Genomic DNA, 144,179 nt, shown 5'->3' with positions numbered 1-144,179 from the left:
TTAACCATCGACCGCCTGAAACTGGGAGTTTCCTACTGCGAAGGTGATGTTCACCAAACAGCTTATTGCTAGTGCGTATGGCTAAATCTAAACCTTGTGCCTGCCGCTGCTTCCTGCAGAGCGTTTGAACGTCACAACGCTGCAATCACATGTCCTCTCGCCCACTGGAATGGCACTTTGCATGGTTGCTTTTCTGGACTAGTGTTCATTAACCAAAACTGCTTGTTTTGGCATTCCCTGCCATCCATCAAATTTATCCCTCGTTCCGTGAACATCCTGTATATTTCATAGTGGTTTTTTTTAGTGAATGCTATCTTATATAGAAATTCATCAACATACACTTTCCTGTGTTCAGTTTAATATTTTGTTATCCACCAGTTTAGATTATATTATTGCTACCTGCTTAGAGTTTTAGACTGAAAACAAAACTTGTACATCTTATTCACTAAAATATTTTAACTCCTTAGAAAGCTGGTAAACATTTGGTGCTAATGTAATGTGCTGTTTGTTTACTTTTATTTTGTAACAGAAAAGGCCCAATATGCCCTTTGATTAACAGTTTGCACTAACTGAACATGCGTAGCCAGATCACATCAATACCATTATGAAACAAAGTTTCCAATACTTTTATCAATTTAAAATTTAACTTATAAATGGGAGTTTCTATGCAAAATATCTGAGTAAAATGGGGAGGATAGTAGAAATAATAATTTTTAAAATGTCTTTGTTAGTGCACTGCTACAGACCAGTCCATAACAGTTTGACACTATTCATGTACTTAGAGAAATGCAATAACATATTCAAATATGACAAAAAGCAGGTGAGACGAGTGCAAAACTGGGTTGGCAGGAAAGCTGGTGTGGGAAAGTTGTTGGATATGCTGTTATGTGGTTTGTAATTATTTTATGTTGTTTCAGCAATAATAGCATCTGCAATGTTGGGAACATGTCTGCTGCTGCTGTTGGTGGGCAGCTTGGTGTACTGGTGCTTGCATCAATCGGAGAAGACGCGGTACCACCGATTACACCAAGATGCTTAAGGCCACCAAGAGCCATTTTACACCTGAGGTTTTCATGTCACATTTTATCAACGCGTTTTGTTTCTATCCAATCTTTCCATTTTTTACTTAAATCTGTAAAAGTTAAGAAAAAAATATGAAAACATATCTAGTGTGTTTGTCCTGCTTCATCTAAATCAATTTAATATTATTTTAAAATTTTTTTTTTTGCATGATATACTATATCTGATGTATGGAACAAATAACAAATTTAGGTGTTTTAAAAACTCAGGGGCCGATTCCCAAGACGTTGCAATGCCATTGACTGAGAGAATTATGAAATAAACTAACAAATATAGATGTTTTAAAAACTCGGTGGCCATTTAATTAGTTTAATTTTGAAATAAACTTTTGTAACAACTCAAGAACCAGCCTGTAGTTCTCAGATCTCATTAGGGTTCCACTTGTCAGTGCCATATCTGTGTCACAAGAAAGGCAGACCAGTGATGGTAGTTAGCACACTGTCTTGTTTTAACTCACAGTTTACAAAAAATAAGTTGATGCCACTATAACTTTGGAGGTCCTGATATATTTTGCCTTTCTCTGCATGGCCATGCAACTTCAAAATAACCACATGCATTCTCTTTGGCAGCCATTGTAGTGGCTGCTTCAGTTATAAAGCGCATCCACTATTTTTGTGTATAGCCATCTTAAACTGTATCAAATGTTCATGCTTCTTGTACACCATCAATGTTTACTTCTTATATACATCATGTCTGCATGTGGTAATCATTATTTTTAGAGTATATATAAAGGACTATGTACTAGAGAAGAAATATTTTTGTTTTTCCTGTGGTTAAAGTTCAGAAGTTCAGTTAATGGTTGGCCTTGTTCTCCCTTTGTATTTAATACTTTACTCTTTAATGTGTACTTTATTTCTTTACTGTTATATGAATGCTTGTTGGGCTTGGGATTTCATGTTTTCTTGACATTCCACGTTTTAATTTTCATTGGTACCATTAATTTGATTTTTTGTGTAAATTTTTGCTTGAGTTTTTACAATACGTAAATTGTGCAGATTAGTGTTTGATTTAAAAAGAAACAAACCTGTTGAAAAAGTATGTTACCATTAGTTCATTGTGTTTTGACAAAGGTATAGGCACAGAGAAGTGATTACATACACGCAAATGTACACTTATGGGAGTGTTGTCATTTGGCATACCACTGAAAGGACCCACCTGTAAAATAAGTTATTGTGTGATATTAGCTTATAAAGACACTTTCAGTTAATTTTTAATCACTTCTCTGTACCATTGCAAAGAATTTATTAACATAAATCAAGTTTACAAAGCAACAAACTGACCCTTAACCATAGTTTCCCCTTCATGCCTGTGCTGCTTCAGCCACTAAGGACTTTACAAAGCACTGGCTTAGGGCAGTTTTTTTTAATTTTCTGTATTGGTGAGAGTTATTTTTTTCCAAACAATTTTGAGCAGTTATTTTGCTCCATTGAGAAAAATTGTGACCCAAGTATTTGCATGGAATATATTTACTAAGATAATAATGGAATTGTGAGTTTATAGTTTTATCGGATATATTTTTTTAAATATTTAACAGTAATGAAGTTTCTTAGCTTCTGGGTTGTAGCTGTGGTGAAAGTGAAGGCGAAATCTTGGCCAAGAAACTTCAGACTGGCCACAAAGGCTGCGATCATTACTTTATTTTACAATAATATTGAGTTTTAATTAGTTCTTGATTTATGGACATTTGGTAAATGAATGTCGTACACTTCTTTGTTTCATAATAATAATTGTAATTATAATTATTCATTACTGAGTAATTGATCTTCTTTGCATGCGTTCTTTTAAACATGGCAACGTACCAGCATCTGTGCTTCACTAGGATCGTGTGACTCAATCCTTGCAGTCCTTTGCCACTTTATGATTAGCTCATGATGACATAACTCTCAGCTTGGTGTATAATCAATGTAGTTTGTGTTTCCTGTAGGCTTGTTCGAATATTCAGATTTTAGGATATGAGTGTGAATAATAAACTATTCATATTCATTTTTATCTTGAATACTAACACTTCGAAATAACAAATATTCGTTTTCTTATGGATACTTGACATAGTATGAGTCTGTCATATACAAATGTTTACTGGTGAGATGAAGTCATTTGTGCAATATAAATACCCTTATTTTAATGTTTTATGGGACTTCATAATCAATGAACATGAACAATAACAATTTTTTAACCATGCAAAAAGTATTAATAGTTTTTTTTGTTTTTTTTTTTGCTACTGTCTTGCTAAACAGTAACCGAATAAATCATGTAAACAATTCAAAACACGGCATATTTGTCATTTCAAACTTGAAAACAAATTATTATTTGTATGTTTTTCGTCACGCACCAGAAGTGGGAAAAAATAAAATAAAAAGTCAATAACCATGGACTACAACATCACAAAACAAGGACACTCTATTGAGATGGGCATTAAAATAATTAATTTTCATAGTTTCAACTGCGTATAAATCAATAGTCACAATCAATCTAACACCAGGGATACACAAGCAGCTTACTTGCTTTATATATCTATGATGAAACAGATGTTGCGACTGAAAAGAATTTAAAAAAAACATAGATAATGGTTTAAGATGCAACGTAAAATTAGCAAAAATTGTGTTTATAGTATTGTTGAACTAAACAATTTACCTGGCTGCCGTTAACTACGAAAACTTGTTAATAACTAGAGTTTAAATGTATGAGCTCATTCAATCATAAATTTGTGAAAACAAAATTTAAAAAAAAAATTGGTTGTCTGTAAAGTCAGTTTACGAACCATAGTTTAACGTGATGTCATAAAACATTGATGAAATTATTGCATACTTTTATGAATAAAATTGAATCATTTTTATTGAATTATCACAATTTTGTATGGATACAAAGAATGAGTGAAATTAAATCTACAATTTAATTGATAAATTTACTTTTATTTGCACTCATTAATTCAAATATGTTTATTACTTTAACGAAGAGATTATTTTAACTATAACTTTTATACATGTTTGCTATTTAACTTCTTCCAATCTGTGTTATTCTGTTAAGGATAGGACGATGATAGGAAAAGTAGGAAACGAATGGGAGTGTTTCAAGTTTAATGTGCCTCGAAAAAGTCAAATCGATGGTTGTTCCAATCGAGTGGAAGAGAGATAGATGCGGTGCAAGCGTACAATGAGTTTAATGGGACAATGTGCGTAACGGGACACTTTTTCGTGCGTGCAGCCGTTGTTCATCGATTTATTAGACGTCACATCAAAAATTTCTTGTTTTTTGTAAAATAGATTGCAATGGAATTCACAGTATTTTGCGGTACGTGAAAATTTTCTGGATCAAAATGTAGGTATGGTAACAGATTGTGAAAAATAAGGTGAATAGGAACTGAAATGAAAGGTTGATTGTTTAGGTTAAGTTAGGTTAGGTGCACAATTAAGAAACAATTATTTTATAATTTAAATAATTTAACAAACATTTTCCATATAATTATTGTAGCTGACAACTTAGCCAACCTTTTACTTGAGTAATATTTGTCTAATTTACCAAAGTTTTCACATGATGTGAAAAAATGGTTTTTAGTGGGATTCTAATTCTTACTATTCAAATATGTTATTTGTATTTATGAATAATTTTATTTTTGTATTGATGTTCAATTCAAACAAAAAAACTCATATTCGCACAGGCCTAGATTCCTGTGGATTATTTATGTAAATAACATTAATTGCTATTTAAGCTTTTTTACAGTGTCATGTTTTAGCGATATAAATATTTAAATAGGACAGTCCTCATTGGATAATGACTATAAAAATATTATAATAACAACCAATTCAACATAGATTTACTTAAACATATATTTTAGTAAAGTAGGAGTCAATTTAACATGGTTTTTGGAGGACATACCTAACATCCTCCATTGTAAATTAATTGTGGTTCATGAGATCTATAGTCACATGAAATTAAGCTATCAAAAAGTGATGAGGTGGGTTTAATTTCTGTGAAGGATGACACATAGTATACAAATTGTTTTTATATTTGCTGAAGTCTGGTGAGTGTAATGTTTTGTGGAATGGAATGGAGTCAACATTAAGGCCATTTGAGATGATAGAAGGTGATGACATGCTAATGGAGCATTGATGGAATTAATGGTACCTACCTGCTCATGGCAACGTCCACCACGTTTCCCACGTTGGAAAAACCCGGGTTCAATCCTACTGGGGATCACGTTGGCAGAAGATAAATGATCTGACCACTCAGATTTGAGATACATGCTTTGCAGCATGGCAAGGTATTTGCACATTCTGCTTACTAATGTTTACTTTATTGTAAGTGGTCAGTGTGCAAGTACTGTCAGCATCTTGGAGTTAACTTGCAGTGAATCTCCTGCCTCCCAGGTGAATAAGCAGGTATGCCAGCCGGGTGTGTTATCTCTTCATCTCCATACTGCAAAAAGCAATGGCGAACCATGGCCTACTTCACCACAGTCGCACTATGTTCACCTCCTTGTGGCGAAGGCTGGGTGATCACTCTTTCATCATGTACCTCTTTTGTCTTAGATATTAAATCTAATTTTGAAACAAAATGGCAGTTCAAGATAATGCTTTCATGAAAGTGTAGGTTTTTGCACATCATCACTATTGCTATGCACACACAACCAATCTTCTAGGTATATTTCTTTCCTGGAGTGGAAACCAAGATTATTTTTCAGCCACATAGGTACAGGCAGGTCCATAGTCAGCATTTTGTAAAGGATGGAGTCCATTATAACCATTATAATATTTTTTATGAGTAAGTTTTCTTTATAATTGAATTTTAAAAGAAAATTGTGTGTCACAATTATATCTCAGGGACTAGTAGATTTTAAGGATTCCAACGTTTACACATAGAAAATTTAGTAATAATTTTGCTTGGAAAAAAAACTGAACATTGTATATTTTGGTTTTTATATAATTATTTTTAATACTTTGTTCTTAAATAAATTGTTTGAGATTTTGTTAAAAACACATCTTAAATACATGTATAGCAATGTTATTAATTACATGAAAAAGATGCTTGCAGTAACACATGTGCAACATTAAATATAGACTACTTGGAAATATAATTTCTGCTACTTTTGTGTATGAGACATGTCAGGCTATTATGGGGAGGAAATACATTATTGTAGGCCACTGAGGATTACAATAATCCTTCCAAAGTAATCTCTCTGTTACCTTATGTAGCTAAGTTGCTGTAATTTTCTTTAACTTTCAGTTTGTGTTTGATGTTGGTAGTTAATTTGGCACAAGTAAAATATATCCAACTTTTATCACCAACTATGCCAAATGAAGCTAAACCAACCAATCAGTTTTGCTTGTGTAAACAAACAAGAGTGTAGGAGTATTCCTGCCATTTCATAAGTATCTCATGTTTTCAGAATAATATTTCATATTTCAAACAAACAGAATATAAATCTAGTATTTGGAAAATCAGTGTTTATCATCATATTGCTCTCTATTTATTTAATTTGTGTTAACTAAATACATAATGTTTAAAAAAATTGTCAAAGCATTTGGTTACTGCTTTCCAACACCAACCATCAGTTGTGTGATAGGCTTTAATTTCAAAAGCCAAGCGTTAAAAACCCACATTAAAAGAATTTATTTATATTATGAAGTACTTATGTTTGGTTAAAGTGAAACCCAGAGTCACAATAATTTATTTTTTATGCTGTATTACTTAGAAATTGAGAATGTTTATAAAGACAAGGCAGCAATTTGTTTGGAACACTAAATTTAAATTTTAGTTCCCTTTGTTGAAGTGCACTTCTTTTAAAGACTGCAATGACTATTTAAAGAGTAACACTTATGAAATTTTTTTTCATTTCATTGGACATGATGTATCACTAAGTCCAATGTTAATTTATATCACAAATAACTGAGCTAAATTCTCGTGAATCAAGTTACTGTGCAACTGGGCATAATTAGAGCCCAGATTTTATTGTGTTATAAAAAAGCACTCTCATTAAGAATTTTAAATTTTATTTTTATTGTTGTAAAAAGTTAAAACACATGTAATAACATGTAAACACTAAGCACAGTTGTGTTGATTGAGAGCTTCAACAATTTGTGGTTAGACACTTAAAATATACACGTAAAATAATACTACAGTGTAAACTCTATATAACGACACTTAACGGACTGAGCATTTTTCGGCGTTATAGAGTGGTCGTTAAATGAAGAGAAATAAAATATATAATTTTACTATTCTATAATAAAATTTATTTACTAATATAGAGTAAGTACACATTTTACACACTAACATTAATATTCATACAAATAACAACACTTATTGCGTATAGTCTGTTATTTTTTCTTTGTTTTTCCATATTGTAGACACGGTAGAGCGGCTAAATCCAAAGCGTCTTCCAACATCACTGATCTTTTCTCTCGCCTCTATTGAGCGTAGTAATAACACTTTTTCGTCAATACACAAAGATTTTCATTTACTTGCCATGTTTACAGTTCGAAAGTCTGTAAGCAATTGCGATAATGATAGTGTAACAACATGAAAAAAGTCTAGTGACTTAGGTAAACATGTGCTAGTTCATCATACAAAAACAAAAGACAAAATTTCTTAGAATCTCCGGTACGTCAGTCGAAGTAAACACGTGCTAGATAATACAACAACAAAACAGCAAACAAAAGAACGTATACAGCTGCAGTTCTTATCAACTTCGGCAACTTAGGAAGTACTGCTTAATGATTTATAATGCCGTATTGTTGTCGTTAAATAGAGTGAGCGTGACGCTATATAGAGTGTATTATTGTATAGGAAACAAGGTAAACCAACCAAAGTCAAGCAATTTCGACGTTTTAAGAAGTTTGTCGTTAAATCGTGTGACATTATAAAGAGTTTACACTGTACATTGATGAGAGTAAACAAAAACTGACAACCAAAACATTATTCTATAATTTTCCTTCTGTTCAGGAGAAAGTCATAAATAAATGAAAATAGAAAGTATAGCTTACTTTTGTTCTTTTTGTGCAGTATCATTTAGTTCAGGAGAAAGCCACCATTGTCAACAGTTCAGCATTCTCTAGTGTCAGAGATCTTCTGTCACAACTACAGAATACTGTACTTCGAAAAAGATCTTTTCAAGTCCACATTAGTTGCAGGTATCCATATTAACTTTAAAGTAGCAGCTGCGAATTCAGGATAATCCATTTTTATTCTACATAGTACGTCCACAATGTCTATGTGGTTTTTTCTGCTCTTCGGAAACCAAGTTCTGGAGTGTTATGTAGCCTGTCGCTACAGAAGTCTTCTGCATCATGCAAAGGAAAGGTTGGTTTCCAACATGTTTCTGGAATTATTTATTCTCCACATGAATGTTTCCCTCTTTAGAGGATTCGTTATAGCACTGATTCCCAGAAATAGTTGATGAGATGGATCACTGTTTACCAGATCAATCAGTTTTACAAGGGTGCCAGCAGATTTCATCACGTAGTTGTCACTGTCTGTTACATATACAATTATGTTTTTCTCTTTAACTTAATATTTAGAGCACACATCAATCATTGTCTGAGAACAACGAACCACATTTGCTGCATCAAGGGGACAAGCAGCCCCTGGGATAACATCTTCTTCAGCATCCAGTCCCAAAATTTTAAACAGGATGTTGAAAACACAATTATTACACTTGTCAGTAGTTTCGTCTGTGAGTATGACTACATCTTTCCCCATGAGCTACTGCTATATTTCGGCTTCTTTTTTTCTCTCTAAGTAGGGGAATGTACATTTCCCTCATCCAATCTGCTGTTGTAAGATCACCAGCACCACTTACATGCTTCTGCATCCATGCAGTCAGCTTGGTGTTGTCAAGTTTTTCATGAGGACTCAAGAGTTTCGACAACAAAATCTTTTTATTTTTTTTGTACATACTTGCACCACTCCTGCTTCTGGGATAGAAAGCTGTCGTTTCAGAGTGAATGGGGATTGTTTATCTTTTACATGCTGGTCACTGATGATGTACTTTTTTAATGTGTCTTTGTGCTCACGCTCCAAATGGCAGTTACAATATTTACAAAAAAGTATTTTTTCCTTCACTGATGTACAAACCTTCATTCTTTAACTCGTGCGTAATTCTGCAATAGCTTTGTTTTTTGGCATGAGTAAAAATTGTTTATTTTTTTTCTGCACATCATTTGTAAACAAAGCCGATAGATACCAAAAACTAGTAAATACTGGAGTTGTAGTAAAAAAAAAAAATCGCTTTTTTAGCACGTGTGCCAAAACCACAAAAATTATTCAAGAAAAGCCAATGCTTAAAATTGCGTTACAGGGAAAGTTAATCTAATATCAAGTTGTTTGTTAATTTAAGCATTTGTTTTATCATCAAACATATTTTTTTTAACCTTTCAATTTTCGTTCGTGTGTATTTTGCGAATGATGCAGCAAATATAGCGCTGATGAGAATTTTCAAGACATTTTATTTGTCAACCTGTTAATTTTAGTTTTCGGCCATCAATTGTTAGCAGTACATGGCCTTTGGAAGAGATGCGTGTAAACAAAATAAATTGAACCGACCCTAACCTAACTCCAACCACAGGCCTCTTCGTTGCGATAAATCATCATTTTTGTGATATTTTGTATTTTTTGATGATAGGTAAATGATTAACGCATTAACCACACTGCAGTGGGATCAGAGATGAGCTGTATTTATGATAACCGGTATATACAATGGTTATTAAATGATAACAGTTTGGTTATTAAACTATAACCATTTCATTACGTTGCTGGATATCTGATAACTGGTTCTCAAGAATAACGAACAAGATATTCTGATTCTGAACTGTGTGGTGATTCACATTGCCCAATATAGTGAGCAAATAAAATAATGTAACTTCAACTCTTCTGCTTGCCACTAGGTATCATGCATGTGCATTTCATTGGTGAAAGACCTGCTGAAACATAGTTTTTTTCATATTTAGAGTTGTAATTGTACATATTGACTACTAAACAGAGGTTTTATTTTTTCAGCTTACATCCCTCGTCTAGTAATCCATACTTATTTGCTATAACAAATAGTTGAAAATCTTTCATGAAAATGTGTTAACACAGTTCTTCCTATCGTTACTATTGATTCTCAAACAGTAAAGATACAGAACTGTCGTAACCGGTCTTTACCTTTAAACAGTCCTCAGTATTCAATTACAGTTTAGGAGTTGACTTTATTAGTTGTTTTTTTTTTTTGGAAACTTTTTTTTAACTCTAATGCAGGTTTGGCAAGGAAATAAATGTTCTAACTTTTGAATAACTAAAACTGTGTATTGGATATGGTATGGTAGAATATTTTTGGTAAAATAATTTTTGACGTGACGTCTAATAAATCGATGAACGCCGGCTGCACGCACAAAAAAGTGTCCCGTTATGCACATTGTCCCATTACGATGTGTCCCGTTAAGCTCATTGTACGCTTGCGCCACATCTATCTCTCTTCCACTCGATTGGAACAACCATCGATTTGACTTTTTCGAGGCACATTAAACTTGAAACACTCCCATTCGTTTCCTACTTTTCCTATCATCGTCCTATCCTTAACAGAATAACACAGATTGGAAGAAGTTAAATAGCAAACGTGTATAAAAGTTATAGTTAAAATAATCTCTTCGTTAAAGTAATAAACATATTTGAATTAATGAGTGCAAATAAAAGTAAATTTATCAATTAAATTGTAGATTTCATTTTACTCCTTCTTTGCATCCATACAAAATAGTGATAATTCAATAAAAATGATTCAATTTTATTCATAAAAGTATGCAATAATTTCATCAATGTTTTGTTATGACGTCACGTTAAACTATCGTCCGTAAACCGACTTTACAGACAACCAATTTTTTTTGTTTGACATCTGTAAGCTTAAGTGTTAGTATTTTTTTAATTTAATATCATTTGTGCAGAGCATATTTTATTGTTCTTTACAGTTCATAGTTTTGTTGTCAATATATTGCGGCAAAATTGAGAATATCATTTTTGTGTTAATGGTTACAGCTTTGCTATTCTTTTTTACCTTTCTTTCAGTTCTTCAATTGCATATCTTCAAAGTAACGTTTTATACCAAAGTTTTCTGCTCGTGATCGTCATAAAGAGTTATGTTTTTACAATTGACAGAAAAATTTTTGTTATCGCAATTGACGATAAACAGTTAAGTGCTCGCAATCGACGGAAACATTTCTCTACTCGTGATAGGCAGAAACAGTTCTTTGCTCGTGATCAACATTTTAACTAATTCTCAGTTATTTGACAACTATCAGGAAGTGCTAGTAATTCATTATTTTGTAGGTGTTTGGTTTTAACAGATAAACATTTTAAGGTAGTTTAATGTGTGTGGCAATAGGCGATAGCGTCTGCACTTCTAAGTTAAGCGGAATATGAGCTGTATTATATGAAATGTGATTCAATCATTTAGTCAGTAGAAATTTCTTCTTTATAATGCAAAATATTAGTTGATTGGACCAAATTATATACAGTTACATCTGCAACCAAAATAAATTATTCTTTTCTTTTGAATGAAAACAATTACAATGACAGTATTAAAATTATACCATTATTTTGATGGTTGTAATTTTTTTAAATTGCTCTTTACAACTGGAATAGTGTATGATGGAAAAGAGACTCATTCCCAATAACTGATAAAAATAACCACTTAAATAACCGGTTATTCAATTGGATCCATAACTGCCATAGCCGGTATTGGAAAGTAACCATTTCGCTCATCAACCAATGGTTGGTAGTTTAAGATTTAATTCGATATTGAAGTGTTATTTTATGATTAGCAAATATTTTGCAGTTTGTGGTGAATTTTGTGTAAAAATATGTGATTTCTCATAAAACCAGATATTCTTGGCTCTAGGCATAATTAATTATATTATAACATAATGGGAGATATGTATTGAATGTCTTCTGTGCCACTTTGTACAATGACCTATACTTGGGCGAGTTGTTACTATTTAAGTTGTTATTGGTATATATATATATATATATATATATATATATATATATATATATATTTAGGGTAAAATTGGTGTAAGTAATCTGTTAGGATATGTATGGTTTTGATTTATTTATTTTTTTCACTTTGAATTGCATTAAATGTTATGTGAAAAAGTTTTGTTTGCTTTTGGTTGGTTCTTTTTCTCTAAACTGTAAGAATTAAACTATTCTATTGAAACACTCCTATTTTCATAAAATTTTTTGGGTTTGGGGGAGGGGTTTTTGTATTTAGGACCTATAATTAAATCCTGGAATCTGAATTCAGAGTACTTTGTACCAAAGATGCTCCAACCAACCCTACCACGGAGATTAGCACACAAAGAATATATGTATTGTACACATAGTTATAGCACCAGCCACTTATTGATGGGTTTACATTTTTTAAAACAACTTTATTTGAAAAACTAACTATATATTCTTAAAGTAGGGCCTGTTAATAAATACAGATTATCTTTTTTTTTTTGTGACTATGTATAGGGTAACGTGTTTGACTATTACTTCCTATAAGATTACTTCTGGACATGACATGCTTTATAAAGTCCATTCATATTTGCCAAATATATGTGACATTACTTTCATAATTACAGATTTATAGATATAGAATCAGCCAAAATGTCAATCATATTGGCATGTGTGATGTGTACTTAATGCCAAACAAGTTCTTAAAAAATATTTCTTTCTCAAGATGTACATCATTTAATGCAGTTTTAAGTCACACAGAAGTATCTTTAAATATATGGTGTTATTATTTTGTATCTCTCATTTCTTCCTCATTAATGTGATATTATTGTTCTTTGCCATTAAATGCAAGTTTAAAAAAAAGTAGCTTATAAGAGAAAGCAATTGTATGATAAATTTACATTGATTAATTAAAATTAAAATAAATTTCCTATTTGGTCAGTATTATTTGTAAAAATATATTTTAATTTTTGTGTTTTTTTTTTCCATTTGCATATAATGCAGTTTTGATTTGTTAAGTGAAAGTAATTTTTTAAAAAATTTTTGGGGATTGATACTACAGCAAATGGGTTGTAATTAATGTATGTTTGCAAGTACATTAATATACACGTGTTTTGCTAAGACAATGGGTAATTAATGTAAAATAATTACTATGTGTGTGGAATTTCCATCTCTCACAAACACAGATTGATTTAATTAACAGTTGATCTGCTGTGCTTTTTTCAGTTTTAAAAAATAATGTAGAACTGCAGAATTAAGTATATTACTAAAAGAGGCTGATTCAATATAGCTATCTGAGAAACATTTGCACTGGAGTAAAATGTAGAATAAAAAGTTACAGCTGGCCATGTAGACAAGGGTAAAAAAATGCATAGAATACTGCACCACATAGTTAGTAGTAAAGGTACGATCAGGCAGTGCATATGCGGGGTCGTTACCACAACGCCGAATGCCAAATTGACCGCAATGCCAACAGCTAGAAAACTGCTGTGTACCACAACGCTGAAATACAGTAACGCCAAAAAATGTACCACAACCTAACCTAACCTAGGCTAGCCTAACCTAACCTAACCTAACCTAACCTTTGTGGAAATCCTACGACATTTTTCGGCGTTAATGTATTTCGGCGTTGTGGTACACAGCAGTTTTCTAGCTGTCGGCGTTGTAGTCAATTTGGCATTCTGCATTATTGTATGTTCGGCGTTGTGGTATTTCAGCGTTGTGGTGCGTCCCCGCATATACACAGTTCATTACACAGCGTGAAAAATAAAAACACCCACAACTTTGATGGATGTGCAGTATAGTTTTCCTTGATTTGCTGTGCAGATGTAGATATCAAGTAGTCATGTTTATCATGTCCTAAGCTTCTCTGCAGTATTTTGTTAAGTGTGATTTTCATTTACTTTCAATCCATTTGAAGCTCACATTAATATATTATAATTTTATATCTGAAAGCTGTTTGTGTAGATTTTGGAGAATTTATATTTTGGTTATGCTATTTTCACATATCAAACAAGATTTTTACATTTAACAAATAATTTTTTCAATATTAACCAGATGTTTCCTATGGTGTGATAAGTCAAACTATATTACAATAAAACTGGTGATGAAAATGCATTCCAAGACATTGTTTTATTTCCTGTCAGATTATTCTTTTAATTTTGTGGAGCTCTCGTACGGGGTTGTTTTTATTTAAAGTGAGACGTATCGTTATGCCTAGGGTGCCACCAGACCAGGGCTGTGACATCACTTGTGTGCAGCAAGACTCGTACCCCCAATTAAGGAGAACCACACTGAAATACGTCCACTCCAAGCGATCGGACACGCTATGTTAATTAACATGATCAGCCAAGTAGGCTCTTGGAGGTGACCCCCACAGCTCAGTCCGTGAGTGGTCTCCCCACGTGTTCATCCGTACAAAAGAAACAGCTATGGCTTATTGCTTTTACTTATTTTACTTCTCCTTACATTCTCCACATCGTTTAACACCATTAGTTAAAGCTGGTGGCACGAATCGGTTTAAAGGCTGGTCCAGGACATCTTGTATAGCATGACAAAGATTTGACTGGCGAATTAAATAATGATCGAGCGATACTACTGCTCCGAAGTTAAAAGAAAGTGATTTATGTAAGTTTAAGCAGCAGAAGGTAGCAGCGGTGACCGACTGGACTCCTCCCAACATGCTCTTAGAGGCAGGTCATTAACTCACATACGGCCGATGACTGTTACATACATTTGGAAAAGTGGCCCACTATTCAAAACACATGCAAGTTGCTGGTGGGAGGTTTAAAATGTCATAAGTAGAGACCTGTAAAATTCGCGGATTCATTTCGCAATAGGATAGAGTCCAAATACTTTTGACATTATTTTGCTTCAGTGATTGGGCCACAGTTTATCTGAAGGACTCTGGGCTAATGAAAAATCTTTAACAGAAGAATTAGCGAATCACGATCATTCCAGTCAAAAGGTGTTACGAGTCTGTAACCAATCAGCAGATGTAATTTGCACGAGTGCATAGAAGATCATGGAGTCTATCCTTTAGGGATTTGAAATCGTGAATTCTACAGGTCTCTAGTCATAAGGATAGGAGGGGTGATGACATATCGGGCTTTGTGGTGGCGAAGTCCTGAAAGATGTTGGATCTTTGCAACACTTTGAAATATTTATGTTGAAAACTATAACTTAAAAATCCTGAAAATATTTGACATTTGATGGTTGTAAACCAAATGAAAACAGATGTATATATTTTTCTTTCGTAAAGTTGTTTAAATTTTAATAACAAAATTGCATACTAAATCTAAATTTACACAGAAAATAAATAAATACAATTACATCTACTTTGATCATATTGCTGCTCCCCGAGAGGAATAAGGGATTTAAATCGAATGAACACAAAAACTGTGCTCATTGAGTCGTATTTATTAACAATTAAATAAAACACTAAATTCACATTTTGTGTTTGAAACACATGTTCTCTTGTTCTTATGTACAATCTTCCTTATATGACTAGGACTTGCTCTCGAATAAATACTGTTGATGAACAGAAAAGAAAAACAATAATTATCATAAGCAATTAAAACTTTATAAAAATTTGAGAGCCTTCATCAAAAATATCTAGTAAATATTAACGTAAGCCACAGGCAAGTATTAGATCAAGGCTGTCTAAAAGAATATTGGCTCTTTTTCTTGATGAATATTAATGTTCAAAACACTAGTATCACTTGGTCATGGGAGCCACAGCAATGAAAACCACTTCCCACATCAAACTTTAAGACAATTACTCAGTTTATAATTTTTTCCAAAATAAATAAACCAGATAAAAATGTTAGGTACACTGGAAACTTATAACCAGGCAGCAACTGAAAATAATATTACAATGTTGTCCAAGTGCCTCTTTAAACAAATAGAAAAAATATATGTACATAAATGACTTTTACAAATTTCTACTATCATTAATACCCCTCTGAAGCTAGGGATTTTTGAAGGTGGTCACTCGCCTAAAAGTCCTGAAGGAGACAGCCAATCCCAGGTCTGTGGTTAGTCGTTTTTCTGCGTCCACTCGTTTGCCTTCCCCCACAATGCTCGACTGGGACTTTGTTAGCACAAACAGTTAGCAGGAGCTCCTCAAGAAGTCTCTCTGGATGACTCGACCACTTGGACGAAGGACTGGCCACGATTCTCCTCTCGTGTCTCCCTCGAAGCACGTCCAGTCTCCACCTCAGCACACTTGTTTACAACCATCGTAATCACCAACACCATGTCAACATGGTCCAAGGGACAAAACGCATTCACAGCACGATTCAACACACAACTCATTGATCGTTCATTATTGTCAAGTTCTGTACTGTCTGTACCCTCCCTGCCCTTAACCAGCCTACCTTGTCGCCAGCTCGTCGCTGCTACTGATGTATTTAGCTGCTTTATGCACCAACACTCATGGCTTACTCGCTTTCTCACTACTCACTCGAAGAGTAAGAAGTTTCACATCGTCCACGAGTCTTTTAAAGTATCAGGTGTTATTCTGACCACTTAACTGTACCCAAATCCTATGAGTGATATTTGGCAAGAGTACCAACTTGCCAGGGTGACTTGAGTAAATTAGTCCTCGAGTGAAATACCTTCATACACTGCAGCACTAACTCTCTGATGGCTGCCACTTCCTTCCTCGCAACTGCTGGCGCTAAGTCCGAACTCGATAACAGGTAAAGTCTCTCTACCACAAGCTGCAGCTAAGTCCAACATCTGGCATAGTTGTGGATTCCGGCAGCATGGCGGCGGTTAAAGGCGTTGGCATGACGTTCTTCTGTGCTTCACTGCTTCGCTTCTGCATCTCCTTGCTGTGGGTCCGCAGAGGGATGTATACCCAGCAGCTCGGCACCCAGAGCTAGGTGGAGGGGTCGCAAACAGTCTCGCGTCCACTGGAATTACTTGCTGGTCACATGACTGGTGCAGAACCGCTTCCTCCGGTAGTTAGGCAACTGGAAATGCTTCGATGTATGGCGGGTGGTAAGCATGCAGTCAGGAAGTACAGAAGAGCATTGCAGGGTGGAAAAATTACACCCGCAACAATATTTTGTTTTTGTGTAGAAACAAATATTGTTCCCCTCTCACATTTTGTTGTCTTGGCACATGCACTTAACTTAATAGCATTAAGTTATAACTACTTACAGAAAGGCTTGTGCACTATGTCTATGCTGCAGTGTGAAATTTGAAACCAAAAACATGGCTACCAGATGATGTACATAACTAGATGTTATTTTGTAGCCAAGCAACCAAGTGGCTGAAATGCATAGTGGTGGGACAAGGTACTAACAAAATCAAGTTTTTTTATTAAATTGTTCCGTTGTTTTGGGCATGGTTATCTCTTGGTGTGAATCACTAACAATGATTTGTATTTGAGGACAGCTTATGAAATTTATTTTATGGTACCATAATATTTTTACTAAAGCAATTTTGTTATATGTTTGCAAGATTAATGGTTATATTGCTGAAAAGTATCAAACTAGTATGTATTTAACAATATGAACATTTAATTCTTCCTGGTTAACCTGATTTACAAATAAAAGTTTAAGTGCTTGAAACATGCAAGTATGGTTGTCAAGGGGGGGGGGGGGGGGGCTAACTTAAATAAATCACCCTACAGGAATGTGCTTCTTTGGAGAGTAACGTACACGTTTACACATGCGCTCAACAAGAGACTGTGCTACTAGACATTTTACATTGCCTTGTAATGATGAAATGGTGAAATGAAAAGTAATAAACGTGAAGTGAATATTAAATTTTTTCTTGTCTCGAGGGTTGAATAAACAATAGTTTCAAGACTTTTATGCTACTACCTATGCATATAGATATCCATCACATTGTGTATTAAAAGAGTGTACCCATTGTTAAACTACAAAGTTTTACTGGAAACTACAAGTGCATTTTTTTTAAAAGGAATGACTCTGAAACCAAATGGTATAAAAACATTGAGCATGCAATATTTGGTATTATCATGATAAGTGATAAGACAGTAGGTATCTGTGAAATATAATACACAGGGCAAATGTTAAGTTTCATACAGCTTTTATGCTTGCTCAGACTAATGAGTAATTTGCATTTCTTTATTAATTTTTTTTTAAAAAGCCTGAGAAGGCGCAGTTAATGCAAGGCAAGCACATGTTATGCGGACTTTGTGACCAGCCAGTGAAGAAACCATTTAGTACATCTAAGGACAACACCTGCCTGCCTCTCTCTTCCAGTAGCGCAGAGATGGAGAATGTAGCTACAATAACCACCTTTTGGTGCTATTTTTTTACTGTTACACAACATGGATGATCATTTCACAAAAAAATAGGAATATAGAAAAAAACACCAACTTTTTCATGTAAGAACCTCAATTTAGAATAATTTACTTCTCATGCTATGTTTTGCTAACAAATTTTGTAGCACTACATTATTAACTGCACCAAACAATTGTTAACAGCCATCTTATTTTTTCTTCATGGATCCAAAACTTGCCCATTAAAAGGTTTTAGTGTCTCCTTACTTTGTAAGATCAATTTTCAATTTTTATTTTCGAGGCAAAATACAAAAGGAACAAACCAGAATTATTCACAGTATAGTACAGCTGCTATTTCCATAACCAGTAAACAGGCAACTACCATTGGTGTATTCTTCATGATCACAATAAGCAGTGATTACACTCAGCAGACACTAAAATGTGCACAGACATAGCACCTAAGGTACAGTTCTGTATCTCTGTAGAAATCTTATGACCGCTGAAAAGTCGGTTTAACAACCGGGAGTGGTGGGGAAGATTATCAGTCTGCCACTTACCAAGTTCATGAAGCCCGTGCATAAGCATACTGAGGTTCTACTACGGCCACTCAAGGAAGGTTTCCTCACCTGAAGAGAAGCAGAGTCGACCTGCTCAATGCAAATGATTGGCATGTTCATAAGCAAAATATGCAATACCTATACTTCAGAGCTTTTGAGAAACAAGTTTATATGGTAGCAGAAACTTAAAGGCATTGAGAGATGCAGAGCACAGAAAACTTACTACATTAAAGCCAACCGCATCCATCATGTATTCATGTGGGTAAGATTCTGAAAGAAGTATATTATTCACGTAAAAGTAATATAAACTTCGGTAGAACCTCATTATTCATTCAAATATGACCATTTGTTGATTTTGTAACATTGTTTACATGGATCACACATGTAGATTTCTGATCAAAAGAACATCTTATTTTGGCATAATTTGGCAAAGCACTACTCTATCCATTATGTACCATGCTTTAATATTTGTATTTTTAGTAATTCTGTAATCTTTAATTCTATGCCTTATTAAAGTATTATGTAAAAGTTAAATTAATAAGAGTTACAAGAGCTTTGCCCAGAAATTAATGGCTATAAATGACAGGAGTATTAATTTTGACTAAATTTCATAACTTTTTTTTTAGAATATAACTCTCTTAGGGCATGGTTTTCATTGCTTATTACAACAACAATTTCGGCAATAAAGGTTAATTATTCTTGCATTTTAAAAATCTGTTTACTAGTATAATTGCAAGTATTTATTCTTTTATTATTAAAAAAAAGTAGCATCTGTCAGCAAGTGCAATAATAATAGGTTATGTTACAATTGACTAAAAAATTATGGTGATTCATATAATTGATGATAGATATTTGATTACAGTTTATTTATATGAAAAAATGGCCAACATCTTGACTAGGTGGCAAAATACATATGTTATGCAAAAACTTAAGACCTAGAAAACATTCTGAGTTAGACGTTTAATTTGCAGCATTTGAAATACAATAATTATTATAAGTGCCAGTTGGAGGTAAAAAATTAACCTCATTGTTAAACGATACTTCAGGACAAACTATAAATGTTACCACTCACCACCTCCAGCTAGCTCAAAATTAGGTGATGAGTGTACATACAGGTTGGTAGCAGGTCACAAAGTATATCATACGCAATGTTCGATGTATTACCTGTTTTTTTAAATCATGTAAAAATCATAATATATTCAGCACAACAGAACACAAAAAAAAAATTAAACTGTACATCCAAAAAAGATAAAACCCGGAGCCATCGCCCGACCACGGCCTGCTCAAACAAAGACCACCCGGCCCCCGGTGCTCAAACAATGACCACCCGGCCCCCGGTGCTCAAACAATGACCACCCGGCCCCCGGTGCTCAAACAATGACCACCCGGCCCCCGGTGCTCAAACAATGACCACCCGGCCCCCGGTGCTCAAACAATGACCACCCGGCCCCCGGTGCTCAAACAATGACCACCCGGCCCCCCGGTGCTCAAACAATGACCACCCGGCCCCCCGGTGCTCAAACAAAGACCACCCGGCCCCCCGGTGCTCAAACAATGACCACCCGGCCCCCCGGTGCTCAAACAAAGACCACCCGGCCCCCGGTGCTCAAACAATGACCACCCGGCCCCCGGTGCTCAAACAAAGACCACCCGGCCCCCGTGCTCAAACAATGACCACCCGGCCCCCCGGTGCTCAAACAATGACCACCCGGCCCCCCGGTGCTCAAACAATGACCACCCGGCCCCCGGTGCTCAAACAATGACCACCCGGCCCCCGGTGCTCAAACAATGACCACCCGGCCCCCCGGTGCTCAAACAATGACCACCCGGCCCCCCGGTGCTCAAACAATGACCACCCGGCCCCCGGTGCTCAAACAATGACCACCCGGCCCCCGGTGCTCAAACAATGACCACCCGGCCCCCGGTGCTCAAACAAAGACCACCCGGCCCCCCGGTGCTCAAACAATGACCACCCGGCCCCCGGTGCTCAAACAAAGACCACCCGGCCCCCCGGTGCTCAAACAATGACCACCCGGCCCCCCGGTGCTCAAACAAAGACCACCCGGCCCCCGGTGCTCAAACAATGACCACCCGGCCCCCCGGTGCTCAAACAATGACCACCCGGCCCCCCGGTGCTCAAACAATGACCTCCCGGCCCCCGGTGCTCATGACTAACTTTACAGCCTTCCTTCCCTTTGTGCGGGCAGTAACCTGGGCTCGCTGATGTAATTCTCAGCCAATCACGGCGCATGGCAACAGAAACCTCCACGAAATTCTTACTTCTGTTCCCACGACGCAGCAATTTTGTCTCTTTCTCACACTCCTGTAACCGTGACTCACACGCCTAGCGTGTGAAACAAAGCCTCGGTCGTGGAAAAAACGAAGGAGAATTAATCAGCATGCCTTCCCGCACAAAGAAGACCGAAAAAAAAAAACTTCAAAAATAAACTTATGCATTTTAAAATTAAAAACAATAAAACTTGAGAATTATGTTCACAATAACTTCTAAAAGGAAAAACTTTACATCTAACCTGAAATATGACAAAAAATTTATAACAAATTATTATTACTGGATTGCATGGGGAAGGCTGTAATCTGGGTTGTTACAATGTACTCACAAAAGGTGTTTTCTTTCCTGCAATTTAATGCAAAACAAATTTTACGACAAACAAAATTATAACGATTAACTATTCAGTCAGTAAAAAAAAACTAATAAAAATATTTTTCACTCACATTTATTTATAAAAGCTCTAGATCAGAATCGCGGTGGTCAAGTAGTGAGATCACTCATCATCTACCAAGGCGATCCATGTTTTATTTCCGGCGGGGTCCCACCTAGTTCATCACAAGTGGAAAATTTGGCAGAAGTTGTCAAGAGCCAGAGGGTTTTCTCGGAGTACTCCCATTTCCCCCAGTCCCATTTATTCCATCGATACTTCATTACTATCTAATACCCCTCTTCCGTCTCAAATGACGTTATTGCAGTTTAAAAACAAAATATGGAAACAGAACTACTCATCTGCCCTCAGCATAGTCTTAAGTGGTTTTCATGAACCGACACTGCTCATATCTTGAGCAGTTTTCGAATCACGTGGGTTTTTTTCTGAAGCTCTGCACACCGTATGTGTGTCCAGGTAGGCGGGGCCTTAAAGACAACTACCAGCCTTTAGTGTCTAACCTAACATTAATGCGTATGGCCTTTTAACCACTCACTCTTGCTGGATCTGCTATTGCAGAATACCCCTATCTTTCTGCCCAACTAGATACCGTATTTACTCTCGTATGGATCGCAGATTATGTGGTAATTTTTTGTTGAGTAAAATGTACTGCGACCCATATACAAAAATTTCCATTTTGGGTAAAAAATTAACATTGCACTGTTGTGGTTGATTATAGCCTGTGTTGGTTTTTAATAAATATGTCACAAGTAATTAAAATATCTCATCAGTGAGTGTAAAGCATCATTAAGCTACTTGTGCCGCCTGACTTGCGACTACCCAGCTGGCTGTCTGCCATCGGGCTGTGGTGCTCTGCAAGAGGGAGAATCTAAAAATAAACTAGCCAGAGAGAGAGAGAGAGAAAGTGGGGAAGGGAATACATGCATGTGGCCATGCACCAAGCCCCCCACATCATTCTGTGGGCCCCGTTGCTAGAAGTCATGATGCCCCCCCCCCCCTTTTTTTCTAACAGAGATAAAAAAATGTTTTTTCCTTTACGTACATTGTTTTAGTTATTTATTTTTTTAACTTTTTCACAATTATTTTTAAAACACATTTAGACTAGTTTTAAGTCAGTGTTTCGATTGTCAACGTAAATTTATTTTGAATAATGGCAAATAAATGAGTGTAAGTGTTCTGCACTGTCAACATGGTGTCACGTCAATTGGTGGTGGTTTTGTTACTCACAGTTGTAGATTCAGACACGTTCTGTACTCACGGCATATTCCGAATAATATTACTCTGGTGTAATATTTCATCGGTAGCTAAATTTAGGCCTTACAGTTTAATTGTTTACTATGATTTATTTAAAATTGTCTACTTTTTTGTTTTAAGTTTTTTTTTTCTTTCCTTCGCAGGCCCCCTAGACACATGGGCCCCGTTACCTAGCAACGGTAGCACCGGCCATGTGGGGGCCCTGCCATGCACAAGTGTATATGGTTCTCCCTCCCTCTCGCGACAGGTTTTTGTGACGCAACTGTGTCCAAACATTGTTTTTGCAATTAGATTTCCTATGCTTTCAACTGCAACATTTCATTCATGAATAACTGCTATAAAGGGCGTGCTTGTTTTTATTGAGGAAACTGACAAAAAATTGACAAGGAAATAGCCTGCTGTCTTTTCTCTCTTGGGGAAGATGAGAAGAAAAACATGAATATAAAAAATAGCATTCTTTTCCTTGGTATTTTTTGTTAGATAGTGCTAGGTTGAAGGGGGAGGGGGAGGAAGCACCTTAAAGGCTGAAGAGGGGAAAGACGAAGGACAGATTCGAGGGCAACCCTTACGGTGAAAATTTTAGATATTTTTTGCCTAAAATTAAGGGCGCAAGCCATACGAAGGGCAACCCTTCTGCGGGTAAATACGGTAACAGTGCTGGAAGAACAGACTCAGGATTGCTAATGCATGTACCGAAAAGCTTAGTCTTTGACACTTGAATTTGTTTTTTTTTTCAGCCTGAAGGACACAACTGTTCTATGTTATATAGGAATCCACAGTTTTCTTTACCACATCATTTCAGACTTTATGATAAAATGTATTCACATTAGTAATTTACTGTGTGATTATCATTCTGCAAACAAATGTGAACTGATGTATGATCAAAAATCTGAATTTTCTTTTTCTGGCTGGATGAAAAATTAAAAACTTAACTGAAACAAATCTACCAATTGAATCATGATTCTGTCAATGTTTATATTCTTTATAGTATTCAATTATCAGAAATATATATACCAACAACAAACAAAACTACAGTAACTTATTTATGTCTTATATATCGGAAGTTCACATAAATTAAATAGGTGGTAGGAATTGCCAAAATAAGAATTTATTTTGTGAAGGAAAATAAAAGCCTGCAAAGTTACTGGCGATAATATTAGGATCCAAATTTGAGGTTGAGAGAACACGCGATCACTACGCAGTGGCCTTCAAATGTTCTACGCAAAGCAAGCGATGAGCCAAGCGCAGACGTTTAGAGATAGCTATTATGCAGTTTGGTGTAAATCACCCCTTGGCTGATTAAGCAGCATCAAGGACTCTCTATTCGGTACACATCTGGTGTGAAAGCACCCTTGATAAATATACTCTGCTCCTGCTGCAACTTTTTTTTGCTAGCCCATACACCATTAACATATCTGCCATCTCTGCGAAAGTAAAGTCTACCGAGTTGTTGCTGTCAGTCAAATATGTAATCACAGCATCGTACTCACTACCAGACAACACTGCACTAATTGCCCAAAGCAAAAAGTGTAAACATACCACAAGCAACATCCACTGTGCTGTATACAAGACTACTGGTTGCTACTGCATTTGACTAGATCTATTGACGTCTGAATTCGGCTCGTCGCCTGCTTGCCGCGAAGAGTTTGAATGTCACTGTGCTGCGATCGCGTGTCCTCTCCGGTGGAGTAATCCCCTGAAGCCTGCCAAATTTAAATCTATGTGCTACAATTCACGCCTGTAACTCAGCAGAGCATTGTTTCCAGACATATGTTCCTTAACAAATTGCTTGTTTTTGGATTCCCTGCCACCCATTAACTTTAGCCCTGCAAATTTTAACATCCTATAATTTGTTCTGCATGTCAGCTGACGATTAAGTCAGTTTTGGTTAGCGATACCCGTGTGTGAACATTGGCGATGACTGCGATCCCGAGGTGAAGAGACGAACGACTGTTCAGCTTGCAAGAGAGGCTTGGAGGTAGAAGATACAAACACCCGAGGTGGTGTTTGCAACGCGGTGTGCAAAAAGAAAAGAGTGAAAGGGTAGACAGTGGTGGACAAACAAGGACAATTAATCTAGTGATGTCAATTTAGACTCCAGTGATATATGTAAATGTTTTGTCAGACTTTAGACTTAGATTTAATGAGTAATCAAGCAAGATAATGAAACAGACTTGTATAAATATTGGTAATAAATTAAGACCCACTGTGTAGCGCGTGCCACTCTGGATTTCTAAATTGGTTTTTTTAAACGACTATTTAATATCAATTTTAGCAATATGTTCGATTTGGTTAAGTTTTCATTTTGGTGAATAAGCAGCACATTTGTAAAATAATTTACTGTTGGTAAAGTTGGTACTAATTTAAATCTAGTGAATTTTAGAATTTTTAGTAATTTAACTTTTTTATGGCTGTTTTAATTTTAATGCTTTCATTCGCATAAAAGCTTACGTTAAAATATAATAAGAAAAGGACTTGCATGTTTAAAAGACTTGAACCCACTCGCACAGTGACATTGCGAGAGCTGGTGAGGACAGGCGGAGTGTCTGGCCGTGGGCGAGCGGAGCAGTGTGTGTTCCTCCTTGTAGGCCTGCCTCATTCAGAGAAAAATGAATTTGCGGTAGCAAAATGTGTGCATCGTGCGGAAGATGTTTTGGCGAGCTACTGAGGCACGGTGATGGAAGATCGCTGCCCTCTTTGAAATGAGTTTTTGTGGGAACTCATTTTGATTCCACGTGTTAGCAAGGGCAAGTTTTCGCAGGGCGAAAACAAGGTTTGGCAATTTAGTCTGGTTCGCCTTGGATCTACGAACATTGAAAAACCAAGTAAGTGTCATCGTCCAACTTTGTACAACCCTGCCGCACCTACATCAAGGCGCTACTACTGTGCGCTTCACATTAGACCACCAGTGACAGTACTGTGCCATCATCAAGCAGCAAGTTTCATTAACACAGACTTAACACATACAAAAAAATTTCATCATGCCCGAAAAACTTAAATACTTATTTGAAGAGTTTAATAAACTTTGCGAATAGCCCCCTCCCTGCCAGACGTCACAAAAATTGCTTGGACTATATTGCTGGCTAAAACACAAAGAATGGAAACCCGGGTCAAATGGTTTTTTGATAAATTTTTTAATTGAGCTTAAGTAAGAATTTTTGTAATGTATTATGTATGCTATGGCAAGTACTTGCAGCAGTGTATTACCCTGTTTTATCGCATAATTGTCGCACCCATATTTTATGGAGTCAAAATTTGGATTTAAAAAAAACTCTCGCGTAAATGTCGCATGGTGTTTTTGGTCCCACTATTAGATTCCAAGCGCTTTGTGTAGGTATCTTTTCCATATGAAATGATGTATTTTAAAGTAGAAATCTAATATTCATTCATACATTACGACTTACTTATTTAATTAACGGAAATACGAAGTTGTCTGATGTGTAAATTTTATGTTAAAGACGTTTTTAAACGTTATAACCTTTATCTGTTCGTCTGCGTCGCTGCGGTGTACCGCTTATAAAAATGTAGCCAGGTCTAGTTAGCATCATTAATGTTTGGTTATGTTATTTTCCGTATAGAGCGCGCACACATAGTCGAATATTGATATCTCGCCGAATCATGCAACGCGCGCTCTCTGTCGAGTGCCGAGTTAACTACATTTGATAGCCCGCACTCTTTCGTGGTGTGTACTACGATGATAGTTACGCGTTAATTCACGTCACAGATTCAAGTGGCTTGTGTTCAGGTCACAGATTTTGTTTTTCTATTTAAAGTTGAAGAAAGAGTTTTGTTGCATTAGGTACTTATTAATATAAATTGTTTGGCATGCTCTTGTATACTCCACTTTTTTTTAAATAAATGTACTTTTTGTTTTATGGATAACTTTACCTAACAAAAAAAATTTTTTTTTCCACATAAATGTCGCACCCCTACTTTTCAAACTTGATTTTAGTATAAAATGTGTGATGATTATGCGATAAAACATTGTAAGGTTCTCAGTACATCAAAATGATTTTGAAGCCATTTAATAGTTTTTGTAAGTTGGCTAAATAATGTAAGTCATCATGGTATTATTTTATAACTATGGTATTACAGCCATATGCTATTATTTACTTATTGTACCTAATCACTTCACTGGAATGTTTAAACTTTTCTGTATTCCCTGATGATAGTTTTTTTTAAAAACATTAAAATTCGCCATCTAAATATAAGGAAGCTTACTTTCATTTGTCTCATTTGTCTCCTTTGTCAACCTTTTCTGCTATTTACTATTTTTTTGATTTTAAGGACATTACTCGATAGGATCATCAACTGTAGAATTACGTGTGAGTTACGTAATTGGCACATTTTAATTTTGAATTTATTGGAAATATTTAAGGCTGCTCCCAGTCGAGTGTCCAAATGGTCATGCTTCACTCCCGTGGTGCAGAGTGATTGCGACAAAACTGACGTCGAGCAAACAAATCCTTCGACCTGTTATTTCCCACCTGTAATACTATTTTGTTTAGTTTCACCAAGACACTAACTGGGACACCACATAGTAAAATGCTAAAATGATTGATAAAAAAACCATTTCACCAAACAATGTTGTTTTATTACACATATGCAATAGATTAAATATATTCAAAAATATAATTTCACATTCTTAGTGACTTTTTAAAGAAGTTCATAGAACATTAACAACACATCAATTCAACAACAAAAAAAAAACACTTAAAATTGATATGTACAATGTAGCAATAATTATTGGACGGCTAGGAAAAATTCAATAAGAAAGTACATAAATCTTATATCACAAGAACATCACTTTTTAGAAATAAACAATTTAAAATATTCTCGTATCCTGTAATCTATTGCAATGATTTAATTCCAAATGGAATGCTATATTTTTAACAAACTAAATTCTCATTTACATGCACATACTCTAATTTTTTTTAGTTACCCAGAAAATAATTACTATACACAATTTAACATAGTAAAAATTATATCAACAACTTCAACAATCAAACAATCTCAAAAAAATTAAGTACAAAAATAGCAGATAAACATAGCACCAATTTTGTACCAATCATAACATAACATTAAAAACCCTTAATGACTTTTGATTTGTTGCACTATACATACAGATAAAATAATTTTGCATTTATATTTTATTAAGTAATTTTTTATAAATAAATTTTACATTAATAATAAGGCCAATGCAATTTTTCATGATGAAAAGTGGCTACACAAAAATAATATCATAAGTCCTTGAAATTGACTTTTGTCTTAAGCAATAAAGATTAGTTTTATTTACAAATGCTAACATGTACTTTTCTGTGGATGAATTGTACTGACTGTGTCAAGTACAGAGATTTTTATGCTCCAACACACTTGATCAAAAACTAGTATTTTAAAACTTGCAAAAATTTAGGTAATGTATGTTACATATATAAATTCACTTCTGTGAACTTTGGACCTTTTATGCAAACCCAAAAATCCTATTAAGCAAATGACACGTCATTATTTTCTAGTTACTTACTATTATCATCAATTCATTTTGAATTCATTTTGATTAAAAAATAACAGGTCTTCAAATCTAGTTTAAAAGTTGAAATAAAATCTCACTCGTGGAAATTATTTGCAAGTGAACTCACATTGTGAACTTAAGAGTATTTAAGAGACCTTGCATGTAGAAATTGACCAAAGCCATTGAGAACAGTACTAATCTGCATAGCATTTCTGATAACAGCATGTTTAATATTGCAGCTACTATAATGAAAATCCAATAAATACTTCCAATAATACACGTCATTAGTGACAAAACCTCTAGTCAGGCCAGGAACTAATAAAATGTTCCTAGGTGTTAAAATATAGAAACTTTGTATTCATATTTGTGTAACCGTATGATGATAATAATTTACACTGCATTTCTGACACTAAGAAACACACCAGCTTTGGTAAATTAAAAATAGACTATGTAGAAAATTTAAGATATAACTATTTGTCTTGACAAAAGTTTTATTGGATAGATAACAATATTTATTCAGACTCCTTAAATCAGTTACCCACAAGATTAATTATGTCACGTGTACTGTTTGCATAGCCAGGACTTTTTTCTTGTGTTTAGGCTGGATGAGGGGAAATAAACATAGTACCTAAGTGCTGTAATAGGGCTGGACATTATTACAAAGCTTTCAGTAATACACATGAAAGAACACCTTTACAAGTCAAACACAAATACTTAATTTGACTTTAAAAGGTGCTGCCAACATTTTAAACCCATGTGCCATACATAGTTATAATCTTACACGAATAAATAAACGAGTATTAATGTGATAAATATTTTAAAAATAATGCAGTCTTCACATAAAATGCTATGCTGATCCCATTTGTTGCAGACCACTGGAAAAGCGAGTATCAGTCCAAAGTAGAAACCTGTAAAAGTTTTCATGATAAACAATCACAAACTTACATTTTGTTCACACGTTCAAAGTTCTTAAATACAAATCTCATATTTATTTGCATTGTAAACTGACGTACTTACTGAGGGTTAATTATGTGTTGGTCAATGTATTATAAATATAATATGTATCTGGATTTCCTAAAATCTATGAACACCCCCAATCCCCACAACGGGAGAAGCAGCCAACAACTTGACTCATAAATTTAAAATCTAAATAAATAGTTATTGTTATTACTGAAATTAAGGGCTCTTAAGCCAAAAAAAAAAAGGTAAAGCCACTATAATTAATTCAGGCAAGTGTGCCATTTAATACTAGGTAAATATAGAGTAAATTTAGTTTAAAAATTTTTTAGGACAGTTTTGGAGCAGAGGTGATGTTACCCCCACCACCATGCCATAGCTACTAACCTAGGACGGACGTGCATTCTGTCGGGGCCTACATTTTTTAACTTCACTTATTGCCATTCTGGTAACTATTAGCCATTCTCAAAAAATCTTTCTTTAACTACCCCACGTGACCCAGGGTCATTTACGGTGCAGGGCTTATCCCGGCCACTTAAACTTCACTCTGCCACGCGACAGCACCACCGAGTTTTAACTTATGGCACTGGCGGCCTCCAGGACTATTGAGGGTGCATACATCTGCCAGGAGCACTCAACGCAATTAAAGTCATTAACGTACAGTCACTCCGGACATCCGAGCCCAGCCCTCTAGTTGAATTCCTGAACTTGTGGTACTGGCAGACTCCAGCAACAAACCACCATAAAGAGACTGCAGCTAGCACCTGCATGCTTTAAGTGTAATTTGCTTCCTTCATATGAAGGGCCTTGCATGTCCAGATGTGCCACTTCTGTGAGAGCGTATGTGAATAAAAGTAACGTGTCTTGCAATGTAGCCTTTGTTTTATATGAGTTTTCCCCTGGCAGGGCCACGGAACCAGCATACTAAGCTGACTAGGAACAGTGCATCAGTGTAGCTGCCAGCTTTAAACCAGTAATATATGCTTCAGCCTACGAGTCTAGTGAACCACACTGGGGCCGACGATCCATGACATCTTTCGGTCAGACTTTACGAGCTAGCCTGGCTTGTCCTTGGACATTTCCTCCTAAGAGCCAATCCAGTAAAACACTAGACCCACCCTGAGTGTCAAGCACACAGTCTCAGGTGATGGCATAATCGATCAAATTGCAAATTCTCTCTTTTTTTGCTTAACAGGTGGAAAAATTGTCAGCTATGTGTTTTTATTTGATCAAGATGAAATTGCCATCTACTTCACACTATATTGAGGTTTTAAAGCTGTAATAATGTCGAAACTTGCATACATTTTTAATAATAATGTTAATCTATATGCAAGGTGTCACAGTATTCTAGAGTTAATAATTCAATGTAGTGTGAAGTAGATGGCTATTTCATCATCATCAAATAAGAACACACATTTGAAAATTTTGCCACCTGTTAATTTTACTTTTCAAATGCTAACTCTGTAAGAGCAAATGCAATCATGCTTTATTCAGCATTTAAAAACACAAATAACAAACAATTTTTTACCATATTTTAAAACCATAATTTAGAATGAGTTTCATGACCTATGGCTGCCTTCTAACTAGGCCACTATAACAGGGAACAGTGCATAAAATAATTTCCTTTAAATACTGCTCAAGCTTTCTAAATAAAGTCTGCTTTTGATAAAACTTTAAGAACTTTATCATGTTTGTAAACTAGATTATTTTCCTTTTAGAGTAAAATAGAAAAACTGGTGTTTTAATGACTATTTTAGGTACTGTTCTTGCACACAGTCATTACACCAGTTTAAGGAACATGCTATTCGATAAAACAATAGGACCACCACTTAGGGCCTTATACATGCATGTTTCTGATAAATATAATGCATGTCAGTCCCAAGCCTTATACATAGATGATCTTAATGAAAACTCCCTTACCTAAAACAGTAGCCAAAGCTTCATGAACAAGCTGATTAAAATTTCTCAACATGTGTCCGGGCTTCATGTGGTAAGTCTTCTTGTATTGTAAAGGTCGAGACAGCACTGAAATGTTAAGTAAGAAATATGTCAATGTTTGTGTAAAATGCTATAACAAAATATTTTTTAATACTTTCAATAACTTTGTGCAAATTAAATTAAAATGGAATGCTAAGTTTGATTCCTTAAGTTAGCAGTTGACACTTTATATACAGAGTGAAATAAAATTTTCTAGACAAACCTTAGTGTGAATATTTTCATTTGCACACCCCGATTGTAAATGTAAAGACACAACACAGCAGATGTCAATATGTCATTCAGGGTTACCTTCCAGAACAGTTTCACTCATTTAATAGTCAAGCATGTTGTCTTAAAGTTCACCAGGCAACACAAGTGATTCCATGGTTGTAGCATTTATACCAAATAAATCCTTCAGCAAACACTGCATTCAACTTCTGGAAAGAGTGCTTGCAATAGGGCAGCTACACAGCGTGCTTTTGCCAAAAAGGTTTCTGGAGTCCAGGTGTTCCACAACATTCAACATTTTAATCACTTGACATGCGACTGTCGGGTATTCATACCAGTTCACATTGCGGAACTGCTATGCCTACCTGGGCACACATGTGGTGTGAGGAGCTTCCAAAGGAATCATGCAATTTGAAAACGGTTCAAGATATCCAAGTGATGTTTTTTACGAAAAGCACTTACGAATAAGCTGAGGGCGGATAAGAAGTTCTTTTTCCATATTGCGGTTTTAAACTGTGTTTTTAGAAGTGTGAAAATGGCTCAAACGAGTGCTTTCAGAACAATTTTTAGGCATGAAACATCCGGTACAGATTTTTGAAAGCACTCGGCGGCTTTGCATTACAGCTTTATCTTCATTTCTTCGCCATACAATGTTATGGTCACCACTCAAACCTCATAGTTGGCCTATGCATAACGAGAAAACTGCGCACTAGTTCACAGCCTAGTGCTTAGAGGTGATACTGAACTAGAAGGACCAGGGAGCACTGCACTCACTAACACAAACACAACCCTGACATGGCAGGTCCCTGAGAGCTCAGTCTCACTCACTGAGTTGGTTAGTTAATTTCCTTCTCATTTCTAATTTTCAGGGTTTTTCGAGTGAGTTAATTCCCTTACCTCTCAAATTTTATATTTTGTCTCGAATTTTGGCAAAATATGTTTGCTAAATATTTTTGAGTAGTGGTTAAGAAGTCATGCAAGTGTTCATAATTACGAACACTTGCATGACCTTTAAAGGCTCAAAAATAACTTAGTAAATATCTGGTGAGAAAATTTGTCATCCATCAACAAATGCAAGGAAGGTATAGGAATAAATTTATAGGATAAGCCCTCAAATAATAGCAATGACAAGAAAATGAAATAACCAACTTGGCGTGTGATGCAGAGCCTTAAGGCTAGCTGGAGCAGCAGAGACCATCCGAGACCAGGTGCCATTTCAAAACATCTTAAGATATATGAGAGTCACCAGTTTTGAACAGATTTAAACAAATGTCAGAACGCTAGTACTGTTCTCATTTTTTGCCAATAAAAACACTAGCCATCACTAGAGCAAGAGATGCTGCCCTAAACACTCCTGAGCTTATAGCTATCTAACTAGCACAAATGCTCCAGCCAGCAGTACCCTTATGACTCCCGGTGGATTGTGGATTGTACGGCAACCAACATGACTTAACTTTTAAACAGCATGTGTGTGTCATTAAACAGTTAACTGCTGTTCTGGTGGCATCGGAGCAACAAGGGTTGCCTAACTTCCAAGTATAGCACGAAAAAGAGGTCTCGGTCACATTGATACATTACTCTTCCAATCTGGGGTTTGCCAATAAAAATTAACATTTACATTCTGTATTTTCTTTGAATTAAACACTTTGAAAATTGTTAGGGTAATATATCCTTTTGAAGAACCTTTTAACTATATCCCTGCCTATTTAATAATACGAGCTACTAAGAAATAATCTAATTAAGACTAATCCCCAATAGCAAACAGCTTGAGAATTATTATTTTAACAAGCACTATTTTACTGTGTTCCATCAATGATTAAGTTTACAAATGACTGGTACATTGCTAATACATACTGACCTTTTTTCATGTTCCTGGTGTACAGCTTTAAGATAAATTATGCTTGAAGCTTACAACTAAAGGCCATAATTGGGCAAGGAAACATGGTGCTTAATGCACTTGAATGGTAAACAATCAAATAATGTTTAGCACCACTTTGTCTTTATATCTTGTAGTCAGGATATTCAACAAAGGTATGGTCCATAAATTACATAGAGCCTGATATTTTTTTTTTCATTTTGTTCTACTTTTATGTGAAATGATCATCCCTGTCACACATGAAGCATTAAGTTCCACAAAAAAAGTTGTTTACGTAACTTTCTGGCTGCTTAAAGGAAAGTCAACATGACATGCATACATTCATCACCAGTACTACTACACATTCCTTCAAATAGGTTAAATAAATAACAATACTAAATAACATTGTAGCTCAACAAAAATCACTGCCAATCTAAGTAAAGACTATAAATCTTACACAGACACAAACCATACACTTCATCAATTTAGTGACAGCTGGTTTAATTTTTGGTGACAATAGGTTCACTCGCCTAAAAACCATGTATAATAAATAATGCAGACTTTTTTCCACGGAATACTCAGAAGAAATGTTTAAATTGAAGAAGGCTGTAAAAATATATATAAAATCATGTAAATGAAATGCTTAATGAAAAATTTGCATGAATACATTAGTATGATATTAATACTGAAATGTTCCAGGTAACAAGTTCAGTTTAAAAAAATTTAGTCGTACTCAAAAGAGTGCTAAGACTTGGGACGTTTGGAGTCGGCGATTGAGTAAAGCTACCAAGAAATTGCACGTGTTATTAAACGTTGGGTCACAGAAGTTTTGTGGAATGTGAAATACACAGACTAATATTTTCCTACAGCTCAAAATAGAGCAAATATACTGCCAGACACTGATCTTGAGCACTGTAATAATGATGTGAGAGTAGTGAGTGTTGAGCTTGAAGAACTACCCTACTGAAAGCCCCAAAGAAGGTTGGATACCTTCTTTTGTCACCTTTGCTGGATCAGTGTCATGGTGATGAGTCCATAATGCCAAACGTTGTGTGTGGTGACCAAGAAACACATTAGTAGTAGAAATGGTGAGGTGATTATGCAGTTGTTTGCCAATCTCTTCCATGTCATGGAGGTGAAGGTATAACACTATGAACAGTCCTGAATTCGGGAAGGAAATTTTCCACAAGCCAAAACTTCCCAGCTTGGCCAGGAATCAAACCTAGAAGTCCTGACCACTAGAACACTGCGGTTGATCAATATTATCCAGTATCCTAAGTCTGCTCGAATCTTACAAGGAACCCTCCATCTTTTCTTTACTACTAAGTCAGATGAGCTGCTACCACACCTTATGTGTGATGTAACTTTTTTTTTTTTACAATTTGAATCAATATTCCATTTTTGGGTAAAATCTCCAAATTTTTATTCCTGAAGCCAACCGTCATAGCAAAGATGCCATATTGACAGTGATGCAGCTATTTCACATCACATGAAGAACTAGTGAATACATTCAATATACATTAGGTTAAGCCAGTCACAGCCCTGCTGTATTTTCATGCCTTAAGAACCATATTTTTTGTAGTTGATGTGTACAGCAGGGGTGTAGCAAGGACCTCGTTTTGTGGGGGGAAATTTTGGCATTGTTTGCTAATGAGTTATAATAGCACCTAATGTTGTTTTAGACCATTATCCTAAGCATTACTGTTTTTACAACTAATTTATGACAACATGAATTATAAAAAATAAATATTAGAAGTGTGACTGCAAAATTAAAACTACCTCTTCAGCAGAATCTCCTCACACCTGGCTATTCCCCTTGTATTCATGGCTTTCAAAATGTCTAATATAAGTAATCTGACAAACTAAAGAAAAACAATAAGCAGGTTTGAAAATCCTATTGACTGATATTATTAACAGTTGTCCAATAAACCTATACTTGAAGCTTTCATAACTTGAGTGCTCGGAGAGACACAACCATAGCCACAGATACTTTCATACAACATTTACAATTTCATCTTCTTTTAATTTTCTTGTGGTTATAAAATTAAAATAACAATAATAATAATAATACACATGTCCAATACAATTTATATTTTAAAATGTTTTTCCACCGTCTTTGTAAAGTAACAATCACTTTACAAATGAGCAATTAAAAAAGAGACAAACATGCAGGAAAAAAATTAACAAAAAAAGTGGCACTAGTTAATTACTCAATGTAATATTTTCTGCTTACAGATATGACAATCTGCATCATAAATTATTTCTGAGCTAAAGGTACTGAAATAGTAACAGGTACAAAGAAACAGAAGCTAATTTCTATTTGAATTTTGTGAATTTTACCAACTGCTTGCAGCTAATTTTGAGGGGAATTGAAGACACCAATACCATACAGTAAACCGAAAGATTACTACAAGAGAAACACATAATAAAGGTGCAAAAATAAAGTTAGATAAGTCCCCAACAGACGGACAGAAAAAACTTGTTCCATATTCCTGAGAAAGTTAAGCAATGCAGATCTTAGTAGTAAGAAAAATTCTGTGCACAGATTACAGTTTTGCTTTAATACAGTAAACCCTACCCAAAAATTAATGTTTTGGCAAATCCATGTTTTACAAAACACTGTTTGAATGGTGAACAGACACAAACATTGAATATTGATTGGTAAACTTCAAGGTTTGTGGTCAAGTAAATCAATTTGATGCCACCAATATTTTTGAAAAAATTACATAATGTAATTTGGAACTTCGGGAAAGTGATAATGTTGCTAATGTGCTAATGTGTTTCATCAAAATATATTATATTATGAACATATCTAAAAATTATTAAATACTAATTTTATTTATAAACTTATTAACTAGAAGGCATTTAATAAATATATTCTATTTTATTCCAAATAGGCAAATGGTTTAAATTCTTAATGAATATTTTAGAATATTTTTTTATGAATGATAAAAAATACAAACTTTTTGTCATACACTGCTTTTTGAAACAAAGAATAATTTGCTTTTAGGAGCTTGAATAAAGTGCTATAATGCATTTGCCAATCACAAAAATCAGACCTAGAAGTTGAAAAAATTTAAATAAGAATATTCATCAAGATTGGTTCACTGGAAGAAAAGTTAATTTGGACACACACATTCATGTGCAAGGTCACATGCAAGCATGCTCACACATACACACAAACACACACACTCATAAATATACACATACACTTCAAACCAAAATAGTACAAACACACACATACTGAGATACAGACATGAAAATGGACTAAAATACAAGTTATTGTAACCTAAACAAAAAATAATATCATTATTTTATTATAATTTTTCTGTTCATTAAACAAAATTAAAACTAAACAAATAAAATAATAAACTACCTACTGAAATATTGTTTAATAATATCTGCTTTTCTATTTGTATCTACTTATGATTTCACCTTATTTCCATTTATATTTAAGCCCTCAGTCAGAATGTTAATGGCCTCCCCTTAAGTCAGAGAGCTTAGAAGGAGACAGCTTATAAATTCACGTATCCTAAAAACACCCATGTCCAAGGTCAGACTCAAACCCATGACCCAGAGTATTAGTGTTACGTATGCTGATCTCCAAGGCTGGCAGGAAATTATTGAGCACCATAAAATATATGTTTTCATTTTTTAAACTATGATCAGGTACAACAACTTGCTGTTTACAAGGAAAGTACTGAACACTATCATAACCTTGAAATTGTTTACACTATCATGGATCTGCATTCCACACAGTGGGAGCATTTACTGTACTAGCAGAGAAAAATAGATCAATTATAAACAATACCAAACATTATATGTTCACTAAAGGAGAATAAAAAGCATTACTATACCACATGTACAAACACAAAGCTTATTATACACATGCTTCTCAGAAGAAGAACGATCACAAAGCAACAGGTTTTTACAATCATTACAAATGCACAAGAACAAATACACAATAATATGTTGCTACAATGATAGAGACATAAGCACACTTGCCCCTCAAAGTAACTATTTATTAATTATGTTTTTAATACGTTAACTCCAATTGTACAGTAGCAAATTAAGAATTATTCACTCCGCCTCTGTTTTCGTCAAAACCTGCCCAAAAGCCACCACAAGCTAAGTACTGTGCATCAGTTGATAGACTTAATGTTACGTTTAAAAAGCAGTTACCCAACTTTCACCTTAAAACAACACAATTCGGTACTTATTTATTCATAATGTAAAAATCAAGAAAATAAGGCAGGTGTATTATAAAAAAAATTCCATTACAAGGAATAAAATGGGATAACAATGGCAATAAAATGACACTTATGACTAAACAAAATGCTGTGTGTTAGCTCATTGGTTGTTCACGTCCTTCCCTAAATACTAAGCCCAACTCAAAATTTAAAAACAAATTAACTCCGCTTACACCTAATCAGTCTTCAAAAGTTCAGTAATTGTTTAATACATCACAAAAGTCAGTGGCATCTCTGGTGGGAAATGCCAAAAGCTTTCCCGTCAGCTTACCTCAAACTGTCCATTAAACAACACAGCTTGCAACACCCATACAAAGAAACATGAGAATGCAATAGGGTATCAGCACATAAATATCACATGTTGCTTCAAATAAATATCCTGTCACCTGTATCACACAACAAATTAGCATACAACATACCGAAAAATAGTTCCAGCCTCACAGATGAGTGTACTTGTACCTGAATTATTATCTATCACAGAAATACCTTTTTGTGCTGTGTGAGTAACTAGTTTATAAAAGATAGAAAGGATTGTTTTAGGCGAGCAGTAAACTGACACATTTTGCATGTTGTGTCTTGCAGTATCGAATGTGGGAGGTGTGAGCTAAAATAAAAAGCATTTTAAATGGCTGTATGCCAGTTTCTATTAGAATTTAGCAATAATAGTACTTCAAGACCTTCACACATGCGAGGCTAAAACAGCATTTGTAACTATCAAGTGTTATGACTGACAGTTATAAAATCGGCAAACATGATATCTGGGAGGTACGAAACTGATGTAATCACTAGACTATCAAGATAATAAAATTTTATGTTAATAGAAAAAAAACACTTTTACGCATATATTTTTTCATTGATTATTTAAATACTGAAATTATCTTAAAGATATAGTTCCTTATCTCAACAAATGTGTGTTAGCAACCTGATAACGTGATTAGAAATTAAATTAACTATAGTCACATAAAGCCATAGATATTTTTTTTTTTTTTGCAATTTAGAATGCTGTTCTGGCATGTTCTGGCATGTTCTGGCATATGCTGTTCTATGCATATATTTAGATATTTTTTTAATGTTTTGAAATTACTTTAATACTTATTGAAGGAATTAAAGGGGCAAGTGTACTTAGTCTACTCAGGAGTTTGCACCAGTCAAAATTTACATATAAAATTAATGATGCCACAAATGCAGAAAATTTTAAAATAAATACATGCTTTGTTCTAAAAGTTTTAAAAATATATACAGAAAAAATTGTCACATTTGTAATTTGAATTATAATTTTGATATATCAGAATATGATGTCATTAGCATTTTATTCTACTGCAACAATTATCAGTAGAAAACGTATATACTCCTGTAGCTTATATGAAGATATGACTGTCACGATAACCATCACCACTATCAGATGAAGAATCAAAACTGAAAGAGAAATCATATAACATATCAATTATAAATCAAAATAAAACAAAACACATTAAAGCCACAGTACTACTAAAACCAGAAAGAATTTACATAATTATAGCTGCCTCTTTTAAGAAACTAAATTTATTTGTTTTTAAAATTTATTCAACTTTAGCATTGTATATTGTTCAGAGAAAAACAGATGGACATGCATTCCAGCCATACTGAGATTTATTAATGCACTTTTATATTTCTACAAATATCCCTAGATTGGGTAGCTCAAGACTGGAGGTGAAATAGTGCTTTCTTCAGTTATAGATAACTGTCTAGAATCTAGAACCTGGGGTGTATAATGTAGGGGGGTAATGGAGGGGAGGGGAAATCCCCTCCAAAATAACAGGAAATTATAAAAAAAAAATCATCATTCTCACCAACAAAATGAAAGAATTTGAAAGAAAACAGATGTTCTACTTCCCCCCCCCCCCCCCCCCCCCAACCAAAACTCTATGTACGATCCTGTCTAGAACTTAAATATTTTTATACTTGATTTTAGTACTGAAGAAATATTTTCATACTTGATTTCTAGTACTGAAGAAATATTTTACTGGAAACACTATTCAATCTTGAATACAGGATGTCTAAAATGAAATGTTGGGGAACAATAAGTGTATAAGAAAAACCTTTCCAATCTTAGGGGAATTTTCCCCAGAAGTAGGTTAAAGAGAAGATTCAAATGTGATGTAAATATATAGAGTAGCACATATGTACTGTAATTGTGGAATAATTAGTTTATGAACATGCATTGGAATGAATTTATATTTGAACCATCATTTTGCTGATACAGACACAGAAAATTACCTGCAAAGATAGAAAAAAACTGACATTCACAAATCTTGATAGTTTTGTAACAATTTATTTTTGTGATTACTGTAAAATTACTGACAATTTACAGTTTTAAAAACTAATTCTCTTCAAAATGAACTTTTGATTTAATTTTCACCACCTCCATTGTGTTTTTTTTTAAATTATGAGACATGTCTCAATAACATAGTATTTAAGTCATGTGTACTTTCATTTGATTTAATTTAATGGAGGTTTACTAGCTTTTGAAGGGCTGCCGTGTGCAAAATGTAGGAGTGGACTGTAACTGTGCAACATTTGGTGGCGTGCTAAGAGTGTGTGTGCATGCAGACCTCTGGTCAGCTGACGGGGCACAGACGGGGCCTTGTGTGTGAGCAGTCGACAAGAGAAGTGGTGAGACCAGAGGACGGGCTTGCGGTCTGAGGGAGGATGCCAAGAGGAACTGTGGTGCCAAACATCAGGGGCGCACCACAAGGGACTGAGTAGGCGAGTTACTGCGGGCCGCGATTTGTGGAGCAGTGCCATGAGATTCCGATAGAGTTGACGCAACTGATGACACAATTCACGAGGCTAAGTCTACGAGACACGCAGCAGGAGCTGACAGAGCGAGCAATCGAGCGGAAGCCATGCGGACGCAAAACGTTTTCTCCGAGTCTCCACAAAAGGAGACTGCATATACAACCAACCCACTGCACAAATATACAAGAGGTGCGACAATGTTAACTACTCTTGAGGATTCATTCCGCCAATCCGCAACTAGGTTAACCTTAGACAGCTGACCTTGGAAATGGTGGGTATGGTTTTTCCTTATAGGGTAATGTTCGTTGTATTGGTTGGTTGGCCCAAGGAATTGCGTTCCTCTGTTTCACCCTTTGTACAGAAAGGTATCTGCACTGTCTAACTAGTCCATTGTCCTGACCGGTAGTGTCTCGCGGTGACTCGCCAAAAAATAATGAAGCATAAAGGGAGAGACAATCTAAAGCTCGCTGGTCCAGGTTGGTCGCAAATCAACCTTTTTTCGGTAAATGTTAACTAGAAATTGTTTTAGACAGCGAGCGTCTGCACTGACCCATGGCGACCAAAAATTTTCATGCAGCAATCGCCCCAGTGGCCTTGTGCTCTGGTTTGTACTGTACCCTCCCCCACGTGTTCTCATTGGTACCCTAGAATGGTACTGTAGCAAAAGAAAATAAACCTGGAAACGGGCTAGGCAACAAACGACTACGTAAAACTACCAATCCACAGGCAAACACAAGAGTGAGCACATAAAATTATATTATTAACACACACTGTATGGAAGGTGTGTTAATGTGTATCATAATTAGTATAACCAACAAATAAAAACACTAAGTTCACTGGTCACTAAGTTGCTATTTATTCTAAATACAAATTTTTTTAGTTTTTTTGTTTTTTGTTTTGGTAGTCACAGGCAGAAAACCATTAGTTAAATAACTTTTATATATTTCAATTTAGATAATAATAAAGAACAAATTAAGTTTGGATTTAATAATAATGGGTGAAGCACAACTGAATTTTTGAGATCAAGTTAAAAAAATAAATAACAAAGGTTTCAATATCCAGCCATTATTATTATATATAAATAGGCTATTACACAACAGAAATGTACATTTTGGTTTTCAAACAATAAATTACATAATAAGTGCCCACTGCATAGATAACTTTTTTGGCAGAAAGTTCAATGTGGAGAAAGTCCAGAACTGCTGATTGAATAACTTACGCACTATGGATAAAATTTACATTTTTATAGTAGTCTATTCTGGCTGCTGGCACTCTGGGGATGTAGTTTGGGGCTATCCTGCCGAAATGATGCCCCCCCCCCCCCCACCCATGCGGCAACAGAGTAATTTAGAAGGCTAAGAAGAGGCAGTTGGTAGTTGAGGGCTGAATCCAAACTTGATTGAAGAAACGAAAGACTTGACCACAGTTAAGTGGGACCCCACACTGCATACACTAAGGTTACACAATGAAGGCAGATTATTGAGGTCCATGGAAGAAGTTAAATGAGCCAAGGGAAAACGCAAAAATAGTAAATAAGAGAAAAAAGGACGGCGCTGGAGTTTCACTTACCACAGTGAGGAAGGCCCGAAAATCAGCACAAGAAGTCAGTGCGACCGCTGTCACGGAAGAAACTCATGTCTAGAGCAACCCAAACTAAAGTTTCTACGACACTACATGATTTCAGATAGCACTCCTCGTACAGAGGGAAACTATCCTGAATCTAGGGCAGCCACATCCTAGTATCACCCAGAGTTTTCGATAACTGGGCCCCAGACCTACAGAGAGACGTCGTGACAGTCCAGAAATTCGGACAATGGTCAGGCGTAGACTGTCTCCGGACAAGTGGTAGTCTGCATAGTTAAAGAGGCCAGAAGGAAAAAAAGAGGGTGGGGCTCTAACGGAGGTTGGGAGGAGAAAAACTCATACAATTAGCCAGTAGGCCAGGGAGGAAAGCGGACATAAAATTAAAAAGACAGAAAGACAAAGTGTTCGCGCACATGTTTAGTAGACGACGGCGCCGACATAGTGTGCAGAGGCGGGCTGGTGAGGCATACTGCCTAGGCTGAAAGATCCAGAAGGTGCTGTGCTCTGGCGGGTGGTACAGAAATTACCTGCACTTAGTGCGCCAGGCGTCAGAGAGTTGGCATCCAAGTGGTCGCCTGAGAGCAGACATGGGAGGGGACATGGAGTTGGGCCGGACTCCAGGTCAGAGCTCTGGGCACCCGGTTCTAGGAAGCACAGCGAAAAACCAAGGGGGCAAGAGGTACGGGGGAAAGCTGGCGTAGTGGCAACTTGGCGAAACTGGCCTCACTGGCGAGCCCTGGCCATGGCGAACAAACCTTCGCACCTGACTGAAGATGCCGACTTCAGCCGACATCTTAGAAAGTGACAAGTGCAGTAACTCCGAGAACGAGTCTCGGCCGGGGCACGGTGGGCAAGAGAAATTACATCTGAAGTTGTGCTCATGAGTGAGGGGAAATCGATGAGCCTTGCTGACCTAACAAGACTGCTGTATCATTCGCCTGAGGTGCTCGGAACACAAACGGTAACCAGCCCGGCAAAGTTTAAGTTGTAGAGTACAGTAAGGAAAGAAATTTAAATTGGCAAGGCAAATAAGATCAAAAAATATATATATAAAATTAAGGAAAAACCTTGAATTGTGCCAAGAGGAACTGATTCACGGCACAGTACCAGCTACAAATGTAGTTGGGGAATTTTACAGAAAGTTTTTTTTTATTTATCATCTTCCTAAAATATGTTGGACAGCAAATTCTCACAAAAATGAACTTAGTGTAATCACGTGTGCTGGAGTTGTTTTGGACTGTATGAGGGTATGTATTTTTTTCAAGCATTGGTAACAAAAATAAATTTGAAATCAAAATACACACAACAAATTAATTTTCTTTAAACACCTTACCGGAAACCAATACTAAAGAAGTAACTGTAAAATTTCAGTGACATGTTTTTATTGAATATCAACAGTATCAAATCCTTAAGTGTGTTATGAATTGTGACTATTCTGGGTAGCCCGGCTAGGCCAACTTGGAATGGCACGAGGTAAAAGTGAATTACTACACATACATTTTATGATTGAATTAACAAAATTTGGTTGGAAAAAATATTTAAAAATTAAAACAAAAAATGTTGAATCTGCAACTTTGTCACTAAGGGCCTACTCATGTTTTTGTAAACACATTTTCAAACCACTTTTTTTCAAACTATGCACTTTTCTATTTCTAGTATTTTTAGTGAAAAATATAGTGACTCCACAGTCAAATTATTTAACAATGTTGTTTCCTAAACTTTTAGGCAACTCTGTGACCATATAATGTTTACAAAATATTAGAACTTAAAACTACCATAAAACTCATTCTTAAAACATGCTACGACATGTCTGAAGAGTTAGAAAATATGGGTGCAAAAGTTTTTTACTTATTGCTGATTTTAGTCTCAGTATACTCAAGCAATACTTAGTAGGTTAATGTGAGATACTAAACTGGAGAAGTCATAATATCCCAAACCAATCCTGAACATGGCAGAAAAGTTGAGAGGTGGTATGGTTATGTTACTAAGTACGGCATTCTAATACTTAGCTATTGAAGCAATTGCTATATTTCCTATATTAACATGTGATATTTAACTATAAAAAAAATTATAGCCCTTACTGAAAAGAATAATATTCTTAACACCTGTCTTAATGTGCTTGAAAAAGGTAACGGTGTTCCAAGTAGTAAATTATGAATTATAGCTAACTTTGGTCTGAGCTCTTACAGTATCATACTGAATTAATTGAACAAACAAATGATTGAATAATATTAAGTATCTAAGCACAAAATATCTTACAATAGGATGAAATTTTTTTTCTGGTTATAAAATTGTTTTTACAAAAGCATTACATTGGTATAAGTTTTTAATATTTTGCAGTGTTTTATATACGTATTTCCCGATATCTTTCACATATGTATGTCACACAAAATAGCTTGATTATAAAAGATAATATGCATTTGTATATTAACATAAAAGGGACCAGGTTTAGTTGTAGTATGTTGTAATCTCCCAAATAACCCCACAAAGAAGTAATTTTCATTGAGTTCTTTTAACAATTAGACGATCATGCAGTTACATGGTTAGTAGTTACAGAAGTAATTATACAAATTTGGCAAAATAATATAAGGCAAACATCATAATCTTGTGCTTTAACTTCACAGATAGTGTAATTTTTATTCTTTGAATAATTTTCTTACATCTCGGTAAGAGATAATAACTGATAGATCACATATCTAAAAAGTAAATGACTGGATGTTTTCACAAAGTACTTCAAACAAACGTGATATCAAAATCATGAAAATAACCTCTTAAGATCAAAGTATTTTTAAAAGTCAACATTTATGGAGTGAGCACTTCTTCACAAGTTGTCTGATGCTGCACTGCACTTAACATCACCATTCTTACAGTAAATGTAATTTAAACTTAAAAGAAATTGGAAATGATGTTGACACCACTAATTAATAGAAAAAAAGCAGCTAGTAGAATAATTTAAATTAGAACAAAAATTTTCACAATCCATTTAAGCTGAATTTTCTGTGTAATGACTTAAGCATCAATATTACATGCATTATACTATTTTAAACTAAAACAATCCTCTATTTGTCAGAACTAATGCAAGCCTAATTGCAACTAACTACACACAGCCAGAAAAAACATGCATGACCAAACTAACTACAATATACAGACAAAATTTCGACAAAATAAGTGGTCAAAAAAGCTTCCCAAGAATGGTATACATCTTTGAGGATGGAGTTGATAAACTTTTTTATTGCAAATAATCAAAAAAACTATTAAATATGTAACACTGAGCATTTGGATTATGTTTAACTGAATGAAGTTATAAACACTGCAAATTTTTTCTTTTAAATAATTTGAAAAAATTTACAAAAATATGTGGAAAATAAAGATGTTACTCCAAATTGTTGCAATAAAATAATTTTGTAACAGTGACAAAATTCACGGTGGTTGTAGAACTTCATTCAACTAAACATAATTTAGACAGTGTTCCATCTTAAATACTTTCTCTATTATTTGCAATAAACAAAATTTGTTCAGCTCCAACTTCAAAAACGTATACCAGCCTTGGGAAGCAATTTAGACCATACGTCGTATGGACGTTTTCAACTTATTTTGTTGTGGTGAACCTGCAGCTGAAGTTTGTTTGTAGAATTCAGACTCATCCTACATACATAAAACATAGGTGTCCATACCCAAATTACATTTTAGAAAAAGGCTTTTCTACCTGTTAAATATAATAAGCCATACCTAGTCTTTAGTATTAATTTTTCTGAACTGAAATGTTCTCCATTACTTTCCAAAATGATGGTTGTTTCTATTTGTTTACTACATCCCAAAAATAATTGTTTACCCATTTATCACACTTTTAACTATTGTTGGGAATAACAGGTACATCAAAGTTATCATTTTTTTGTGTTTGAAAATTAAACTAGAATGACTATATATATTAGAGAATGCAGTTAAACCAATCTTAGTTTACAATCACTTCTAATTTTTAGTTTTATAATGTCAATGCTGTACTGTACATTAATAACATAAATTATTTTATGTGCAGTGTTAACTAGTTATTTGATTTTGGAACTTACGTTCTATGCTGAATCTAGATAGTTTCTACCTAAAAATGACTTATATTTTGTTTACAAACTGTCTGAAAGTTTCCATTCACACAATTATAATATTTCAACATTTCAAACTACTTTAAGTGTTTAAATGATGGATTTATATATTTCCAATTCTTTCATAATTTTTGGCAATGGTTGTACATTGAATGTATTCATAACTCGCCTTTGTGTGTGTAAAGCAACCACAGCGCACAATTCAAACAGCTACATCAGACATGCTTTATGGCTTTAAGCCTTCTGCCGCACTAAGTAGGACGTAAGCAGGTACTCTTAGTCGCGAAATTAGCTGATTTAGCGTCTTTCCAATCTCTAATGGCATCTTCTATTTATGTTATGCCATTTGATTAGCATTTTTTATCTACTTTAAATTGGTATTCATTTCAGTCATTCTATAAAACTATAAAAACACATAAAAGTATAATTTTCAAACATTTAAATCACAGAATTATACACACTTATCAGCAACACTTAAGAAAGATACTTCTATTAGGATTTTTTGTTTTGTTTGAATTCTGAAAAAATTAACACACTGTACTTTCTGTGGGATCAAAAACCATTTCTAAAATACCTTGTCATGTTGAAGAGTGTTTTAGCAGTGCACTGACCCAGGATGAAAGTAACATTGGCCAACCCAACAACATTGCCTCGTGATCACCTTCTTCCCATCTGCCCACACTAAAGTGACTGACTGCTCGCACAAGTGTCCCTCTAGTTGGCTCTGTGGACAGCTTCTGGCCGGTGAGCCACGGGTATCTGGTTCAATTCCCAGCCAGGTGGGGAATTTTTCACTTTCACAAAATTTCCTTCCTGGGTTCAGAATTAGGTGGTGAGTTGTTCTTCACTTCAACCAGAACCACAGCACTATCACCTCATCAAGTCTGCCCGTTACACCATGGCAATCTCCCAGTGTTTATGGCTGGTCACGATCCAGCCGAGCAAGCTTAATATTTCCATCCAATTCCTTAGTTGCAGGAGAGCCGAATATTATGTTTGCATGAACTAAAGCCGAGGGTGAACATAAAATGATTAAGAACACCAAACTGGGATTCTCCAAGAATGAGCATTGATGCCACAGTGGTGGCAATTATGCCAGTAAAGAAGGCACAAACTAACAAAGTCTTGTCCACTGAGCCATTAGCTTGATATCTTATTCATATTCGTAACACAAATAAAGCTAACAGACTGTTCCCACATCAAATGTGAATCAAGCATCCTTAAATTAGTTTAAAATACAAAACTTACCTGTTCAGAATGTTTTGCAACACTGTTTCTAAATTTCTTATTGTGTACTGAGTGTGGTGAGAGTGACTTTGCCATTTTTCAATTTCAAGAGATAAAACCAATTTGGCAAACACCAAACAGCTTACAATTGCCCTACGATTCTTTGTCTTTTTTTTTATCGGCATTTCTATTATGCCGACAATAATTAAGTATCCTTTAGGCCAGCAGTTCCCAAAAGGTGTATCGAAACCCTGGGGTTCCGTGGCAAGGTCACAGGGGTTCCGCGAGTCAGGAGAATGTCATATAAAGCAGGCACAATTACTATCAAATAACTTTCTTTGAAGGAGTTGGGGTTCCATCAAAAGAAAAGTCCACCATAGGGTTCCCTGGCTGAAAAAAATCGGGAACCACTGCTACAGGCAATATACTGATATCCAAATTAATGAAGCTGATAATATTGGAGGTATAGCATTTGCAGTTGATGCTATGTAAATTTGCTCATTTACACAGCACACTGTTACTTCAGTTTGAGAACTGATTTCATGCAAAACAAATAATTTCACTAAAAAGGATAACATTTGCAAGTTATTACCTTACCTTCCATAGTTCTGAGTGTTGAGGCCGAACTCGGGTGAGGATGAACACATTATATATCTGGATACGAGCTGTAAAAACAATTAACATCCTATTAGCAATAAGCTAAAGAAATATATAATTAGTTAACTTAATTGGCTTTAGGTAGAGTATTTCAAACAATGATAACACAGCAAAAAACTCTTTTAAACTTACTTAGCATATTCATGTGAGTCTAAGGTATTGATTCTACATTTTCTAAGTTAACTTAAGAATCTAAACTACACTTAAATTTAAGTATAGTAGAACTTCGTTAACTCAGATCAATTGTGGCTGAAGCCGATAATCTGGGTTAGCTGGAGAATTTGAGAAACATAATATAAGAGAACATATGTGCTTACAGAACATGTTCTTTACATTGTGCCTCTGAATCATTTTTGGTAATACAGAGATCCTAAATAAGGGACTGACTTCAACACGATTCTACTTTACCACAGATCTATGAACAATATGAATGCCAATGTCAATGCAAGTTTATTAAGAAGATAATTCACCCTCCCTATGCTGCCTTTCATTTTTGTGCACAGACTACACTCAACCTTGGAAACATCCAATCTTTGCTCCCACCTGCCCCTACCCCCCTCCTTCCCCGGCCTGAGCATGGCCAGTGCTAGTTTTGTCTTGCTTATCTTGAGACCACTCTAACTGCTTTCACCTCTACTCATCAGAACTGGCTCGTAATACTTGACATCACTGACTCATGCACCATGTCACTATTGTAACCATGCTCAATTATTAATTTGATGGCTTCAACCCTAAATGTAGACATGTTGCATGCCTGGTGAATTCTGAAATAGACATGAGCCAACATCATAGACTAAACTAGCCAAGACACAATCAAATGTGCATCCATGATCACCAGTATATTATCTTAAAGTGACAGTTGACATGTTACTGTCTCTTATGCCAACATCCTATATTATACCACCAAAACTGAATAAAAAGCTTTATTTATATTTATCTCAAATTTTGTCAAGTTTGCCTCCAAATGTAAAATGCAGTCAGTTGTAAGAAGCACTCCATTTGCATGGCTCAAAAAGTCACAAAAATAGATGTATATTGAAACTAAAGAAAACACTTAAAGTAAAATCTTACAGTTCCTTGACCTATAACTCTTTTAAATGTACTAACTAAACAACTGTTTTCATGGAATATTTATACAATAGTCTATCATTCAAAAGCTACTTCTATCAGTAGCACTCTTAATTCTTCAACAATGCATGTCTAGCAATTCTCAAATTGTAACTTATTCTGACTTAATTGAGCTCACATAAAAATTAATTTCCTTAGTAAAAGGCCCATAATAACTTCGCAAAAATTTATTTCAAAGTAACTGATGAGCAAATTAATGAAAATATATTTTAATAGTAAATAACATTTCCTAAACAGAAGTGGCAACACAAATATGTTGTGACCACAATCCTCAAAAAGTATGCTATGTATGTATTCTACTGACGCACATACCAGTGGAACTGCTGGACTGTGAATCCACAGATTGGATCCTGCATGATCTTCATGACCAGCTTGTGAAGAAATATTAACACTAGTTAATGTTAAACATTAAATGAATGCAAACACCTTAAATCTACTGATATCTATAATTTATTTCACAGACCCTCCCCATCAATTTAATATATAATTATTAGGGGCAGGCATTTTTCGCGAATAAATCTGAATGCCTATTAGACTGCAAAAAGGTATACCCGCACCAGCGGTTTCTTCCTTGTGATTGGCGGCCGTCTGCGAGAGGAGTAGTTGCCTTATTTGGCTGAGCCACTCAGGACGCATTTGGTTCCGCAATGAATTAATGTGATTGGTGTTTTAACAATCGTCATGTACCTGAAAGAAACTCACCCAATCACGAAACACAGACGATGCTACAGTGTTTTATCTTTCAGCTAGTCTTGGAATCTTTTCGCGAAATATGCATGGCCCTAATAATTATTATTATTATTATTGAAGCAAGTGGACTTTTTCGGGTTACTTTTACTGATTTTACTTCGTTCAGTCATGCACTACATCTATCTCAACTCATTCCTTCCCCAGATTGCTTGTTTGTCACAGGACAGTTCCATGGGTCAGGCAGCTGGTTCAATGTACTGCCAACCTTATATTAACTTATTCCTGCTAACCCTGTTTCACACATGGGCAGCATAAAAAATTTTTATTTGTGAATACAAAATGTACGTCATCAAATGCCAAAAATGTGTACTACTCAATTCAATAACTTAAGAATATAAAACAAATTATACACAATACTTGATACATACAAATTATGGTAGATTTTGTTTACAGCATTCATCACTCACTCCATTTAGTCATGTTAATAAATTTCTTTGCTGCTCAATGTCTTATTTTAGGCTAATTAGCTGATCTTGAGGTAGCTCGCACGCTTAAATAACATATAATGATAACTGTATGAATTGTACACACATTCATTGTTTAAATAAATTGCTGATATAAAATTTAATCCCCAAATATTTAGTCCAATGATGGCATATACAAATCATCTTCTTCAATACTGTAAAATAATACTATGATTTATACTTCAAAATATCAGACTTTCTTGGACTATTTTTATATATAATTTTTCATTATACCTTGAAAATTGCAAAAAAAAAAAATTGGATTACAATAATTTTTTATAAGTAAAAACTCATTTAAAATTAAAATATTATAATTTTTTTTCAGTAAATAATAAATCAGAATACTTAATAACTACAATTTTTTTTAGTAATTATAAGACCAACAAAGACATCAACAAAGATATTAATTGCATACATCTATAATTTTTAGCCAAATTACTTTGCTAATTTCAAGCTTGGCATGGCCAATCAAACAATATATGTAAGCCTAGTGTGTACAAGAGCAAAAAAATATTCCAATTAAAACAAAACTAAAATGTATACAGATGTCAAAAATTTATATACATGTGATTTATAAAAAGGTACTTACATAGTTGTTTGCAAGCGATGTGAAGCCTAAGTTGATGAGCATATGTATGGTCAGGTACAGGCAGAACAACAAGTAGAGCACAGCCAAAACAGAAATAGCAAGCAATGGTAACCATCCTAATGATGATGTTAGCAGGTTGACCACTACGAAGTAGATGTTAATGGTAATGACAACAGCAGATAATGCTACGGAAACAATTTTGTTGGACCTAGAAAAATTAAAAACACAGTAAATAAAGGCCTGTTTTTCATGAATACATGAAGCACGATTAATGACTACATAACATGCATATATTCGAAACAAGTATAAATAACATTAAAGAAAAATGATGTTGCACAATTTAAGTAACTCAGTAAAGTACATAATGTGTGAATCATTCCATAAAAAAGTGGAGCTAATTTTAAATAACAATAAACTATTAGGCTTTTGTCAAGCCAAACTATGAATGTTCAAAACAGCCATTTATAATGATAATTTTACAGAAGAAAATAAGACATATAAGTCACATTAACTTACACAGAAATGCCCATAAATTTGCACATGATTAATAAAAATTTGAGTAAAGGTAAGCTGGGAAAAATACATGGATAACAGAAGTTTATATGAACAGGTTTTCCCAGAACTCTTATGTCAAGCAGAGAACAGGTGGTAGCCAATTAATTAAGGTACTGAAAAAATTTTTTTTTAATATGGTCAAAGTTCTTGAGTTTAAGGAAATTTTTTCAAAAGTTTTAAAATGCCATCCTGTATGAAAATATTAGAGACTGTGACTCAAAATGTTTGCAGCACAATCCTGAATATTGCTACAATTGATAAACATGCACAATAAAATCAAACATACGATACATTTGGGAGAAAAAAATTCTTTGCAGTGCTTATGACGCAAAGATTTTTACTCTGGTAAATATGACCAACCATCGATACTGTAATAAAATTGACTATGCTAGCTTTCTAAAGTTATTCGCTTAAATGAGCCATCTCGAAACAGACACATCAGTTCAGTTCATGATCATAGGAATTCATTAGCTACCTGTCATCAGGGCTGGCGAGAGAAACTGAAGACCCGAGTGCAAATAATTTTGTAATGCATTACTTTTTAAACACTCAGCAATTAAAAAAGAAAAAACTTAAAGTCACTAAATGTTACCAAGGCCATAGCTGTAAACTTGATCTGCAGGTATCAATCACATAATGTGAAAGGTTTCCAATTAATTCCATTAGCAATAAACTTATAATTTTCTATTCTGTTAGTCTAAACTCATGTGCTAAAAAAGTCATGAAGTTTAACCAGGCTCCCATGCTACGGGCTTCCTCTCGATAGCTCTGACTGTACTACATTTGCATATTAAACCATGGGACACTATAACTCAAGCATAAAAAATTTCTTTTAACCACACACTTTTTTTTGACGTAACAACGTCTAATAAATCGATGAACGCCGGCTGCACGTACAAAAAAGTGTCCCGTTATGCACATTGTCCCATTACGATGTGTCCCGTTAAGCTCATTGTACGCTTGCGCCACATCTATCTCTCTTCCACTCGATTGGAACAACCATCGATTTGACTTTTTCGAGGCACATTAAACTTGAAACACTCCCATTCGTTTCCTACTTTTCCTATCATCGTCCTATCCTTAACAGAATAACACAGATTGGAAGAAGTTAAATAGCAAACATGTATAAAAGATATAGTTAAAATAATCTCTTCGTTAAAGTAATAAACATATTTGAATTAATGAGTGCAAATAAAAGCAAATTTATCGATTAAATTTAAAATTTCATTTCACTCCTTCTTTGTATCCGTACAAAATAGTGATAATTCAATAAAAATGATTCATTTTTATTCATAAAAGTATGCAATCATTTCATCAATGTTTTGTTATGACGTCAGTTTAAACTATCGTCCGTAAACCGACTTTACAGACAACCAATTTTTTCAAACTTATGTTTAACATCTTGTCAGCAAAGTCATTCAGACGGATGAACTGAACAACACAGCTCAAGGAAAACGGGAAAGGAACCGGCCGCGGCCTATGGTAAGGAACCAGCCCAGCATGTGCCTGGAGTGAGGAAACTGACATCACAATGACCAGGTCAGGAGTCAGGCCCGGGTCCTGTGGACCAGTGTCTTACCACTGGGTCACCACACTCCGTACCACACATTTGCAATTCATCAGAAACACAACCACACACACAACTAAACATATGTATGAAGAAGTGATGTAAAAGGGTTTCAATTTGGACTAACCAACAATTCACCAACAGCACTGCAATTCCAAAAGCATACATGCCAGAAGTGAGACGCGAACCCAAGACCTCAATGCTTGAAGTCACGGATGCTGATCTCTAGACCTCCAATTCAGAAGACACACGAGTATAAAAATTAATTATAATTTAAAGAATGAAATCATTGGCTTTCTTACTTTTTACTTTCTACTGAAAATAGACTTCGTGCTGGCCCCTTGCTCCATTGTTAAGTTTGTTTTAGCGATGAGGTTATGCCCTTCTAAAGTATCAATTTATTCAGAAGATGTTCTACATTTAAGAAATAAATGTTTCAGTAACACATATCCTGATGTTTTCATAAGAAGCAAATAAAGGACCACTATAAATAATACGAAAGTGTTATAAATGCTTTATTAGAACTATGTACGGCATGCAAATTATCTTGCAAATTATCCATGATTTTGGATTAGTGCTAATAATAGACTGTCTACTGTACTGCATATATAATTTTATTGGATCTCGTTACTTTTAAGACAAGTAATGGAAATATTCATTGCTATAAAATTTTTTCTACATTAAACAATATTTGAAGAAAACTGTGTAAATTGCAGGATAACTTAATAGGAACTAAAATATACAAATTGACTGAAAAGAGTTTGCAAAATAGTGGTATGTACGTGGCTTTATACTCATTGCACATGTCAAATATATATTGAGTTTAAAAAAAATACTGTTGAGTATCGTCCAGTTTAGTAGAATAAACTAATTTCGAGCCAAGTCGAGCTGAAGCTACTCACTCAACTCGATTCGAGTTTCGGAGTCTCAACCCACCTTAAATGTTTGTTGCGTTTTGCCATGTTTTAACATGCAGCTAGATATAAACAACCAATTCCTGTGCTGTTTTAAGTTAAAAAACTGACACTATAATAGGACCTAAATCATACCAATCCAATAGTTTATCTTCTAAAAACAATAGTAAAACGAAGCAAGATTTTAGCAAAAAAATTTCACTTTTCATTTGAAGATATTCTGAAGTCAAAGATAAAATCTGTGTGGCACAAAAATTTTTGATTCAACGTCAAAAATGCAAAGCTTTGCACACCCCTATTTAGGTTTACTATAAATGTTTTTACTTAGGATATAAAGTGTTCAACACTTCTCCAAAATAAGACCACAATAACAATATAAAACAGAAAGTTATTACTTTATTTCACAACCTCAATGCAAAAATGTACATACATTTAACCCACTCTGTCCCTTTTAGCTGCCAGTTAAAGTATCACATTCAATTGAGGGCTTTTCAAGGTGCAACACTGCAAAACTTTCATGCAAACAAAAATTTTAACATATATGAAAGAATATATCAATTGATAAATTGACAATATGTCATCGACAATAATGTCATTAGAGGCGGTGAGAATTAAAAGATGAGAACGGAGCACTGACGGAATGAATGGGTGGAGAAAATGGGGAGTGTAAAAAAATTTTTAAAAAATTCTATGTTTCTCACTTGCGAAAAATCTGGATTCAACACTGACGGTAATCAAACCCGGGTCACCTTGGTGGGAGACTCAACCATAGTGAACCATAGTCAGGGGTGTATCTGTGTTAGTGAGGCGGGGGTGTAATGCAAAGCCCTCAAGTGCTTTCAAAAATCTGTACAGGATGTATCATGTCTACAAAATTATTCTGAAAACATATGTTTTAGCCCTTTTCACTCTCCTAAAGATACAGTTAAAAAAACAAATAAGGCAACGGAACTACTCCTTCGCCTTTGGCATATTCTTAAATGCTTTCAGTAGGCAGACACCACTCTGATGTCTGGAGCAGTTTTCAAATTGCATGGTTTTTCCTGAAGTTCTGCACACACTGTATGTGTGCCCAGATAGGCTGGCCCTTAAATAAAGTAAATAACTAATGATACTCACAATCCATTTTTGAACTCGCCCATGATGTGAACACTGCTAGTAAATGCAATAGTAGGTATGGTCGCAAATGGCAACTGAAGGCTCATCACAGCATTTAGAATATCATTCATTCCAGTCAGTTTGTCAATATCACTATAAAAGGCTACCATGAAAGTGGGGATAATAGCAAGCGTTCGGGTAGCCAGCACTCTCTTCCAACGAGCCCATTGGAGATTCAGAAATCCCTGGAAATTAGACAGAAATCATTAATTAGTTTAAATATTTAAAAATAATGATCAATAACTGCATAATGTAAAACAAATTCTGCTTGTTCTATTTACTAGCTAACGAGATAAAAAGTGTTGACTGAAAATGTTAAGTTTACCACCCTCAATTTGTTAAGGATATGCAACATCTACTTAAAAATAAATAATGTAGTTCCACCATTGGTCGCATAGTAACAGTTTGTAAAAGGCCATTCAATAACAAGTGCTTAATTCAAACATTGTATAAAACCATATAAAACAGCATAATAGTTAAAGTTATAAAATAGAAGGAATTGCAGAAGTTCTGAAACACCTCTGAAAATTATTATTGTTTATAAGTTTTTGAACACATAATAAATATATACAACTACAATGCTGATATTACATTTCTTGCTTACTTTTTAAAACCTGATACTGTAACTACTCAGAGTATTTACAGTTATTATTTGTGTCATATTATTATTATTCATGTTTTATGTAATTATTATTAAGTTGATATTTAAATGTAAGTGAGTTCTAACAACCCAGGATACACTTTTTGATTTAATCCAAACTCCTAGGCTTGTTTCTATTTGATCATCTACACATTTCCTTGGGATAGTATAAAGTTTTATTACAGTTCATGAACCAAGCATTATGTCATAGACAAAATAACCAAATCCACATAGCTGTCTTTGCTGTGTTGAGTCTTCTTTGTTTTTCGCCTGGGGTTGCTACAACAAGGATATTAAAGAAAAGATGGCCGTGTATGATGGAAAAAGAATGTAATAGTCTACCATGGTGAAATGAGCTAACGCCTGGTGCTAGATTGTGTGTTCTTACATATTTTGGCGTTTTACATGGACGAATAGATATTCTAAGAAGATAATTCTATCTTGTGATATGCATGGTTTGCATATTTATTAAAATTTTCATATATTCCAACCCGCCAATGTGATGTCTTGATGAATGGTTCCTGCCGAAACGAACTACAACCTGGGTCGTCGACAAGCCATCGTCTAGACCGATGATTAATCTGCCTTCTATTCGGTGAGACCGTTCCTACTACTTCAACTTTTCAGAAGCCGACTGGATTGGTGGAGGCCTAGTTCCAGAACAACTATAGCCAGCCGTAGTCTAGTAGTCCATTCCAGTACACGCCTCCTAGCTGCAGTCCACGAGGGAACTACCTGGTGGTCCTGAAAAAGAACTCCGAGCTTCTACCGACTGAGAATCTTGTGATGTCCCTCCCCAGTGATGTGTCTACTTTATATATACTTTAAGAAAATTACCCTATTAAAATATAACATATTTGCGACGTTAACAGTTTTAGTAAAAACACTGGGTTGTTAGGAATCTCACCAACAAACACATATAGTTAATGATTTAAGTTTGTTTAAGGAATTAACATATTAGTGTCAGATTGGTTATACTATCTAATCTTTCATATATATTCTGTGGCACCCATTATTAAATACAATAATTCTTAATGCATATTAGTAATTTATTATTTATTACTCCTTACAGTCACAAAGTAAAACACACTGGAATATTACATCACAACCTTAAACATATTTTAAAAGGAACACATCATATTATTGACAAAATTCGTATATCACTTTCTGTAAATTATCATTATCTTGAAGAGTAACTATGTAACGTGCTGGTTAAGCTACCGGGCATGCTTAGAGAAATACAGCCGTAACACCAAGCAAATGTTAAAACATTATTAGCATATATTCGGAAAGTATATATGAGATTACAATACAGTGAGAAATTTATTTAATTGGTTATGAAAAGTAAAGATAATTCTAAAAATATCTGATAGTAGAGCATGTAGTGACAATATAAATTTTAAGGCCGGGATGAAGTTTTCACTATCTTTGTTCCTCCATTTGTTGTGGATAGTTTAAGGTAAAAATAACTCCCAACTAACACTTGATATGAATCTGTTGTACCTCACTTCAAAAATATTATTTATAACATTTATATATAGCAGCAAAACTTTTATATTCCCTTGTAAAGGATATTTTTCAAAATCTTTGCAATCAACGAGCCACCATATTTACTTGAAATATTTACAGCGGGTTTGTTGATCACTAGCTAGTTTTTACTTCGAGTATATTTTTATAGAAATACTGTTACATTTTTATAATTTTAGTACTATCAAGTTAGCATTTCTTTGCCAAAGAATTCTAAGTAACATGTTGAAACAGCCCTATAGTTTAACTAATCCCCTCTTTTTTAATATTTTATAAAAACCAATTGCCAAATATATGTTTGATAATTTCACATGCATATTACACAAATAATAATATTACCATCACAACTCACGTTCTAAAAAGTCTACCATCCACTAAGAATTAAACTCTAAATAGAAAGTAAAAATATGTAATTGGGATTGAATTGTCTATCTTATTCTTCCATATTTTGATTGGGGAAATTGTGTAATTAAAGGTGCATATTAATTTTCAATTGTGCCTCTTACAGAATTTGCAAGCTGCACCCAACGTTTTGTTTTTAAAAAATCTTCTATAAAATAACTCCTTTAAAAAAAAAATTCCATTTTAGTGTTTAATTATGTTTCACTGTAATTTTAATTTATTCTATAAGCATATAACTCAGTAAAATGAATAATATATCACAAAACCAATCAGACAACATAGCAACACGAATGTACCAACCTCCATCGCAAACTGTCCAGAATATGTACCAGTCATGGTACTGGACTGGCCAGCAGCCAAGATACCCACTGCCCAGATATACATTGCAGCGATACCAAACGCACAGCCCAAAAACACACCACCTTTGTAAATGTCAGCATCTACCAATTCTGTATTATTCTGGAACACAGAGAAACATCGGCCACAAATTTTTCTAGATGTGTTTAACTTCAATCAAAGTGATTTTCAATCAAATTAACTGTAAAAACTTACTGGGAATACTGATGCAAAAGGATTTTCTGGATTCTGTGTGAAACACATTTCTCTCTGTAACACATTCAAGACAGCATTAATAATACAATAAAAATACTTGTCACTTATAATACAAACTTTAATTCTGGCTCATTAGAGAGGTTAAACATATCTAATACTTGTTTCTTTATGACTTATTATCCCTATTGAATATTTTCAAAAGTAAATAACTTATTTGTCACAAAAAGGTACCTATAAAGTATTCAGTAATAAATCAAGAAAAAGAGGGATTTATGTGGGATGAAGGTGCTAAAAATTCTAACATCTAATGAGCATTAAAATCTAAATAAAAAGTAGGCAAAAGCTTTGTGTCAATTGTTAACTGTTGGCCATATGACATCATCGCAGGCGCTTACAACTTGCTAGCACAGAAATGCCAACATTCAAGAAATGGGCAGTCCTTTTTCATTTGCCTAGCTTCACCTAAAGTAAACCTAAAATAAAATCTAAAATATTACAAGATATTAAAAAATTTAAAATTCATACAAAGGCAAATTACTTTAAAAGTGAAACAACTTATAAATTAAAAAATATGTACCTACAAACTAAAATGACTATAAGTTTAAAAATGCAAAATTTCTTAAATTATAGTCTAAATTAGTTATAGAAAATTATGAAAAAAATAATAATTAACCAGGGTTGCTCGTTATAATTTCACTAATGTCTCACAACACAGTAGTAGAATAAAGGCATAGACAATTAAAAACATGGACTATTTTGAGACAATAAAAACTTGAAAACAAAGTAATACTTGTATTTGTTTCGCCACATGTACCAGTTGTGGGGAAAAAAATTAAACATCAACCACAGACTACAACACAAAACACAAACACTTCTTTACAATGGCCATTAAAAGAAGTAAACTCAGTAGTTGCAACGGTGTCAAATCAACAGTCACAATTGATATACCACCATGTGAAACAGTAGCAGCTTACTAGCTGTATGTATCTATGATGAAACATGACATTGCAACTCAAAAAAAAAATAAAAAATTTAAATAATGGTTCCCAATTTCAAAGGATATTAATAGAAAATGTACTCGTAATATTGCTGAACTAATATTCAGTTTATCTGGCTGCCATTAACAATGATAACACATGAATACTAGGGTTTAAATATGTAAATTTTATCTCATTTAATCACTATTTCACAAATACAGTATAGTTAAGTAATACCTATTAATTTAATAAACAATTAATTGATTTACTTTTAAATTATATAATTGCACTGAATAGTTAGAATTCAATTTTCTACCCAAACCTTAGCATTGACGGGATTATAATAGGAGTCAAGTTGCCCTTTTCCAAATATCTAGCAAACCTTGTGGATATTCTGTTTTATTAGGTTTCTTGATGCTACGGTATCAGACTGAGTGAACAGAAAAATGTTCTGCAAACTAGTTGATAATTCTCCTTTTAAAAAACCCATGTAAAATCACAAAAGCATTTAAATGTAACCTTGAGATTTTACATACTATACTATTTTTCAGACTTTCACAAGTACCCATAAAATGATAAATGTTTGTATAAGCAACATTTGTTATTTGAAAAATTGATAGCAAGACATAGCAGGTTTGTAGACTTCAAGTTCTCCACCTCTGATCTACACCTTTTGATATAGGCTAAATTAATGTGAAGTTAATCAGTTTACACAACCAATCATGATATCAAAATACTCAGCTAAATATAAATAATGCTGGAAGTCACATGCTTGTATTGTTTAAAACCAGCAAGATGGAATCCCAATTAAAACTATAAGTATAAAAGTTTTTTATTTCTACAAATATTTTTTGAAATTTTGTCTGTGTATCTAACAAACCATTTCAAATTTCCTTTGAACAGGTCAGTTACCAAAGCTAAAAGTAACCTTGCCTGTGTTAACTAAAAAATACATCTATGTATCAATATGTCTAACCAAGTATTGAGTCCACGCAAATAATAGTACTACTTTAGTTATGTTACTGGGTTCCAGCAGCTTAACCTTAATAAAATATTTAGCCATACCACTTCCATGACATAAGAAATTAAAATGCTCACCACATCCATATTTGTCTTTCCGTACAGTCCATGGGCAAAAACAGCCACAACAAAGACATTAATGATGAAAGACACAAACAGTGCAATGCAAGCTTCGATGAAGAAGTACATATTGGCTTCCCTAACTTTTTCAGGTTTACGCCTGTCAACATCACGAGACTGAAATGAAAAATATACATTCACAGCATAATTACATTTACATAATTAACAATCACATAAGCATATCATCACCTAAAAGTGAGATTGGTTAGTTTCAAATATTTTGATTATCTGTAAATTATGAGGCTAAATAATACTGTATAAACAATTAGCTTGGTTGAAAATATTTCCAAACCAAGTTTAGTAATATAATTAAAAATATAATTTGATAAAATATTAACTAAAATACTGTTTAATAGTATAAAACTTCACATAACAGCATCCAACTTCATGAAAGCAATCTACTGTAAAAAAGACTTGCCAATATTCTTTACATTTTAATCAAAACATAAGAAAGTTTCATATACCCGAAGTCACAAAACTGGAACACCAAACTTGCGTGGCTAAATTACCTTGACCATTCTTGTACAAATTCATGTTCAATTATGTTGTCTACAACTAGTGTCCCATCACTGCTATCAGTTAGTTTACATCTGGTGCATGTCACACACCATAATGTTAATAAAAATTTTGAAGTTGGAAAGGCAGTTTGCATGTGAATAAATATTGGGGAGAAATAATCCGCAACTACAGCACAATACTTCTCTACTTTAAATGAACCACTTACCATAATCACAAGTGCAAAATTAAACAACGTTTGTGGCTATTCACATGGTTCAACTAGGCATAAAGCGGACAGAAATGCACCAATTAGTACCTATGTTCATGTAACAATGGGTTCTGTTTACTACTGATAAGCACTGGAATCGGTAATGGAATAAATACCTTAAAGAGAAAATATCTCCATCAGTAAGTTATAATTTTAACTTGCTCTGCAAATATATTCATTATAATAAAACTAGAATTATTTAATCACGCATTCATTATTTTAAAGATGTAAATTAAATTTAAGACAAAATTTTATACTCAACAGTTTCTAAATAAAGTGCAGAGTATTTATTATAGCAGCACATTGTTTTACTGCACAAATATGCCTGCACTATTTAAAAGAACAATGTGTTTCATCAGCCGCAATTCATAAGTATAAATGTAAGTTTAAGTAATTCTTGTTACAGAATATTCAAAAATATCTATGTATTTTTCTTTTATATTAATCAAATGTGTGATACTTTCAATATTAAAAGTATTAAGTTCCAACATGAAAAATGTTTGATTATTGGAATTGATTAAATTGGATCAGAATGTGTCAACCTGTACCAACATTGATAATGTTACAGCATCAAGTCTCATTAAATACAGAGTACCCAGTTATTAAAATAAAAATTAATCCCCTTGGCTATTAAAAAAAGTGCATGAAAGAAGAGATTTTCTACGATTTACCTTGACCAAGGCGGAATGCAAGTACAAGTTGTGAGGCATTATGACAGCCCCTACAATGCCAACGGCTTGGAGTAATGCAGAACCATCACAGTTTTCACACCATGGGAAGAACATGCCTTTGACGACTTGGACTTGGTCCGGTGCAGCCACCACATACTGTCACAACACACCACTGCACATTAACAATTACAATGTCGTCATACTTTCAGTGATTCAGATAAAAAGAGCAAAGCATATTTGAAATTAATACAAATTATTATACATAAACTACTTACCACCAAAATCTACATTTAAATGATCTGAAGTTTTTTGAGCACTAAATATTCATGGTTTTCAAAATCATTTTCAATAAAATAATTTAACTTTCAAATAAGATGATTCAGTCATACAAATAAAAGCACTAAAGCACTACGGTGTACACTCAATTTGCATTTAAAAATATTGAAATGTGTGACAGTAGTTAGATTATACTACATACATTGATATATAAAATATGAAACAAATATTTTGTGATGATAATAATTTATATTTAATACTCTAAGTAATAAATAACATTAACTTCTCTTACTGTAGAGATTTCGAAATCATTGGAAAATTGCTTACTTAAATCTAAAAATTTGACTTTGACGAAAGTAAAAATGATAGGATTATGAAGATTTTGATTTGTTAGTGAACTCAGATATTAAAATGGTTTTCCTTCCCAACTTACATGCAGTTATTCCAATAAATTTTGTCACAGAGAAAATGTCAATAAGTACCCCAAGCAAAGAACTATTATGTCAAACTGGCATCACACAGTAGTTAGGTAGACTTTCATTTTTCTAGAAGAGGCATGTTCACTTTGGCTAAGTCAAAGGTTGCAGTTTAGAAAAATTATAGCTTCTATCTGGTAATTCCAAGGCATTCATACTGCATACTACAATATATGTCACCCACAAAGAGTTTATTTTGAAGCTATTTAATACAACTGCAACTAATTTTATGTCATATATAATGAATACATATATATAAAAACCTTAATATCCAATGACATTACAGTTTTACTGTTAAGTTTAAGTGTTACAGTATAAATATAGTGTGCATTTAATATACAGTACAACCCGGTTATAACATTCCCGTTTTTAACATTTTCCCGCCTATAACACCATAATTTCATGGTCCCGTCATTTCTCCATTTATCACAATGCTTTAATTTCCCGCCTGTAACAATATTAAAATTTCTACATTCCCGCCTTTAACGTTCAAATTTACTTTGATAACTGCCACAATTTGCAGTATCCCTTCCTTCAAAGTCATAATTTGGAGCGAAACTATAGCTAGAAAATACAGCACGCATATACAAACATCAGATGTTTACATTTGAGTAGTTCACCATAGATGTGGTACACACGCACTCCACAACTTGCACCGGATCGACTATCAATATGGCGTCCTGTTCGCGCTTGTTAGCCTATGACTTGTTCCTTTATACTTATGATGCACATTTTGTGCACTGATACATGGTCGGAAACAGTGCTACTGTAGTCTATGGTGCTGGTTTTTGTTTCAAAGGTTTAACACCTTGAGATGGTTAACTGTTCTATGGATATATTCTCGGCTTTTGTTTGTGGTTAACCTTTACCGTAATTATTAATTTTTTTTTACTTATTGTAGTCACGGTCGTATTTAATTAAAATACGCCGTATTGAAATTTTATTCAGGTTTTTGTACAGCTATGATGGCCGATAAATATAAGCGAAAATATATTCTGTAGCTGAAAAAATTCAGTTTATTAACCAAGTGGACAGGAACCCCAACAAAACGCGTGTTGTGATTGCAAAAGAGTTGAATATTTCTGTTTCGACTCTGAACTGTATCGTACAAAACATTTTTTTTTCTTTAGCATATTATTAGGTTTTATCTATAAATAAAATTAACCAATTTTCCACTCTATTGCTGTACTTAGTGTCCTGTATTTTGTGTTGTTTTACCTATACTTTTTAATTTAATCAATCCACGCGTAATTTTTACAAAGTGAAGATGATTTCCTGCTTATAACATTTTCCTGCTTATAACATTTTTTTATGTTGGTCCCTTGGAGAATGTTATAACAGGGTTGTACTGTAGTACAAAATGTAAATGTGAGAGATATTATATATGTCATTAAAGTTTAGTCATATTTTAAAATACTAAAATTAATACTTTTTGGAGTGCAGAAAACTGACATGTAAAATAGTAAAATTCCTTAAGTTCAAAAATATAATTTGCAATGGTTAAGAACCCAATTTTATGGTACATAAAAACACCCATTTATATCTGTCATGAAAACCATCTGGTTTCCCTAAAAAAAAAAAAAAAGTTGTACATGAAAACACATGTTTTCAAAATTAATTAAAGGATAAAACTCCAAAATCTAAATTATAACTGTAATAATCATTTTGTATTTGATACTATAGAATAAACGTATTATACTATAGCTAGTTATGGGTAAACATATTTAGGCCTAAACATAATTCAATTAATCCATCAGTGGTCATTTTCAGAAACATATCATCAAGAAACTAGACAAAAAAACAGGATCATCAACTTTTATAGTGAAATAATGCTTAACTTATGCACCAATATTTCACGGCAGTGCTTAACGCATATACAATTTTATGGAAAATAGTGTGTACAGTGTAAATATTAGCTAACTTTAAACAAATTTTGCTGACATAAAACTGAATTTATTTTGCATTATTTCACAGTTTAAAAAATTTCCAATCTCTAACGATTTAACATCCGCTGTTTTAAAATATGATAGTAATAGACTAGATTTACAATGCAGTCATCTTTCAGGTGAAGTCACACTAGTATTTTTTATTTTGTAAATATTTACATTAATTTATTTTAATCACTTACTACATGATTTGATAACCAAACATCTACTCACCAACTTAAAAGTCACATCCAAAAAATGTCTCTGTTTGAAAAACATTTAATGCGATTTACTTCGGCTTTAGTAAAGACCGAGGAAGAAAGTGGAATGGGCTTGAGTGAGAGATACTAGCTGTGAGGGGTGGGAAGGACTTGCAGAAGAAGCTTCAGGAAAGGAGAGAATAAAGAAGACAGGAGAACAACTTGCCACCAGGTGAAAGCCCAATTGCAAGCATATTCTTGATTGATTAATTGACTTTGTCTTCGACCTATTAGCAAATTGATAAAGAGGTCTACACTCACTCCTTACTTAGTGTTCTGCTAACAACCTATGTTTATATTACAATATTTTTCAGAGTATACAAATAAATACACAAGACAATGTCTTTATTAAATAACTGATCAAAAGATAGTTCACACATTTACAATGTGATGATTTAACTTAGTAATAAGTCTAAATTAAAATTAACCTAGAGTTTTATACTTGATTTAAAAAGTTTAGATAAATATGAATACTATGATAAGAGATTAAATAAGTTCAAGGATAAAAAATATTACACATGCACAACAAAAACTTGGATTCACTATATTTGTTATTAGTGAAAAGCTAAAAATACGTACTTCATAGCCAAACGTCACAGCCATCACTGAAATAAGGAACGCAAAAAAGAATTCAAGTTTCCGCAGGCCATATTTGTCCAAGCCGAGAAAAGTGAATGTGTCAATAATTGTGATGAGCACACCACCCCAGAGTGGGATTCTAAAAAATATAAAAATCACTGCATCAGCACAAAACAAATTACTGCACACATACACAAATAAAAATAATTCTAAATTTCAAATCAATTTAGGTAAATCACGGCTAGCCCAGTCAGTAGCTATTAGCGTCTCGCCACTGAAGTCCAGTTCAATCCCAGATTTGTTGTGGATCCACAGTGGATGACAGGTGGAAGCTGTTACTTGTTAGTGGTTGACACACCAATTTTCAAAGTATTTACTCAATTTACACTTAATGGATTGTATATTTATACCAATCAAAAGAAAATGAAATTTTAACAAACATTATTATATTACTAAGGATGGCTTGCAGTCAGGCCAGGAAAATCTGAGCAATAACTTTAGAGGTTAATTAAATAGATTACCTAACACTTTTCTCTGTTTCGAGTCACGACTGTGCAAGTGAAGTGGGCTTAATTATGCTATTTTCATCTTTGCAGAAAAAAATTTATTTCAGTCAAAAACTGTTTAAACAATAAACTTTATATAAAAATTGAATACATAAATCTATAAGTCATGATATATGGAAAGTTTAACAAAGTGTGTAGAAGGCAATATTTATGTTCAATTATTAACATTTTCAAGTGCTTTCTTGGGCTGATTCATTACCTAACGTCCCTTCATTAAAATCCTGCTTAACCCCCATTTACCTTAAAATACTAGTTGCATAAGCTGGGAATGACAGGTCTGCCTCTCTCGTAGGGAGCCAACTACAGATACCACCCTCTAGCGTTAACTGCACATATATGCCCATTTCTATGAATGCCTGGAGGACTTGATGGGATGATTAAAAACATGTTACTGTATGCCTAGTAAGATTACATGGTTGCTACAGAAATAGAATCTTAGAATTCCCTGACTTTTCCCTGTTTTCCAGAAATTTAAGAGAAAAATTCCCTGACTTTCTTATGAATTACATACCATAAATATTAACGTGCATATGATTAAATGTAATATAAACATTTCAACATGAGGTAAAATAAGGTTTTTTTATTGTGTTATTTTGACAGCAGAATTGCAAATGTGTTTTTTTACTTCAACATGACTGGTGATAGTTATTTGGCCCATATTGCTGAGTTGAATACTTTTGTAGCACAAAGTGCAGTACGCAGAATTTATGTTTTTAGCGGAGGGTTTGATATGCTGAAACTGTGACTCCTTGAGCCAATTCTCCTTAAAAGTAATTTTCTTCGACATCTCTAAGCTAAAAAAAAAAAAGTACATATTAATATTTTCAAGTTAGGTTAAAAAATTGTTTATAAATTCTTAAAAAATATTACTACACAAATACAAAAACTATTACAAATTCACACCTAGAAATATAACGGGCCTACTTAGAGAATTACAATAGCAGCATTACAACATGCAATACTCTTACATTCTTACAATGTTAACTAACGATTCTGGGGAAAAACATGTTTAGTTATGCATATTTTTTTATACACAATGTAAGTGTCACGCAACAGAACTCACGGATTATAATGGTTGAAAAAAAAAAAGTAATTAAAAAAATAGTTAGAAAAAATACAAAAACATAACCGCACACAAAAGCCACGTGTTTTCGTATCAGCTTGGTAGTTTTCAAAATGAGAATTGGTATTGCTTCTTTATCAAAATGCACTTTATTTTCTTATGATCGCATCAAAAACTAACTTCACCCGAAACAACGCCTTTAAATTCACGTAATAAGCTTTGAAGTCACTTTATTCCACGTGAAAATAGCCTTCATAAGATAAACGACGCCATGCCCGTTCTGTAGTTCACTTCATGGAACGGAACAAAACACAAAGTCTCAAGGGCAAATTAAAAAGGATCAAAACACGAACAAATGAAGGCCGGGTTCGCTAGTGAACAAACGAGTGCCTGGATTGGCCAGAAGTTATGGTGGGTGGTTGTAACAGCCTATTGCAACGGACAATCGTAGACCAAGTATAAAAAAAATGTTGCAGTTGCCGTGTGCCTTAAGCAGCAGCCTTTTAGCGGAGTCGTTCGGTAGCGGTACGAGCGCATCAAAACAAAGCTTTGTTTGAATTATAAGCAACTTTAAAATTTCCAGAATTCGTAGACTTTTTCCCTGACATTTCCCGGAATTCCCTGACCATTTTAATTTCCCTGACATTTCCCGGTTTTCCCGGTTTTCTAGTCCTGTAGCAACCATGGATTAGATTACAAAATAGTTTTGCACACAAATAAAATAAGGCTTGCCTAATGTTAGGTTATGCAATAAAATGAAAAACTTAATATAATATGAAACTACAAAAAAAAAATGTAGTACAATTCTGGAGTGGATAAACTTAACCAGCTCTATAGCACAGTTCAATCACAAGCAGAATATTCAAAATTTATATACTTAAGAAATTTTTTTTAAAAAATACAGTTCAAGCCATCTCATCATATGTTCATCTACCAGCTAATCAAACTATTTACAATAAACCTTTTTGTTCCATCAAAACAGTTTCTTCAGATTAATGCTGAAAACTAACACACCCAAGATAGCTCTGGAAAATATCTATAATTAAAAGAATGACATATTTAGTAATTCTGTAAACACTCTCAAGTACAACACTTCCTAATATAAGTTGCTGTCCAATATTTTTCGCAGGAAATCTTGTTTCCTTAAATAATTAATTAACAGTTTTGCATCATAATAGATTTATATTGAGCTTTGAAAAAATTCAAACTGTCAGAAGCAACAGACTACTTGAAATCTGATAAAAAGTTAAAATAAGGCCTTCTGTCACATCATTAAGCATAAAGGCTTAACGTGATGAGTAGTATTCACAAGACAAGGGTTATGACTTAAGTCAAGCCAAGACTGAACTTGACCCATGACTTCTGATATCTGATATGTGAATGTGATGCCTCAGCAATCACAGCCACAGAGGACACATGCTGAAGATGATGAGGAATCTGAACACTTGGGAGTTCCGACAAGGTGTATATAATATGAATGGAGCTATAGATCAGGGATTACCATCACTGACCCAACCTCCTTGCTATGAGAGATGCCTTTCTTGTATGGTCACTGATGCACAAGTTAGTCTTTAAATACAACAAGCTTTAGTCTAGAATATCAAAAAAAATATATACACACACACTTCAACAGTATAATAATCTAGACAAGGACAAGCACAACTGAGTAAAAATAAATTTAAAAACTGAAGAATTATGAATACAAACATGATTACCATACAGACATGCTTGAGTTTAGTCCCTCATTTTAGAATTGTTTTTAAACTACAATTTTATGCAAAGAGAGACTAAAGATATCACTGTTTTGGCTCTGAAGCACTTTGCTACTCATGGTTTTATGCACACAAACATTCCCTCCCCTCCCTAAACACAGATATACCAACACTTACGCTTTGTTGGACAGAATCGATATTGCAATTGCAGTTCCTATGACTTCTTGCATGTCGGAACCTATGATGGCAATCTCGATCATGATCCACAGAAGCAGTCTAGGAACTTTGTGGTACTGGCGATAGCACATTTCCGCCAGATGGAGACCGGTGACGACCCCCAGACGAGCAGACAACCTCTGCATCACCAGGCCGAGCACGGTGGCTGACAGCAGCACCCATAGCAGCTGGGAACATGCACAGGCCCCAAGCAGTGCCGTGATGAGCACACAGGCCACAAGAGCAGTCCTACATAGAAGTATTTCTGCGCAGTCACTCTCCGTGTAGCACGGGTCTGTGGTTCCATTCCGACTCACAGGATACTCAAACTCGTGAGCACTGAGTCAGTGTCCAAATACAACAGATCAAACTATTATATTGAGCTCTACGCATAAATGTACGATGTAAAACCCTTTATTTTAACAATTATACATAACAGTGTGTGCAGCAAAATTTGAAATAAATTTTAACATTCAGCACTCGCAAACATACCAAAATATAAAACAATATTGCGGCTGGTGAGGTAACTAAATATGTGAGTGATAATACGTATTACTGTGACTAGTTACATTTCAAACCTAACAGAATACAGTGTTAAATCAAAAATGTATGCCAGTCAATATTCAGAATAATTTATACTCTCTACACGCTCCCAATAACTGCTACGTTTTTGCTATCTTAAACAGAAACAGTCGCTTTCAGCCGCACATACACAATCAGAGTTCTAGTACAGTCAGAACTATATATCACTAATGCTAAACATGACACACACTGTCTACAGCACCCAAGGACACAGATAGGTAGTTACCACCAGAACATGGCCACAAAATGACATCGCTTCTTCAGCACAGAGTCACACACTAATTCTGAATATCATATCCATTAGGGCAAATGGGTTAAGGATGATTAAGGTTTGTTTTCTTTAGGTTAAATGTGTCTAACCATAGAAGAACTTTAATAACGATCGCAGGCTTTTGCGGCCATTGTCTGAAGTAGTTTGGCTTCTAGGTTGTAGCTGCGTCCAAGGCGAATGTATCACCGATGTTTCGGTCGACAATGCAGTCGCCATCATCAGGGTAGAGTTACCTACTGAGGTTATTACAAGTTCTTCTGCCTTTAATACTCTCACCTGGGAGGAGTGTTTCCCAATTGGATGCAGCTGTGGGCCAATCAAAGCCTTACTTTCATCTGGTTGGCTTGTTGGTTTTGGCCATGTGATTGGCGGGGGGTGCTGGCAAATCAGTGGCCTCTTCTCTCCTGATTGTCTGGACTGTTTGGCCAACCAGAGGCAACCTGTCTTGATAGATGCAGAGCTAATTATTGAGGTTTTCTGAAGAGTAGATCCCATATTCTGCTTAATTTGTAGCCATCTTCTCTAGTTATGTTTGCTGGGTGTTTTAATATTTCTACTGATTCTCGAATGTATTTCTTCTTGTATTGTCGGATGTTGGCTATGGTCTGGAAATGATCAAAAACAATGCTGTGTCTGGTTTCCAAGGAGTGTTCTGCTATAGATGATTCTGGGTTTTCATGATTATAGTCGCTGATATGTTCTTTAACCCTTGTCCTATACATACCTTCCCACAAAAACATGGAATCCTGTACACCAGCTACATTCGGCTGGAGTTTTGTCTTTCACAGATGCCAGCACCACCAGCCAATCACATAGCCCAGCTCCGATTGACCAAACCAACAGGCCAACCCATCGAAAGGAAGGCTGTGATTGGCCCACAGTTGCATCCAATTGGGAAACACTACTCCTAGGCAAGAGTATTAAAGGCAGAAGAACTTGTACTAACCTCATTAGGTAACTCTACCCTGATGATGGCGACTGCAATGTCGACCGAAACGTCTGTGATATTTTGCCTTGGACGTGGCTACAACCCAGAAGCCAAGTTACCATAGAAGAACTTTGTCAAAAATGTTACTAGAAATCAGAAACTGAAAACTTAGGTTAAGTACTCTAATATGACAGTCTATATGCACATGCATATATGTATGAGAATAAATTAATTGGGGTGGTCAATATTTTATGTATCTTTGAAAGAAGTAATGCAGGGATCACAGAATGGCTAACTGAAGGGCCATACGTTTTCAACTACCTTGGAGGCGGGTATGTCATCAATTTTGGATGCATTAAAATTTGATTCCCTTGATAGACTTTCAAGATTTAGGATATCAAAGAGCAATATAAAAATATTTATAACTAAATTAATAACTATTTATAAGACAATCACTCAACTGAAATGATCAAACCTAAAACATTACCAGGCATAAACTAAGACAAATTCTTCAAGTTAAATAAGAAATTGGCTGTCCCACATGGTGACACATCACTGCCATCCAGTACATTAAATTAATAATTAATCAGGCATTAATTAACCTAATAAATTGTTCAAACTACAAAATACATATTAATGATAGGTGTAAGTACAATACCTTATATTGTGCAGCTTTCCCAGACTGTAAATCAGATTCAATATTGCCTGGGTCAAGATATGCTATGCTCATTAGAAATCCTGGACCTGTGAAAGCCCATAAAGTTCGAAAACTGAATCTCACCTGTAATCAATGAAACATTGAACACCTGTTAGGCATGCACAACCAATGCCACATAGCTATAATAAACAGCAATGCTTGAGCAAAAAATAGAACTCGTATATGCGATAAACAACATTAGGTTAACAAATTTAATATTTAAATATCATTCTCCAGTAATTACAAATTATTCAAAATGACTAGAAATATATACACTTACTGGACAAAAAGTTACAGTTTGTACCTGAATTAATATTTTCTTTCTTAAAAATGTTATTCTTGTTTGATAAAACAATAATTATGTGCTTCGAGTAGCACACAGTAAAAGTTACAGAAAAATATGAACTGTCAGACTGTTAATTGAATTAGGTCCCTTACAAAAATGTATTTAGTATATATTGAGATTTGATAGGTACCATTCATTCCCAGTTAAAATTAGAGATGACTAAAATCAACTTTTTAATTTTTAAGATAGTTCAAGCTAAAGATGACAAAAATTCACTATTTAATATAGTTCAAAATAAATTATTTTTCAAGATTTTTAGAACCTATAAAAATTGAAGCTAAGTTACTAATAATATTGAAATACAAATTTATATGGTTGGATTTTCTTATAAACTGTGCTCAACCCTACAGAACCTCGTAAAATAATTGTATGTTCAAAGTTTTATAGGTATTTCTAAGTTTTAAAAGTGCTATTATGTCACTGCAGTTTTTGTCATGAAATGATACACACATATTTAGATCTTATTCGGATAAGCAATTACACTAGGTAAAATGCATTCCCTGGCAGCCTTATAGTACATGGTACACAAGGTTCAAAAGTACATACTAAGATAATGATACATATAAATAATAATGGTAAAAAGTTCCAGTTAAGTTATATAAGCAGTACCATGATTATGGTCGGCTATGTCTAACAATCCTGCAATTCAAAAGTTAAACAATTTACAATAGTCATGTATGATTTTTACACACTTAATTTCATTTAACAAAAAATGATGGGAATATTTATGCTAATAATAATATAATAATAGTAGTAGTAGCAGTAATAAAGTAACAATAATAATGCAACAGTCTCAGTTAACTGAGGTTCCGTACTATAAAGTCGACCTAAAGCACCATTACCGGCAAAGACTGTTGAAAGATCTGCTTGAGGACCTAGAAAATTTTCTAACCAAAAAAAAAAACATTAACCTAAGGGATGTGATTTACTGGTTGGGCAAATTAGGGAGTGATGTGAAGGAATCTACACCAAAGAAAAGCTAGAAAAACATCACCCTGAAATATGATACCACTGGATCAACAGAAAACCAGGACGGTTTTCTTATTCTATCCATTTTATCTGAGAATATTCTTATCCGAGGTTGCCATAGTCTGCAATCCATATTAACTTAGTTAATCTAATCTGATCTACGATAACAATAACAAAAATAATATAATAATAAAATTTTATTGTGTCAGTTTTCTATTCACTCTGGATTCTAGGTTTATTTTTGTGATATTCTCTGTACATTAAGACAAATTTTTGCTAGTTTGTCAGACTATACACTTGAAGAATGTCAATTAAGAGCTCTAGTGCTGAAACCAGCCACTTATCAGACCAGGGGTTTCATTTTGCGATTTCATTTATACAAATAGGACTAATATTACTGTTAAAATGTGTCATGGTATTTTATCTCAAGGCAAATTAACTGATCAATTTAAGTAACGAAAAAGCAAATATGAAACACACATTTGCAACATTGCATAAAAACTAAAAATAGGTGAAATTGATTGGCTAACTGGAAAGACAACATGCAAGAACAATAATAAACTGATTGTTAAATGTTTAAAAAATAATGCCTCAATTATAAAAACTTACTATTTTTAAGTAATTATTTTTATCTTTTCATTAGGGGATATATTAATTAGAAAAGTAAATATTCTCCAAATTAAACAGTTATAAGTTTGTCTCTTCCATCACTAAAATAATGCATGTTACTAGTGTCATAAGAAATAAACCATAATACAGCATGTAACATTTAAAAAAATCTGACATATCTTAAAATATTATTTGTCAGATGATTATATGATTCAAGTTTATAGTCATTTATTTTTAATCATTTAGGTACTTAAAATTGTTGGATGCATACGGACAGAAATACTGACAGTAATAAAATTAATGCCGAAACATGCAACCAAAAACTATTTCATACTTACAAATGTCTTATAATTAAGGAGGGAAAGAATTAGCATTGAATTGCAACAAAACTGAAATAACACAATGCATGTCAATACTGAAATGGAAGTATAAAAATGCTAAGTTAAGTAATGAAACTAAACAGCTTTTAAACAAATATTATCAGTTCAAAACATAAAAAAAAATTATTTCAATGTACATGATTTAGTAAATATCATTATTTTAGCAAGAAGTTTCTACCAGAATGTATGAGCCAAATTACCTGGAAACATTAATAATTATACTCTTATGTGACTGTGTATCTCTATAATTTATTTCTTTTTTCATTACTGATGTTGGTGCATTTTCAAATACACATGTTTTATGATTTATTTTGATTGCTCTGAGAAAATCTGTCCCAGACATACACACTCACAAATAACTAATAACATTTTATTTTAAAATACATCACATATTTAAACTAATTACAATAGGCTTAGTGAAATTTAGATTCTTAAGAAACATTTTATTGCTGTATTTTTTTGAGAAACACACAATCTTTGTAAATAATGAGAATGTATGAAAATAAATCCAATTATACCACAATCTCCTTTTTAAAAATAAAATAAACCTAAAAATAAAACTACAAAATCTTATCTCTACTTATGATTAGTTACAACTATGAAGTGGCCAAGTTTAATATAAATGTACGTAAGTGTTAACCTATAATATGCTGTTAAAATAATATTTAACATTGACAAGTCAGTACTGTCACTTTAAGTGCTGGGAACAACACAGTTCAGATCACAATTGGATTGGTTGGTTACTTTTCCAAGAGGACAGATGTCAAAAGCAACCACAGCATTACTGGTAAATAAACTGCAGAAAATAATAAGTATGAGGGTATTGAAACAATTTGCAATACTTTATACTGGTTTATGGTAGTAAATTTAGTTTGGAAGTGCTAAACAAAGAAACCCCTTGTTAAAAGTGTATAAAGTAGAGATGGGCCAATAAAATCTTCAAATTCCATGAAATCCTTAACATTCAAAGGATTTGATATTTAGGAAAAAAAAAATTTGAAGGAAAATATTAAATAAAATGAAGTAAATTAAAAATTCAACACTGATAACCTCTGAAGTTTACTAGATCAATTGTTTTCTTCATACTTTTCCTGTTACCATTCCCGAAGATATTGTACTTTTAACATAAAATAATATAAATAAAATTACAATATGTATTCATTTTGGAAACTTAATTTGTAAAACAACCATTTAAAGGGTAGAATATTTTAACACCATAGTTAATATTTTTCATTAATTTAAGCATTATCGAATTTTTGACCCGTGACACCTAGATTTGGATTTGAGAGATATATTAGAGGCACTCTCTGGGATTCAAATTCAAGATTCAGATTCGAGAAAAATGGGTTTTGACCCATCACTAGTATAAAGTACTCATTGTTAATAAGTGATAAAATAAATAACTTATGAAGAACACAAAGTATAAATCAGCAGAGGTGTGATAAAACAAAATGAAAGTAGATTTTTTGTTTTAACCTTTCTGAATTATATTACTGCCATATGCAATTTTAATAAAACTAAAAAAAAAAAATCTTGGGATTGGAATGTGATGTCTACAGTTACATCCACAATTTGTGCCAACCTTTTACTTCATGCCTTTATATTTAAATTATGTAATAATTTTTTCCCACCAAATGGAATGCCAGTATTTTCTCTGACCATAACTGTAAAATCTGTACTCACATCGCTACTTTCTGGGATTGGTATCTTTTCCTCACTGAAGTATGTATTTTTACCCGAGGACAAGATTGTGTTCTCAGAAATGACGGAAGTGACACTGCCACTAGCTATGGGCGATGGCGTTTGTTGCGTGCTGTCTGGTTCTTCAGTCTTTTTGTGAGGTGGCATCATGAATCTGGTGACAAAAACAAAAAACCCCATTAAGTTACAAAACAACAAATTTTCATTTGACTCACACCTGCACACCAGTTTCAACAAGTGTTACCGAGAAACGTACATGCATATGTACCGGTACAATACGACTTTTCTTTACACAAATGACATACTTATTAGTGAGTGCGTAGTGTGAGTACAGCTTGGATTTGCATTGGTGACGATGGTAACAAGATATACTTACACACTGTACATTGCAGGCTCTTACCCTCTTAACCTATAAAACATTGACATAAATAATTTAATTATTTTTTATATGTATTTCTTACTTTAAACACTTGCGGCAGTTGGGACCGAGCAATCGGAGCGGGGAAGCTGGGAGGAGTGGGTGGCCTCTCGACTAAGAAAGTACACGGGGCTGCTCTGACTTCCCAACCCAGCCAAACCGTAGGGACTGCAGTTGCTGGTCTTCTCTGCCGTGAGTGCTTTTCCTAGTAGTGTTTTTTGCTATTATTATTATTATTGTTGATTATTTTATGTTCTCATATTTATTTATTTATTTATTTATTTACCAATTTGTTACATGCCTACCGACGGCATAAGGCCATGGGTGGTAGGCACGATAAACATAAAAAATTACATAGACAAAACAACCACATGAAACCAAACAAATAGGACAATACTATAATAACACATACACAAGACAACACAGCAGGCAACTAACAGATAAACAAAAATTAGTTTCATAAATATATAACAACAATAAAGATAATCAAGAAACTGTTTATAAAAAAAAATTACATATGGTAGCATTATTAACCTTAAAAATATGAAATTTAAATTAAGATAAGAAAAATTGTTTTATATTTAAATTATTTTTTGATAGAGAGAAATAGCAACCATGTTTATTAAATTTTGATGTAATTCTGTATAATATATCATTTGTTTTGCCTAAGGAGCATAATAAATGTGCCTGTCGACTGTTATAGGTGGGTACTTTAATCCCAGTATTTTCTAGAATATAATTTAATTTTGTTTTATTAGTATAACAGTTATAGATAAAAAGGACATCCATTGTATATGTCTGGTGTTTCTGTTGTGCCAGTCATTTTTTGTTAAGGTCACTGAAAATGCGCACGACTTCATGTGCTGGCCAACTGTGGATGTGGCTACCTGCTATGGTTTCGCCTCACGTACAGCTTGCCTACTTTGGTGCCGATGAGGGGGAGTGACCAGGTTCTGGTTTTGTTTTATTTTTGTTATGTATTTCACTTTCTGTTTTGTACCTATCTGTATCTGTTGTGCCCACCACTAAAGCCCTAGGCTGTAGGTGGGCATGTTACAAACATCAATAAATAAATTTAATAAAATAAACAGTCATGGGGACTGTCGACAGAAATTAAAACTTAAAACTTTGTTTTTAAATGTGTAATATGACATAATTTCTACGTCAAATATACGTAATAAAATGATTTTGGTATTATATCAGTATGATGTCAGCATGATATCACTTATCCTTACATCATTTTTTAGTCACAACAGATGTCAGTGGTATGTCATAATTACGTAAAAATTCATTACCTAGTTATGACTTACCAGTGATGTCAAACCTAGGTCGTGTGTTCACTGGGCAATGCACAGTATACACAAATTAAACTTTTCACGTGGTCAATTTAACTACACTCACTGCTACTACAGCATGTCGGTGACGCGAACTCACAAGATTTTACCCATACAAAAAGAGTCCAACACACACATGATAAAGTCGAGTAAATACAATGTATTAGTGTATATAGGCCCTATGCGTGTACATGTACACAGGCCGGTGCGCGTCGCCAGTCTGGCGCAACACGTCACGAGCATGTCAGTGACGCCAACCCATAAGTTTTGCCCCTACCAAAAATTGCTCAATGCGGCTAAAGACGTTTTCACTTCAATAAAAAGTACATAAAATAATTTTCAGTACTTGGTTAGGTTTTCTGTTTCAGTTAAAATAATGGCTGATTATATTTCAGAGGTAGTCGTATGTTAGCAATGGGTTGTTTTGTTTTTATTTCTCACTAGTTCATGTTTGTAAGTATGTGTGTTAATTTAATTAATTTAAACTTTTCAAGCCGCCAAAAGTTATTATTACCTATTTGGCTGTTTGGTTAAGTTTTCAAGTGTAATCATATATTTTTATTTAATTTTTTGTTATTATCCTTCCAAAGCATGATGATCCAAAATGACGGTAAATTATATCAGATCAGTGTTAGACAGACGAGAGAGAGAGAGAGAGAGAGAGAGAGCGATAAAGAGAGGCAGATATGCCCCAGCGTGAGAACTCAAGGACAAATGTATCATCAAAGTGGATAGAAACAAAGAAGGGAAAGCCCCTAGTTATATGTATGCAGAGTTTTTTCATTTCTTGTAACTTGTGCTTTGATTGGTTGATTTTTAAAAGTGTCTTAAGCTTCTATGTGATTGGTTGTGGAGGATGTGACCACCTCCCTGTTTTGTGGATGAAGGTAGTCAGGTTGGTCGTTAGTCTTGTTGTGGTCGTGGTACCGAAGGGTTGCGATCGGGCAATAGCTCGAAAAATAATATAATTATGTAGTTAAGAAACAAATTTTGCAGCTGCTGTCTGGACAGTGCTGATTTATAAACATTTTTGGACATGTTATTTAGAATTTGTTGACTGCAGTTGTCAGTGTTAAGCCCGCAACGAGACTTTAAAATTATTTTTTAGTTGTCGTTCCCAGGACAAGAGTTGTTGGCCTGCACCGGAGTTTGTTCATAACCATGGGATATTAATATCATTAATAAATCTTTGCTTTGTCAGACATTTCGGAACCATTTTAAAGTAAATTGTTTTCTTAAAGCAACAAACTTTTTGTGATCTCTTGTGAATTATCTGGAACAGTGTTGTGGTCAGAAGATGGCGGCCTTTGTGCTAATGTGAATTTTTGGTAAAGGATAATAAAAAGCAAGTAAAATCAGTCACAGTCCCAGACACTTTATTTTCATCATGAATCATTTATAGCTAAAGGTTTTACAAAATTTGAACAGTATTTTTGGACCCAACAAATTCTTCAAGTGTTTTTATGTACCTATGTGCAATTCAGGCCAAAGCTAGCCAGTAAAGTTTGGGTTGGTAACACTTTCACTAAGCACATCTTCCCCTTTGTTAGTAACAAATGTAGACTGTTTTCTCTTAGGAAATAACTTTTGAAATAAATCTGTGGTAATGAGGTTAAAATCACAGATTTTTACTGCAGTAGAGCACAAAAAGGCAGCAACATTTCAGTTTTCATAATAATGCTGATATTTTCCTATTTTTTTTAAATTAAAAAATAAATAAATTAGAATACTTTTTTAATAGCTGTAAAACCAATTAAGAAAACAAAAAAGAAAACCTAGTAGTATGGATTTTCTCTCTTCCTGATTACAGTGATGTAGAATATCTCACTCAGCAGACATTGTTGTAACTGCAAAAATTCTAAAGGTCTACAGAATATATTAAGAAGATCTGACCCATTTCAGATCATTATTTTACATTTATGATAAGCACTATTAAAACCTGTGGACTTTTTTAGTGGCTTAACTTTCACAAAACAAAAAAAACTTTATATTGCATAACACTTTGAATATTTAGCATAAATTTTTAACATTTTTCTAACATATCAGTGAGGAGAATTAAATGGAATACAGAACCAAAACATTTTAGGTTTAAAGGCAGTGCAACAAGCTACTTAATGGTGTGAATTTATCTCAGAAAAATTTCAAAATTCTTCAAAACTAAGGATTTTGAAGGTTAAGCATCTCACTAGGGTTACTGTTTTGGTTATCCTATCAAAGCTATATGCAATTTAATACTCACACCATTCAACTAATCCTGCACTGACCTTCTTTCTGTACAAATGAGGACCTCAAAACAGAACTATTTTTTACTTTAAATAAATTTTTTTACTATTCCTCGGAACCTTTCTATAGTAACACTCTAAGGCTAAGAGACAAATAAAAAATTTAACATTGATACAATATTGTAAATAGTCTTAATTGTAGTAAACTGAACTTCACAAATGCCATGAAACAACTTGAAATTAAATAAAAAACTGCAACATTTTCATGCTAATTTTAACACTTCTGAAATAAACCTTTGAAAGAAAATCTCTGCCCTTAATGGCACAGAACTTAACTTAAACACAGCTTAATGAACAACCAGAACAGTTAGCAGGAAATCAAGAAAAGTATTCTAATTTTATAGTGTCTAGTTATTCAAATCGCCACCAATGAAAATGGAACTTTTTTTTAAATTGCAATTGATAACTGGGGACGTACCACAACGCCGAACGTACAATAACGCCGAATGCCATATTGACTACAACGCCGACAGCTAGAAAACTGCTGTGTACCACAACGCCGAAATGCATTAACGCCGAAAAATTTCATTGCAGGACTGCCACAAAGGTTAGGTTAGGTTAGGTTAGGTAAGGTAAGGTAAGGTAAGGTAAGGTAAGGTAAGGTTAGGTAAGGTAAGGTTAGGTTAGGCTAGCCTAGGTTAGGTTAGGTTAGGTTAGGTTGTGGTATTTTGGCATTACGACACATTTAAGAAACACACACATTCATTCAGTTGTTTTTCATTTTGCACCTGTGGCCCCCCCCTCCCCGTAGCAACATTTTTTGGCGTTACTGTATTTCGGCGTTGTGGTACACAGCATTTTTCTAGCTGTCGGCGTTGCGGTCAATTTGGCATTCGGCATTGTGGTATTTTGGCGTTGTGGTAACGACCCTTGATAACTGCCACAATAAAAACATATTGTTACGAAAGCTAGCAATAATGCTGGCCAGCAGCAGCAGGGAAGCGATGCAAGCAGTATCTGAGCCTCTATTACCGCTGCACGGTAATCATATTAGCAATGACACCTCCCTACCCCCTTCCCCTTCTCCAGTGCTTTCCCGTTGAACCCAGGGATTCTCTGTATCTCTCGAGGGTTGGGCGGTTTCCAGAGTCCCGTCTGCGTGAGTGGCGTAACTAGGGTACCATTGTTCTCAAAGCTCTGAGTGTTAAGTCAATGATTCTGATGACACGACACTTCTGAGGGCTGCGAAACTCTTCGAGAACAGGACTTGGCAGGTATATAAACGGAAAGATTGACCTGCCAGGCCGTGAAGTGAAGCGGATGAGTGACCCCGTGCGAGTGTTAACCGGGCGACGAGCGGACATCATGTACTAAGGTTGAATCAAAGTAATGTGACTAGCCTTGTTGTCCAGTCCTGAAATGTTGATTAAAAACTGCTCGTTGTTTTGAAGTTACCAATTCATGTTTTAAGGGTTAACCTTTTTGTATCATCAGAAAAGGGACTCATCACCCTTCCTTTCTTTTAAAAAGGTTTAAGATGAGTGGTGGAGAAACACCCCCAGTATTCTGATATCCACATAGGGCCTTAAGGATATCATGAATCAGTTTAGATATTGATCCCGGTAAAATTCACCTCTATTTCCCTTCCCATCATCCATCATATTCATTTCATTATCACTTTTTGCATTTCCACTTTCCGTTCATGTCCATCTTTACGGTCGACGCAGGATTAGAAAGTCGACGGCCGTAAAAAAATTTACTAGGTTCCAAGCATCAACCACATGAAACAATAAAACTTAAAAACATATTTTTTTTTATTTTAACTAGTAATACACAATAAGTGAATGAATGTCTCATCAACACTGATTTATTTGGAGACGAGGGTTGATGAAAATGAAGCATTGCTGTGATGAATGAGTGGGGGAAACAGGAGCACCCCGAGAAAACACACACATTTCCCACTTATAAAAAAATCAGAGTTTGACCTCACCCGAAAGGGAACTCAAGATTGCCTTGGTGGGAGACACGTGATCTGAATACTCAACGTCTGTGGCCCATAGGCATATCCAGAAGGGGACAACTCCCACCCACCCCCATTTTAAATTTGGAAAAAAAAAAACAAGCAAGGCCCTGTAGTTGCAGATAATTTGTAACTAATCCACACAAACTATAATTTAAAAAAAATTTCATAAATAATGTTTTTTCCTTTTGTTATTGCATGGCCTCATGGACCCTCCTACCCCATGGAAAAGCCCCCCCCCCCGTCCTTTTCCCCTTACGGGATTAAAAAATATACACCCCCTCAACCCCCTTTTCTGTTTTGAGCTGGTACACACCCTTGCTATGGCCCCTGGTACAAAACCAGACACACACCCAAGTCATTAGTGATATCAGAATAAATCCAACATTATTTTTTTCCTTATGGTGTCAATAGCTCACTGTCAATCTATCTGGGTTTACATAAGAAAACCCTTTAGATCCGAGTTTAAACTGCAATGATTTATGTACTTTGAAGGTTGGCTCCAAAACTGTTCTGATAGGCACTAATATCCTACACTTCACACATCCACAATATTGAGGCATGAATACAAATCATTACGCTTATAAACTCAGATAAGAATTTTAAAGTTTCCAATCAAAAGCAAATAAACAATAATCAACATTCAGTAAACACATTAAAATAAGCTACATACAGCCTGTGTACGATTTTAACTTCAATGACAGGAGATCATCACAGATCCTAATAATATTATAATAAAAACCTAAATATATTTTAAAGGTCACAGAGAACATTTCAATGGCTTCCAAATGAGTAGGCAAGCACGCAACTTCCCAACTAAGTTTTAATAATAGTACTAGTGTTATAAAAATATCTTACTAAATGCACACAATCAAACTCGAATTTATATCCTTGATAAGCCTAGATAAATACTTAGTATGAACACAGTTAAGCACTGAAAATTCAGGCCTAAACCAAGCCAAACCGAAAAGGTGAAGAAAGTTAGCCGAATTATATCCAGACATCAATCACAATGTCACGTCTGCAGATAGTGACTTCAGTGAACCCATCGTACAGATAAAGTGATATCTGATTAATATCAATTTTTTTCAATTAGGTTTTACGTCTCACCGATAGTGGGTTCATTAGACGGAAACACTGCACAGATTGGGAATACAGAGGAAGAAGTTGGCACTGTTATGTAGTAATGTACCATCGCAGTATCTTCCGTGGAAAAAAAAATCAAGACTGTTGAACCTAGATTTGAAACCCAGAACTCTAGAATATCAATATAGTACACACATTTATTTATATTTTTTTTAATGCTTAGGCTTAAAACAGTAGTATCATGAATTATTTTGCTTCTAATATTTCATGTTTTTGCACATAATTTTAATAAATTCATAATATGAACATATTTAACTGTCTAAAAATGACTTTTTCACTGAAAAACTATGGTTTCTGTGGTTTTGGCAAACACTAATGTTTATTTATTTATGAACAATATGCTAAAAATAAAGAGTTTTAAGATGAAAGCTAAACACAAACAGTTAATCAAAAACTCTATACTACATTATTCCAAGCTTTCAGTTATTTCACACAAAAGTGACGTAGGTAAATGTTTTGCTTGCATCATGTTATGCTCAGACGAGCTCCAAATCCTTGTATATTTTTTTTAAGAAGAATCTAAAATTATGTGCTATGTAAAAAAGTGTAATAAAAATGACAAAATTGCAAGATGATAAAAAATAAATACATGTACAATAGAGACAAGCGGTATTGGGACCATGTAGCACAGTGAAATCAAAAAAAGATAGGTTTATGTTAACAGGACTTTATTTTTACGATAGGCTCCAAACCACTTGGATCTAAGTATTTCACTCTGACAGGTAGGGGACTTAGCCAAGTACACTATAGTACAGCTAGAATAAATTATGGACTATGAAATTAGAGCCCAAGATAAATAATATAGCTAACTGAAGCTTACTGTCATTGATTACAAGTCAGTTCATTCCTAAAGTCAGCAATGGTTGGTGGAAAATTCTTACCAATGTTGACCACATAGGAAGGTTATATCATGAGTAAACAAGAACAGTAAATAATTCATTGCTGAGTGTTACATCAAAAATGTAAGCAGAGTTATCTAAGAGATAATAACAAATGATAAAAATACATAGTTATCATGCTGTGCTGTAATCACTCACTACTTTTCACTGAAATTATGGCACATTGTTGTGAAGGTATTATGTATCTATATATGTAAATTGAACATGTGGCAGTAAATGTTTTACAGTTACCATGTACAGCCAGGAGAAAAGAAAAATTTAAAGCATTTACACCCTTTTAAAATTCTTTTTTTAAATACTGGTTACAACTTAGCTTGTCATTTCTTCACCCTTACAAAAGTATTTTAAACATGGGTCATATTCCCAAAAAAATATTGTAGGTATATCTGATGGTTCAATTCCATCAGTAACATAATATAACTAGTGAGCACAAAATTCACCAACACAATCCAACAACAAAATTAAATTGTAAATAACTTGTAACTAAAAAGTTGGTTCCTACTCAGGCTGAAAGAAAATGATCACAGTATAGTAATATGTTAGATTTTGCAAGTCTTACATTGAATGCTTAAGTTAAGTACATTGTTCCATGACTCAATGCCTACTTACACGTGTAAAATTTGAACTGGTAGCTGCTGAATAAGGCTTGTTATATTTTGTTTCATTAATTTTTAAAATAAGAAATGGCATACTTATGATGTATTTATGTTTCTAAAAATGTTGAAAGTTTCACACTATTATCGATACATGAATGCTGATCACAAGACACAAATCAATATTAATTTTAAGAAGTTCCCACAGGATGTACAATGTGAAAGTAGATCAAATTTCCATCCTAGCTTATTGAGCAAGAAACACATGGACAATTCACACACTAAGTATAAGTACATGAATGCTATTTTACACAGAAAGTCAACCTTTAATTAATATTTTAATATAAATATTTAAAATAAATCTTTAATTAACATTGGAACAACTTTCTTTTAGTGTCAGCTAACTTACAGTACCGATGTCCTGGGTTTGAATTCGAGAAGATAAGGTCTGGATGTACATGGTGTCTTCTTAAAAGCTAATATTGTTCCTCTGTTGAAAATGCATCCTTAGTTGCAATAAAATGACATGTCCAAACAAGGGCATAACAGATTAAAACAGGCATTTTTCAGAATTCAACCTCTCTCATGGTGCTACCCAATAATAAACAATAACATAGAAAGAACATATGTAATTAATTAATAAAAACTGTTTTCACCGACAGTGCTTCTTAGCCTTGTTTTAATAAACACAGGGGCAATGACAGAAACTAAGGAACTGGAGGAAAATAATTTTGTCAGGCCCCTTTTCCTTTACTTAGCGTAGCATTTTCCAACCCCAAATTTAGAAAAAATCTCCATCCTGAACATTACCATAACTGTAAAGGTGATATACGGAAATCGCAGAACTTATAAGGATTCCAATAGATTTGATTAGATTTTTACAGACAATACACTGATTGAAAAAATACTGTGTATTGGTGCCAGGCCCGAAGAGTTTGCTGTGCCCCTTCCAATTGACGGCCCTGGATACACGACAAAAAAAAAATCCCATTTCGGGAAAGGGGCAGCTGCCCCTCCCCTTGCCGCCTCGAGGATAAAATAAATAAACATTTTACATTTTAGAATTGCATTAAATAAGACTTTAAATGTGCAAAAAAAAAATTTTAAAAACCAAAGCACTGGTTTTACACACAAGCCGATTAGATGGTAGTGCAGTACCAGATGCTAAAATTAGGTCTACCACTTCCATCAAACACCGCATGGCATCCAGTTTCACCTAAAGACTTAAGGCCCCCACACACAATCAGTCAAAACTGTCAGTTTGGACTTATCAGTTGGAACTTAACTGTGTGAGCAAGATTGTGGACTGATCAATTGGAACTGATGGTTTCCCATCAAATCGGAATGTGGGCTCGGGAACACTCAGTCTGACTGCAGAGTGTGGGAACAGCATCTCGCCAGTCCAAACAATCAGCTGAGTGTCGTGGCAGATATCTTTGTTTGTACCTACTCTTTGGTTACTTTGCAATTTTTTTCTCTATTATCTAACAAAAAGTGCAACTGCCATTACAACATCCAAACTTTCTTCCATATAATTTGAAGAAACGATAAATCCAACAGCAACCACAAGACTGATCGTGTGTAGGACGGCTTCTTTCAGTCCAAACTGTCAGTTGGGGCTGAGCAGTTTGAACTGGGAGCTGGACTAATCGTGTGTGGGGACCTATGGGATAGGAGTTTCTGACTGGTGAGCCAATAGTTCCGGGTTCAATTCCCAGCTTAATCAAGGATATAACCACTGTGCAGAAACATCTCCCCATGGCAATGACTGCGGATTCAAAACTACCTCCTGGCTAATCAACATATCATCATTAGGTTTTTAAGGCTCTCTCTCACACGCTATGTTGCATTTTAAATTTTTTCATCATTGCTTTATTTAAGGTATTTCAAAAAATTTAACTTGATACCTTCCTTGCATTTGTTGTTCTGCCACAAATACTTTCAAAAGATATTCACTTAGTGTAATATCATTGGTCTTCGTAAATATCATCACTTGCACGACTTTTTACAGCTATGATATTACACAAAGTGAATATCTGTTGAAAATATTTGTAACAGTTATCGACAGGAATCGAGTTAAAATTTTATAAATAACCCTTAAAAAAGTAATGATGAACAAATTAAAAAAAAATCAACATGGTGTGAGAAACACAGCCTTGAGATGAATCACTATTCTATACAATGAAACACAAAATTCTGACGGGTTATGAGGATGTAAAGTATCTCAGTTGAAAAAGATATTTTAGACACTTAGGTAAACCTACTTACACTAAGATTTTATTTTTTCCAATTTTATTTGTTTCGGGTCTTTTTCCTTCAAACCCTTACGGGCTAAATTTTGGAGAGGGAAGGGAGGAAGCAAATTTAATGAATTGAGTAGCTAAGTAAAACTTTGTAAAACAAAGTATTAAAAAAGTGCACATCTAAGAACGAGAAAAGAATTTCATTTATCCCTTAGCTGAAAGGGCTGGTAATGTTGAAGGTTGCCACTTATAGGAACTGAGAAAATAAAAATTATGTATCTAGAACTACTAATAAATTAATTCCCAGCTGGAAAACGTAAAATGTGTAACTCCAAACAGTTTATTAGCCTACAAGCTTTTTACTTTTCTTTTGTTTTCTTCATGTTAAAGTAGAATTATTGCATGTTACAGCACATTGTGTTATAGTTGTTACATTGCGTACTATTATTGTAGGTAAACATTCTGAAAAACACTACCCTTTAGCAAAAAGTTGACAATCTTAAATGCTTTATAAAAGTTCAGTATCATGTATCTAAGTTTATTCCTTTGATCCAGTTTGCATGATCCTGTGGTACATGATGCTTGCTGTTTAAATTTAGTACGTCGAAAGATCCTGCACATAACAAAACCTTGTAATATAAAAATGAATTATTATCTTACATTAATACAATCTTTTTTTTATTTAATTCAGGATCATTTACAGCATCATACCATCAGGATCAACGGATAACTTGGATACCCGCTACAGAACAAATACCCAATGCTTTTACCATATTTAACTGGTAGCTGCCCAAACCTAACCAATTCTTTCACTTTTATTATGATCATCTACATCTGAAAAAGCCTGTGTTTATTTTCGACGCTAGGTTTTCACATGTCTAAGTATTCATAACTCCAAAGAGCAAAAGGTTGGGTTAAGTTTGGTCAGTAACATAAAAAATAATATGAAATGTTTGTTAAAATATATCAGTACCATATTTAAAATAACGGAAATTCTGAAGGAGAACAACTTTTCCGTAAAAATTACAATAAAACTTCCTAAATGATTTATTGTACTTTCTGACATGTTTTCCAATCATTGTGTAAGAGGGCTTTGTAATACTTAAAGTAATTTACCAGTAATTGACAATTTTAAAGATTGGTTATGTTAGGTTAAGTAAATTAAAACTAGTGTAAAATTGTAGAATGGTTGGTTAGGTTAGGTCGGATACATTAACAATACTATGATTCTAAAAGAGGGTTAACTTTTCTGTGAAAATTCTAATAAAAATTTTTAAAAAAAGTTTATTTTTTTTCCCTGACATGTTTTTCAATCATTATATTGTGGAAAAGCAAGTGATCTGACTACTCAGCCATGGTAGCCCCTCCAACAGTAAATTTGAATTCATGGACTAAATGTGACATGGCATGCATGTTATTCTCCATAATTTTTTCTCTCATATCTAAAGAGCTTAGATAATTCTGAAGGAGAGCCTCTTATCTAAAACAAAAATAAAAATTCCTAAATCCTCGATTTACTTCCTGGTAGGTTTTCGAATCATTCAATATGAGGGCGTACTGATACTTCAAGTACTTTAACGGCTGTAATTTGTATATTTACATTATTTAAAGTAGTATTTACTCAAAAGCCGAAGTTCTGAGGTACCACCATGTCATTAATGCTAATAAGTATAGTACGTATAGATAGTATAGTAGTTTTATTGTCCAAGTCGACTACAAAAATATACAATTATATTGTACATGTAGTATAGGACTCGTCAAGAATATTAAACATTATAAATACACATTTAAGTACAATCATATACACATAAACAAAAATAATAGTAAAAAACTAATAATGTACGTATATCATAATAATAATAATACATTTTTAGCATAGTTTTGCATCCATTAAATCATTAATAGAATAAAAAACTGAATTCCAACAGCAAATCTTTTAGTTTTTTTTTAAATGCACAAAGTTAGTGTTCTGATTTCAAATGTGGTGGAAGTTTGTTATAAAGACATATAGCAGTGTATCTCGGACTATTTGCAAAACATTTTGTACGATGTTGTAGGTAATATATGAAAATTATTTTTTGTTCTAGTCGAATAATTATGTAAATTGAAATTCTGCAGTTCATTCAACTGTGAATGAGCAAATATAAGTAATTCATAAATGTATAATGATGGTAATGTTAAGACACCTAAGCTTTTGAAAAGTTGTCTGCATGAGGTACGATAATTTACATGCATTATTATACGTACAAATCTTTTCTGTATTCGAAAATTTTAGATGAGTCCGTGGAGTTACCCCAAAATATTATTCCATATCGTGAGGTTCAACATAACCAAAGTAAATAATTTTTAAAGCATTTAGATTAGTCAGTTTTGAAAATGTTCTCGTAGCAAATAAAATTGAGCTCATTTTTTTAGTTAAATGAGCAATATGAGATTTTCAATTAAGGTTCTTGTCAATATATATACGCACCTAGTATTTTGGTTGAATTTGATTGAGATATATTATCACTATTTATCAATAAAGTTGGGTCTTGCAAATTGTATAAGTTATTAAGTTTAAAATGCAGCCACGTTGTTTTTGTGTTATTAAGAATTAATTCATTAGCCTTAAACCAATCTATGATGTCCCAAGTTAAAATTTTGATATTTGCAATTAAACTTAAAGGGTTATCTCCATGTATAGATATATTAATGTCATCAGCATATAATACAATTTTCCCACTCTTAACATTTTTAGGCAAATCGTTAACGTATATAAGAAAAAGCAAAGGTCCTAGTACAGAACCCTGAACAGATATGTTTTGCCTATCTGAGTGAACTCCCCACTTCTAATACCCAGATCTCAGATTTCAGACGTTAAAACAAGGACAGAAATTGAGTTCATAGCTTTTATCCACTATTATGGTCTTTGAAATATAAAGATATAAACTTATAACTAAAAATAAAATAATAAAAAGTGTTACCTGCGAATGATTTAAAATCTGAAAAGTGAGTGGCACGTCCTTAAAAAAACACTTAAATATCACAAAATATAAAACCACGGCGCACAGATCTTCCTATAGCAGAAACATAGTAGACAAATAAAAACACCACCAATATTCGTAAACACAAGAGCACGCCACGTGCGACAAGCCTGCGATGTTGACGCTTGCGTCTGCGTCAGTCTTTTATTCTTTTTCCCCCACCACTTGTCTTAGTCGACAGCCTACCTTCTAAAGTGGTAACTAGCATATCGTCGATAACTCGATATGCTTTCACGTGCTGAAGTGCCCACGTAATTTTTTTTATCCGGTTTGATAACAGAAGGTGCCTGTTAATCCTACACAACTACAACCTCAGCAAAATACAACATCTATCTATGTGTTTAATGCCCTGGTGCGGTCTGGCGCGGCAAATGGGAGAAGGGGAACGTATCGAATCGAGTTGATCGACATATCTGAACTCGTCAAAAGTGTTGCGTAACGAAAGGCATGCAGTGGGGTGGGCAGCCTACTGTTCACAGACGAGAGAGCCAAAACCCGAAGTTCCCCGAAGTTCATGTTTTTTACCGTATCTTTAATGTAGCTATCCTAACCAAATCAACCTACCACAATGTTTTAAAGTATTTATAATGTAGCTAACCTAACCTAATTGACCATTAGTATCTTTTTATCAACACCGCCATATTTATTTACAATGAACAAATAAAAACCCGAAGATGCACGATCGGGCGTTTGGCTCTCTCGTCTGTGAGAAGAAGGTTGCCCCAGTCGGGCCCTTGCGCATGAGTTTTGAATTTTTATAACTTGCGTTACGAAAATTATTTTAACACGATTTAAAATTATATGAATTAAAGCAGTGCAATTTTATATATATATATATATATATATATATATATATATATATATATATATATATATATATAGTGTTTTTGGTTATTTGTAAGTGAAAATATAATTTATTACCTATGTAATAGATTGGGATATCCACAATTAGGCCTATTCGTTCAAGCTTGTGTGTATTTAAATCAAACTTTATTGTTTCGCTTACACTGTATTAACAATTATTAATCTTGAGCTTATTAAAATCAATTGTGCCTCTCGCATACCACAGGACCTGAGATTAGATCCTAGTTCGTCCAGCATATTTTATATCTTCGATAATTTCCTGAACTACTCCAGCACAATTTTCAGCTGGTTCCTTATTACAGGCCACGGCCGATTTGTACCCCAATATCCCTAATTAGTGTTTTTTGTTTACCATTTTTAATGACTTTAACACAATGTAATGTAAGGTAGGGTTCACAGTGTGTGTGTATGTGTGTGTATGAATGTGTGTATGTGTATATATATATATGTATGTATGTATATATATATATATATATATATATATATATATATATATATATATATATATATATATATATATAGCGAGTACATAGCAGGCCATGGCCATGAACACGACTGTGCACACGAGCTGTGTGAAATCGGATCACAAAATCTAAAATCTAGCTGTTAGTTTAAGCCAGTGAAATTTCACGATGTATCCGACAAATTTTGGTAGTTTTAGTAAATAACTTTATTAACTACCAAATGACGATCCCGTGAATTCTGACCAGCAGTTTGTGAACAGTCTTTCAACACGTAAATTAATTTGGGTTACATATGTAGAATAGTTCACAATCCTAACCACGAACCTTTTTTTTTTGTATTTACTGCTATTGAATTTTTATAATTAAATTCATTTATTTATTTATTTTTAACTAGAATTGTATTGAGCATTGTAAAATCGCGACCATTTCTTGTCACAATATGATTGATAAATATAAACAGTTCTAAGGTCCCGCCAAAATGGCACCCTACTCTCTTCTCTCATTGGTTATTGCGCCATGTATCCGTAACAGAAATATAATATGCCTACATATATATATTTATTTCTTTTCTATTGTCACGACCTCTCTCCTATGCACAAGACCGTCCTGTGGGTTGTTGTGAATCAGCAGGTTCGAAAACATGGCGGTCAAATCTTGTGCGCGTGACCTACTGTTACTGCCAGGGGCGTAGCCTGGGGCGAAGCCGGGGAGGGGGGGGGGGTTTAGGGGTTCAACCCCCCCCCCCCCCCCTAGCACCAAATCTTTAATTAATTTCTTATTCATCACTCAAACAAATTTCATATTAAAATTAATAAAAATTTTACCATTACAATATTTAAATTTAAGTACCGAAAACTGCTAAAATAGCACTATTTTACACCTTAAAATCCAAATTTTCCCGGGGAAGGACCCCCGGACCCCCCGCTTTAATACGGGGGGGCTATGCTTCTTAACACTCCCCATACACAAATCCTGGCTACGCCACTGGTTACTGCTAGGTATTGTTTTTCTTTTCAGTTGTGAACCCTGGCCTAAAAAGCAATAGTAATAAAAATGCCCAAAATAGTTATTTTTGTACTGACATGGGGTCTGCATAGGACTTTGATGCATAATGTCCAGGCACAGGGGCAGATGCAGGGGTAGTGATAGAAGGGATACACCCCCCCCCCCCCAGGAAATCCTAAAAAAATCTACCTCTCCCACCAACAGAATGAAAATAATTTGAAAGCAGACAGCGAGCAAAGTGGTTCTATCTCCCTGAATGAAATTATGCATACACTCCTGCTCAAGGATAAAAATTATAGGGTCATGTGATATGAAGCACTACGAAGATACGTCATTTGATCGGTTCACGTGATCTATGACGTCTGGCGGGGATGGTGCAGTAACGTGGAGCGGATCTGTTCGACCTGAGCTGGCGAACTTGAACTTCTGAGATTAGACAGCACCATCTCCATCTGACGTCATGAAAAGTATTCGCCAATGAGAAGCATAATGAGTACCTGCACATAAACTGTACAATCGCGTGAAAATAATTATTTCCTAGCGAACAAATTAATTTTAGGTTTTTACCATTTTGTGTTGGCACCGTTTCTTGCATATGTTTTCCGTTAAGTTGCTTTGAAACGGAAAGCCAAGTAACCGAAAATACAAATTAAAAAAAATTGTGAGGCATAAAAATAACAGGTTGGACATATATAGATATATTAGATTTACAATAAATTTATCGAAATTCCATTTTACACATTGCCATCGATCTCTATCATGTATAAAGCTCTTGAGTAAACAAAAAAATATCATGTAGAGCAGTATACTGTGAGATGCTCTCTATAGGTATATTATGATGTGAACCCAGTGCCGAATGCAAAAAAAAAGGGGGTGATGAATATGGGGGATATATCCCCCCTCACCCAAATTTTTAATAATGTAAAATCTTACCAACAAATGGAAAGAATTTGAAAGCAAACAGCATGAAAAGTGGTTCAATTCCCCTCCCCCCCCCCCTCCTCCCTTCCCAAATGAAGATTTTGCATACGCTCCTGTAGTGAACCAGATGCATAAGACAAGTGAATTTTGCACTCTGCTAGTCTACAGAAAATGTATCAGAAAATATGGTCGAGCAACAACGTCTGGCGTTAGACAATTTATTAGAGCAGACGCGATTGCACGACTGTGGCAGGGCCGTAAATCAATCGCAGTATGATTGTAAAACTAAACTTTATGCGACATAAAATTTATTATAACCAATAATAATTTTTACACACGATATATATATATATCATTTAACCTCTTGCTGCATGATGTTTTAAGGTAAAATGTTATTCTTAGTACCGCTGTATTACCAAATAAGTTTTTAACATTATTTCTTACTTTTATATTGAAGCTATTAAGATATGCAGTAGGTACCTATCAACTAAGTACACTATGCAAATGTGGACCACTTTAATTTTTCAATACATCAGGCAACAATAAATTGATGCCACTATGCGTGAAGATGTTACAGTGAAAAACTGCCTAGGTACAGTCAGGGCCGGTGCAAGGTAAATTGGCGCCCTAGGCGAAAAACTTTATCCCCCCCCCCCCCTGCCGGAAAGACACACCAAAAAAATTTTTACTTTCCTCAAAATACATCACGTAAGCCTAAGATTTTGTCAACAATCAAATGTAAGCAGGCTTGTGTTTTTACTTTTTTAATTATTACAAATCATAAAAAGGTCACCGTGGACTTTAAATAATTACTTATATCAATATAAACATTCCAAACTGTTACAAAAATACATTTTCATCTAGTTTCAATAATCGTTAAACATATTATATCAGCTGTTGTGTGTCGCCCCCAGCTACTTGGTGCCCTAGGCGGTTGCCTAGTTCGCCTGTATGGACGCGCCGGCCCTGGGTACAGTACAGTAAGTAATGCGGGTTCTGAGAGCTCGAAAGCCGACTCGGAGCCCATAAACCAGACCGCCGTCAGTCTGTCATCCTCGCCACATGCACGTGGCGCGCTAGCGACGGCTCTTCGAACGACGTGCGTAACAGTTCTTTATTCGCGGGTATTCTCAACGCCTTTCTTCTTCCCGCCACACTTAATGCCTTCCCACAGTTGAAAACCGTTGACACTAAAATCGGTTTGACTTAACGACGGAGACTTTCGCAAACCTCACAATAGAACTCGTAAAGTTAATGTCAGACACTCTTCACATTATGGTTTCGAACAATTGAAACGGAAAGCTGAGAGACAAACATAACTCGGGCACACAAACGATAATCTGGAAATATATCACGGATATTATAGTCAGGTATTAAATTATTAATGTGACGTGATTTTAGCTAAAGCGAAATGCCATTTTTATCTCTAATTTTTTTACTTTATGTTTTTGTTGTGTGTTGATGAGTTCGTAAATTTAAAACCACGGACAAAATCGCAGTCGCATTTCAAACTGTGCAAAGGCTTCTATCAGCAACGCACGCTCAGTTTGCTTGAAAACTTTGCTTGCTCTTAGGCTGGGTTTATAAACTACGCAAGAAACATAACAACGCAACAGCGCATCGCGCAACCAACGCCAGAAAGTCACAGTCGTGAGACGCAAGACGTTACCAGTCCTATAACATAAAAATTTAAAATAGCAGAAAACATATTTTTCCTCGGGCTTCTTTTAATATATCATATTTATCACGAAACAAAATAAATTGTCTATAATTTGATTTAAAGAGTTATTTTATATAATTGTGTGAAAGTTTGAGTTTAAATATGTCATATATAATAAAAAATAACATTGTAGTCTTCTATGAACATAACGTCTGCGCCTTTAAAAGTTTTCGGAACACTTCTCTTCAAGTAAGGCTGTCGAAAACGCAAGCCAATGCGAAATTACTGTTTATGTTGTCAACAGGCTATATACCTGATAGACAACCTTCAATTCATTATTTCTGTTCCTGATCCGTCGGATCACACGAGCCTTCAGCACTCGCTGGTTCTGTGGGTAGACACAACTAGAGACCTGTAAAATTCGCGATTTCAAATCACTGAAGGATAGACGCCATGATCCTCTATGCACTCGTGCAAATTACATCTTCTGATTGGTTACCGACTCGTAACACCTGTTGACTGGAATGATCGTCTTTCGCTAATTCTTCTGTTAAAGATTTTTCATTGGCCCAGAGTCCTTCAGATAAACTGTGGCCCAATCAATGAAGCAAAATAATGTCAAAAGTATTTGGACTCTATCATATCGCGAAATGAATCCGCGAATTTTACAGGTCTCTACGACATAACTTACAACTCGCCTTAAGGGGCCCGCCTCGTCAGGGGTGTATGTTGTTAGTGAGGCGGGATGATAAGCGCGACTATCGCTGGTGCTTCTAGTGCGGTGTCGCCTCTGAGCGCACGGCTCTGAACTGCCGCGCAGTTGTCCCGTAGTCACAGGATAACTGCGAAATTTGAGCGGTGACCGTAACATCATATGGCTGAGAAATTATGATAAAAGGGGTAATGCAAGTCCCTTAGTGTGCTTTCAAGAATCTGTTGTTTGTTGTACGCCTAACAATTACTTTGAAAACATGCGTTTTAGCCATTTTAACTCTTATCACTATAGTTTATAAACTTAATCCGAAATCAAAAGTACTTTTCGGCCCTCAGCGAAATCTTAAATGCTTTTCGTAAGCAGACCCCACTCGGATATCTTGAGTAGTTATCAAATCGCGTTGTTTTTCCTGAAGCTCTGCGCACCGCGTGTGTGTCCGGCTCGTTCCACTTCAGGTCCTCGGCGGTGGCTCGCTGGCATCCTGTCGGTGCTTCTGGCATCGTGGAGGCTGGCGCTGCCCGGAACAACTGGCAGCTACTTGCAGCTACTTGCAGTTAAACTACACATGCCCCTAGACAATATTAGAAAAGGGCTGTGAATAGAAATTGTAATATTTTTGTAATTTGATGAGTGCGTACATGAAGCCTCATTACTAGAGACCTGCAAAATTCGCGGATTCATTGACCTCTAGGATAGATTCCACAGTCCTTTAAATACTCGCGGAAATGACACCTGTTCATTGGCTACTGACGCGTGAGACGTCTCAACTAGGCTGTCCGTAATTCGGCACTTTCTTGGTTTAGTGTTTCCCATTGGCTCACAGTTCCCCGGATAAAATGTGGGCCAATCGCAGAAGCGGTAGGAAGGTATAGTTTTTTTGATGCTAGCCTATCGCGAAATGAATCAGCGAATTTTGCATGTCTCTACTCATTACTTATTATTTTGTGTTTTATAGGAGGATGGAGCGAGGAGATTATGTAAGCAGTTTAACGACAAAATTACGTCAAAATATATGCAGTTATTCATTTGTAGTTTTCAGCAATAAGACATTTGGTATCAGTCAAACTTAACTGTGCCATGTTTTTTTCCCCCCCTTCGTTGGTAACTATCCCAGCAACGTAATAAGCAAAAAAAACACATATTCGTGTAGCACCAGACAAGAAAACCATCTATTAATAATTATTTTGTTAAATTTATAATAATGTTTAGCTGACAAGCATTCGATGTTCCTTTCAGCACTTCTCAAAAAGTCACACCTTTTGTTAAACAGCATGTACCTCACACAAAAATAAAAATAAAAATCACCTAGAAGGACGAATAACTAACACTCCCGTAAAATAATAAAATAACTTCTGTGAGAAATTAATTTATGTAACACAACTAAAATATAACTTAAATTTTACTTTTAAAACTGTAAAAAATAATCCGATATGGACAAACGCGGTTTATTGGGGCGATTGAGATCCGAGGTCAGCGAAAAGTACATTTCTAGGTGCAAGTATTTTTTGCAAAAACATTTGAACATTCATTGGACTACAATAAGGTATGACCGTTCAAACGGTTTCTTCTTTGTAATTGGCAGCCGTCTGCGAGAGAGGCCATTACAATTTTTGGCCGGGCCATTCAGGACGTGTTTACTTCTGCACAAAAATACTGTGATACTGTGGGCATGTACCTGAAAGAAATAACACCACTCACTAAACCCATACGATAAGTTGTTTTAACTTGCAGCTAGTCTCTAAATCGTTTCGCAAAAAATACATGTCCCTATAGTAGTATATGTCGATTCCTCCGGAACATCTGATGTCACGGCCTCCATCTTGGATGACATTGACCTTGTACCCGGTGACCATCGTGGATCCGCCATCTTGAATCAGCTATCTTAGATTCCGCCATTTTGAATTTGTCTTCCACCATTTTGTTTTCTAGAACTGTCGTCATTTTTTAATTATGATGTCACCATTACAATTTTAGTTACGGCCTCCATCTTGAAAATGCATAATAATTATCAAAAAATTGGGAGTATTTGCAACACTTATAAAAAATTAATTATTCAAATTTAAATACGATTTCAATTAAAGAAAACTTACTTCATGGAGCTCGGAGTCCTCGGTTCGAACCCGGTGAAGGCAAAAATTAAAATGGTGACCGATCCTTCCCCATGGTGGCAGTTGGCAGACTAACCACCTACCACTAACGCCAAGTTATTTAATAAAGTGGAAGCTAGTACGTCGTCACGTCCGCCATCTTGTTTTAGTATGCTGGAGGCAGGCATCTTGGACTATGTCATAATAGCCACAATCTTGATTTCGTCTGATAGAGGGTGTTACCGCCATGTTAGCTTAATGTTTACTCAGTAGAGTGCAGTAATTATTTATTGCCAGAGCGTCTGCCATCTTAGTGGTCGTCTTGGTCGCTATCTTAAAATCATGTTATTATTAAGCTACAAATTCGGGGGGAAATCCAAATTATGTCAAAAAAAACTTGTTAAAATATTGATTGATTCGATCGATTCCTGACCTCGGTTTGATACTTGATCGATGCTAGAAATTCTGGAAAATACTAAAATTCATTTAAAAAATTACTCATTCATTTACTGATTGATTCAATCACCTTTGTTCTATCCTTGATAAATACAAAAAAGATAATTTAATAAAAAATTATCAAAAAAAGTGACAGGTTCGAGAAATAAAACAACAAAATGATAAACAAAAAATTTGTTACATAAATTCTACACTACTACCAATAAAGGGAAACAATTTATTTAATAATTAGATTACTTAAACAAATTCAATTCAATATTTTCACAAGTTTATTTTGTGCAGTTCAAAACACTGTATAGCTGTAAGGCCCGATTTTCGAGGTTGATCAACGAAATACTTAAAGCACATCTTACACACATAAAACTTGCACTGATTACAAGTCGGGAAAAGTTTTTGATGTAACAGTAGTGTGCAGCATTGTTTTCATTTGTCACAACAACAGATCGAAATTATCTCTCCTTTATTATTTAGTTACACGAATCAGGCACACCTTATTATACTCATTTAGTGCATACACATTAACTGACACTGCAGGATTATTTTTTTCAAAAAGTTTTATCTGATGTAACGGAGGTGGATAGTCCAACCACCTAAGTCGTAATTATTCTCCAAAGCATAATACCTCTTATCAACACGATTTTAGTGACTTCCCTCGACAAATCTTGCCACAATAATCAATTTAAAACAAAACTGATCATTCAGATTCCGACGGTTAACTACTGCTCTTTTGTCGACGATCAACTCAGGAAAAACAATAAATGACTATGACTGTTGGAATTGAAGCATACTAGCACTTATTTGTATTCCTGTGCACATCTTCTGGTGACTACCCCGACTGTTAAAAATGTGAAAATACCTTATCGCATTTGTCACATGTATATATGTCTTTCGAGTCAATTACTGCAGGTTATATGTTGCCTTTTCAAGCTATTATGGCATCCAAATTGTTTATTACTCTTGTCACATTGACACAGTGTTCTTTGAGTATTATTCAGACATCTGCTTCTTTCATGTCTGTGCGCACTTGAATTTGTGGTGAAAGACATACCACAGTACCTATATTAATGCTATGAAAGTCCACCATCATTGAAGTCTCCGAGGTCAATGGCGAAACTTTAAATGTGGAAGTCTCCATTTTTCTCATCTGTAGTTGGTGGCGCACACGTCTCTTGCAGTGCTGAAACAGCAGGTGCTGCTGTTGTCAACAAGATCTTCGCTGCTGCCGGCGCCGCTGTCATCGAGGTCTCTGTAGCTGCCATCAGGACCCCAGATGTTGATGATACACAACCCATCAGAACCTGTTGGCTCTGCTGTCAATGAGGTCTGCACTGTTTATGGTAGGCCTTCCATCCAGGTCGATTTCACAGGACTAGGTAATTACAGGACTTATGCACCAGACTTGTGAAACTAGCTGATCTGTACTTTACCACAGACAGAGATGGACTGAGGGTATTGTCGTCTGGACCTCACTTATAACTCGCGGCTGCTGTATACTACGGGAGTCAAAACAGCAACTTTTTAATTTTTTTATTAGGTTAAAATGCAGGTACTTAAAACTCTAGAAATAAAACCACACAAAGTTTAAGTTTCACAAATCTATTTTTAAAAAAAAATTATACAAATACATATTAGGTTAAGGCATTAAGTATTTTCGTAAGTAAAGCCTTTAAAGCTGCACGGACTGCCTCGTCGACTGTGGGTGCTTTCTCGTCGAATGCAGTTCCAACTGGTCTCAAGCTCAGGAATACGAAATCCGACTGGTAATCTTCTTCGGCGACGACTGTTTCGTTGAGACATGGTTATCGTCAAACATGAGTTATAGCATTTCGAAATTCGGTCGTAGCAGTCGCACTACCGAACTGCATACTGTTCTCGAGTCGTACGATGCTGATATCCGGAAATACATTTCACTACTTTTTCAAAAAGTAGAAAGTGTGAAAAACGAATTACTAGAGTACCTGGTTGCCATCGACCAGTGAGTGGAGGTCTCGGATTCTCTAAATCGTGACATGATCGAAGTATCCAACGGATAAAGAGGCAACGATTTGAGTAGTTTTCAAAGTTGCATGGATGCATCACTAACTTACTTGATAACGAAAACAGATCTTGCTAACCACAGGGAAGAAGTTTCTTCGAAAGAATGAAAATTATAAAAGGAAGTCTTGCAACCAGTACAATGTCAGGCTTGACCAGTTACTTCATCGTGCTATACAGTCTGTTCGTTAAAAATATTTACTTGCTAGAAGATCCAGACTGGCACGTGAGATGAAAAGTGAAGTGGTGTTTAAACCAATTGCTAGTCGTTTCGATGAATTTAAAAATAAGGAAGAGCCACACATCGCGGTGAAGACAGAAGTTGATAACAATATGCCTACTGCAAAAAAAGAGGTAATATGAACCAGCTCCAGAAGAAGAGGTCTTTACGAATATAGATTCAATGCACAAGAAAAAATTACAGATATGTGGACACCAAGTTAATGCAATGGTCATGCCATACCTGAGATCTTTTACGAGTCGGAATAATGATATGAGCTATGGAGTGTACAGAAAACATAATAAGTGGTTCCTCGGTGCTAAAGAAACATACATTTTACCAAGAAATATCGTATTTGTAGAAGAGTACAAAACACACAGGGCTCCATTTCTGTACGAATTGCTGTTTCGCAGGGAGCCTAAAAACTATTCTCACGAATATTTGCAAGAGTACAAAAATTTCCAGAACTAACTCATGCACATTTTCGCAATAACAATCCAGTAAGCAGCATATATAAAGACAAAGACCATGAAAAAATCTACATTCTCGCCAAACTCTTCAGTGACCTAGCAGTACATGGTGAAGGTTTAAAATATTTAAATTAGTCAGAACTTTGACCTTGTGTACTGGGACGACCCAAACGAATTGATCGAGAGGTTAAGACTTCTACATGCTTCGCTTAGTGCAGGAAACTATTCAAACATCAACGAAATAGTCTCCATACTCGAAGAACTGAGGGAAGCCGGCTACATACGTGAATCGACCTGAAATCGCATGTGAACTTCATGCTCCTGCAAGATGGAAATACCTTTGTCGCAAAGTCGTAGTTCGTGGACTTGATTTATTACAAGAGGATCTTGTTGAGATGATAACATATTCTCGATTGAATAAAGGTTTCAACTACATGTTGGTGGTCATAGATGTGTATAGCAAGTTCGCTTGTGCCAGACCTGTGAAATCGAAAACTGCCATCAACATAGCCAAGGGCATGGCCAATATTGTGCATGATGGACGTGTACCGTCGCAACTGCAAACGGATCTCGGCAAAGAATTCTACAATGCGACCTTAAAGGCTTTGATGAAGAAGTTTGGCATCAAAAACTACTCTACATTTAGTAATGTCAAAGCTTCTGTTGTCGAAAGGTTTAACAAAACTTTGCGCACCAAGATGTGGTGACAGTGTTCATGGCTAACGGAAATTACAAGTGTCTTGATATCTTGCTGAAACTAATAAGCGAATGAAATTACACGGTGCAGTCTACCACGAAAATGAAGCCCAATGACGTGAAGGATTACCACTTGCTTCTAACAGTGTTTCCCAACACAAATAATGACGATCCACGAAAGCGTAAAACTAAAGTTGGTGACTTTGTGCCAATCTTTAAGCGGAATTGGAGCCTAGGACCTAATACCACAAAGGTTTGTACCACAAGCTTATTTGTGGTGGCTTCTATGCCGAAGAGATTTAGCCTACGATGTATCCCGATATGTACTTAGTGGACAAGATACTCAAACGAAGAAATGATCGATCCTATGTCAAGTGGTGGGGATTCCCACCTCGTTTTAATTCGTGGATAGTTAGTGCAGAAATCTAGAAACGCTACAGACTAGTAATTTGCTTAGTTTTGTTTGTAATAGTGTAGAATTTATTTAATAAATTTTTGGTTGTAATTTTGTTGTTTTTTTCTGAAACCCGTCAATTTTGGTATTTTTAATTAAATTAATTTTTTTTGTATTGATCAAGAATCAAACAAAAGTGATATATAATAATCAGTAAATTAATGAGTAATTTTTTAAAATGAATTTTGGTATTTTTACCCGATATTCTAGCTAAATAATTACAGTTTTTCAAGTTGATTGTCAATATGTCATCATCGGCTTACTAGAAGCTGGTAGATGAGAAATTTAAACCTCTGTTAGGACTTTCTACCATATCTATTGAAATTATGGTTATTACATAAAACCAATTTTTTTGCGTCGATCAAGTTTCGTACCTAGGATATTAATCGATCGAATCAATCAGTATTTTAACAAGTGATTTTTTTGATGAATTTCTGGAATTTCCCCCCACTTTCTAACTTAATAATTACAGAATTTCAAGATGGCAGCAGATGAATACAAGATGGCGGACGTGACGTCATACTAGCTTGCGATATAAATATACCTTGGCATTTGTGGTGGGGGGTCATTCTGCCATTTGCCACTATGGGAAAGTATCGGTCACCATTTTTATTTTTTGCCTTCACCGGGTTCTAACCGAGGACTCCGAGCTTCACAATGTAAGTGAGATCTTTAATTAAAATTGTATTAGAATTTAATTAATTTATAGATTTTAAAATTTTTCCCATTTTTTTCTGACAATAATCATGAATTTTCATGATGACGGCCATAACAAAAGTGCAATGTTGACGTCATAATTCAAAATGGCGGAAAGTTCTAGAAATAAATAATTGCGGGTGAAAAATTTAAAATCTCGGAATCCAAATTGGCATATGAAAGATGACCACCTTGGTCAAGGTAAAGGTCATTCAAGATCGCCTCCGTGACGTCAGAGTTCGGTCGGTCATTGACCCCACCTCACACCTCACCCAGAATCCAACTTCCACAGGGACACATCTATACTATAAATTAACCTTAAAAACGAATGTTTTTCCGAATTTTTTCCAAGAAAGATGATTTTGTCCAGTGGCACTTGCACTTTAGGCACAAAATTCCCATTTGGATCCACCGCAGCAAGTTGCTATCGCACACGGTCCTGCAATAGTCAGCTGATATCCTCCTCGCTGGTCACGAGATTGTTATCGCATACTGTATCTGAGCGAGGCTGAGAGTCGCTCGGTCGAACAAAGCCTTTGTGTTTCCCAAGTCCACATGACACGACTACTGCTCCCGAGTCTAAACCTAATCTCTCCTCGACAGCGTCCCACACGTCTGTTCTCTGGTGGGTTGAATATCTATTGGTACACTCTTCGTTGCTAGGCTTTGATACGACGTGAGAGATTACCATCTTCTCGGTTATTGGGTGTATAGTCTGCCTGTGCCTAGTCAGGGGTGTATCTGTGTTGGTGAGACGGGATGACTGCGACGCTCGCTGGTGCTTCTAGCACGGTATTGCCTCTGTTTGGCGCGCAGTTTTCTCGTCGTGCACAGGGAAACTATGATTGTCAGCGGTAACCATAAATTAATATGGCGGAGAAATAAAGATAAAGGTGTGTGTCCTTTCAAGGATCTGTACCGGTTGTTTCATGTTAAAAAATTGAAATACAGTTCAGAAACGAAATACTCCCTCAACGTATTCTTAAATGCGTTTCGTAAACAGACAACACTCGGATATCTTGAACGGTTTTAAAAGTGCGTGGTTTCCACTGAAGCGCTGCATGCCGTGTGTGTGCCCAGGTAGGCGGGGTCCTTGAGCTAGAATTGATAGAAAACAGTAGCTCACAATTGTGTTTGAACTCGGCCCTTGCCCACATATGTAGCTCTCGAAGAAGACTCGGGATGTCGGAATGTCGAGAGTAGTGGTGGCCGCGGAGGTCGAGTGGTGACCCGAACACTATCGCCGGCGCGGCGGTGGTGAACCTGAGTCTCTGTTTCTCACAAAGAGGAAACGTGGCGGTCGTTGCAATGTGCGGGTGGGTTTTATCTGGCTACTCCCACGTCCCTTACCAAATGCATTCCGTCATTGCTCCATTCTTTGTTTTGGCCCTCATACGTCTCTAGCGAGCTCGATGTAACACACGTGGTTAAACATAGAGTCGTTAACTTCATCATTCTTAACTTATGCAGCAGTTTGCGTGGTTAAATCGGTGGGTTAAATTAGTGCTACTTCAGTTTATTACTTCACCCAGTTAATATTGCTTGTGTATAATTGTTTAAATATATTATATATGAAAAATATACCTAATGAGTAGTGTGTAAATGGCGGTCCTGCGCCAGGCGCCAGGCGGTGGTTGTGGTGTCGGTCCGCCATCTTGGATTTGTGACATCACGGCGGCCATTTTTGACTCAAAAATTCCTCAAAATTCCTCAAAAATGGCTCAAAATTACTCAAAAATTCCCGTTTTGAGGAAAAATTTCTTGTTTTCTTCCACAAAAATTCGAAAATTAGGATTTCGAAAAACCACAAAAGTCGTTTTGCCTTAAAAACCATGAAATTCCTGATATAGGCTTAAGAATCCATGTCTACAGCATCCGATAAGACTCTTTTAGGATTATGACGTCACCGTTGCAATTTTCGTTACGGCAGCTATCTTGAAAATCTTTATTTATTATCCGATTTTAATGAAAAAAATTTTAAATTTATAAAAAATTCTGCCTCCGTTAAGTCATTTCTAGGAATAAGGATACCATGACCGCCATCTTGGATTATGACGTCACTGTTGCAATTTCCGTTATGCACGCCATCTTTAAAATCCACAATTTTTATGTTAGAAAATTGGGGAAAAATTTAAAAATCATAAAAAAATTAAATAATCGAATTAAATAATAAAAATCTTAAAAACCACTGTTGCACTTATCGTTACGGTCACCATCTTGGATTATATAAACATCGCATGTTTCATTACACCCGCCCAAGGGCGCCCATATGATAATTTGTAGGGGGGGGGGGGGGGGGCAGACTTAGGGGTATGAAGTATTTTTAATATTTTGGAAGACTTAACTGCGGCTTGTTACTAGCCATAAAATAGTTCCAGTTCTGACCGTATTAAAAGTTTTTGTCCTGTTACTAAAATACTAGACCACAGTACTCATTCGCCGAAATATATATATATATATATATATATATATATATTGGCTACTTTATTAATTAATTATTAACCATTTTATTGAAACAAATGAATTTTTAGCAACAAAAATGCAGGAATACAGTCCTTATACTTTTGCAGCGTCTCGGGTACACGGATATCAAGAATACAATCCTTCAACTAATAATTGCTCTCTTTACCCATAAATAAATGTCGCGTACAAATTAAATTAAAATAATTATAAAGTTTAAAACGTGTTGGTCAACAGATTCAACTTTGGGAGAGAAACGATTTAAATATGTTATCACAGTCAGAAAACAGTTGTTTTTAAATGTAACACCTGAACTACGCTTATAATTATAGTCAATAATTGTTTCACAATTAAATGAATATTACTAGGTTTCGATATGAATCATAATTGCTTATCATTTAGAATTAGCACAGATGGATTCAGTAGTCGAGGACTATAAGTTTATTTAGTGATAGAAAAGCGCAGAAAAAATTAGTTTATTATTTAACTAGACAATTTAACCAAACAGTATTTAGAGGTTAAGGAATTAAGTGACACCAAAACCAATGAAAATAATCGAAAATTTCTAAATTCTGACATAACTCATATATCAGCTTTCCACAGAAGAGTTTAGTTCGGCGCAATTAATCCACACCAAACAACTGGACACTATGTCGACGCATATTTTAAGAATATAAGAAGATCCACATCGCAGTATAATTTTTTTTTCGTGTCGTGGGGTGCGGGCCCCCATTTGTGGTGCGGGTCCATAGGCTACAGCCTAGATAGCCTGCGCGTAAATACGGCCCTGATAAACCCTTAAATAACATGTTCAGTTCAGAATTAAGAGTACATTAGAACCTCGATTTTACGGAGCCCGGACTCAACGAAGCCGCGATTTTACGAATACATTTTTCAGGAACCATCTAAAATTCGGAAAATTTGACACCAAAATATATTTAATAAAAAATTAAAAAACACTATGAAAACATATAAAAATATTAATTTTAATGCACAGAGTATTCATATTTTTAAGCTAATACAACATCCATTTACCGTTAGTGAATATTGTATACGTTATTGCGTCATCAAACTCAAAATCGAAAAGAAAAAATGGACTAGAGTAGTATAGGAATGGGGCTTCTGGCACTGGCTTCTGGCTGTGGAGCTGTGTGTCCTTTCCGCCATCTTGGATTTTGACGTCACGGCGGCCATCTTGGATGAGTGTAACGGGACACAGCGTAACGGGACAAGTTTGACCTTGACCTTTGACCCTCAAAATCCGCCAAAATTGGGCAAAAATTGCCCAAAATTCCACAAAATTCGTCAAAATTTACATTTCTGTGAAAAAAATTCCGCCAAAAATTCTCAAAAAATTCCACAATTTAAAAATCAGGATTTCGAAAATCCTCAAAAGTCGTTTTGTCCTAGAAAGAACCCAAATTCCTAAAAGCGGCTTAAAACTCCTAAGAGCTAGCCGCTCTAAGCCGCAGAGGTCATGACCTTGAAAATTAGGATGCCATGACAGCCATTTTTAATGATGACGTCACCGTTACAATTTCCGTTACGGCCGCCATCTTTAACTTTTTTATTTATTATCCGATTTAAACGAAATTTTTTTTAAAATTTATAAAAAAATTCACTTAATAAAAATTTAATAAAATATTAATAAAAAAATTACTTTTACGACACGGAGCTCGGAGCCCTCGGTTCGAACCCGGTGAGGGCAAAAAAATAAAAATGGCGACCGATCCTTCCCCCCGTGGTGACTTTTGGCAGACTGACTCCCACCACTTTTTTTCAAAGCATATATATCGTCACCTAGTATGACATCATGTCCGCCATCTTGTCTTCGTTGCTGGAGACCACCATCTTGTTTTCGTCGGCGAGAGTGCACTGACGCCATGTTAGTTTAGTTCTTATCCGCTAGAGTGCAGTAATCATTTAGTACTGTGACACCCACCATCTTGAAATTTGGCCGCCATCTTGGAATCGTGTAATTATTTAGCTAGAAATTCGGGAAAAGTTCCAAAATTCATTAAATAAATCACTCATTAACTTACATATTGATTCGAGCGATTCCTGTCCTCGGTTCGATACCCGATCGATGCAATAATGTTTAATTTTATGTAAAAAATAATAATTTCAATAAACCATGTTCAACATTCGTAAAGAGACTTTAAATCATCTACTACCATCATCCTATCAGACAACAAGACCACCATATTGGAAATTCGTAATTGTAATGCTAAAGATTCGGGAAAAAGTTCAAAAATCATTAAATAAATTTGTAATCCATATAATGATTGATTGGATCGACTTAGGTCCTTGGTTCAATCCCTGGCCGATACAAAACAACTTTAATTTAAAAAAATACTAAAAAAGTGTTAGGTTTGAGAAAATAAAAACACCACAAGTTCTTTTAAAAAAATTTTATTACAAAAATTCAATACACTACTACAAGTACAAAAAAAAAACACTGACAAATTACTAAAGCCTTTTGGATTCCTCGATTCAAACAGTCTTCTTATTGTACGGACTAAGCCTTTTACATGACTTTAAATGTCTATCCGATCCGGTCATCACCGCAGCCAGAGACGGACTGAAGTTCATATCACTTATATAGTCTCATTAGCCGGTACAACACATGAGTCAAATCAATAACCATGTTCATTATACGTCTCGGAGCATTTTTTATAATGACGATGTAAGCTATCGAGACGTGAAATTAGTTTATTGCACTTATTGCACTGAAATTGTATTCTTTGAACATTATAAGAACAACCGCTTCTTTCATGTCTGCGAGCATTTGAGGTGATAGTAAATGATACACCACAGTATTTGCACTGATGCGAAGTACGCTCTTCATTAATTGAAGTATTCAATGCTGATGAAACTTCAGCTAATGGTGGAACAGCACATATCGAAGTCTCCTCCAGTGTTGTCAGAGGCGTTGCCAACGGGATCTGCTCCAACATCGTCGGCGCCGACGTCATGGTTCCCGTAGTCGATGGTACATCCTCCATCGAGTACGACGTTAAAGTCGGCAAAGATGCCATCGAAGTCTCAAGAACAAGCAATTACACGTCTTATGCACCAGAAGAAACAAACTAGGTGATCCGTACACCGTCGACGTCAGTAACAAAACTGAGCGTCCTGCTGTCTAGGACTCGCTTATATACATGCACCGTATGGAATAATACGCTAGTCAAACCAAGAACATTTTACTAAAATACTAGAGTCAATACAACATTAAAAAAATAGAAGCACCATCAAAAAAAAGGAAGCACATTTGGCAGCACCGACAACGAAAAGGCAGCACATTTGGAAGCACCGACAACGCAAAGGCAGCACATTTGGAAGCACCGACAACGAAAAGGCAGCACATTTGGAAGCACCGCCTACGAAAAGGCAGCACATTTGGAAGCACCGACAACGAAAAGGCAGCACATTTGGAAGCACCGACAACGAAAAGGCAGCACATTTGGAAGCACCGACTACGAAAAGGCAGCACATTTGGAAGCACCGACAACGAAAAGGCAGCACATTTGGCAGCACCGACAACGAAAAGACAGCACATTTGGCAGCACCGACAACGAAAAGGCAGCACATTTAGAAGCACCGACAACGCAAAGGCAGCACATTTGGAAGCACCGACTACGAAAAGGCAGCACATTTGGAAGCACCGCCTACGAAAAGGCAGCACATTTGGAAGCACCGACAACGAAAAGGCAGCACATTTGGAAGCACCGACTACGAAAAGGCAGCACATTTGGAAGCACCGACAACGAAAAGGCAGCACATTTGGCAGCACCGACAACGAAAAGACAGCACATTTGGCAGCACCGACAACGAAAAGGCAGCACATTTGGAAGCACCGACAACGCAAAGGCAGCACATTTGGAAGCACCGACTACGAAAAGGCAGCACATTTGGAAGCACCGCCTACGAAAAGGCAGCACATTTGGAAGCACCGACAACGAAAAGGCAGCACATTTGGAAGCACCGACAACGAAAAGGCAGCACATTTGGAAGCACCGCCTACGAAAAGGCAGCACATTTGGAAGCACCGACAACGAAAAGGCAGCACATTTGGAAGCACCGACAACGAAAAGGCAGCACATTTGGAAGCACCGACTACGAAAAGGCAGCACATTTGGAAGCACCGACAACGAAAAGGCAGCACATTTGGCAGCACCGACAACGAAAAGACAGCACATTTGGCAGCACCGACAACGAAAAGGCAGCACATTTGGAAGCACCGACAACGCAAAGGCAGCACATTTGGAAGCACCGACTACGAAAAGGTAGCACATTTGGAAGCACCGCCTACGAAAAGGCAGCACATTTGGAAGCACCGACAACGAAAAGGCAGCACATTTGGAAGCACCGACAACGAAAAGGCAGCACATTTGGAAGCACCGACTACGAAAAGGCAGCACATTTGGAAGCACCGACAACGAAAAGGCAGCACATTTGGAAGCACCGACAACGAAAAGGCAGCACATTTGGAAGCACCATCATCGAAAAGGCAGCACATTTGGAAGCACCGACTACGAAAAGGCAGCACATTTGGAAGCACCGACTACGAAAAGACAGCACATTTGGAAGCACCGACAACGAAAAGGCAGCACATTTGGAAGCACCGACAACGAAAAGGCAGCACATTTGGAAGCACCATCATCGAAAAGGCAGCACATTTGGAAGCTCCATCAACAAAAAAAAAAAAAGGCAACAAGGAAGCACAAGTTACGAGATCTAAGTCTTAGAAATCAGAATACAAGAAATAAAAACATTAAATTCTTATATTTTAAATTGTTTATTTTATTGCTTTACATTATACAAATGCAAGTAAAACAAGCCATTATTGTATGTAGCCAGCATTCCTCAGTTCCTTGAGTATGAAGGATATTTCTTTGATGCACGAATAGTTTCCTGCACAAAGCGAACCATGTAGAAGTCTTAACCGGTCAACCAATATGTTTGGATCTTTCCATGATGTGTAATCAATCTCTTCTACCACCATCTTCCTTGCACCTTTATAAATATTATGATCTCTGGTGTCTTCCGTTTTACCACCAACCTCAGGGTAACTTTCATGTTTGAGACGGTGATCATCACAAGCTTGATCAGATTTATTTAATGTATCACGTCGTTTCCACCGTTTCGGTCTCAGGACACCGCCACATTCTTCGATCTTGGCAGCTTTAGGTGCTTCATCATAGTCTATGTCTTTGTCAACAGCCTCAGCGTCACTGTAACAATCACCGTAGAAGGAATCGTCTTCACCCAATTTTCCGTAATATTTCGATGTTGATGATGTTGAAGCGTCTTCATCGTCTTCATGCTTCCTTTTTAGGAGTCCATCATTTTTACAAAGTAGGAAAGATCTACTTGAATTCGGCTGGAATATATTCTCACTTTTCACGTTAAGGATTCTTCCATTGTCTTCATTCTTCCGTAAATCATCAACCTCCTTCAATTTAAGTTCTTTGTCGAGATCGGAAGAGCCAAGAAAATTATTGTGGTAATGCAGATCACTCTTCCTTAGGATGGTAGATTCATCGTTGTCCTCTAGCTTGTACGCAGGCTTGGCGCTACAAGTTCTTCCATGTCTTTTTAGGCTCTCTCTCCGCGTAAACGACTTGCTACATCGTACACAACTTATCATATTGCGCAGTGGATTTTTAACACAGTCATTCTTCTCGTGTTGTCTTTTATTCTTTCTCAAGATAAAATCTTTACTGCAAAACTTACACCTATGTTCTTTCGATACAGCGTCAGATCCCAAATCAGAATTCATATTAGTTACTGAGACTAATACCAGATACCAATTGAGTGTTTTAAATTAGATTCAATACTTAAATAGAAATTTTTTCATATTTCATCAGCGAGAATTAATATATCTCCTGCAAAAGTACTTTATGCATGTAGTTCTGCTTTTCAACAACAGATGTCGCCACATGTTGCTTGCAGGTAAATAATATTTAGTTATTTTATGCGGGATGCGGGATGCTCACTAACGATCGCAAAAGAAGGATGGCTTCGCTAGACTCCAAGGAAAAGGAAGTTCGTCTTGCATTTTGGTGCTCCACAGATGTCTCATGGCATAATATTAATTTGACTGAGTAATGATATGTATTAATTCCACCTTATAAAAATATTGCAAGTTTTGATTTAGTAGCAGAAATTATCGAATTAAATGTAACTCCAAATAAAATGACATGTCTCATTAGACAAAAAAAATCCATGCAGAGAGCGGTTTCTCAGAATAGTCAGAAACACTTGAAGAAACCACAGGAATGATTGCAAGAACACGAGAAAACCATCAAAATATTGACAAGAATATTCAGGAGCACACGGAGAAAACCACCATAATATTGACAAGAATAATCGGAAGCACACGGAGAAAACCGCCACAAGTTTTCTTTGTTATCATAAAATTCCAGAAAAAAATCAAAAATAAAAAAACACAACAAATTCAAAAACTGATTATGCTAGCTTGTGAACTTCTCATTGTTGAGCAAAGATAGAGTTCTAGTCCAAGCCAGAATCAGTTTTTGAATTTGTTGTGTTTTTTTATTTTTGATTTTTTTCTGTAATTTTATGATAACAAAGAAAACTTGTGGCGGTTTTCTCCGTGTGCTTCCGATTATTCTTGTCAATATTATGGTGGTTTTCTCCGTGTGCTCCTGAATATTCTTGTCAATATTTTGATGGTTTTCTCGTGTTCTTGCAATCATTCCTGTGGTTTCTTCAAGTGTTTCTGACTATTCTGAGAAACCGCTCTCTGCATGGATTTTTTTTGTCTAATGAGACATGACATTTTATTTGGAGTTACATTTAATTCGATAATTTCTGCTACTAAATCAAAACTTGCAATATTTTTATAAGGTGGAATTAACACATATCATTACTCAGTCAAATTAATATTATGCCATGAGACATCTGTGGAGCACCAACATGCAAGACGAACTTCCTTTTCCTTGGAGTCTAGCGAAGCCATCCTTCTTTTGCGATCGTTAGTGAGCATCCCGCATCCCGCATAAAATAACTAAATATTATTTACCTGCAAGCAACATGTGGCGACATCTGTTGTTGAAAAGCAGAACTACATGCATAAAGTACTTTTGCAGGAGATATATTAATTCTCGCTGATGAAATATGAAAAAATTTCTATTTAAGTATTGAATCTAATTTAAAACACTCAATTGGTATCTGGTATTAGTCTCAGTAACTAATATGAATTCTGATTTGGGATCTGACGCTGTATCGAAAGAACATAGGTGTAAGTTTTGCAGTAAAGATTTTATCTTGAGAAAGAATAAAAGACAACACGAGAAGAATGACTGTGTTAAAAATCCACTGCGCAATATGATAAGTTGTGTACGATGTAGCAAGTCGTTTACGCGGAGAGAGAGCCTAAAAAGACATGGAAGAACTTGTAGCGCCAAGCCTGCGTACAAGCTAGAGGACAACGATGAATCTACCATCCTAAGGAAGAGTGATCTGCATTACCACAATAATTTTCTTGGCTCTTCCGATCTCGACAAAGAACTTAAATTGAAGGAGGTTGATGATTTACGGAAGAATGAAGACAATGGAAGAATCCTTAACGTGAAAAGTGAGAATATATTCCAGCCGAATTCAAGTAGATCTTTCCTACTTTGTAAAAATGATGGACTCCTAAAAAGGAAGCATGAAGACGATGAAGACGCTTCAACATCATCAACATCGAAATATTACGGAAAATTGGGTGAAGACGATTCCTTCTACGGTGATTGTTACAGTGACTCTGAGGCTGTTGACAAAGACATAGACTATGATGAAGCACCTAAAGCTGCCAAGATCGAAGAATGTGGCGGTGTCCTGAGACCGAAACGGTGGAAACGACGTGATATATTAAATAAATCTGATCAAGCTTGTGATGATCACCGTCTCAAACATGAAAGTTACCCTGAGGTTGGTGGTAAAACGGAAGACACCAGAGATCATAATATTTAAAAAGGTGCAAGGAAGATGGTGGTAGAAGAGATTGATTACACATCATGGAAAGATCCAAACATATTGGTTGACCGGTTAAGACTTCTACATGGTTCGCTTTGTGCAGGAAACTATTCGTGCATCAAAGAAATATCCTTCATACTCAAGGAACTGAGGAATGCTGGCTACATACAATAATGGCTTGTTTTACTTGCATTTGTATAATGTAAAGCAATAAAATAAACAATTTAAATTATAAGAATTTAATGTTTTTATTTCTTGTATTCTGATTTCTAAGACTTAGGTCTCGTAACTTGTGCTTCCTTGTTGCCTTTTTTTTTTTTTGTTGATGGAGCTTCCAAATGTGCTGCCTTTTCGATGATGGTGCTTCCAAATGTGCTGCCTTTTCGTTGTCGGTGCTTCCAAATGTGCTGCCTTTTCGTTGTCGGTGCTTCCAAATGTGCTGTCTTTTCGTAGTCGGTGCTTCCAAATGTGCTGCCTTTTCGTAGTCGGTGCTTCCAAATGTGCTGCCTTTTCGATGATGGTGCTTCCAAATGTGCTGCCTTTTCGTTGTCGGTGCTTCCAAATGTGCTGCCTTTTCGTTGTCGGTGCTTCCAAATGTGCTGCCTTTTCGTAGTCGGTGCTTCCAAATGTGCTGCCTTTTCGTTGTCGGTGCTGCCAAATGTGCTGTCTTTTCGTTGTCGGTGCTGCCAAATGTGCTGCCTTTTCGTTGTCGGTGCTTCCAAATGTGCTGCCTTTTCGTAGTCGGTGCTTCCAAATGTGCTGTCTTTTCGTTGTCGGTGCTTCCAAATGTGCTGCCTTTTCGTTGTCGGTGCTTCCAAATGTGCTGCCTTTTCGTAGGCGGTGCTTCCAAATGTGCTGCCTTTTCGTTGTTGGTGCTTCCAAATGTGCTGCCTTTTCGTTGTCGGTGCTTCCAAATGTGCTGCCTTTTCGTAGGCGGTGCTTCCAAATGTGCTGCCTTTTCGTAGTCGGTGCTTCCAAATGTGCTGCCTTTGCGTTGTCGGTGCTTCCAAATGTGCTGCCTTTTCGTTGTCGGTGCTGCCAAATGTGCTGTCTTTTCGTTGTCGGTGCTGCCAAATGTGCTGCCTTTTCGTTGTCGGTGCTTCCAAATGTGCTGCCTTTTCGTAGTCGGTGCTTCCAAATGTGCTGCCTTTTCGTTGTCGGTGCCTCCAAATGTGCTGCCTTTTCGTTGTCGGTGCTTCCAAATGTGCTGCCTTTTCGTAGGCGGTGCTTCCAAATGTGCTGCCTTTTCGTAGTCGGTGCTTCCAAATGTGCTGCCTTTGCTTTGTCGGTGCTTCCAAATGTGCTGCCTTTTCGTTGTCGGTGCTTCCAAATGTGCTGTCTTTTCGTTGTCGGTGCTGCCAATTGTGCTGCCTTTTCGTTGTCGGTGCTTCCAAATGTGCTGCCTTTTCGTAGTCGGTGCTTCCAAATGTGCTGCCTTTTCGTTGTCGGTGCTTCCAAATGTGCTGCCTTTTCGTTGTCGGTGCTTCCAAATGTGCTGCCTTTTCGTAGGCGGTGCTTCCAAATGTGCTGCCTTTTCGTTGTCGGTGCTTCCAAATGTGCTGCCTTTTCGTTGTCGGTGCTTCCAAATGTGCTGCCTTTTCGTAGGCGGTGCTTCCAAATGTGCTGCCTTTTCGTTGTCGGTGCTTCCAAATGTGCTGCCTTTGCGTTGTCGGTGCTTCCAAATGTGCTGCCTTTTCGTTGTCGGTGCTGCCAAATGTGCTTCCTTTTTTTGATGGTGCTTCCAATTTGTTTTTTTTCCTTTTTTGAAGGTGCTTCCAAGTGTGCTTCCTTTTTTCTTTATGGTGCTTCTATTTTTTTAATGTTGTTTTGACTCTAGTATTTTAGTAAAATGTTCTTGGTTTGACTAGCGTATTATTCCATACGGTGCATGTATATAAGCGAGTCCTAGACAGCAGGACGCTCAGTTTTGTTACTGACGTCGACGGTGTACGGATCACCTAGTTTGTTTCTTCTGGTGCATAAGACGTGTAATTGCTTGTTCTTGAGACTTCGATGGCATCTTTGCCGACTTTAACGTCGTACTCGATGGAGGATGTACCATCGACTACGGGAACCATGACGTCGGCGCCGACGATGTTGGAGCAGATCCCGTTGGCAACGCCTCTGACAACACTGGAGGAGACTTCGATATGTGCTGTTCCACCATTAGCTGAAGTTTCATCAGCATTGAATACTTCAATTAATGAAGAGCGTACTTCGCATCAGTGCAAATACTGTGGTGTATCATTTACTATCACCTCAAATGCTCGCAGACATGAAAGAAGCGGTTGTTCTTATAATGTTCAAAGAATACAATTTCAGTGCAATAAGTGCAATAAACTAATTTCACGTCTCGATAGCTTACATCGTCATTATAAAAAATGCTCCGAGACGTATAATGAACATGGTTATTGATTTGACTCATGTGTTGTACCGGCTAATGAGACTATATAAGTGATATGAACTTCAGTCCGTCTCTGGCTGCGGTGATGACCGGATCGGATAGACATTTAAAGTCATGTAAAAGGCTTAGTCCGTACAATAAGAAGACTGTTTGAATCGAGGAATCCAAAAGGCTTTAGTAATTTGTCAGTGTTTTTTTTTTTTGTACTTGTAGTAGTGTATTGAATTTATGTAATAAAATTTTTTTAAAAGAACTTGTGGTGTTTTTATTTTCTCAAACCTAACACTTTTTTAGTATTTTTTTAAATTAAAGTTGTTTTGTATCGGCCAGGGATTGAACCAAGGACCTAAGTCGATCCAATCAATCATTATATGGATTACAAATTTATTTAATGATTTTTGAACTTTTTCCCGAATCTCTAGCATTACAATTACGAATTTCCAATATGGTGGTCTTGTTGTCTGATAGGATGATGGTAGTAGATGATTTAAAGTCTCTTTACGAATGTTGAACATGGTTTATTGAAATTATTATTTTTTACATAAAATTAAACATTATTGCATCGATCGGGTATCGAACCGAGGACAGGAATCGCTCGAATCAATATGTAAGTTAATGAGTGATTTATTTAATGAATTTTGGAACTTTTCCCGAATTTCTAGCTAAATAATTACACGATTCCAAGATGGCGGCCAAATTTCAAGATGGTGGGTGTCACAGTACTAAATGATTACTGCACTCTAGCGGATAAGAACTAAACTAACATGGCGTCAGTGCACTCTCGCCGACGAAAACAAGATGGTGGTCTCCAGCAACGAAGACAAGATGGCGGACATGATGTCATACTAGGTGACGATATATATGCTTTGAAAAAAAGTGGTGGGAGTCAGTCTGCCAAAAGTCACCACGGGGGGAAGGATCGGTCGCCATTTTTATTTTTTTGCCCTCACCGGGTTCGAACCGAGGGCTCCGAGCTCCGTGTCGTAAAAGTAATTTTTTTATTAATATTTTATTAAATTTTTATTAAGTGAATTTTTTTATAAATTTTAAAAAAAATTTCGTTTAAATCGGATAATAAATAAAAAAGTTAAAGATGGCGGCCGTAACGGAAATTGTAACGGTGACGTCATCATTAAAAATGGCTGTCATGGCATCCTAATTTTCAAGGTCATGACCTCTGCGGCTTAGAGCGGCTAGCTCTTAGGAGTTTTAAGCCGCTTTTAGGAATTTGGGTTCTTTCTAGGACAAAACGACTTTTGAGGATTTTCGAAATCCTGATTTTTAAATTGTGGAATTTTTTGAGAATTTTTGGCGGAATTTTTTTCACAGAAATGTAAATTTTGACGAATTTTGTGGAATTTTGGGCAATTTTTGCCCAATTTTGGCGGATTTTGAGGGTCAAAGGTCAAGGTCAAACTTGTCCCGTTACGCTGTGTCCCGTTACACTCATCCAAGATGGCCGCCGTGACGTCAAAATCCAAGATGGCGGAAAGGACACACAGCTCCACAGCCAGAAGCCAGTGCCAGAAGCCCCATTCCTATACTACTGACTAGGTACACTATTTGTCGCAAAGTTCGATATTCTTCGATTGAAAAATTATGTCAAGGCCGTAAAAATTTTTATTTTACCGCAAATGAACTATACTCAACATTCCTTACCCATTCCAACATTTCCAGCTCGTGAGCATAGCAACTGAGCTTGAAACCTTGTGAAGCGTGAGAGAAAGAAACGATATTGAGTACCTACTTCCTCTCCTTTCCGCTAATATCCAGCAACCTATGCCATTAGGCATTATCTTGACATGTGTCGCATTCATTACCTTCGCTGCATCGGTTTACCAGTAAAAAAAAACGCTCAAAAATGGTATAAGTGACGCAGCAAGTATACGTGACGAGCGGATTTTTAACTAAGCTTTTTTTTAACTTACTATACAAACAAATAATTCCCTATGGCTATCACAAATTCAAGGGCTTCTCGCACTAAAATGTACTGTGTTTTTAATGAATGTCTGTCGTTACAGAGCAGTGTTTTTCTTCACCAAATAAGCCTATGATTTGGAGACCGTAAAAATTCGTGGATTCCTTTCGAGACAGGCTGGAATCCAAACTCGTTTAGCTTAATGCTGCGTCAGTGATTGGACCGCAATTTACCTGAAGGACTCTGAGCCAATGGCAAACACTCAACAAAAGAAGTATCGAATCATAAGAATCGCAATAAACAGGTGTCCCGAGTCGGTAGCCAATAGCCAGGTGATATTTGCCCGAGAACATAGAGAATCGTGGAGTCTATCCTAGTGGTTATTGAAACCGCGAATTTTTCCAATCCCTACCTATGATCACTTTAATGAAACAGTACAGGTGTACACTGAACTGTATGCTTGTTCTCCTCGATTATGTTACTAAAAGTGCGTTCATTAATATTTTTCAAGCCGATCTGTTAAAGATTAACTGATAAATATGATAAGGTGAAGTCCATAAAAATGCAAGGCAGGGAATTCTTTCAGCTCATCGACCCTACCCTGGATAGTCTCGTCTGTGTTCAGTCGTCTCTGGCAAGGAGTGGACAAGTTTGCAAACTCAAATATAAATTTATTTTAGTAGCACGCGTCTTACGAAAAGGAAAGATATCCAAGAAAGGCATGTCGGACAACCTACTGTCACCACACAAAAGTTAACATGATGCAATGCGTGGTGCAACTGTGTTTAGTCGCTGTGATGTCACTTTTATATCACTCGTGCAATGAGGCAAGTTGTGGAATGTTAAAAAAAATAAGGGGAACGCAGGGGAGGGCAGACGGCAGTCATTGTTTTTACTATTTAATATTATATATATATTCCGTTCAATAAATTATAACATGTATCTTCATGGGGTGGGGTGTTTAAAATTTTATGAAGATAACGATTTTACGAATGCAATCCAAGCGACCATGAGCGTACGTAAAATCGAGATTCCAGTGTAAATTGCTTCCGAGTCTACTAAAGGTAGCGGAATCCTTATCCCTTTAAACACTTTTGAAGGGAAAAAGTGGTTTTCCTCTAAATTCAAAATTCCACCATAAATTTTACGTTGTAGACTTTTCTGAACAATAATTCTTATTTGAGTAACTTTAAAGGTGTTAGCTTACCTTAAAAATTGTGAATATTCTGAGCGGATGTGACGAATGAGGAAAACTAAGAAACACTACATAATAACAATGGTTTTTATCTTTACACTTTTCACTGATTTATTTACACTTAAGTTATTTATACTGACTGAATACACTTAACTAAATCTAGATCAGATGCATAAAACTGTAGACCTAAAGACTATTGAAAAATCTCTGTTTTGAGATGTTATTTGTGAACATACACATTATTATGACGAAAAAGTAGCAAAACATTTCGCCGTCTACAAGTACATGTCAACTGTCGCGTCGTCTAACTCTGACTTGTCTAAATCTGTTGTGTTGTGTTATCGCGTGAGCTTGGGCAGGATTACGAAGGGGAATGACTCGCCACGGGCGTTGCGCTTGAACAGCGTTTTCTCCCTGTTCACAACACCTTATTTCGCAACAGCAGAAACTAATGCTTGAACTAACATAAAAAATGAAGTAGACATGTAAAAAACGATATACAATAATATCTTCGTGTTGAACCACTTCTACATAATACCGAATTTAAATAATTTTCTTTAAAGTAAAACACCTGACTACACTATATTTTTTTTCCTTCCCTGAAAGCTGGGGGGGGGGGGGGGGGCACGGCCCCCCCCTGCCCCCGGGTATGGGCGCCCTTGCACCCGCCATCTTGGTTGAGTAATATGTCATTGTTGCACTTTATGTTACGACCGTCATATTGGATCCTATTAATGTTGCATGTTTCGTTATGGCCGCCATCTTGAAAATTTTTATTTATTATCCGATTTTAATGAAAAAAAGTTCAAAATTCATCAAAAAATTAACTTATTAGAATTCTGATTGATTATATCGATTCCCGTCCTTGGTTCGAAACCGGAGAGGGCAAAAAAAACATCAGATCCTTCCTCCACAGAAGCCACCTACAGACTGACCTACCACCAATATCAAGGTATATATCGTCAGCTGGTACGACGTCATGTCAGCCATCTTGTCTTCGTCCGCTGTAGACCGTCATCTTGTTTTCGTCTGCTAGTGTGTGCTGGCGACATGTTAGAATAATTTTCTGTTCACCATACCTTTAACCTCGTCTGTTGACCTTGAACTTTGTCATTGACCTTCAACTTTGACCTTGACCTTGACTTTGACCTTGACCTTGAATTTTACCTTGACCTTGAAATTTGACCTTGACCTTGATATTTGACTTTGACCTTGACGTCCATCATGGATCCGTCATTTTATGTTCAGTACATGCTACCAAGAGCTACCACCTGCTAGTGGTCATTGCCACCATCATGTTTTCGTCTGCTGGAGGACATATTGTGTGTACTCGTCTTACCATCATGCTAGTTTTATTCTAACCTGCTACAGTGCAGTAATCATTTATTATTACTGAGGTGCCCGCCATCTTGAAATTTGGGCACCATCTTGAAATCATGTAACTATTTAGCTAGAAATGCGGGAAAAATTCCAAAAGTCTCCGAAAAAATCAATTATTAATTTACACACTGAATCGTTGGATTCCTGTCCGCGGTTAGATTCTTGACCACTGACAGTTGTAACTAATTATTAAATAAATTTTAGATTCTGTTTTCCATTACCTTTCGCGGAGTTTATTAATCATTCACTCTACGAAAAACAACTCAAGTCAATATACCTGACCAACGAATTAATACAGTGCCTATTAGCCTATTATGAAAGTCTAATTTTTCAATAATCTGAATAACCTATAAGCCGTTCATGTACAAAGCCACACATATAGACCAATTGTCTTCAGTCCATGAGACCGAGTCATGTCATTATCAGACGTGTAGGCTAGTCATTTCAGGACCGCATGACCTTGGTCGTTAGCTAATAATATTCAATTAATTCACCGTGAAATTTATTATACATACTAAATGACCAAGTGACCTTGAAAAATATTTTAGTAACACCAAGAGATTATAAACTAGTAAATATTCAATCACTACTTTTTGTACTACGCGCAATCAACAAAAAGGAAGCACCGACAACGAAAAGGCAGCACCGCCAACGAAAAGGCAGCACATTTGGAAGCACCGACATCGAAAAGGCAGCACCGCCAACGAAAAGGCAGCACATTTAGAAGCACCGACATCGAAAAGGCAGCACCGCCAACGAAAAGGCAGCACATTTGGAAGCACCGACAACTAAAAGGCAGCACCGCTAACGAAAAGGCAGCTCATTTGGAAGCACCAACAACGAAAAGGCAGCACCGCCAACGAAAAGGCAGCTCATTTGGAAGCACCGACAACGAAAAGGCAGCACCGACAACGAAAAGGCAGCACCATCAACGAAAAGGCAGCACATTTGTCATTGGCTCCAAAATTCATTGGCTCCAATATTCATTGGCTCCAATATTCATTGGCTCCAATATTCATTGGCTCCAATGTTCTAGGCTACAATATTCATTGGCTCCAATATTCTTTGGCTCCAATATTCATTGTCTCCAATAGTCATTGGCTACAATATTCATTGGCTCTAATATTCATTGGCTCCAATATTCATTGGCTCCAATATTCATTGGCTACATCAGTCAATAACACCAACAGTCATTTGGTTCCAAAAGTCTTTTGGCTCCAAATATATTTGGCTAGATTTCTTCGAGTCTAAGAGAATATGAGGCCACATGGCTACGAGTCTAAAATGATCTTGATGGTTACGAGTTATACATGGCTTGCGAGGCTACAGAGCCACGAAGCTTCTAGTACACAAATTTACGTGACTGCGAGGATACAGGACTACAAGTCTGCATGAGTACTTGACTACGAAGCTACTCGTCTACAAGGCTCCAGTTGCCGCATCTGTCTTCGACGGAATTTTCTCATTTGTTCCAACTGCTCCATCAGCATCATGTTATAAGATTACAAGGCTGCTTGCTAACGTAGCTTCAAGTCTACGAGGCTCCAATGCATCATGACTACGAGACTACGAGCCATGAGGTTACGAGTCTATGCGATTGCGAGTCTTCAAGGTTACGTGATCGCCAGGCTATAGGACTACAAAGCTTCCAGAACGCATGGTTACGAGACTGCGAGGCTACAATTCTACGAGGTCCCAAGACATCATGTCTACGCGACTACGAGACTACGTGACTACGAATCCTCACGTTTACGAGACTGCTAGGCTACAGAGCTACGAAGCCTCTAGAAAACGAGTTTACGTGACTGCGAGGATAGAGGTCTACAAGACTGCATGAGTACTTGACTACGAAGCTACTCGTCTACATGGCTCCAATTGACGCATCTGTCTTCGTCGGAATTTTCTCTTTTGCTCCAACTGCACCACCAGCATTATGTTATAAGATTACATGGCTACTTGCTTACGTAGCTTCAAGTCTACGAGGCTACTTGGATACGTAGCTACAATTCTACGAGGTCCCAAGACTTCATGACTACGCGACTTCGAGCCATGAGGTTATGAGATTACGTGACTACGAATCTTCAAGTTTACGAGACTGCGAGGCTACAGAGCTACGAAGCTTCTAGAACACAAGTTTACGTGACTGCGTGGATACAAGAATACAAGTCTGCATGAGTTCTAGACTACGAAGCTACTCGTCTACAAGGCTCCAGTTGCCGCATCTGTCTTAGACGGATTTTTTTTCTTTTGCTCCAACTGCTCCAACATCATTATGTTATAAGATTACAAGGCTGCTTGCTTACGTAGCTTCAAGTCAACGAGGCTCCAATGCATCATGACTACGAGACTACGAGCCGTGAGGTTACGAGTCTATGCGATTGCAAGTCTTCAAGGTTACGTGATCGCGAGGCTATAAGACTACGAAGCTTCCAGAACGCATGGTGACGATACTCTATGACTAATTGGCAGCATGGCTACGAAACTTCATGTCTCTAACTGACTACAATAAAACTCTTCAGTGGTGAGAGTTAATTTATCTCATGCAAAGGTACTTGCTGCATGTAGTTCCGCTTTTCAACATCAGATGACGCTACGTGTTGCTTGCAGGTAAATAATATTTATTTCTTTTATGCGGGATGCGGGTTGCTCACTATCGATCGCATAAGAAGGATGGCTTTGATAGTCTCCAAGGAGAAGGAAGTTCATCCTTCCTGCTAGTTCTTCTCAGATTTCTCACGGTCAGCCATCTTGGATTGCGACGTCACGGTGGCCATCTTGGATGGGTGTGACCTTGATTTTTGACCGAAACCGCAGGAATGTTTGCAAGCTAACGGATTAACCATCAAAATATTGATAAGAATAATCAGGAGCACACGGAGAAAACCATCATAATATTGGCCAGAATAATCAGGAGCACACGGAGAAAACCACCATAATATTGACAAGAATAATCAGAAGCACACGGAGAAAAACGACAAACGTTTTCGGAAGGAAAAAAGGCCCGATGAGTACGCCGTCAACAATACCGGCCCACACATTAACAGAAAAACTTTCCTGGCGAGCTGTAACACACGTTGCATGCGGATAGACATCATTCCAAACATGACTGTTGTGCGACTTGAGAATAGCGTCTTGAGTGAACTTGGCTTCATCGCTGAATAAAACCGCTAACTCGGGGTTCCTCAATACTCTTCGAATGTACCAACGAGAAAAGGTCATGCGAAGAGGATAGTCCGCCGGACCCATGTGTTGCACTTTTTGAAGGTGGTACGGGTACAAAAGTTGCTCATGAAGAACTCGCCAAACAGCCATTTTGTCAGCGTCCATATCGGAACCTTCTGACCTTGTGCTTGTATCCGGACTCTCCTCAAATCTCTGAAGTACATCTTAAAAACTGGGAGTACGAACCCTGCGTGGAGCACCAGCATTTTGTCTTGTGACGGCACATGTACCAGTATCACGCTTTCGCTGAGTAAGTCTTGCAAACATGGTGTGACCTGGAATCCTACGACCCGGATATCGTTCTTCGTACAGACGACGGGTGGCTCGTCCATTTTGTCTAGCTTCCCCGTAAACAAGCAGCATGTCCGTGTACTCACTAAACGTGTACTTCATTGAGCTCCACTAAAACGTCGCCCTTTTCAGAACCACAGCGAAAGAAATGACATCATGAGTTTTCTTGTACGACAGAACATTCAACGACAGACCACCAGTGATATTAAAACACACTGCGACACTGCGATGTCACGCTGCGCAGTGCTATGGCACGGCACGAACGGAAGAAAAGAGATGAGGTCGCCACCAATGGAAGTAAAAAGGGGCGGGGGTCAGCATTCGACATCGTACAGTCCTCTCGAGCGCTGCCCGGCGTCGTAAACACGTAATTCACCACAGCATCGTCTGTCTCGCACAAAGCCCAACGGGTTGCCTACGCTAACTCTTTATGGGGCTACAGCGGCTTAACTACGCGTTTCCGGCAACATGTTTATTAGAAAAAATGGTTGCAAATAATAAGAGCTTTCTACCCTCAAGCGTTGTAACATGAATTTTGATACACCCTGTATAAAAAATTTCACGATGGATTAATTTAATATAATTAGCTAACGACGAAGGTCATGCGGTCCTGAAATGACTAGATATTGGTGGTAGGTCAGTCTGTAGGTGGCTTCTGTGGAGGAAGGATCTGATATTTTTTTTGCCCTCTCCGGTTTCGAACCAAGGACGGGAATCGATATAATCAATCAGAATTCTAATAAGTTAATTTTTTGATGAATTTTGAACTTTTTTCATTAAAATCGGATAATAAATAAAGATTTTCAAGATGGCGGCCATAACGAAACATGCAACATTAATAGGATCCAATATGACGGTCGTAACATAAAGTGTAACGATGACATATTACTCAACCAAGATGGCGGGTGTAACGCAACATGCAACATTTATATAATCCATGATGGCGACCGTAACGATAAGTGCAACAGTGGTTTTTAAGATTTTTATTATTTAATTCGATTATTTAATTTTTTTTATGATTTTTAAAATTTTTCCCGATTTTATAACATAAAAATTGCGGATTTTAAAGATGGTGTGCGTAAAGGAAATTGCAATGGTGACGTCATAATCCAAGATGGCGGTCATGGTATCCTTATTCCTAGAAATGGCTTAACGGAGGCAGAATTTTTTATATTTTTTAAATTTGTTTCATTAAAATCGGATAATAAATAAAGATTTTCAAGATGGCTGCCATAACGAAAATTGCAACGGTGACGTTATAATCCAAGATGGCGGTCATGATATCCTTATTCCTAGAAATGGCTTAACGGAAGCTGAATTTTTTATAAATTTTAAATTTTTTTTCATTAAAATCGGATAATAAATAAAAAATTTCTAGATGGCTGCCGTAACGAAAATTGCAACGGTGACGTCATAATCCTAAAAGAGTCTTATCGGAGGCTGTAGACATGGATGCTTAAGCCTATATCAGGAATTTCGTGGTTTTTAAGGCAAAACAACTTTTGTGGTTTTTCGAAATCCTAATTTTCGAATTTTTGTGGAAGAAAACGAGAAATTTTTCCTCATAACATGAATTTTTGAGTCATTTTGAGCCATTTTTGAGGAATTTTGAGGAATTTTTTATTATAAATGGCCGCCGTGACGTCACAAATCCAAGATGGCGGACCGATACCACAACCACCGCCTGGTGCCTGGCGCAGGACCGCCATTTACACACTACTCTAATGCCTTGAAGAAAAAAACTGACGAAACAAAATAACAAAAACAAGGACCGTTTCCGTAAGGTAAGGATACGTCCTTGTTTGACGCATACAATACTAAATCATCCTTGAAACTAAAGAGAGAATTTAAAAGAATCTAGTAGATGAAATATATACGTATTATTCGACGTTAGCAAAACCTGTTGTATAGAAAATAAATATATATATATATATATTTTTGGCTGTCATTTGTTTGTGCTTTAATATTCTTCGCGATCCATGTCCAAGCCATTTTTTTTTGTACGCAATCAAGTTGATCAATTCACAAAAACACAGAATTAAAATGTACAGCAGTTGTCTGGTTCAACAACCGACTGTCGTCACATTTCTACCAATCGAAGTACCACAAGCCCCTGAAAGGATGCATTGGAGGACGCAGGTTGTACTTTCACGAAAGTCTTCATCGACGAATCCTTTAGGATAGTAAAACTGTTTAAAATGTCAACAAAAATGTCTTACATCCTTTAAGAAACAAATTTCAAGGATCCTTTAGGCTAGAAGGTCCTTTAAGAAGGTATTGAGAAACAGTCATTGGTTTCTTTCCAGTGTTTTGCATTCACTGCGGGAAAAATATGGTAACCCCGGTTTTAACTAAAGAAGATGAGGTGAATTTTAAAAAAGTATACCAAAAGTATTATTACTCTTCTGCTTCAAATAGCATAAGTGGCAAGCAAGCAACGTGGCTCAAGCATGAATCCTAATCTGCTGCAGAAACATCACTGCACTACTTGCATAACCGTCACTTAAGCACGACTATTCTTGCTAGCGAGTAGCTAGTAACATCACACTGTGGGAGTTTTTACAGACCGGGGAAAAAAAAATCACGTATCTATTTAGCAACGCTTTGGCCTGTAAAGTGCTTCTGCCACTAGAACATAGATTTTCGACGCACTTTTGAATAATATGCAGGGTCATAAATATGAGAAACTGAAACAATACAGAACAATATGCAAGTTGCACACGAGCAGATGTATGCAGTCTTACGTTTACGTCCAATGAGAAACGTCATTTATGACAACATAGCGCCGTAGGAACATAATTTTGTTTTTAATTTTTCGTCTTTAAGATTGAGATTTTTTGTCTGCGATTGTGCATGCAACATACATTTGAACATACCGTATATTGTCTCGTGAATGTGTTACAATGTGCAGCATGGTATATTTGGCTGATAGTAAATTAGGATGTTCGTCATAGTTTTTGAATTCAGAGTATCTGAACTCAGAAGATAGGACATAGTCTCGTAGGTTATTGGTTTACAGTTTTAACATCTCGCCCTAAAATAGGTATATCCAAGTAAGTATATGTCGAAATTTGTGCTTTACCGCGTTTCAGCAAGCAAAGACTATAATGAACACGCATAAAGACATTGCCTAGTGAAAACAGTCTTCTTACATGATAAATACAACAATGTGAATTACTCGTGTGTCTACTACACATAGTTTTAGGTCGGCAAGATAAATTATTACTCCATTCGATGAACCTGAAAATATTTTTCTTAATATATGTCTTACCTAACTGTGCAAGCCTGCGTTAGTATTTTCAAATCTATTACACTCTACTCTCACTGAGATGAATGTTGCCGAGATGTGTAAGATTGTCGTTGTTATTCGATGCGCGATGTCTTCTAACGTGGAAGAAGCGTGCACTATTCAAACATTTCGTAAAATAACATACAAAGATGAAGTAATTTAACACATTTGTCCTGTTGTTTTGGAAAACTAGTACAGTTTGTATAATTTCACATAAATGTTTCTAAAAATATAAATAATGCTACAGGTTTCGGTAAAAATACCCTAATGTACACCTGTTATTACAATAACTAACATGTTAAATTACACATTTGGATGTCCAGATGAAATTACTCTTATTACCAGTTTTAAATTAATCAGTGTCCTGTTTTTTTTTGTCAGTTCACTATACTTGTAGGCACACACATGCGTCATTGTAAAAGTACAAAATAAATATTGGTCACAGTAAATTTACAACTACCAAGGAACTGCAAAAAAAAGTATTTTGCAATTTATTCTAACAAAGTCAAATTTAATTTACATTGGGTAAGATGAACGAGAGGTTAATACGCTAGAAAAACTTATATAAGGTCTGGGGTTCGAAACTCCGCTAGGTCACTCAGATTGTTAGAAACGTGTTCTTGAACCATTAATTTTAATCATTATTTTGGACACACGCCATTGCTAGTTTTAACTATTTATCATAGAGAAAACCTGAAAAACAACACAGAAATATTAATACACAAACAAACAGTATACTCTATCAGCCTGTTTGCGCCTGATGACGGGTACAGATTGCAGTTTCCAAAACGTCGCAACTGGTTCTGTCTTGGAAAGCATAGGTACTGTGTTTGTCTGTGCTGTCGTCATTGTGTTGTCAGAATACCTGTTTATTTCATCGCTGGGTGCGCATTTGCGTCGCTTTATTGTCGGTATTTTGTCCATATTGTCCGTTTATTATTATAGTTGGGTTTCTCCGTCCGTCGCTGTGTTGTCCAAAGTTGTTGTACGTCTGTATTTACTGTTTTTTTTAATGTTACAACTATATTGTCATGAAGCCATTGTGTTCGTCAGTGCTGTAATACATTTCTAATTCCTTCCACGGAATTCTCTGTGCTGTTATTACAGTTATCATTTGACATGGGACAAATTTGGCTGGTTCTCTGTATGTTTGGGTAGTAATCTTTCTGTGTCTATTGTTCAGGTTTTTTCTATGACATACAGTTCAAACTAGCAATGGCGTATGTCCGAAACAATGATTCAAATCAGTCTTCCCTACTGCAAGAATCATTCAATGAGCATACTGAACAATTAAATTGATAGAGACCTGCAAAATTCGCGGATTCATTCGGTGATAGGCTAGAATTCAAACACATATACCTCTTAGATAATTTTGCTATTGGCTTACTGTTCATCTGGACGAATCTCAACCAGTTATAAACCCTCAACCAAATAAGGATCGAATCACAGACAAACTAGCTGAGACGACTTACAAGTCGGCAGCCAATGAACTTGCGTTATTTGCCCGAGTGTACAGGGGTATGTGCAGTCTCCTGAAGGCCATCGAAACCGCGAATTTTGCAGGTATCTATAAATTGGTAATAAAATAGCTCTGAAGTACACATTGTTTATTATAAGCTATGTACTACAGTAAATTTTGAATTCGTTCAAATTAACATGTTCATTGTCATTGTGAATTTGCTCAGCGATGCTGTACAATAAACTGACAGTTGTGGTGAATATACACATGTCCGCATATGTAAATTTATATATCACAAAGTAAAAATACACCAACAGCTAGGACATATTGACCAAACCATAGCAAATAATTGTACTTTTACACTTTTGATAGTATTTTTACTTGAGCACCAGAGTAAAAATACATCAACGTATGAAGGTGTAAAATAATCACACAAACATCGGCGGACACTCTGCTCTCACATAAATTTTGTGTAAAATTACCCGTTGTTTTTTCTTACAGTGTGTGTCGTCACGAGTAGCTGGTGAGCTTTCTGGGATCTTGCAGAACTCTTCCAACCCATGCCTATAACCACAATTATTTCGCTAAGTCTTTCGCGACAAGCTGTGAAGCTGCTCAACACACTTTAGTGAACTCATTGCTAGGGGCAGACACTTGTCGCGAATAAATCTGAACACCTATTAGACTGCAACAAGGTATACCCGCACCAGCGGTTTCTTCCTTGTGATTGGCGGCCATCTGCGAGAGGAGTCGTTGCCTTTTTTTTTTACCGAGCGACTCAGGACGCGTTTGCTTCCCCATTGAATTACTGTGATTGGTGTAGTAACAATCGACATGCACCTGAAAGAAACTCACACAATCACGAAACACGGACGATTCTACAGTGTTTTAACTTATAACTAGTCTCGGAATATTTTCGCGAAATATACATGGCCCTACTCATTGCGCGCTATTGGTAGGGACCGGAAAAATTCGCGGATTCAATGACCTCTAGGATAGCCTCCATTATCCTTTGCACATCTCAGGTAAAAACGCGTGTTCATTGGGTACTAAATTGTGCGGCGTCTCCACTGGGTAGCTTGTGATTCGACGCTTCTTTGGTCGATAGTCTCTAATTGGCCCAGAGAGCTCCAGTTAAACTGCGAGCCAATAGCAGAACCAGCAGAATTGTACACATGTTTGAATTTCAGCCTATCACGAAATGAAACCGCGAATTTTTCCGGTCTCTAGCTATTGGTCATTTTACCCACATGACTGCTGTATTATTTCAGTTTTCTTGGGAGAAAAAAAAAACATTTCAAGGCCAATACGAATGTAAGTTGTATTTGTAGTGGTCTAGACATGGATGGCAAACGGAAGTATATTTACTACACGTATTTTTAAATTCTCTAGCAAATGCAATTCACTGTAAACTCATCTGTACTAAAAGAAACTCTAGTGATACCACAAAGAATCATTCCAGACTAGGAAAACGTTCTATACCGTCATGACATGCATTTAGAAACACCGATTCAATAAGTTGTTTTCTATTTATGCTTATTAGTTTTCTTGCCCACAAGCGTAATTTCGGTCTAGCCATATTATTCGGATAAGTGTGATTCTGGTTGGTGTGACTTCACTGTATTTCCGACAGTGTTTTAAAACAGTACATATGCTTATTGCTGAGTGCGAGCTCAGACGGTTGTGAAGGAGATATATATTATAGATAAAAACTTAATATGATCTCTAACGCGCTGCTAGATAAAGTTTAGAACCACTTGCCGCTAAGCCAGGTCAAATACTTATTACAGGGTGATAAATACCCACGCTAGCGAGATACGAGAGTTTCAACGTGACTGTAGCCATGTAGTTAGGTACAGCAGACAATGGTGAGTGATAATGGTTGATAGAGTCGCCCGGTGCGTGAGTGTCTGAAGACACCCACTTCGAACGCCTCTTCACTTAAGCCACCGTCACGTTGTCACACTTCCGCTTCAAACGCATTCCAATATGTTTTGGTCACATAATGTTGGAGGGGTATGACGTCACTGGTGCAGCCATGTTTGTCTGACGAGTTGGATGACTTCAGTTTCCTTCATATATTTTTCAATATGTTGGATGTAGGGCAGAATCAGCCAATCAGAATCGTGCCCAGAGAAAACGGAAATGGTGTCAGTTTCCGTTACAGAGAATCTTTAAAATGGCGAAGAACACATGGGCGATTTAAGGTATACAGTGAAATAACTAAAATATTGCTACTATGAATGTCGTACGCAAAATAGTTTTATATTTAATATAAAATGATGTTTAACTATTAAAAATCACAGCATGTACATTATGTTTAGTAAAGTTATTTAATTATTTAAAGTTAACATAATATTTAAAGTTAATAAACTCACAAAAATCAAAATAAGTTCAAAATTTCCATTCAGAACTGTGATGCACTATTAAAAATTTTTAAAATGAGATTAAAATCAAAAAGTTAAAGTTATCTCAGTCCAAAAATACTTTAAATATATGGCATTATTTGAGGTTACCTGACCAATTTGATTAAGTGGAGAAAATTGGAAGTCTTTTTTATTCCAATAACACCTAATCAAGGGTGTATCTGTGTTAGTGAGGCGGGGTGATAAGTGCGAAGTTCGTTGGTACTTCTGGCACGGTATCGCCTCTCAGCGCCAGGCTCTGAACTGGCGCGCAGTCTTAATTCACGTCGTGCGTAGGGAAACTATGTACGGCATTTGAGTGGTATCCATAACATTAGATGGAAGAGAAATGAAGATAAATGTGTAATGCAAGTCTCTTGAGTGCTTTCAAGAATCTCTAACGGGATTTTGTGTTTAAAAGGTATCCTGAAAACACGGGTTTTGGCCATTTTCACTCTTCTAAAATTACAGTTCGAAAACGAAATGGAAAACCATCAAAATATTCTCATGAATAATCAGGATCCCACAGAGAAAATCAACGCAAGGTTTGCTAAATCAAGCTCAGTGAATCACAAAAAAAAATTACAACATCTTCTGTCAGCTTGTGAACTTATTCTTTGTTTAGCAAGAATAGAGTTCTAGTACAAGCCAGAATTTTTTTTTGTGATTCACTGAGCTTATTTAGCAAAACGTGCTTTGGTTTCCTCCGTGTGCTCCTGGTTATTCGTGACAATATTTGGTTGGTTTGTTCCGTGTGCTCCTGATTATTCCTGGCGAGACTTCTGTAGGAAATCTACAAAGTGTTTATGTTTATTCTTGAGAAAAAATCGATTTTCATATTTTTTTTTCGATACGCAATTGTATTCAGAGTTTCGTTTTATTTTTCAATTCCTGTTACCCAATTAAAGTAATGATATTTTTAACAGGTGGAATTAAGACAAAAGAGGTTCATTATTGAGTCGATTACAATGCCTTAAAACAGCTGAGAAACACTATCATGCATGACGAATTTGCTTCTCCTAGTTGTATAGTGAAACCCTCCTTCTCTTGCGATCTTGATTGAGCAAAACGCATCCCACATGAAACAGTGACAGTCTATACACCGCAGCATGTGTTGACAACTGGTGATAAGAATTGGAACTACTTGCAACAAGTGTTTTTTTTGTAAGAGATAAATTAACTTTCGCAGCTGAATGGAGCTATTGTAACCAGTTGGAGCCATCAAGCCTCAAAGCCTTGTAGCTTCGTAGCCTTGTAGTCTTGTAGCTTCGTAGTTCTGTAGCCTTGTAGTCTCGTATACTTGTAGGCTTGTAGCCTCGTAGTCATGTAGCCATGTAGCTTCGTAGCCATTTGGAGCCTTGTAGACTTGTAGACTTGTAGCCTCGTAGCCTTCTAGACTTATAGCCTCGTAGCCTTGTAGACTTGTAGCCTCGTAGCATTTTAGCTTCGTAGCCAAGTAGTCTCGTAGCCTCGTAGTCTCGTTGCCATGTAGCCTCGAAGCCTCGTAGCCTTATAGTCTTGTAGCTTCGTAGTCCGTTAGCCTCGTTGTCTCGTAGACTTGTATGCTTGTAACTTTGTAGCCAAATGTCTTTGGAGCAGTTAGAGCCAAAGATAGTTTGAGCAGTTGTAGCCAAAGGCAGTTGGAGCAGTTGGAGCCTATTGTATTTTGACGATCGTATTATACTGATAGGATCGCATCCTACTGAGTTTAATGTTCGTGTTAATGTACGCCCCTTTCGTTAAATATGTGTAGTCAAATATGTAGTATCACATCCCTCTGATGAGATTGTGTCACTCTAAAAGAGATTGTATTTCTCTGTTGAGAACGTATCCCTCTGTTGAGATCGTATTCCTCTTATGAGATCGTTTCCCTCTAATGAGATTGCAACCTACCAAGTTGAATTTTCGTCCAAATGTGTTATCTTTTTTGTTAAATTCGCTTCCTTTTTATTGTACTTCCAAATGTGCTTCCTTTTTATCGAGTGTGCTTCCAAATGAGCTTCCTTTTTGACGAATGTACATCGACAGGTCTGTATTTAGGACATGATTGGCCTCGTGGCTCGAAGACGTCTGGTCTATAAGCCTGGCATTGAACATGACCTGTTTAAAATGTTCGCCGAGAATCGACGAAAAATACCTCTTGGTTCGGAGACGATTGGCCTACACGTTTGACTATGTTCATGGCCTGTTTTGGGAGGTATTCCGAGTATTGAAATATTTTACCTCTTGGCTACTGACTGTATGTGCCAGACCACCAAATGAACATACCTGGCCAACCTACTAGTAGTACCTGGCCTACCTATCTGACGTACCTGGCCACCGAATGGGTGAACCTCACTGCCAACTGGACATGTTAGCCTGACCAACCGACTGATGTATCTGTACGACCTATCTGACGTTCCTGGTCACAGACTGGATGCACCTGGCCTCCGACTGGATGTTCCTGGCCACCAACTGATCGTGTTAGCCTAACAACAAACTATAGGTGCCTAACCACCAACTGTGTGTGTCTGGTAGCTGACTGGACATGGCTGGTCACTGACTGGACATGCCTGGCCACTGACTGAGCATCTCTGGCCTCAAACTGAATGTGTCTGACCACCGAATACGTGTCTGGCCATTGAATACACATGCCTGGCCACATGATAGATGTGCCTGGCCATCTACTGGGCGTACCTTGCCACCAACTGGACGTGTTAGCCTAACAAAACCTACTGATGTGTCTGTCTAACCTATCTGACGTACCTGGCCACAGACTGGATGTGTATATGCAACAACTGGATGTGTCTGGCCACCGACTGGATGTGCCTGGCTACCAAATGGTCGTGTTAGCCTGACCACAAACTGGAAGTGCCTAACCACCAACTGGATGTGTCTGTTCGCTGACTGGACATGCCTGGCCGCTGACTGGGCATGTCTGGCATAAAACTAAATGTGCCTGACTGCCAAATATGTGCCTGGCCACTGACTGGGCGGACCTTGCCACCAACTTGACGTACCTGGTTACAGACTGAATGTGCCTGGCCACTGATTGGACGTGCCTGGTTAATAGACTGTCATGTATATTTGCCCTAAAAACACATGTCAAGGAATGCAAAGGACTCGCTTCGCCTTCTAAATAGACTATAGAAATAGTAATTTCCTTGTTAGTGCTTTTAGAATGTATGTAATAAATTTTTATACTTAATTTTATTGTTCCCCCCCCCCCCCCCCCCCTTGAACCTGTCACTTCAATGTTAAATTATAATTTTTTTTCCCCTGAAATTATATTTTTTGCATCGACCAAGGATTAAAAAAAAGGACAGGAACCGATCGTATCAATCAGTAAATGAATTGTTGATTTTTATGATTTTTATATTTTTCCAATTTTTTAAGTTAATAATTACACATTTCTAAGATGGCGGCCAATATGTCATTGGCAGCTTACAGGCGGATTGTGCCTCTTTTAGGATTTTTCACCATGTTTAATAAAATAATCTTTTTTATTAAACATTTTGGCATTTACCAAGAATCGAACCAAATACAGGAATCGATCGAATCAATCGGAGACTGGTAGACGAGGAATTTATGCCTCTTTTAGGATTTTTACCATATTTTATTAAATAATTTTTTACCAAAAATTATTATTTTTTTTTGCATTGAGGATGTATCGTACAAAGGTTGGAAGTAGTGTATAAATGGTGGTCTGGGTTCTGGGTTGTGGAGCCAGAGCTGAGCCACCATATTGGATTTTTGACGTCACGGCGGTCATCTTGGATGACTGTGACCTTGACCTTTGACCTTGGACTTTAACCTGGCAGCCATTTTGGGCCCACCATCTTGAATACGCCATCTTTAAATCGAGCGCCCTTTCACTCATGATGCAAATTTAGTCACGGCCCGCCATATTGATTTTTTCTGTTCCACTGTAGGCCGCTATCTTGGGTACCATCCATTTTGTTTCAGCTGTTTGTTCCTAGAGAGCGCCAGCGTCGCTCTGTGTCATCACATAAGGTCGATGTTTCATTACCTACCAGAGCTAATATGGTCCTTATCGACATTGTAAATTTAATATTTTATGCAAAATACATTGGAAGCGCTGTGATTCGATCCATCGCAGCTTTGACGTCTAGGTTGTAAAACATACGCCTATGCCCGCACGGCCATCGAGACATTTACCAGACTGAGAATTAAATAAGGCATATATAGATACAAATAACACACATATTCGGACTTGTAATTTTTTTAATTTGAAGTAATAATAGAATCGCCTGTTTGAGACAGAACCACCATCCTGTATTAAGACGTAACTGTTGCAATTATCGTTACGGCCGCCATCTTGAAAATCCGTAGTTTTAATGCTAGAAATTCCGAAAACAATTCCAAAAAATATTTTAAAAATTTCTTACTTCATATGTTTAGTTACTTAATAGATTTCGGTCCTCGGTTAGATTACCGGAGAGAGTAAACCAGTAATTTATTAATATATAAAATAATTCTAATAAAAAGTAATAAAAATGTCTTATACCACACCCGAAATTTTTAATTATGACGCCACTGTTGCAATTTTCGTTACGTCCACCATCTTGGATTCTATAAATGTTACATGTTTTGTTATGTCCGCCATCTTGGATGACTATGACATCATCGTTACATTTTTCATTATGGCCGCCATATTGTATTCTAGATCACTGCACTTTTCGTTACGTCCGTCATCTTGAAAATCCACAATTTTTATGCTAGTAAATTGGAAAATATTTTAAATATTATAAAAAAATTAATTTATTAAATTTTAATAAAATAATATTTTTAAAAACGCACTTATGCCTACAAGTCCTCGGTTCGAACACGTTAAGAGCCAAAAAAAAAAAAGGCGACCGATCCTTCCTCCACGGAAGCCGCCGGCAGACTGACCACCCACCACTAATGCCAAGGTTTATATCATCAGCTGGTATGATGTCATGTCCGCTATCTTGTTTTCGTCTGCTGGAGACCACCATCTTGTTTTCGTTTACTGGAGTGCGCTACCGTCATATTAGTTAAAGTTTAACCTACTAGAGTGGAATAATCATTTATTTATTACTGAGGTGTCCACCATCTTGACATTTGGGCACAATCTTGAATTGGTGTAATGACTTAGCTAGAAATTCGGGAAAAATTCCAATATTTAAAATTTAAATTGCAATCAATATACTTATTGATTCGATCGATTCCTGTTCTTGGTTCGATCCCAGGCCGATGAAAAAAATATATGTAAAAAATATAGAAATGGGAAGTTCACAAGCTGTGCTTCTAAATGTGCTTCCTTTTTGTTGATTGTGCTTCCTTTTCGTTTATGGTGCTTCCAAATGTGCTTCGTTTTCGTTTATGGTGCTTTCAAATGTGCTTCCTTTTCATTTATGGTGCTTCCAATTTGTGCTTCCTGTTTGTTGATCGTGCTTCAAAATTTACAGAAAGATGGCGGATTCAAGATGGCGGGCCCAAAATAGCTGCCGTGGCGTCAGAGCAATTAGTCATTGAACCCATCCACAATCCACACCCTTAAACCTTGTACCAGTACTGTCGGAATTCAATTTAATCAAGCAGTAAATTAATAAATGTTTTTTTTATGAATTTTTGAAGTTTTCCGAATATCTAGCTAAATAATTATGGATTTTCAAAATAGTGGATTCCAAGATGGCGGATGTGGCGTCATCCGAGATGCCCGCCGAGGTCCCGATCATAAGCACCGAGAGGCGAACACACCCGAAAATGGCTGAATCCTTACGATTGGTAAGCCACAACTGAGTAAGCCACCAAAGCCATAGTCCCATGAGAAATATATTGCACCAGGACATATAAAACTATTCTACACGCGTGTATTCAAAATAACTGGCATTACTACTGTCACTAACACACGACGAAGCTTCTCGCGTAGTTTGAAATGCAGGTGTTGTAACAGCTCACCTTGATTCACCTAAAATAACATAGGTACTGCCTTCACTGATATTTTGCATATTTGTTTGCATAACTTTCTGGAAAGGGGCTGTGTCCTCCTATCCATGGGGCGCAACAACTAAATTTCCAAAGGGGGGGCAATATACATTTTTATAAATAATCATCGATCCCCCGTATTGAAGCGGGTGGTTCGGGGGCCTCCCACGGGAAAATTTGTATTTCAAGGTAGAAAATGGTGCTATATAAGCAGTTTTATTATCTAAAAATTGATTACACAGCACTTTCTTTGCCACCGTTTGCCCCCACTTCAAGGTTTCAGAAGGGGGGGGGGGGGCAAAATACCCTTTCCCCCCCTTTTGCACCCCTGCCCCTATCCACAATGTATTCCCTGTCGAACGTTCGTGGCGGGCGGAGCGTCCAATGAGGTCGCTGCGGCCTTGGTTGGGGGGGGGGGGGGGGGGGGGGGGTTGCGGGTGGAAGGGGGATAACCGCTGACGCGGCGGAAGAGCAGGACGCCCGATAAGGAACACACGTGACTGCATGCGGACACAAGGCCAAAGCTCGTCAAACCTCCGTTACAGCTGGCCGCCACAGCCGTGATGGCAGTTGATTCGTGGACTCTGCAGACACTCAAAACACTTCGATTACTTCGTGAATCATTTGCAACTTTTAGATTGTGTTCTTATTGTAGTCAGGTAAGCTGATCTTTAGGGTGTCCATAAAAGTAAACCCTAGTTTAAATTGTATGTTATAACAGTTTAATTTATACTATTTACCTCAAATCATACATCAAATTGATAGTAAACTAAACTAGTTTTTCTTACAAATGTTCAATATGTTCACCTTTAGTTATACGGCACACATCCAACCTAAAGTCCAATTAGGTATACTCACACTTTGGTTAACACGTCCAGAGTAATGGAAGCAATAGCCTCTTCAATTCTGTGTCTCAACTCTGGCAAATCATTAGGTAGCGGCGGAACGTAGACACGATCTTTTATAAAATCTCAAAGGAAAAAAAAATCCCATGGCGATGTCAGGTGACTAAACTCGGAAACCAGCGAAAAAGAGCTCTGTCAACACGACCATTACGACCAATCCAACGGTCAGGGACTTCGACGTTCAACCACTCTCGTACAAAGAGATTCCCATGAGGAGGGGCTCCATCCTGTTGCCAAATAAAGTTTACATGTTGACCCTCTACTAATAGCTTTTTTGCGTAGGTGGCGCTGAAAACGAGAAAACAACAAAGCAAACTCTTAAATTGTGACCTTGAACCAAAACTCTAAAACGCCCACAATTGATATTATTAAAATTTATAACGGAGACATTATTTTTTGGACAGACTGTATAACATTCCTCTGTATAAACATGTTCTAATGTGTTTTTTTTTTCTTCTGCGTAAGCCACTGAAGATTTATAAAATACCGTGTGTACGCAACGCCTATTGCCACATTACACTGAAAACTTAGATATACTTATATGGTAGTGGGAATCAAAATTCTGTCCTCACAACGGTCCAAGACTGTAGATACAGAAACTACAATGAGCTTGATTACAGTGTTACAGGTACCATTACTGTTATTGCAACACTCGGATGTATAATACAGGGTGAGTCTGTACAGCCGACAAACTTCGGCTGCAGGTTCGTCACAAACACGAAAAAAAAAAAAGTTGAAAAATACACACTAAGGGCGCGGTTACACGGGACCCTGAACTACTTCAGGTGAACATGTTTAAGTAAACACATTTACAAACGCGAAAGTGTACGGTTACACGGTAGTTGCTGAAAGGTGTGTTCAGCTCTAAAACCGATTGTCTACTGTCAACGAATGACTGTTGTTGATCTTCTCTATTTTGTATCCAGAAAACGCGGTATTTTCTCACTTGTTTATACAGTATTATCAGCAGAAATAGAATGTGTTTTCATATTGCTCAATATTTTTTACAAATCGGGAATTCAAACAACATGCACAGAAAATGTTTTAAACTTATTTTTTATTATTTTTTGAGCGAGAGTACCTATCTCAGTTTTAAGAAAATAAAGGTCAGGATCTATTTAAAAAAAAAAAAAAGATTTTTTTTTTTGTTGCATTCGGTAAAATATTACTCGAACTTGTGCCAGGAAAACTTTCCATCTTGAATTTCTGCAAAGGACTGTTTATATTCTAAACAGCCAATCAGAGGCTAATGTAGAAGATATGTCGATCTGAACTACTTTGCCAACCTGTTTAAGTTAAATGGGAAATGGCCTCGAACGAAACATGTTCAGACTGTGTGTAACCGCACTCAACAGCTGAACATGTTCACCTGAAGTAGTTTAGACTCCCGTGTAACCGCGCCCATACTCTCATTTACTACAATTGGTGACTCCACACATCTAACGGAAAAATACCGAAAGTCATTTTCTCCCCATGAGAGGCTGAATGCAACGTTAAAATTTGTTGCGACTTGGAATTTAACACTGGTTCGTTGCCAACCAGTGGCGGATCCAGGATTTTGGTTTGGGAGGGGCTTGACCCAGCTGAGGCTAAGCTTTATCAAGGCAAACACTAAAACAAAAGTGGACCCAGACGCTTTTGGAGGGGGCTTGAGCCCCTTAGCCCCCCCCCCCCCCCCCTCTGGATCCGCTACTGTTGCCAACTATAGAGAAAGAATTTAGATGTAATACCGAGCGTCCGAATAATGTTTATTGGTCGCTGCCGAAAAATGTTTTGCATTGAAATAATTGATACACATTTTTTTGTGACGTGTTGTGACCCCGAACTATTTCAAACAACATATTTTTACGATATTGGCAAGTATGGTGTTGATTGTAGAACATTATTCAATTAAACATCTTCCAGACGCTACAGCCGCTCAGTGTTCTTCCTATATTATTTGCAGTAAACCAGTAGTTCAGCTTCAACTTGAAAGGCGTATACCAGACTTGGGCAGCGATTTGTGCCATAAGTAGAGACCCGTGAAATTCGCGGGTTCAATGACCTCCAGGATAGACTCCAATATCCTCTACACACTCGGGCAAATGCCAACTGTTTATTGGCTGCTGACTTGTGAGTCGTCTCGACTGGGTGGCCTGTGATTCGACACTTCTATGAGTGAGGGTCTCTAATTGGCCCTCAGTCCTCCAGATTAACAGTGAACCAATGACAGAAGCAGCACTAAGATATAATTATTTGAATTTTAGCATAACACGAAATGAACCCGCGAATTTCACGGGTCTCTAGCCATAAGTAGGGGCATGGAGATTTCGCGAAAATCTTTCGAGACTAGATGAAAGTTAAAACACTGTAGCATCGTCTGTGTTTCGTGATTGGGAGAGTTTCTCCCATGTACATATCGATTGTAACAACACCAATCACAGTGATTAAGTGCGGGAGTAAACGCGTCCTGAGTGGCTCGGTCAAATAAGCCAACGACTTCTCTCGCAGACGGCCGCCAATCACAAGGAAGAAACCACAGGTGCGGGTATACCATGTTGCAGTCCAATAGGCGTTCAGATCTTTCCGCGAAAACTGCCTGCCCCTAGCCATAAGTCGTAACATTTTGTCAAACAACATTTTCGCGATGCATCTGGAGCCGCAGTTAGTTGGTCGAACCCAGACTCATCCTGCAGAACACTGGTGCCCAACCAGCGGCCCGCGAGCCACATGAGGCTCGCGACATTGTTTAAGGCCCCGCCTACCGTCCAGAGCTTCAGAACAAACCACGCGATTTGAAAGCTGTCGCCGCTACCAGAGTGGTGTATGTTTGTGAAAAACATTTAAGGATGCATTGAGGGCCGATGAGCAGTTATATTTCCGTATTTAATTTTTAAACTGTTTTTTGACGTGACAACGTCTAATAAATCTATGAACGCCGGCTGCACGTACGAAAAAGTATCCCGTAACGCACATTGTCCCGTTACGCTCATTGTACTCTTGCGCCGCATCTATCTCTCTTCCACTCGATTGGAACAACCATCGATTTGACTTTTTCGAGGCACATTAAACTTGAAACACTCCCATTCGTTTCCTACTTTTCCTATCATCGTCCTATCCTTAACAGAATAACACAGATTGGAAAAAGTTAAATAGCAAACATGTATAAAAGTTATAGTTAAAATAATTTCTTCGTTAAAGTAATAAACATATTTGAATTAATGAGTGCAAATAAAAGTAAATTTATCAATTAAATTATAGATTTCATTTCACTCCTTCTTTGTATCCATACAAAATAGTGATAATTCAATAAAAAGATTCCATTTTATTCATAAAAGTATGCAATCACTTCATTAATGTTTTGTTATGACGTTGTCACGTTGAACTATCGTCCGTAAACCGACTTTACAGACAACCAATTTTTTTTAGAAGAATGAAAAGGGCTAAAACACATGTTGTGGTTACCGCTCAAACCTCATAGCTGTCGTAGGGACGATGAGAAGACTGTGAGCCAGTGCACAGTTTCTGAGCCTGTCCTCGGTTCGATATTTTGTCAAAACAAAAAAAAAGTTTATTTTAGGTTATAAAATAATTATTTTATTAATTATCCTCGCTGAAAACAAGGACTCCTGCCTGGCTGAATAAATGTGTTACTGTTTATCACTATGCTTCAAAAATTGACATTTTTAGTCATTTTCGCGAATTTTTGGCAAATATCGGCAAATTTTTGAAGGTCAAGATCAAAGGACAAGGTCATCCCGACATCACAAAACAATATGGCGGGCCTGTCTCTTCGCTTTTCACCCAGCACCCAGTAGCCGGACCTGTTATTATATATTATTTAGCTACATTAAAAATAATGTAAAATAATAAGTAGGGGCAGGCATTTTTTGCGAAAAGATCTGAACACTTATTAGACTGCAACAAGGTATACCCGCACCAGCGGTTACTTCCTTGTGATTGGCGGCCGTCCGCGAGAGAAGTCTTTGCCTTATTTGACTGAGCCACTCAGGACGCGGTTACTTCCGCACTGAATCACTGTGATTGGTGTTGTTACAATCGATACGTACCTGGGAGAAACTCACCCAATCATGAAACACAGACGATGCTACAGTGTTTTAACTTTCATATAGTCTCGAAATCTTTTCGCGAAATCTGCATGCCCCTAAAAGGGAAATTGGTTATGTTAAATTAACTATATCTTAAATGGGTCATTCCTTACCAACCATTAAAATTATTGTACAGTATTTTTAATGTAGCTAACCTAATCTAACCAACCATCCACAATATTGTGACAGAGCGTGCTGGAAGCCAGGCCAGTGGCTCCCGGGTGTCTTGTGGTGACGTTCGACCCGCTTACGTAATGCGTGCCTTTGAGGATTAGCCGGTTCCTCACTACCCCCGCTTCACACTGCCCTTCTGTTGTCGACCGCGCGGCTTTCTGAAGGTCTCTGCGGGCTTCTTTGAGGATTAGCCGGTTCCTCACTACCCCCGCTTCTCACGGCCCTTCTGTTGTTGTCGACCGCGCGGCTTTCTGAAGGTCTATGCGGGCTTCTTGGAGGATTAGCCGGTTCCTCACTACCCCCGCTTCTCATGGCCCTTCTGTTGTTGTCGACCGCGCGGCTTTCTGAAGGTCTCTGCGGGCTTCTTTGAGGATTAGCCGGTTCCTCACTACCCCCGCTTCTCACGGCCCTTCTGTTGTTGTCGACCGCGCGGCTTTCTGAAGGTCTCTGCGGGCTTCTTTGAGGATTAGCCGGTTCCTCACTACCCCCGCTTCTCACGGCCCTTCTGTTGTTGTCGACCGCGCGGCTTTCTGAAGGTCTATGCGGGCTTCTTGGAGGATTAGCCGGTTCCTCACTACCCCCGCTTCTCACGGCCCTTCTGTTGTTGTCGACCGCGCGGCTTTCTGAAGGTCTCTGCGGGCTTCTTTGAGGATTAGCCGGTTCCTCACTACCCCCACTTCTCACGGCCCTTCTGTTGTTGTCGACCGCGCGGCTTTCTGAAGGTCTATGCGGGCTTCTTGGAGGATTAGCCGGTTCCTCACTACCCCCGCTTCTCACGGCCCTTCTGTTGTTGTCGACCGCGCGGCTTTCTGAAGGTCTCTGCGGGCTTCTTTGAGGATTAGCCGGTTCCTCACTACCCCCGCTTCTCACGGCCCTTCTGTTGTTGTCGACCGCGCGGCTTTCTGAAGGTCTCTGCGGGCTTCTTTGAGGATTAGCCGGTTCCTCACTACCCCCGCTTCTCATGGCCCTTCTGTTGTTGTCGACCGCGCGGCTTTCTGAAGGTCTATGCGGGCTTCTTGGAGGATTAGCCGGTTCCTCACTACCCCCGCTTCTCACGGCCCTTCCGACGTGTATGCTCCGGGGTCGGGTCGGCCCGAGATGATGCAACACATCGCAACCTCTCCAGTCCATTCCAGAAAGACGCCCAACTGGAATAAAAGCTGCTACGCCAGCCTCCGCGGGAGTTCCGAAAGTGCGAGTCCAGCGAAGAGGGCGAGCGGCGCGGATGTGGAGCGATGGGACCCTGCGTGTGTCACTGAGTGGCGCGAGACTGTGTGTGTGTGTGTGTGGACAGGTGCGAGGTAAGAGGCGAACCACTGCTGAGCCTAGCTTTAATGAGAAGTGTGAACTTGGCAGTTATTTAGTGATTTGTGAACATACATTTTTAAGTGCGATTACTTAAATTTAAATTTTCCTCAAAACGGGAATTTTTGCCTCGAAATAGGGAAAATTTTATTTTTCCTTTTTTAAGATTAAGATTAAGAATTTTTTTCTTAAGAATTGGACATTTTGACTAATTTTTACGAATTTTTGGCATATTTAGGCAATTTTTAGCAAATTTTGAAGCTCATTGATCATAGGTCAGGGTCATCCAATATGGCCGCCGTAACGTCAAATCCAAGATGGCGGACCAGCACCAGGCACCTCTCCCCAGCTCCTGTCTTCCCAGTTGCAAGAATAATTAAAAGAACGTAGCAGGAACTCCTCATTGTTGCCAGATGAGGACTGACCACGATAAGATTTTGCTTCTTTGCCATCAGAGGGCACTTTGGATAACTTTTCATCTTTACTTGTAGAAGTGTGTTTTGCTTGTTTTTTTTTTTTGTTTCTGAGGATTCTTTTATTAATTTTTTACATTTACTGGTAGAGGGTTATTTTGGTAACTTTTCACCTTTTAAGGTAAACGATTGTATTGATTGTTGGAAATGATGATGCAGCTCATGCCACGCGTCTTGTACGTTAAGCTTCGCATAGCCGAGTCTCGGTCTGTGTGGCTTGCAGGCTTGTGGCCGCAGCGACGAAGTGGAGGGACGAGAGACCATCCGACTTCCACAGCAGTGTCTGGGTTCATGAGCCCGGAGCTCGCAACGTGATTAAAACTTTACTGACGTTGCTGATGGTGGATGTTTACCGTCATGGTGTATCCGTTTCTACCACCCAAGTAACAAGTCACTACTTTTTTGCAGAAATGTTGTGCCAAAGAGTTTCTCCTTAACAATTGCACGAAGTTACAGAATTAAGTTTATATGTTTTATTATATTTTTGACGTGACAATGTCTGATAAATCGATGAACGCCGGCTGCACGCACTAAAAAGTGTCTCGTAACGCACATTGTCCCACTACGATGTGTCCTGTTACGCTCATTGTATGCTTGCGCCGCATCTCTCTTCCACTCGATTGGAACAACCATCGATTTGACTTTTCAATCATGTTTTCGTCGTTTTAATTATTTATATTATGTAATTTAACGATCGTCCACCGATTTTCAGCACAACGGTACGGTTATTTAAAAGTAATGTTGAATTTTCAAATACGTTTTTGTACGAACAATGGTATTTTACAGTTACACATAATAATTCAAATTACACCCGGGATCTTTTGCACAAAGTTTTAAAAAATATTGTAACACATTATAAATAAGTTTGGTATATTTGGGATGCGTATTAGTAGTATGTAAATGGGGCTCCTGAAACTGGCGCCGGCGCGTGGATTGTGATTGTCGGTCCGCCATCTTGGATTGTGACGTCACGGCGGCCATTTTTGACTCAAAATTCCTCAAAATTCCTCAAAATTAACTCAAAATAACTCAAAATTTCCCGTTTTCGAGGGAAAATGTCCCGTTTTCGAGGGAAAAATACCCGTTTTGAGGAAAAATTAGGATTTCGAAAAACCACAAATGTATTTTGCCTTAGAAAGAACACAAATTCCTAAAATAGGCTTAAGCATCCTTGTATACAGCCTCCGATAAGCCTCTTTTAGGATTATGACGTCACCGTTGCAGTTTCCGTTACGCACGCCATCTTGAAAATCCGCAATTTTTATGTTAGAAAATCGGGTAAAAATTTAAAAATCATTAAAAAAATATTAAATCGAATAAATAATAAAAATCTTAAAAACCACTGTTGCAGTAATCGTTACGGTCGCC

General features: G+C 36.4%; 2 protein-coding genes across 3 annotated transcripts in view; one reads left to right on the top strand and one right to left on the bottom strand.

The window, feature by feature from the left end:
• LOC134529155 (lysosomal acid phosphatase-like) overlaps positions 1 to 1,203 on the top strand; it is a 62,467-nt gene extending 61,264 nt beyond the window's left edge. Inside the window, exon 8 of the mRNA XM_063362934.1 lies at positions 918 to 1,203. Within this exon, the coding sequence (XP_063219004.1) occupies positions 918 to 1,039 (122 nt within the window). The 3' untranslated portion in view covers positions 1,040 to 1,203. The remainder of the gene's footprint in view (positions 1 to 917) is intronic.
• A 26,159-nt stretch (positions 1,204 to 27,362) lies between these two features.
• LOC134529154 (protein Malvolio) lies at positions 27,363 to 89,533 on the bottom strand. 2 transcript variants are annotated; one of them, XM_063362932.1, is made up of 14 exons: positions 89,104 to 89,532; positions 75,248 to 75,419; positions 71,222 to 71,344; positions 68,744 to 68,970; positions 65,226 to 65,364; positions 61,710 to 61,865; positions 60,231 to 60,389; positions 58,156 to 58,209; positions 57,904 to 58,062; positions 54,996 to 55,219; positions 50,841 to 51,048; positions 47,850 to 47,917; positions 31,177 to 31,281; positions 27,363 to 29,207 (listed from the first exon to the last, which is right to left on the bottom strand). In XM_063362932.1, the coding sequence occupies exons 2-13, from the start codon at positions 75,413 to 75,415 to the stop codon at positions 31,212 to 31,214; spliced, it is 1,755 nt and encodes a 584-aa protein (XP_063219002.1). In that variant the 5' UTR covers positions 75,416 to 75,419; positions 89,104 to 89,532; the 3' UTR covers positions 27,363 to 29,207; positions 31,177 to 31,211. The 2 variants fall into 2 exon arrangements, with proteins under 2 accessions (XP_063219002.1, XP_063219003.1); XM_063362933.1 differs by lacking the exons at positions 27,363 to 29,207; positions 31,177 to 31,281 and adding an exon at positions 38,628 to 38,982 and having other exon boundaries at positions 89,104 to 89,533.
• Between the last annotated feature and the right edge of the window lie 54,646 nt (positions 89,534 to 144,179).

Source organism: Bacillus rossius, chromosome 2 (assembly GCF_032445375.1).
Source record: "Bacillus rossius redtenbacheri isolate Brsri chromosome 2, Brsri_v3, whole genome shotgun sequence".
Taxonomy (NCBI): Eukaryota; Metazoa; Arthropoda; class Insecta; order Phasmatodea; family Bacillidae; genus Bacillus; species Bacillus rossius.
The sequence above is the reverse complement of the archived record's forward strand: the minus strand, read 5'-3'. Positions and strand labels throughout refer to the sequence as shown.

Excerpts from the sequence above, each read along its gene's own strand:
- LOC134529154 (XM_063362932.1), bottom strand. The coding sequence starts at position 75,415 with ATGATGCCACCTCACAAAAAGACTGAAGAACCAGACAGCACGCAACAA. Across the intron at positions 65,365-68,743 it reads TCGATTCTGTCCAACAAAGC|AATCCCACTCTGGGGTGGTG; the intron begins GTAAGTGTTGGT and ends TATATTTTTTAG. Across the intron at positions 60,390-61,709 it reads TGCATTCCGCCTTGGTCAAG|TCTCGTGATGTTGACAGGCG; the intron begins GTAAATCGTAGA and ends TTTTCATTTCAG.